This window comes from Nyctereutes procyonoides, unplaced genomic scaffold (genome assembly GCF_905146905.1).
Source record: "Nyctereutes procyonoides isolate TBG_1078 unplaced genomic scaffold, NYPRO_anot_genome, whole genome shotgun sequence".
Taxonomy (NCBI): Eukaryota; Metazoa; Chordata; class Mammalia; order Carnivora; family Canidae; genus Nyctereutes; species Nyctereutes procyonoides.
Genome location: NW_026575131.1, coordinates 2,694,749 through 2,796,291, shown reverse-complemented (window position 1 = coordinate 2,796,291; position 101,543 = coordinate 2,694,749). Strand labels below are relative to the sequence as shown.

Sequence of the window (101,543 nt, the reverse complement as noted above, 5' to 3'; positions counted from 1 at the left end):
TCGCTCCTGCCGGGGCTGCGAGGGCTGCTGGGCCGAGCAGGGAGTGGGCCCCGCTGGCGGGCCCTGCAGCAGAGCGCGCTGCTCTTGCCCACGCCTTCGTTTGCCTCATTTCTTCAAAAGCCCACTCGAGGCTTTTCTCAGTAAAGTCATTCGTGGTCTAAGCCCCCACGGTGTAGAAGGAAGCGGAGCGGAAACAAAACCCCGGGCCCTCGGTGCCCCGCGCGGCTGCGGCCCCACTCCCCGCCGTGTCCCGCGGTTACCGAAGCGGCCCCGGGGATGGGCGTGCAGCGCTATTTCCTGCCTCCGTGACTACCCTTTTCCGCTAGCCCAGAAAGACCTAGGAGATTCGTCTGTGAGCGGTTTCTCTGTCAAAGAGAGTTAACTCCTGGTGGCCATGGCCCGGCCGTCCTCCGAGCCAGCCCTTCCCCGTACCCCCTCTTCATCCCCGCCCCGTTTCCTCCTGCCGTGCCCTGTGGCCCCACCTGGGGCCCGTTTCCTTGCACCGGTGCCACCACGGGGCGGGCGGCGCGGGGCGCTCAGCCTCAGGAATTGGTTTTCTTCCTTTTCGTGTTTTGCAGCCCGGCGTGTGAATGTGTGCCTCCCCCGGGCCCCATTTCGCCCTGGCGTCCCCGCGGCCCCCCGCCCCCCACTGCCGTGGCCGAGTCCCGCGCCTGCCCCCTGCCGGCGCTTCTAACTTCATCCCGTCGCAGGCCTAAGCCGCCCGTCTGCCTGCCTGGCCGCCTTGGGCCCTGCGGCTCCCCAGAGCCCTGACTCCCCCGCCCTGGGGTTCCGGGGGCTTGGAAAAGGGCGGGGTGCAGGTGCTGGGAGCTTGCTCGAGGCCTGAGGGTTATTAGGAGGAGGGACTGAGCCGTGGAAGCTGGGAAATGGCTTCTCCAGGCCCCGCCCTTGGGTGGGGACCGTGGAGAGAAGCTCGGAGGAGCCGGGCCAGTCGCGTTTGGGAGGCAAGGCCTGGGAGGAGAGGCGGGTAGCTCCCAGGCGGAAGCCTTCAGGGGGCGTCCTCTCCATGGGCTGCAGGGGTGTCCAGGCCCAGTGTTGGGGCTCCCACCCCCCTCCGAGGGGGAGCATGGCCCGGCTGGGCCTTGCTTCTGCCCCTTTGGGAAGTGCCGCCTCTGGGGGTAGGCTTGGCTTCCTGAGGTGGACAAGGCCACCTCTGACCTGTGGTAGGACTTGACATCTCTTCTCCAGAAGCCTCGGTGTGAGGCCCAAGGAGCTGGGACGGCAGGATGGAAAGACCATTCCGGGAGGGGGCTCCGGACAACCAGGACAAAACCTGACAGACGGAGAAACCACCTCCTTCCCCCTCCTGTGCCATCAAGCACACGCCTGCTTTGGCCGCCGCTGCATCACGATCCCTGCTGCTGAGGTGCAGACAAGGGAATCTTGGCTTTATCTCCCTTTCTTACAAGCAGACTCAGTTTGTGGACACCCTCTTCCTGGGGAAGAACTGAAAGCCCTAATGGGTGGGAGAGCAGCCTGGCCCCTGCTCAAGTACCACGCTGGCCAGGAATTGAACATTCCAGGGCAGGGGGGTGGGGTGGAGTGGGTGTATTTCTACCTCCATTGTCCAGATGAGGAAACTGAGGCTTCAAGGACGTTGGGTAATGTCCCCAATGATAACGGCCAGGAAAAGATGGCAAAGCATTTGCTGTTTACCCCATTGCAAGTGGCCCCTCCTGCTCCCAGGCAGTCTCTGTACTTGGCTGAGATTATCCTGTCTGCTGCCTGGAGTCCCCACAAGAGCAGGGACCCTGTCTAACTCACTGCTGCATAGGGTCTGGCACATAGTAGGCCCTCAATAAATATTTGTTGAATGAATGAGATGGGTGGGATTCAAATCTTAGGTCTGGCCATGAGGCTTGTGCTTCCTGTCACAGTACTGTCCCTACACGTGTCACAACTCAAAAAGTGTGCACTGAGCCTACTAGGCCTCCTAACAGAGCAGCCAAGGGACCCCACAGGATTGTAACACCTTTGGAAAGTCTGGCAGAAAGCCTGTAATCTTTGCAAGGCCCAGAGAATTTTATTTCTGTTACTTGCTCGTCCAGTTTGAGGATCCTGAACTGGTCAAGAACTGGTTAACAAGTGCTCTGGAAGTTTCCTGCTGCAATGAGGCGGAGGTGAGACCTCAAGCCAGACCAACGGCTCCCTAACGGCCATTATCTGAGGGGCCTGAAGAGCGGGACGTGATGGCCGCACTGGGCGGCTGGTCACAAAGACGGGCCACTCTGGACAGCCACCTGCCACTTGGCCCTGCCGCGGCCTTCTCCTCCCCCATGTTCAGTCCAGCTCTTCCTCCCCTTAGAGGCAGCCAGGGCAGCTTTGAGGAGGTGAACCCGAGCTCTTTGCTGTCCTTGAGTGGACCTGCCCCCATGTCCTGCAGCCTCCAGACCCTGCTGACCTCTTTGACTTTATCTCCCGGCGATCCTGCCCTCTCTTTGGGCTCCCTCTCTGTGGGGCACACCCTGAGCAGACTCATGGGGTCCCATTGGGCAGTGGCGCCCTGGGGCCTGCCCCCCACACGAACTCCCTCAATCCTGTCATCCTGATTCCTTTTCTCATAAGATTCCTCTAGCTATGTGGGCTTTCATTTGCTTCCTTCCTATCTGTCCCCCTACCTCCAAGACCTTGTCTGTCTTGTGTAGCATCGAATGACGAGAATCTAGAAATGAGTCTAACTCCTGGCCCTAGTCAGGTTCAGAGATGTATATGGGGATGCGAAAAAAAATCCCAATAAAACCAACACCTAACCTGGAGCCTGACAAATAGCTCTCAGAAAATATGTCCCCCTTCCTTTACCCCCCTCTTCAGGTAATCTCTCCTGAAAGAGGTGGCCTTTGAGGAATGCTTTGGGATGGGCAAGGGATCGAAAGGGAGGACGCTTAGCCCTGGTCCTGTTGTCCCACCTGCCCTGCCCTGCCTCGTTTTACATGAAGCAGCTGAGGTCCAGAGAAGAGGCAGGGCCCGCTGGGGCCATCTGGATATACTCCAAGTCTAATTCCCAGTCCAGTACTCTTGCCCACCCGACCCGCCTCCATCTCCTGTCCAGTTGAGAAAGCCTCCAAGTGGGGCTCCTGGTGCCAGGTCTTCACAGGGGCCAGGTTTCCCCAAATCCTCCATCGGATCCTGCCCACACCCTGCTTCCCATCACACAGTAAGATCCAGGGGTCTCCCCCAGCCCCAAGGCCGGGTGTGGCCTGCGCCCCGCCGGTCTTCCCGCCGTCCCTGCCCCGGACAGCGAGCCGCTCGCCACCGCAGGGCCTTCGCGCTGCTGTTCCCTCTCTTCGCAGACTCACAGTCTTCCCCCCTCTGTGCCAATCAAGTGTCATGTCCCCAGGGAAGCCCTCCCTAAACACCCCATCTGCAGTGGGGTTCCCTGCTTCACCACTTCCCCGAGCCCCCCGCCCCCGCGTCTTTTACAAATCACGTTTCCATCTTTTTCTTCCGTAGCACTTCTCACCACTTGGGAGCTTTTGCACTGATGACCCTAGTTTTCTGCGCCACCCTAAGGTCAGCTTGTCTGGGCTATCACGGACTCCATCGCACCTGGCACACGATAGATGCTCAATAAACATTTGTTTGAATAAATGAAATAAAAAGGGCCCTCGTGGCGTACGGAGGTCTGGCCTGGTCCTTCCTGCCCCACGTGTCAAGCCGGGTGTGTGCAGAGCCCCGGGTTAAGGGCGAGGCTGGGCCAGCATCTCGCCCCTCCCCGACCCCGTGACCGCAGGAACCCCGAGGGGCACCCCGGCTCCCCCGCGCGGTCGGCGAGGACCGAGGCCAGGCCCCGGCGCCGGCCTCTGGGGGCAGCACCAAGAGGTGCCCGGACGCGGCGGCGACCTGTTCCCGCGCTCCCGGCGCCTGCCCGCCTGCCTCGGCCAGCGTCGCCCCCTCCCAGCCCCTCAGGTATGGGGGGCCCTGGCACTGGGGGGCGCCTTTCCTTCCCTCCCGCATCCGCCCCGCCGCCGGCTCCCGCGGTCGTCAGAGACGCCCGAGCCCCGTCGGCTTCTCGGCGCGGCCGTTAAGCGTTGGGCGCGCGCCCCGCCCCCGGCGTCAGCGCTGCGGCGCTCGGCCCCGCCCCCGGCGTCAGCGCTGCGGCGCTCGGCCCCGCCCCCGTCTCCACGGAAACCAGCCCGCTTCCGGCACCGCCTCCCAGCGGCGGCCCGCGCCTGCGCCTGCGCCTGCGCCTGCGCTCCGCGGGCCTGTGCCCCCCAGACGGCCTCTGAGGAGTCAGGTAGTAGGTTCTTTCCTCTGGCAGGGCGGTTCTTAGGGTCGATGAGGATCCGCGCGTTTGGGAAGGGAACTGACCCAAAGTCTAGGGAGTTTCGACCTGCATTAGAGCTTTGCTGCAGCCAGGTTCCCCGGAAACGTCGCTGAGGTTTCCCTGGGGCAGAGCCGAGGTCAGACACCAGGGGTTTGTGGCCTGGGTACAGATCCCCTAGGCGGCTGCAGTGACGGCTCTGAGGCTGCTGGGTCGGGGACTTCCCTCCCCTCCACCCCCACTCCGCTCCCGAAGGCCCCGGGGAAGCCACTGCTGCTTTGGGCACTGCTAGTCCGCAACAAATCTTAGCCAGGCTATCCCAGAAGCTTTGCAAAGCTGACACCGTCTTTGATCTTGAACTCGGAGGCTGGAAGAATACTCTAGCGCTCACTTGTGGTCTCCTCCGCTTCAGGCTAGGCCACATCTAAGCCTAACAAGGAGACCAGCTGCTGATCTTGGAAGACCCCCAGAATAGAATAGTCCCAGCAGAGGAAACTCATGGGTTAAAAATATACATACTGGGGCAGGCTGACCTGAACGCTGACTTCTCGGGTGGCACGGTGAACTTAATGCAGCACCAGCTGGCAGAGCTGGCTTCCAGAATGACCTTTTCACTGATCCCCACTGACCACTGGATAAAGGCTCTATTCCTGATGCTGCCTTCAAGGCCTGTGCAATAAGCACCTGCTGGCCTCTCCGTCTTTAGGATCCATGCCGCCAGTCCCTGTGCTGACACTGGACCCTGGGGACCAGTGCTTCCCAGACTTCCCTGACCAAAAACTACCGGAGACATGATCAGACGCAGAACACCATACTCTGCACGTCTCATTGCCTGGCTCGCGCACCCAGCCCTGAGATGCCTAAACTAAGGTTTAAAAATCTGCAACGGGGCAGCCCCGGGTGGCTCAGCGGTTTAGCGCCATCTTCGGCCCAGGGCCTGATCCTGGAGTCGCGGGATCGAGTCCCGCATCGGGCTCCCTGCAGGGAGCCTGCTTCTCCCTCTGCCTGTGTCTCTGCCTCTCTCTCTCTCTCTCTCTCTCATGAATAAGTAAATAAAATCGTAAAAAAAAAAAAAAAAAAAAAAAAAGATATCTGCGACGAATTCTTGGGCCCCTTTCTGGCTGGCTTATAAGTGCTAATTAGCAACCTGCCTTTGTCGGTAACCCAGCACCCACTCAGGCACACCAGCAATCAATTCAGGGACCACATTGTTCTGGGGGAGTCCTTGCCTCCTTCCTGTCCAGGTGTGGCTTCCCAAAGCGGTGGGATAGTCACAACTTCCTCCAGGGACCATGTTCATGTGCATACAATATGTGAAGAGCAGTTCTGCAGGTTTCAGTCCTTGATTAAGAAAGGAATTTTTTTTTCATTGCCTATGCAGAAGGACACAAAGCAGGAATAGAAATAAACCTCTGTGCCCACTAATACTAGTCTCTTGCCAACCTGTCATCTTACGGGGCCAGGGGTGTCAGAATACAATGACTCCCACTCCTTCCCTACTTCTAGCTCTCCAGTCAAGTCCAAGCATCACCAAGGGGGGAGAACAACTGTCTTGAGATGTTTAAATACTGCCTTGGGAGCTTAAGCTCTGCAGCTCAACCCAAGGAGATGAGAGCTCCAGGGGCTCCCAGTGGTCAAAGAGGCAAGCTTCTGGGCATCCCCGCTTCCAGAATAGCTGTGGGGAGGGGATCCACTCCCAAAAGTAGAGAGCAATCTGAAGCTGGGTAAAAGGGAAGCCTGGGACCTGGGATGGGGGGCGGGAAGAGGGGATGTCACTGCATTTTCCTGGATCATTTCACAGGGGGGTAAGGGTGCCCGACAAGCATTCTCTTTTCCCTTCTGCTTATATGTCCTTTCAGGAGCAAAGCTGGCAGGTGTGGCCCACAGCTTCTCTTCAAGCATCATGGCCAAAGAAATCCTCCCTCCTCACTCCTCCCCAACACTGTAAAAAGCTCACCCTCTATTCCTACAAGGGAGCTGCAAAGGGAAGGCTGCAGAACTCAGAACTCAATAGCTCTCAACCTGGGCTGAGAGCGGAGGTTATATCCTTTGGTCTTGCATCCTGTATGATGTTGAGTGCTCACAACCTCCTTTGCAGCTGGGAGGGCTGATACCAAAGAGGTGTCTGTTTTGGGGAGACATACAGAAGATGGAGAAGTTTTCAACCAGATATGGAGGCAGCTGGGGTTTCTGTGAGGCTAAGCCCTAGTTCATGGACTTTAGGTACTAATTGGCTTTGACCTTTTTTCATCAATGGTATCATTTTTAAAATAAAATGTACGCAACAAAATTCACAGCTCAATGCATTAAGGATATTCACAATGTTGTGCAACCATCATCACTATTTCCAGAATGTTTCCATCATTCCAAATAGAAACTGTACCAACTAAATATTAACTCTCCATTCCCCCTGTCCCTAACTTCTACTTTCAGTCTCTCAGATTTTTCCTCTTCTAGGCACTTCATATAAGTGGAATCCTACACTAGGTATCCCTCTATGTAGGCTTATTTTGCTTAGCATAATGTTTTCAGGGTGCATCTATGTCATAGAAGGATTTGGAATTTTATTCCTTTTAATGGCTGAATAGTATTCCACTGCATATATGTGTGTTTATAAAAATTGGAATATATAGTTAGAATACCATTCAGCCATGTATACATATATGTTACATATACACACATACATATACATATACACACACAGTCATATATACCACATATTTATCCATTCATGGTGCTGATGGGCACTTGGATTATATATATATTTTAAAGATTTTACTTATTTATTCATGAGAGACACATACACACAGAGGCAGAGACACAGAGAGAGGGAGAAGTAGGCTCCCTGTGGGAGTCCAATGTGGGACTTGATCCCAGGACTAGGACCACACCCTGAGCCAAAGGCAGAGGCTTAACCCCTGAGCCACCCAGCAACTCTTTGAAGAGTGACTACTTTCCACAGTAGCTGCACCATTTTATATTCCCTCCATCATGCACAAGGGTGCCAGCTTCTCCACATCATTGTGAACACTTACTGAGTTGTAGGATTTTATATATACTCTGATATTAATCCCTTATCAGATATGATTTACTAAAGTTTTTGATTTTGATGAAGTCAGACTTACCTATTTTGTTGTCATATCCAAGAAATCATCGCCAAAGCCACTGCCATTAAGTGTCCCCCTATGTTTTCTTCTAAGAGTTTTGTAGGTTTAGCTATTGTTCTTTGATCCATTTTGATTTATGTATATGGTGTTAGGTAAGCCAACTTCTTTCCTTTGCATGTGGCTATTCAGTTTTCCCAACATGATTTGTTGAGAAACCTGTCCTTTCCTCACTCAATCATCTTGTCATCATTGTTGAAAATTAACCATACATGTAAGAGGTCTTTTTTCCACCTTTTAGTAGACTCCACACTCAACACGGGGCTTGAACTCACAACCCTGAGATCAAGAGTTGAGTGCTCTACTTGACTGAGCCAGCCAGGCACCCCAACAATGGTTCATTTCTGGGCTCTCAACTCTCTTCCATTAGAGAGTCTGTTATCATGCCAGTACTACACTGTTTTTATTATACTAGTTTTGTTTGTTATTTTGTTTTAAGGAGACAGAAGTTTATTAAACACATTGCAGCAGGCAGGAGAGCAAAAGAGAGATTGCCTACAGTAGTGCGCTTTTTTTTTTTAAGAGAGGGAGTGGGAGGGGCAGAGGAAGAGGGAGAGAGAGAATTTTAAGCAGGCTTCAGATCCCCTGACACAGGGCTGGATCTTACCATCCTGAGATCATGACCTGAGCTGAAATCAAGAGTCAGACACTTGACTGAGCCACCTAGGGTGAAAAACCTGACAGGTTTTTCTGTTGCTACAAAAAAAAAAAAAAAAAGATGAAATTTTGATAAAGACTGCATTGAATCTGTAGTTTTGGGTAGTACTGTTGCCTTAATATTAAGCCTTCCAATCTATGAAGATGGGATGTCTTTCCATTTATTTATATCTTTAATTTCTATCAGTTTTTTAAAAAAATATTTATTTATTCATGAGAGAGACAGAGAGGCAGAGACATAGGCAGAGGGAGAAGCAGGCTCCATGCAGGGAGCCTAATGGGGGACTTAATCCCAGGACCCTGGGATCACAGCCTGAGCCAAAGGCACACACTCAATTGCTGAACCACCCAGGCGTCCCAATCAGCAACGTTTTGTATTTTTCAGTGTGTGAGTCTTTCACCTACCTGGTTTATTTTTAATATTTTATTCCTACTGAAACAATTGTAAATGGAATTATTTAAGATTTTATTTATTTATTCATGAGAGGAGAGAAGAGAGAGAGAGAGAGAGAGAGAGAGAGAAAGAGGCAGAGACACACAGGCAGAGGGAGAAGCAGGCTCTATGCAGGGAGCCTGACGTGGGACTCCATCCCGGGACTCCAGGATCATGCCCTGGGCTAAAGGCAGGCACTTTAACTGTTGAGCCACCCAGGTGTCCCTGGAATTATTTTCTTAAATTTACTTTTTGAATTGTTCACGATTAGTGTATAGAAATCCAACAGATTTTTGTGTATTGACTTTGTAATTTGCAGTGTTACTGAATAATTTGCTACTGCTAACACTGTGTGTATCCTTCAGGGTTTTCTGTATATAAGAGTGTGTTGGGGGGATCCCTGGGTGGCGCAGCGGTCTGGCGCCTGCCTTTGGCCCAGGGCGCGATCCTGGAGACCCGGGATCGAATCCCACATCGGGCTCCCGGTGCATGGAGCCTGCTTCTCTCTCTGCCTATGTCTCTGCCTCTCTCTCTTTCTCTGTGACTATCATAAATAAATAAAAATTAAAAAAAAAAAAGTGTGTTGGGGACACCTGGGTGGCTCAGTGGTTGAGCATCTGCCTTTGGCTCAGATCATGATCCGGGGATCCTGGGATCAAGTCCTGCATTGGGCTCCCTGCAGGGAGCCTGCTTCTCCCTCTGCCTTTCATGAATAAATAAAATCTTTTTTAAAGAAAGTGTTTCATCTGTAAACAGAGATATTTTATTTCTTCCTTTCCAATGTGGTAGTCTTTTACTTGCATAATTGTTCTGCATAAAACCTCCCAATAGTATGTTGAATAGAAGTGATGAAAGTGGACATCCTTGTGTTCTTCCCTGATTTGAGGGAAAAAGCTTTAATGCTTTCACCCCAAGTATGATGTTAGTTGTTGGGTTTTCGTATATGGCCCTTGTTATGTAAAAAAAGTTTCCTTCTCTTGCTAGTTTTTTTTTTTTTTAAGATTTTATTTATTTATTCATGAGACACACAGAGAGGCAGAGACACAGGCAGAGGGAGAAGCAGGCTCCATGCAGGGAGCCAGATGTGGGATTCGATCTCGGGGCTCCAGGATCACGCCCTGGGCTGAAGGCAGCACTAAACCGCTGCGCCACCCAGGGATCCCTAGTTTGTTGTTTTTATCATGAATTGGTGTTGTATTGTTTTGTGAAATTGACATAACACTATATCAATTTCAGGTGCACAAAATGGTTTGATGTTTGTATATATTGTAAAATGATCACAGTATATCTAGTTAGCATCCATCAATACAATTACAAATTTTTTTTCCTTGTTATGAAAACTTTTAACATTTACTCTGAAAAAAAGATTTACTAAGAACTTTCAAATATGTAATACGTTATTATTAACTACAGTCACCATTCTATACATTAATTATATCATGGGCTTCTTTTATAACTGGTATGTACCCTTGACCAACATCACTCATTTCCTTCACTCCCCATCCCCTGCCTCTGGCAACCACCAATCAGTTCTCTATATGACTTTTTTTGTTTTTTAGATTCACATGTGAGATCATACGGTACTTCTTATTTCCCTTAGCACAATGCCCTTAAGGTCTATGTTGACACAAATTGCAAAATTTCCCTCTTTTTATGGCTGTGTACACACACACATAGACCACATCCTATCCATTCATCCATCAATGGACACTTAGATTGCTCCATGTCTTGGTTATCGTAAATAATGCAGTGAACTTTGGGGTGCATATGTCTGACCTTATATTTTCATTTCCCTTGGATAAATACCCAGAAATGGAATTCCTGGATCATAAGGTGGTTCTGTTTTTAATTTTTTGAGGAACCTCCGTATTGTTTTCCACAGTGGCTGCATCAGTTTGTATTCCCACCCACAGTACACAAGGGTTCCTTTTTCTCCACATCCTTACCAACACTTATTTCTCTGCTTTTTGATTTAGCCATTCTGACAGGTAATTTCTCATTGTTTTGATTTGCATTTCCCTCATGATAAGTGATGTTGAGCACTCTTTCATATAGCTATTAGCCATCTTTGGAAAAATGTCTATTTACCTCCTCTGCCCATTTTTTATTTTTATTTATTTTTTTAACTTTTTATTTTATTTATGATAGTCACACAGAGAGAGAGAGAGAGAGAGGCAGAGACATAGGCAGGCAGAGGGAGAAGCAGGCTCCATGCCGGGAGCCCGACATGGGATTCGATCCTGGGTCTCCAGGATCGCGCCCTGGGCCAAAGGCAGGCGCTAAACCGCTGTGCCACCCGGGGATCCCTCTGCCCCTTTTTAAAATAGGATTTTCTTTTTTTGGCTACTGAGCTATATAGTTCTTTATATGTGTTGGATATTAACTCATCAGATATATTATGTGTACATTTTTTTAAGTTTATTTTTAAAATCTTATTTTTTAAAAGATTTTATTTATTCATGAAAGACATACAGAGAGAGGCAGAGACACAGGCAGAGAGAGAAGCAGACTCCCTGCAGGGAGCCCCATGCGGAACTCCATCCCAGGATCACGCCCTGGGCCAAAGGCAGACCTCAACCACTGAGCCATCTAGGCGTCCCTAAATATTGTCTCCATATTTCTTTAGTTATTGTTGAATGTTTTAAAATGCTTTTTCCATATTAATTGGTAGGATCATGTTGTTCCCCCCCCTTCATTCTGTAAATGTGGGATATATATATATATATATATATATATATATAATTATTTTTATTTTTTTAAATGTGGGTTATATTGATGGATTTTCTTGTTGAATCATCCTTGCATTCTAAGAATAAACCCCTCTTGGCCTCAGCAGTTTCCTTTCCTGCAGGGAAAGCAGTCAGAGAATCAATGACTGCTTTTGGTGCTCTTCAGGATAACCTGAATTAATGTCAGAGTTGGAGGATCCTTTCCCAGGGCAAGGAATGAAAATACAGCAAGAAGTTTCTCAGTCCTTCCCCAACTTGTCGACAAAACAATCCCCAAACAGTCCTTTCTAGGGGTAGAAAAATGACTAGAGAGCCAGGGTACTTCCGAACTGACAGCCTTGCTAGCTTCTCAGAGTAGAAGCAACAGATACAGATGCAAACCCAACCATTGAATTCACTTCAATTCAATAGACCCTCCAAGGTGGCTCTTTCCTCCTCTAAAGCTCGACATTTATTATGACCTTTACCCTTTCTCTTCCCTGACCTAGAGTAGGGAGTAATAATTCACCCATGAACTAGACTAAAGCCTAAGTGGCTAACAAAATTCCAGCGCTGGCTCCCTTCGTGTAATTCCAGTAAAATTACACATAACCCAGTAAAAGCGGGCATCTTTAGCCTCGCAGTGTGAGTGGAGGCAGACTTCTGCCACAGAAGAGGGCCAGAAAGGTAATGTGAAGGCACAGGGCTCCTCTCCTTGAAGGAAAGGGGGAGAAGAGAGTGCAGCATGCTGGCACTCAGGCCATCTCCAGACACCCGACATCTCCCGCCTGGCCAGGAAACTAAGGCTATGGAGCGCTGGTCAGCGGGGCGGGTAGAGCAGTCCTGCCAGTGTCCCACCAAAGCCATGGCTCAGATCTCCTGAAGCAGGTGTATTCCACTCAAAATTCTTGGCCAGCACTTACAAAAGACATTTTTTTTTTTTTACAACATATAAGCAAGGTAGGCAAGTTTTAAATGAGGTGGGTCCTCAATTAATGATCATTATGAGGTATTTAGGAATGAAATCAGTGTTACAATGTCTTCTAATATTTTTTAAAATTTATTTTTAGTGTGTTGGCTTTGCAGGTGCTCTCAACAAATTATTTTTTAATAAATAATTTATACACCCAACATGGAATTTAAACTCATGACCCCAAGGTCAACAGTTGGATGCTCTACCAACTGAGCCAGCCAGGCGCCCCTTTCCAAGCTAAAAGCAGCTAGAGAACTGCATATTGTGTGGCAGCTTTCAGTTTAGATATTGGTTGGATGTGCGTAGGGAACGTGGAAAATGGAAAGTCAAAAATTAGTGGGCAAGACTGCAAATTAGTGTGTGTCTAGAATGTAGGGCTAGAGCACACATTTGCGATCTTGCATTTTTAAGGCTAAAAATTCTCTTATCTCTTTAGGAACCAGCAACGGGCTTACACATAATTGTAGCTCATAAAATACTTAGGGTAATAACTTTCACCACTTCAACTCTGGCTGCACATTAGAATTACCTGGCAAGGCTTTAAAACGCTACCCTGGAGGCGCCTGGCTGGCTCAGTTGGTAGAACAAATGACTCCATCTCTAGGTTGTGAGTTTGAGTCTCACATTGGGTGTACAGATTACTTAAAATATTAAAAAAAAAAAACCCAACTTACTGTAAAGTTCAGTAAATTGAGTCGGGCCCAGGCCTTCAGCTGATTTTTTTTAAGATTAGAGAAAGGAGAGGGAGCAAGAGAGAGCACACACACAAGTGAAGGGGAAGGACAGAGGGAGAAAATCTTGAAGATGTCCTGCTAAGTGCAAAGCCTGACGGGGTTCATGATCACAACCCATGAGATCATGGTGAAACCAAGATCTGAGCCAAAACCAAGAGTCAGATCCTTAACTAAGCCACCCAGGTGGCCCCCTCCAGCTAATCCTAATACACAACTAGGCTGTTTTAACTGTTTTTCTATTTTTTTTTTCTTCTCTTTATAGAGGGTAGTTCGTACCTTACAAGGTTTTTAAGGAAAAGAGCAAAGTTTTAAGTCAGGAAAGGGGAAACCTGGCATGAAGCCAGCTTTAAGAAATGAAGACAAGTGAAAAGTTAATGACAGACACGGGAGGTAATATGTAGACAGGATTTGTTACAGGGCTGAATTGTGTCCCCTCCCCAATTCATATGTTGCAGTCCTAACTCCCAATACCTCAGGATGTGAAGATGGCTCTTTATAGAGAAGTAATTAAATTAAAATGAGTTTTTTTAAATCAATTATTTAATTAATTTATGAGAGAGAGAGAGGGGGGCAAAGACCCAGGCAGGCTCCATGCAGAGAGCCCGATGTGGGAGTTGATCCCGGGACTCCAGGATCACGCCCTGGGCCAAAGGAAGACACTCAACTGCTGAGCCACCCAGGCATCCCTAAAATGAGGTTATATACGCAGGTACATCTCACCCAGTATGGCTGGTGTCTTCATAAGAAGAGATTAGGGCACAGACACACAGAGGGAAGACCGTGTGAAGAAACAAGATGCCCACCTACAGGTCAAGGAGAGCAGCCCACAGGAGGAACCAATTCTGCTGACACCTTGATCTTGAACTTTTATCCTCCAAAATTGTGAGAAAATAAAATTGTCACCCAGTCTTTGTAAGATTAGTCCTAGTAAACTAATAATACAGGACATATCCAAGAGAAGGGTCAAGAAAACGAGATCTGTGAGGTGACAGTAGTTTGGGACACAGGAAAAGGCCTCTAGGAGGGCACGTCACGGTCAGAGTTCGCTTCGTGATAAAGTTCAAGGAGTGGCAGATCAGATTATGATCTGTCAGGATGAAGGAGAAGAATAAGGATCAGAGTCAGTGTTATGGTCAATTTTAGGATACTTACCATTTTTTTAAATATTTTATTTATTCATGAGAGACACAGAGAGAGGCAGAGACACAGGCAGAGGGAGAAGGAGGCTCGCCATGAAGAGCCCAATGCAGGACTTGATCCCAGGACCCCAGGATCACAACCTGAGCCAAAGGCAGACGCTCAACCACTGAGCCACCCAGACACCCAATTATCAATCATTTCAAGGTCACAATAGGTTAAAGTATGAATGATGGTCTGTGTACAAAGGATGGTTAAGATATAAGGTACCAGGTTACAGTGGCCTGTCAGCACAGTGGCACAATCAGTATGAAGGCAATGTTATTTGAAGGTCAAGCTGAGAAAGCTTAGAATGACTGTCAATGTCAAAGTGAGAATCTAGAGCAGGGTCAAGGTCAAGTTCAGTATGAAAGGAAGATACAGTCATCATAATTATCAGGGTCAGAACCAGAGTCAGACTGAAGGAAAAATTCAAAATCACTTCAAAGTCACGGTGTCTCAAGATAAGGAAGGTTGTTGGTGTCAGGAAGAGAGCCCTAAAGGGGCACCTGGCTGGCTCAGAAGAGCATGCGACTCTTGATCTCAAGGTCATGTGTTCAAGCCCCACACTGGCTGCAGAGGTTACTTAAAAAAATAATAAAAATAAATAAAAACACTTAATAAATAGTCCTAAGAATTAAGGTCAGGTTCAAGATCAGGTTCAAGTAAAAATTTAGGCTAAGATATGGTCTAAGTGCTGGTTTGCATCAGGGTAAGGGTCAGGTCAAAGGTCTGAATAAAGTGAAGGGCCAGGATTAAAGTGATTTTAAGTTCAGGGCAGCTCAAAATCAGGTCCATCATCAGTGACGCAATGAGCAGATTCAAGGTTAAGTATTAACTCAGGATAATGACATGGTCAGGACAATAACCAGGGTGTTTCAGATTTAGGCTCAAGATCATGAAAATCATCAGTGTCAGTATTTGGTTCAGTACCATAGGCAATGTCACAGTTTCAAGGATAAAACTGAGAATAAAATATCGTAAGAATTATGGTCAGGATGAAAATGAGTCAAAATCAGGGCCTGGTTCAGGACCACTTTCAAATTCAAGGTCAAATTCATAGTCATTCCAAGCTCAGGGAGAATTAAAATCAGGATTATCAGTGTACAAGATAGGTCAAGGTCAAGTTAAAAGGGTGACCTATATATAGAACATTAGATCAAGGTCAGGTTCCAGTTCAATTTCAAAGTAAATACAATGTCATTTCAAGGGGATCAGGATCATTAGTCAGGATCATTAGTGTATGAAGGACAAGATCAGGGTCAAGAAGTTCTGGTTAAAGTCAGCAACTCAGTTTGAGGTGGCAGGGTGATCAAGGTCGGGATAAAGGTCAATTTCAAGGTCACTTCAAGATGATCAAATTTGGGGCACCTGGGTGGCTCAGTTGGTTAAGCATCTGCCTTTGGCTCACGTCATGATCCCAGGATTCCTGTGTCAGGCTCCGCTCTGTGGGGTCTGCTTCTCCCTCTGCCCCTAACCCCCCATGCTGTATCTCTCTCTCAAACCAAACCAAACCAAACAAATTTTAAGGGTAAGTTCAACATTGATCTTGGCTATTTTTAAAAGATTTTTATTTATTCATGAGACACAGAAAGGCAGAGACACAGGCAGAGGGAGAAGCAGGCTCCATGCAGGGAACTCGACGTGGGACTCGATCCCAGGACCCTGGGATCACACCCTGAACCAAAGGCAGACAGACACTCAATCACTGAGCTGCCCAGGTGCCCCATGATCTTGGCTAAGATTTTGAAATTCAAGTTCACTCCAAGGTTGTGATAAATAGTAATATAATATTGAGGGTCAAGTTCAGGCCAAGCTCAAAATTAGGGGAATTCAAGAGAAACATGATTATCTAAAAGGGTAAGACTGGATCAGGGTTAGGATCAAGGGCAGTTTCAATGATAAAATCAAGTCCAAGATCATTTCATAGCCAGGGCGGGTCAAGGCTGGGTTCACGGAAAAGATCCAGTTTGAGGCAAGGTACAGGGTCAATTTAAAATTAGGATGAGACATGGTCAGAATGAGTTTCAAGGTCCTTTCATGCCTGGGAATGGTCAAGGTCAATGTGAGGTACAGGAAGATTATCAAAGTCATAATGAAGGTTAAGGGTTCAACATCAAGGCCAAACTCACATTCAAGGTCAGACTGGGGGAAAAATCATGGGTCTCTGGCGTGTGTCTGGCTGAGCATCAGGGCCTGTGTCAGGATTAGTGAGACAAGAATGAAACTCAGCAATATACATTCACCTCAACAGCCAGCTCTGAGAGTTTGAGTCAACTAAAGGCATCTAATTAAGGTAAGCATTCTCCATCTCAATCATTTGATTTACAAAACTCCTACTGCATACTAGTGTAAACCAAGATGGACTCAAGAAGTGTGCTCCACACATTCATGTAGAGTGAATTAGCATGAACTGAATTAGTGCTATTGAAAAGCATCATTATTTAGTTCAAACAACCTCAATCTCAGACATTCTTCCTAAGGGCAAAACCTTATTGCTGGTTAGTATTAACTAACATGAAAATAAGCAGTGCAACATACATTCATCTCAAAGGCACATTCTTAAGAAGCGGAAGGAATGAGAATCAATCTGAATAGGTGTTTGGAAAAGAATTCCTGTTAACTGCAACAAACCCAGCCCCAGACTCCTTATAGATTGTTGGAGTAAACTTCAAGTAAGCACAGCAATACACATTCATTCTGTGATAGTGAGTTTGGGTCAAACTAAGGCATACTATTTAAATAAATCTATATTAGTGCTGGGCATCTGGGTGGCTTAGTGGTTAAGCTTCTGCCTTCAGCCCAGGACTTGCCCCTGGGGTCTTGGGATGGAGCCCTGCATCAGACTCCCTGCTCAGTGGGGAGCCTGCTTCTCCCTCTCCCTCTGACCCTCCTCTTGCAAATAAATAAAAATCTTTAAGTTCATTCTCATTCTTCTCAAAAGTAACTCCTTACTGTTAGAAAAAATTGAGAGGAATGGAAACAGCAACACACGTTCATCTCAATTCACATTTTAAAAAGATTTTATTTATTCATGAGAGAGAGGCAGAGACATAGGCAGAGGGAGAAGCAGGCTCCCTGCAGGGATTCTAGGACCACATCCTATGAGCCAGCCAGGTGCCCCTCAATTCACATTCTTACTGGGAAGCAGAGAAAATTCATATGAACCCAAGGAGTATTACTGAAAAGAATCCTAAGTATTAATGAAAACAAACTCAATCCCAGACTTTCTTCTCAAAAATAAATCCTTACACTGCTTGTTGAAGCAAAACTATTTGTTTCTCTCAAAAGCACGTTTATGGTGAATCTAATTGGGAACATGGAAAATAGAACACAGAGTTCAGTCTCAGCCATTACTTCTTTTTTTAAACTTATTTTTGCAAAGATTTTATTTATTCATGAGATACACAGAGAGAGGCAGAGACACAGGCAGAAAGAGAAGCAGGCTCCCATTGGGAGCCTGATACAGGACTCATCCCAGGACCCTGGGATCACGACCTGAGCCAAAGGCAGATGCTCAACCACTGACCTACCCAGGCATCTCCCCCCCCCCTCTTTTTTTAAGATTTTATTTATTTGAGAGAGCGAGCACATGCATATGTGTGCATGAGTGGGGGGAAGGAGGAGGGGAAAGAATCTCAAGCAGACTCCCCAGTGAGCAAGGAGTCTGATGTGGAGCTTGGTCCCAGGATCCCGAGATCATGACCTGAGCCAAAACCAAGAGTCAGGGTTCTCAACTGACAGGCACCCAGACATCCTTCAGCTATTACCTCTTGTGTAAGTGGTCATCTCAAAATGAGGAAAGTCAATGTCAGGATGATTATCAGTTTTAGACTGATGGTTGTGATCCGAGGTCAAGATCCGTTTCCACGTCACATTTAAGGTTAAGACTAGAGAACTTGATCACGGAATAGGAGTCTGGTTTGTATACGTGGGCATCACACAGGGTCCATAAACTGGAGAAGATCTAGGCCATGCAGTACTAGCCATGGTGGAGTTGTAGTTGTGAGCTTCTACAAATGCTACTTGTAACACGAAAATTGAGCCATTAGCAGGCACGAGGAGAGGAACCAACTGAGGAGCCTGAGAAGTGGAAATGTAGAAAAGCGGAGCAAAGTAGAATCCAAGAGTTTAGTCATTGTCAGCATTTCTAGAAGCAAAACTTTTACCAACCCTCTACTGAAACACTACTATTTTATACATTTGGTGCTAGGTGGCATATATTCAGTTCTGGCTAGTGACCTAGAATATCGGAATACAGTGCCCTGCGGCTGCCACATCATCTTTCCCTGTGAATAATCAGAAAATCAGAACCATGTGATATCTAAGTATTAGCAACTATGCTGACTACAAAACAACACAAAGGCTAAGTTACACTTGTATCCAATAGGCTGTGCATGCCACAGGCAACCAACAGTTTGCAGTTGCTCCTCTACAGGGACAGTGTTTTCTCCATTCAGAGTCCCCACACCCCATCACTGTAATTAGAAAAAAAACAAACCCAAAAATCAGGGACAGGTATTGCATGCAGGGCTGGATGTGACAAGCCTTTCTGCCTCAAATGCACCACATGTGCCCAGTTACGGAGGGTTCTTTGGCTTGATAAAGCACTGACTATGAAACATGGGCTCTACCGAGCCAAGGATCCAGAAGAAGGAAAAAAGACAGGGCAAAAGCAGATGATCTTTGTTCTTGTTACATTTTATTGGCATCACGTTCATCTCTTTACAGAAGAACTTGGCCCACACCCTAGAATGTAGACCTTTGGAAAAAGGGGAAGTGCTCCGTTAAGCAAGCTACAATGCAGGGGCAGATCCTAGGGAAGGGGCAGGGCTGTCAGGGTTCCATACCAAAGAAACAGGTTAATCAAGAGTGGACAGTACTGGGAGGCGGTGGGGAAAAGGAGAAAAAGGTTTGCTAACCTAAGGATACCACAACCCTGAAAGGAGCGCCTTCTAGAACAAAGGTAAAATCACTAGGACAGATTCGGATTTTCCTTTCCCTCTTATCAGTAGGATGCTGACCTAATAGGGGAGTTTTGAAGTGTGGAGCTGGGGGGAAGGGGGAGAGAAAGAAAAAAAAAAGAATTTTAATTTCTGAAACGACAGCCATTGCACACACCACTGTATTATGCAAATCAACCTTTTGGAAAATTTAGACACAGAAGGGAACTAGACAGTTTTCCCCCTGGAGAGATGAAAAGCTTTTTGGCTCTTAAGTCTTTGATAAAAGGCGTACATAATTCTTGTGTCTACTGTACAGAATACTGCCTCTAGCTGGATTTCTGAATTCTGAGTTGCTAATACTCTGCAATCCAGACAGGGTTCAACCCTCCACCTTACACGCCTGCATTACAGGACTTAAACACATAATCCAAGAATTTCTTACACTAATTTATACATTTTTAATTGGTTGCATATATTAACATGTACTATAAGATTCTTTTCTAAGAAGCATTACATAATAAATGGATACTGTAAAAAGATCTGATTAGTTAAAAGTAACAAGCATTAACAGATACATACAAAACTCAGTCTGATTAGACTGGGTGTGAGCCTGTAATGAAGCACGGGGCACCAGCCTTCCCAAGTGGTAGCCTTCACGGGGGGTGGGGGGGCAGGATAGGGGGTAAAAAGACCACAAGACCGTTAAAAAATCAGATAACTAATTAGACACAGATTAACTGTAAACAGTTCTCTCTCCCCAGTGGACAAAAAGACTAAGCTTCCGATGCCGACTCCACACCAGAATGATTTCTACAGCTTGCCTGTCCTGTGGCCACACGAGGGCTGATGCGGTGGTGGGCAGACCCCAACGGCGTCATCACAGGCCTGGGCTGGAGTCTGCTTGTGTCAGGGGCCTGTGTGTGTGTGTATGTGTGTGTCAGGGTGAATGTGTTTGGTAGGGTCTTTTGGCAGCTGGATTCGAGAGATGACTTTATGTTTTGTTTGGAAGAGGAGAGGGGGCTCGTGTTGGAAGGCCTAAGTGTGTTCTTTGTTTGTGAAGGACTCTGTGCTCTGCTCTCACTGCCCCTTCAGCAACTGCAGCTTTCCGCTGAGGTCTTGGCCCGGTCGTTCTTATCCAGTTTGATGGGTTCGGGGAATTCATTGTACAGCTCCACCTCTGTTTCCTGGGCAGGGAGAGAGAGAGAGAGAGGCCTGTTACTCAGGGTACCGGGTGCCCTCCGAGCCCAGCGGTGGCCCTTAGTGGTGCTCTCCCACGGGTTACTGTGGGCATGGGGCTGCATGCGGCAGTGAAGGGAGGGCTCAGCAGGTTCTGTGATAACCCTGGGACAGCGTGAAGAGAGAAACTGAGCAGGAAGAGCAGCGATCAACACTTTGAGCAGTCGGGACAGAGCTGACTCACGCTTCCATCATGATGGCAATCTGGTGGCGTGGGGACCAAAGCCGGCCCCACAGATGCTCTCTGGTCTCCATATCGGATCATTGCCAACACTCCAGAAGTCAGACTTCAACACGGGCTGGAATGTGGCAGCCCTCAGCACTTCCCCAAGGCAAGAGTGGGCTGGAACAGGAGTGCTACCTGCCTCCTCAGTCCCCAAACATCCTTCTAGCTCCCTGGTTGCCACTAATTTTTCTGGACCGATGGTCTGTTTTTTTTTTTTTTTCTTCCAAAGGTTTAGGAAGGTTTTTGCCTCTAAGCGCTGCATGCTAAGAAACCAGCTATAGATGAATTTTATCACCAACTGGAGATGGTGAGAGGTCATAGGAGATGGACCATGGTCAGCTTAGTGTGACTTTTTGCTGAATTAAAATGTGTCCAGTGAGGAGCAGCTTTTACTTCCTGGTGTAGGAAAACAATGTGTCACTTGACCACTGAGCACCTATGTGTCAGGAACTGTTCTAGGATAAGGAGATAAAGCAGGAATGTTTCATTAAAAATTCTCTGGGGAAAATCATTCCATTCATAATAGCTATAAAAGTAAAAACCTCTAGGAATACACATTAAAAAATTTTTTTAAAAAGGTTTACTGAGATCTACCACAGTGCATATGATTCAGTGGTTTAGTTTTTAGTGCATTCACAAAGTTGGGCAACTATCACCCTTAATTCCACAGATTCTTTACCCCACACGGAAACCCTGCACCCATGAGCAGTCATCCCCCACTCCAACCAGACAGCCCCAGGCTTTGGTGACCAGACATGCTATTTTCTGTCTTAAGAGATTTGTCTATTTTGGACACTTCATTTGATGGACGTTTGTTTCTGCTTTTTGGCCATTATGAATATTCATGTACAAGATTTCATGTGGATAAGATTTTGTTTCTCCTGGCCTATACCTAGGAGTAGAATTGCTGGGTCATACGATAATGCTTTCTGTTTAACTTTTTGAGGAACTGCCACACTGTTTTCCAAAGTGGGTGCACCATTTTACATTCCAATTAACACCTATGAGTATATTTAATATGAAAGGCAAAGGATCTGAAAAATGATAGTTTTATTGAAGGATATCACACAGGACCTAAAATATAATAGCTGTCATGGACTGACTGCTTGTATGTTTCCAAAACTCTTATGTTGAAATCCTAATCCTCAGGGTGCTAGTATTAGGATTAGAAAGTATTTATGGTTAAATGGGGTCACAAAGGTGGGGCCCTGATCCGACACGATCAGTGTGTCCTTTGAGAAGACACCAGAGAGTGGTGGTTTCTCACTTGCTCTAGCTCGCTCTCTGCGAGCACAGAGGAAAAGCCACACACCTGAGGACACAGGGAGAAAGACGGCAGTCTGCAAGTGGGGGAAGAGAGCCCTTAGCAGAAACGGAATCTGCTGGCACTTTAGTTATAAACCTCTGGTCTCTGAATCTGAGAGAAGATAAAACCTGCTGTTTTGCCACTGAGTTTGCAGTAATGCGCAATCTCAATTGTAATGCTTCAATCCACTGGGTAAAGTGGTTTATTTAACAATTTGCTACTCGTATTTCAAAACTGGCTATCCCTCTGAAAGGAAAAGGGGAGTAGCTATTTCCTGCCATAAAGCCAAAATGAATTCTAACTGAATTAGACAATAAATAATCTGGACAGAGGAAACCTACACATTTAAAATGACACACCTATCTAACAAAAATTACTTTTTTTCTATGGCTCAGGGATACAGCAGAGGTGGAAATGTCTCTTGCAACACAGGTAAAGTTAATTCCCATTCAGGGAACGCTCATGGGAAGCGATGGGTGCCTGGGCCAGTGTCATGTACTGGTGGTGGTGTGCAGCGGAGGGAACCCACAGATTGGCAGCAGAGTTACAGGTGGTGCTGGCCACCTGCTGGTGAGTGGATAAGAGGAAGGACTGATGTACTACTGCCCTCGAGGAAAGTAGATCTGGTACCATTTTTTAAAAGCACACATACCTTTCAATCTAATCATCTTAGTCCCGAGAGCTAGCAGGTAGGAACAAAAAAGCACTATAATCAGACTACAGGGACAGCACTATTCAGAGAGAAGAACTGACAGTGGTTCTAGTCAACAGGGAGCTGGTAGAAACAACTCCCCATGCCTGTTTAGATCTGCATGCAAGGATGGGAGAATTAGGAAAAGCACACTGGGTTACTGACCTAAGTGTGAAGGTGGGTTAAAAGGAGGAGGATGGGGGAAGCAAAGGCCTCAGAGCTGCATCCTGCTATCAGTGTTGCTCAGTGGGGGCTCCCAGCATTTCGGGAGGCTTGATTCCTTTCATCAGGGGACACTCGGTGCAGCCTCCAGCCCTTGGAACAACCCAATCCAGTTACTTCCTTTCCCACAGGTTCAGATGCCCTGTTCTACTAAGAACTGCTGCTTTCTATAATCCCAGTTTCCTAGATCTGGCAAAACCTGTTGTGCCCTTTACAGCTAACACATGCTTCCTACCTGTTTGCTGCGCCTTCTGGCGTGCACCTCACCTCTGACCCTCACCCACTCCCCAAGTCTGATCACCACAGATGACCGATGGTGCCTCACGATCTGCCCTAATGCACTGGCCCCAAAAGAGCTGTTGAATCAAGAGAGCTTTCAACTCCCTCATGCCAACAAGAGGTAACGGTCTCTTGTGGGGTCAGCTGAGTAAACAACATAAATAAGAAAGAAAATCTCACTCAAGGAATGCAATTCCTAGAACTTCTGGTTAAGCTTTCCTTCTGGTGATCAAACAGAACCAGTTATGAGAACACCAAGAGTGAGCCCATCTCATTCCATCTTCACAACTACTCTGCAAAGCCAGTATTCACATTTGACAGATGAGGGGATGGAAGCAGAGATGATCAAAACAAAACAAAACAAAACAAAAAAACATACGTAATGATGGGTAGCAGACCTGGGATTTGAATTCAAGTTTATCCCCTCCTTTGGTAGAAGGAACCACCAGACCAAGGGCCTCCTGAAGAATAAAGAACATACCCAAATAATGGTGGCCTCAGCCTGCCTTTGTTGCCTCTGCATTGGATAGATTATTCACAAACAAGTAGGGTTTCTATAGAAGCTTTAACAGAACGTCTCATTACCTTCCCAGATAAACAACACGGGTTCTTCTGGCTACACAGGAAAAAGCACTAAGAAAGATTAAGGACAGGAAAGCCAGGCATGGGGCTGGGTCGATGGTCAGTCACCAGAGGGAGCCAGACAGCTGCCAGAGAGACCCACCTGTTTAAGTGCATTCCTTGCAATCGTCTGGAACGCCTGCTCCACATTGATGGCCTCCTTGGCACTGGTCTCAAAGTAGGGAATGTTGTTTTTGCTGTAGCACCAGGCCTGTGCCCGCTTTGTGGCCACCTGGAAGAGGAAGCAGGATGTACGTATGCTCTTAACAGAAGCTGAGAGCATGGACTGTACCTTCTCTAGGAAAGGTCACAGTACCGAGGCTATACAGGTAGCACAGGGGAGGGAGCAAACTTGGGATGAGGCTGTGCAGGGTTGGAGGAAGGGAGCTGCAGACCTGTCCATGGTCATGCTGCTAGCTCTGTGTGATACAGCTGGGCCTTAAACCCAAGCCCACTCTACAATCCATAGTTTCTGACCCCTAGCTACACTTACAGACAACAGTGAAAGGAATAAGCAGCCTGGGAAGTAGTGAATCGTTTCTCTTGGGACCTCAGAGGTCCCAACCCAGGAAATGCCCAGCAGCTTGGTCTTAAGGTTTGCAGTATATCTTCCTCATTACTGCTAGTATTACACCACCTGTACCACACCCTCTTGCCAAAGAATTCTGCAGCTCTCACTGACACCCCTACCTCTCCTACCCTAATTCCTTCCCCCACCCCTAGTTCATTTTCAGGCACAAGAAGACCATCACCTAGGAAAGGCAGAAAAAGAGATCAATGGCCAGAAATAAACCAAGCTATAATTAAGAGTCTATGCTCCCAAGAAAAAATGTTATTTCAAAGTAAACCAGAGCAATTTTGCTCAGAGCCCAGAGTGCAATCTTCTGCACACATGGAGATCCAGGCAGGCCCCTAAGGGGCAGGAGAGCACTCAAGAATGACAAAATCTAATTCCTTCAAGTGCAGAAGGAGAACTGAGGCTCAGAGGGCAAAGGCAATGGCCCAAAGTCATAGCCAGGCAGAGAAAGCATAGGGATTTAAACCAGATCTCCTGGGCCCCTGCCCTCAAAGGCAGCTGCCCGGAAGGTAGTTCATATTCCCACAGGTACCTTTCTAGAGCCCTTCTGGACTTCACACAGAACCCACGAAACCACAAGTCACTCAGAAGTCAGTGTCCCTCAGAAGGGGAGGAAAACAGCAATGGTCAACTAGAAAGTCACCATTTCCCAAGCTGCTCCTAGGTGCCAGGGCTCTTGGGTATAGTCATCTGATCCCAGAGTATTCTTGTATTCTTGTCATGTAAGTCAAGACTAAGACTCCAAGAAATATTTCCAGATTAAAAGTGCATGAGCCAGGTTTTAAATGCAAGTTTGCCTTTAAATCCAAAAGACCAAAATGCAGACTGCAACCAGCCTCAAGTCAAATTATTTCAGCAGGACCAAAACAATGGCTAGTATGAGCAACTCCACAAAATGGATCTGCTTACTTTGTACCCTTGCAGACTTTCATGGTCTCTGTTTTCCCCCAGCAAAAACAGTATGCCTTTACTAGATTAGGAAGCAAGGCCTGATTCCAAGGCTGGGCAGGAAACTAGTTAGGTCATCCCTCTTTCTCTCCCCCATGGTGGGGTCTCGGTCTCTCTCTCTCTCTCTCTCTCTCTCTCTCTCTCTCTCTCTCTCTCTCACACACACACACACACACACACACACACACACACACACACACACGCACGCACACACACACAGATACTGGATGCTGGTCTCGTTAAGCCACATGGGTTTTTACCAATCAAAACTAAAAACAGTACCTGTCATCTGAAACTTAGCTGCCACTTTTAAAAGAAGATCCTAATGAGGGTAGATTCATGAGCCTCCACATTTAGGATTCCCACTATCTTTAGCACTTACTTGTCTGTTTTCGAGGTCAATCTTGTTTCCCAACACAACGAAAGGGAAGTTTTCAGGATCCCGGGGACTGGCCTGGATGAGAAACTCATCTCTCCAGCTATCGAGGGTTTTGAATGTGTTGGGGGCAGTAACGTCAAATACCAGAACGCAGCAGTCTGCACCTCTGTAGAAGGCCACACCAAGGGACTGGAACCGTTCCTGGCCTGCTGTGTCCCAGATCTGCGAGAGACAAAAACATTATCCTTTCAGGGGTACAGCACTAGGAGTGAGGGGCATCAGAGGAAACGAGCTGCATCATGCAGCCACTCCGAGACAAGCAAAGTCAGATTTCAGAATTCAGGAAGCAGAGTACAGCACCAGAGTATCCCAAACAGCCCGGGAGAGAGAGCATGTGTGAGTACATGTTCTGCAAGGGCTAACACTGAGTCTGAACTCTGTTACAAAACCTTTTTATCTTGACATGGGTGGTGGTCACACGAAGATATTTATGTAACGTTCAGGATGAAAACTTAAGATCTAGTACTCTAGGAACTTTCTGGGAGTGATGGAAATACAGGGAGGTGATTACTCACTGAAATATACATTTAAATCTACATATTTTACTGCATATAAAGTTATCTTTAAAAAAAATCAATGTTTTATTTATATTATAACTCAATAAAAAAAAGCAAAAACCCCTGACAGAGAGATGAAGGGAAAGACAATAAGAACATACTTTAGAATAGAGGAGAAAGCCAGCTTTTAATCAAAAGAACACCAGGTACCACTACTCAACAGCTCAAAAACTTCCTATCCTTCACTGCCTGCTAAGGTTCAAGAGCAAGGATGATTTCCTCATTGCTCTACATCCCTAAGAAGGCCACCCTGGTCAACCTGAGAGATGGTGAGTGTTCCAAGGAATGGTCCCACACACTCCAACAAGTCACCTGGTTTAAAAAAGCGTCTGCTCAGAAGTAGCACACCATTATTTCTAGCTGGCCAGGGTCTTCAACTGCTGGATTCACTGTTTGCAGGGAACCCACTTAGCTTCAGAACAACACAAAAACTTGGACCACCCCTTATAACCCAAATAAATGCCAACTTTAAGTCCAACTCACCAGCCAATCACCCCAAAGACCCAGGGTTTGAACCAAAATGGGGTGTGGACTGGGCCACTATCGTGTTGTCTACAGAACCAGATTTTGCAGAAGGATGGTTGAGTTCCTCTGTGAAGCCATTCTCAGGTGGTCAGTCCTGCCTCCCTCCAAGTGATCCAGAACACTTGCGGAACCTGTCCAGTGTCCCTAGGCCATACACAGATTGAGCTCCCAGTTCAGGTAGCAAGAATATCACAGATGAGGTTATGATTAGAATAATATGCATGGGATGCTTGGCTGGGTAGCTCAGCGGTTGAGCATCTGCCTTTGGCTTATGGCATGATATGATCCTGGAGTTCCAGGATGGAGTCCCACATCGGGCTCCCTGCATGGAGCCTGCTTCTCCCTCTGCCGTGCCGGTGTCTCTCTCTTTTTCTCTCATGAATAAATAAATAAAATCTTAAAAAATTTGCACAAGGGAAATATAACACAGGAGAGGGCAGTAATGCGGGATTCACATTTTCTTAATACTACACCAAGGTAATCAAAGCTCATGATGTTCTACTAAATCTGGTAACATCTCCCAAAATATTCTCTGAAAGAGTCCTAAAACAATGTGTAAACTCAGGCAGTTGGTTTACTCTTGGGGACCGGCTCAAATGACATTGCAGTAAGTAGGAGCAGAGCCAGAACTTAAATACTGACTGGAGGGCTGGAAACATTAGAATCCCCTAAAGGGACACCCGGGTGTGGCTCAGTTGGTTAAGAGTCTGCCTTTGGCTCAGGTCATGAACCAGGGTCCTGGGATAGAGGCCTGCATTGGGCTCCTTGTGCAGCAGGGAGTCTGCTTCTCCTTCTCCCTCTGCCTGATGCTCCCCTTGCTTGTGCACATACTAATATTGGCCCACAGACTGGCTAAGGACAGCTCAGGTCAGCAGCGTGGTGGAGCGGTTACCGACGTCAGTGCTAGGCAAGGACACACTTAAGTTTTCCCCGATGAACAGTCCCCCGAGAGCCCAAGCATTACTCCTAGGAGGACAACAGCTCTGAGAAGCCCGCCTCAGACTCTTCATTCAGTGCACATGGTCCTCCACAGTCATTAATGACGACAGGGCTGACGGAACTTTTGGCCACAGCTCTGGAAGCAGGGAGCCTGACCTTGGCAGCCCACTCCATTCCCAGGAAACCCCAACTACTATATACACTATCTACATGCACTTCACTCTGGGAAGAACCCTTCTAAAATTGGACATGCCCCAGCAGCCATGGGAGGTCAGCGTGACTGCAGAGTAGAGGTAGGAGGTTGTCATAAATGTCTGTGTGTGGCAGAGAAGTGCTCAGCCCACTGGTAAAAGTAGGAACCACTCAGAACCAGAAGGAAGTGAAAATGACTTCGACATAAGGGTTAAGACCATAAAAACAAAGCCAATTCTCTCTTATCAGGATGGGGAACTAAATGCAACCTCCAACGCAACAAGCTGAGTACACACATGTAGACCAAATACAATCTCTGTTGCCAGTGGATAACCAATAGATGGACTGCTGGTGTTATCTGCTTGTGTGCTTTTCTGGTTTCCCAATGTCCTATAGCAAATGTGTGTTTCGCACTGAAAAAACAAACATCTCTCACAAGAGGGAGACTAAGATGGAGTGGGACTCAAGAGCATGGTCATACAATAAGAAAGTAGAAACAGAAAATTACTCCTATAAAGGGACAGTAGGAAAGATTTAAAACCAGAACTTAAGTCTAGGCTTGTAGAAATTAAAAAAAATTTTTTTGCTATTAGAGAAGTAACACTATTATGTAGACATTTGGTTAAGTAAAGCCAAAGCCAATACCCACACCTCAAGACCTGGCACCATCCCACACAGAGGCCATCTTCATTACCTCATTTGTTATTCTAGGTGTCCAATGCTGGGGTGGGGGGGGAGGTTATGGAGCTGAAATTTTTTTTTAAAGATTTTATTTATTTATTTATTCATGACACACAGAGAGAGAGGCAAAGACAGGCAGAGGGAGAAGCAGGCTCCATGTAGGGAGCCTGATGTGGGACTCAATTCTAGGATTCCAGGATCATGCGCTGAGCCGAAGGCAGGCGCTCAACCACTGAGCCACCCAGGCACCCCTATGGAGCTGAAATCTATTTTTTTTAATTTTATTTATTTATGATAGTCACAGAGAGAGAGAGAGAGAGAGAGAGAGAGAGGCAGAGACACAGGCAGAGGAAGAAGCAGGCTCCATGCACCGGGAGCCCGACGTGGGACTCGATCCCGGGTCTCCAGGATCGCGCCCTGGGCCAAAGGCAGGCACTAAACTGCTGCGCCACCCAGGGATCCCCTGGAGCTGAAATCTTTTTTTTTTTTTTTTTTGGAGCTGAAATCTTAAAACCACATGTCACTCTCTGCTCTCCCCCATCACTCCCACTCCTCTCTGTGTGGACCACCTTGGTACTTTCTGACAGCAGCTCACACCTTTATTGCTGCCCAATAAATTCAGCAAACAATTTCATTCTTGTTTTCTAAAAACATATTGCTGGGGTGGCTAGGTGGCTCAGTCTGTTAAATATCTGCCTTTGGCTCAGTTCATGATCCTGGAGTCCTGGGATTGAGCCCCACAATGGGCTCCCCACTCATCAGGGAGTCGGCTTCTTCCTATGCCCCTACTCCTGCTCATGTGTGTGCAAGTGCATCCACTCTCTCTCTTCTCATAAATAAATAAAAATCTTTAGAAGAATAAAAATAACACATTGCTGCCAATTTTCCACAATTTTAAGGACCTCAGAGTCTCTTCTGTGTTTCTGATTGCTTGTTTAGGACAGAAGAATCCCAAGAGGAGAGTAACATAAGAACTCTATGACTCCTGGTGGAACCAAATGGGTATTTGGAATTGGAGTATACAGAAAAGACGAAGTAAGGCTTAAAAAGTTGAAAAACTGGGGATCCCTGGGTGGCTCAGCGGTTTAGCACCTGCCGTTGGCCCAGGGCGCGATCCTGGAGTCCCGGGATCGAGTCCCACGTCGGGCTCCCGACATGGAGCCTGCTTCTCCCTCCTCCTGTGTCTCTGCCTCTCTCTCTATCATAAATAAATAAACAAATCTTAAATAAAAAAAGTTGAAAAACTAGCAGTTATTCTTAGCAACTTTTTTTTTTAAAGATTTTATTTATTTATTCATTCATGAGAGACAGAGAGAGAAAGGGGCAGAGACACAGGCAGAGGGAGAAGCAGGCTCCATGCAGGGAGCCCGACGTGGGACTTGATCCCGGGTCTCCAGGATCATGCCCTGGGCTGAAGGCGGCGCTAAACCACTGAGCCACCGGGGCTGCCCTATTCTCAGCAACTTTCAAAGATTAATTTATTTTCACACCTAGAAAAGTACAGTCCTACGGCTGTGATCTTTTAAAATTTTTAATATTTTAATTGAAATAGTTTATTTTCTACATTCAAAGCACATCCCTATATGTATTTATCCACACTCCAATGTGACAAATATTAACAATGCCACTTTTTAAAAAAATATTTTATTTATTTATTCATGAGAGGCACAGAGAGAGAGGCAGAGACATAGGCAGAGGGAGAAGCAGGGAGTGGCAGGGAGTCACCTGGGCTGCCCAACACTGCCACCTTAATGTCAGGTTTTTTTTTTTTTTTTTTTTTTTTCCAAGAAATGGAGTTAACCCTTCCTCAGCATTCCTTTTCCTTCTTCCCAGATGTAAATGATCCTATACAACTTTTTGCAACTTGTTTCTTTTCTTTTCCAAAAGTTAACAGCTATATAGCATTCCACTGTCTTCATAAAAACACTCTATTCCTTGGTCATCTCAGGGGCAATGAGATTTCTCTTCCTGAGCCCAGAGTTCATTCAGTTCCTCTAGGTTCTCTCTGCCTAGACAGGTAATTGCGCATGCTTAACAATGGAGAGCAAAATGATAGTCTCTAATGAAAAGGGTGGCACTGATACACTCCCATTATCAGCTTGAGAATATTCTACCATTTATATTCCATCCAAAACTTGTTTTTTCTTTCATATCTTTACATTTACAGCAACATGATTAACTTTAAAGTAAAATATAACAAGTTACTATTAAAATACAGTAAGGAATATCTGTGTTTTGTATTTAAGTGACTTTAAAGAACACTATCTACATTAAGAGCTATATAAAATGAGGAATGGATTAGAATTAAAATGCTATCTGGTTTGCATTTTTCTTAAAATGTACATAAATTCTCACTTCCAACTCATTAACTTTAGTATGTCATATCTGAAAATTTACTTTCTACATGAGAGGCTCTTCGCTTTTAAAATGTAGTAGTAGGGGCAGCCCAGGTGGCTCAGCAGTTTAGCGCCGTCTTCAGTCCGGGGCTTGATCCTGGACACCTGGGGTGGAGTTCTCCCTCTGCCCCCCTCCCCTGTGTCTCTCATGAATAAATAAATAAAATCTTTAAAAAAATAAATAAAATGTTGTATTGGATCACCTTTTTGGTTCTGTTGATAAATGTTACTGTTTATGATCAAGAATTTCAAATGAGACTTTATATTGAAATAAGACACTTTTCCCCCATATCCATGATTTACTTATTTTATAACCAGAAGTTTGTCCCTCCTAGTCTCCTTCAACTATTTCTCCCATTTCCTACACCCTCCCCTCTGGCCACCATCAGTTTGTTCTTTGTACTGAGGAGTCTTTGTGTTGTTGCTGTTGGTTCATTTCTTTTCTTAGATTACACATATAAGTGAAATCATGTGGTATTTGTCCCTGATTTCACCAGGTATAATACTCTCTAGGCTCATCTGTGTTATTGGAAGCAGCAAGATCTCATTCTTTTTTATGGTGAGTAATATTCCATTGTGTATATATACTGCACTTTTTTTTTTTTTTTTAAGATTTCATTTATGAGAGACACACAGAGAGAGGCAGAGACACAGGCAGAGGGAGAAGCAGGCTCCATGCCGGGAGCCTGACGCAGGACTTGATCCTGGGACCCAGGCAAACACTCAACCACTAGGCTACCCAGATGTTCCACACACCACATCTTCTTTATCCATTCATCTGTAGATGGACACTTGGGCTGGCTGCTTCCATATGAAATAAGATACTTACTGAATATATTATTATTTTTAGACCAGAGAAGATGGTGTTATCTCAAAGGCTTGTACAAAGTTTTCTTTTTCTCTTATTCCAGTAAGTTTACTTAACAGCAAAAAACCTGAGGTTTCTTAAGTGATATAGAGCAATGATGCTTCTGTCTGTGATAGACCCAGAAGAGATTTCCAACATGTTTTTTTTTTTTTTTTTAAAGATTTTTTAGGGGGCAGCCCCAGTGGCGCAGTGGTTTAGTGCCGCCTGCAGCCCAGAGCGTGATCCTGGAGACCCTGGATCGAGTCCCACGTCAGGCTCTCTGCATGGAGCCTGCTTCTCCCTCTGCCTGTGTCTCTGCCTCTCTCTCTCTCTCTCTATGTCTCTATGAATAAATAAATAAAATCTTTTTTAAAAAAAAGATTTTTTATTTATTCATGAAAGACACAGAGAGAGGCAGAGACATAGGCAGAGGGAGAAGCAGGCTCCCTGGGAACCTGATTTGAGACTCAATCTCAGGGCCTCAGTTTAAAGTTTACTTTAAACTTTTCAAGTTTACAAAATCCCTCCCGTCATGCTCAATACCCAATATAATGACATTTGCATGATCTTGTTTTTCCAGCATGCTGTTAGCCCTTCATGTGTCAAATCTAATGCTCATGATTTAAGAGTGGTAGCATCAACTGCCTGCATTCTGATTGCCCAGAGGGCCTGATGAAAGGTTGCTGTAGTCTTTCTGCCAACTCTCCTGGCCATGGTAGCACTCCACAGCCGCACAGCCACTTGGATGCCACCTGTCAGGGCTGACATCTGCTGGATTCAACCAACCCAAAGTATCCAAAGTCACGTGACCATGGGAGTTTCTTTAAGCCACCCAACCGCTGGGAAATTTTTCTAAAGAGCATCATTTGATAGAGAAAGAGAGAGATCGATCCCCGTATCTACAGCAGCGCTACCCTGTCCTGTCGTTTTTACGTTTACATTTTTACATTTGTTAATTCCCTGAAACCAAGTCACTAGACAGTAAAGGTTTCTTCTAATACTTGCCTGTTCATGTCATTTGTCCAGTTATCCACAGGGCTGTTTGTTGACTGGATATTATTATGCATTATCAACATTTTCTTCTGGTCTGCGGTTTCTGTTATTTGGGAATTTTGTTACTCAAATGTTTAATGTGGTCTACTATCGATCTTTAATCTTTTATGATTTGTGCTTTCTCTATTTTAAACACCTAAGGTAAAACAATTATTTTCATTTCTTTCTTTCTTTCTTTTTTTTTTTTTTAAAGATTGTATTTATTTATCCATGAGAGACACACAGAGAGAGGCAGAGACACAGGCAGAGGGAGAAGCAGCTCCATGCAGGGAGCCCGATGTGGGACTCGATCCCGGGTCTCCAGGATCACGCCCCGGGCTGAAGGTAGGTGCTAAACCGCTGAGCCACCAGGGCTGCCCAATTATTTTCATTTCTAAAGTTTTCATTTTATATTTTTTTCATTCAGGTTTTGAACCCTCTGGTTATTCCCCATCCAAATGGAATACTGGCCCACTCCCATTTACTGTATAACTACCCCTTTCCCTACTCTTCTGGAAGCCACCTGTCTACCCAGTGTCCAACTAGTGTGCCCTGTTTTTGTGTTCTATGTCCCCGATTTGTGAATCTCTGACAATAACACATTGTTTAAATTACCATAACTTCATAGTAAGTTCCCTTTACTTTTTTCAAGCATACTTGATTCCATCTAATGTTTAATACTGATTGATTTCTAGCTTCTTCTTGAACAAGAGATGGAATTTATTTACTTATTATTATTTTTTTAAATTTATTTATTTATGATAGTCACAGAGAGAGAGAGAGAGGCAGAGACACAGGCAGAGGGAGAAGCAGGCTCCATGCACCGGGAGCCCAACATGGGATTCGATCCCGGGTCTCCAGGATCGCGCCCTGAGCCAAAGGCAGGCGCCAAACCGCTGCGCCACCCAGGGATCCCAAGAGAAGGAATTTAAAAAGAAATCCACAGGGATCACTAATCTTCCTCTGCACATTAAATTGTATAGGTCCAATCCCAGTTTTCTGTGATAGTTTGGAAGATACACACTCTATTAGGGTCATAATTCTAATAATATATGCATACAATTAAAGTTTATCTCAGGGATGCCTGGGTGGCTCAGCAGTTGAAAGTCTGCCTTTGGCTCAGGGCGTGGTCCTGGGGTCTGGGATTGAGTCCCTCATCGGGCCCCTTGCAGGGAGCCTGCTTCTCCCTCTGCCTGTGTCTCTGCCTCTCATGAATAAATAAAATCTTTAAAAAAATAAACAAAAAAAAATAAAGTTTATCTTACCATCTCAGATCTTACTAAATGAAATTACTTTCCTTCTGCCTGAAGTACAGCTTTTAGAATTTTCGCCATAGAACCTAAGGATGTAGGTTTTCATTCCTCGGGGTTATTTTTAGCAGAGGCAAAACACTGTGCTGAAGGTTTCTTTCAGAATCTATTCCACCGCCTGTTGATTTCCACTAATACTGTTCAGAGTCAACTGTCAGCCTCATTCTTGTTCCTTTTCAAGGTCATCTTTTCCTCCGATGCTTTCTGAGTTTATCTTTTGTTTTTGCAATTTTATTATGATTTGTCAACATTTCTTTTTTATTTATCCAACCTTGCAATTTGGGCTTCCTCAATCTCTGAATTGGTGCCACGTCAATTCTGGAAAATTTTCGGCAAATACTATCTTTGATCTCTTCTTTTTGAGATTAAAAGGAGGTCTGACCTATCTACTGAATCCTGTTCATGCCTCTTTCCTACCATTCTTCCTTTCAGCTCTTCTGGCATATCTTTTTATTTATTTATTTGTTTGTTTGTTTATTTATTTATTTATTTATTTATTATTTTTTTTTTAAATTTTTTTTTTAATTTTTATTTATTTATGATAGTCACAGAGAGAGGGAGAGAGGCAGAGACACAGGCAGAGGGAGAAGCAGGCTCCATGCACCGGGAGCCCGACGTGGGATTCGATCCCGGGTCTCCAGGATCGTGCCCTGGGCCAAAGGCAGGCGCCAAACCGCTGCGCCACCCAGGGATCCCTATTTATTTATTTTTAATGATAGTCACACACACACAGAGAGAGAGAGAGGCAGAGACATAGGCAGAGGGAGAAGCAGGCTCCATGCACCGGGAGCCCGACGTGGGATTCGATCCCGGGTCTCCAGGATCGCGTCCTGGGCCAAAGGCAGGCACCAAACCGCTGCGCCACCCAGGGATCCCTCTTCTGGCATATCTTAGCTGCTGCTAAAAACATTCTTGGATTTCCACCTTTTGGTTATTGTAGTTTATTTTTAGAAATTCTATTAACCTAAACCACCTGTTTAATTTCTTCTCTCCAGATATATAAGATTGCCTTGTTTCTTTAAATATAAAAATCACTCTGAATGACCAGGGAGCTTTCCATTGGTTCTTGCCTTGTTTTCTTATTTACGAGTTATCTTATTGTATGCTGCTAAAAGCCTGTGAAAAGTATGTGATTATTCCTCTCCTCAAGATCTAGGATGGTGGGCAACCAGGGTGGCTCAGCAGTTTAGCACCACCTTTAGCCCAGGACGTGAGCGTGGAGACCAGGATCGAGTCCCACTTCGGGCTCCCTGCATGGAGCCTGCTTCTCCCTTTGCCTCTCTCTCTCCCCCTCTGTCTCATGAATAAATAAAAATCTTAAAAAAAAAAAGAAAAAGATCTAGGATGGTGATACCTTTGTCCAGAGATGATGGTTTTCATTTCCCTCTAGTCTTTCAAGCTAGCATGAGGGTCAGCCGTTTTTTCAACCTTTCAGGAACACATTCCCTTTCCCACTGTTTCCTGACTCTGATGACCTGTGGTTCTCCATGTGGTGTCCAGTCTTGTGCAGCACCACAGGGTTCTGCTTGGTCGAATACATGGGGTTCTATTATAATGGCCCTACACTCAGGAGGAGCAGGTTTCTGACTCTGGGATCAACGTACATTGCTGTCAAAACCACAGCCTGGCTCCATAGCTCTGTCTCTCCTGGTCCAAGAAGGAGCCTTCAGTCTGGCTGGAACACACGTCAAATTTGCAGGTAGGACTTAACCCCAGCATACGGAAGACATTCCCTTTCCTTCTGCCTCCTGTTGTCCCTGAGAACTCCTCTGTTGTTCCTTAGTAAGTAATCTGTCTTTTCTCTCTAGCTGACCACGTTTTTCACTTCTTCAAGTTCTAAGTTTTCCATATCCTCATTTTTTTTTTACTGTCCTTGTTCATTATGGTTTCTGTTCCTTTTTAAAAAATCTCTAGTCATTGTGAACATTTTTTGTGGTACATTATTTCCTCATGTGGCTATGAGCTCATCTTGTATCCTGAAGTTGCAAGTCTTCCTATAGAATGGTCCTCTCTCTGCTTTTGTCACGAACGACGGGGATTTATGGGTTTATATTGAAGTCATCTATATTTCTGTACCACAGAGTATAAGCTCACAATCCAGACAAGCATAGTGAGAATGACAGTCTCCAAAAAAAAAGGAAAAGAGGCAAAGCCTCAGGCCTTTACTTCATGAGCTCCGCCACTTCCTTGGGCTGAGGTACTTGATCCTGTTTCCACAGCTTTCTGAGGTCCTGGGTGACTGAGTCAGTGACAGAGAGAGGGAGAGAAAGAGGGTGTTTGTGTGTCTCCCCAAGGGAGACAAAAAGATAGCTCCTCTATCTTTTGTAGTCACATCTCCTGCCCCTGGTGAGTGATGAAGTTCTCATCCTGGTTATACACTTGCAAAGCACCATGAGCTCAGAAGCCCCTGAGCGAATCACCGGCTTTCAGTTCTCCCTTCTTTCTGATAATCTCGAAATTCTCTTTCTCTCAAGCTTGGCTTATTAAAACTTCAGTCATATTTTGAACATCTCTTTAATAATTTTTTGAACCCGTATTAAATCCATCCTGGATGTATGGGCCAAGGAAGTGTTGAGTCCTTATCCTCTCAGAGAACATCACAGCTTGAGGTCAATGTGTAAAAGCTTCTACTTGTAACACCTGGATCACCCAAACATTTTGGTGAGCCTGGTTTTTGCTAGGACCACACAGTGGGATTAAGAGTTACATTTGTCTCAAGAGGCCTAGTCTGCCAGGGATCTCATTTAATACAGAAAGGAGGGGATTGGGTGGCTCAGCGGTTTGGTGCCTGGCTTCAGTCCAGGGCATGATCTTGGAGACCTGGGATCGGGTCCCACATCAGGCTCCCTGAATGGAGCCTGCTTTTCCTTCTGCCTGTCTCTGACTCTCTCTGTCTCTCATGAATAAATAAAATCTTAGAAAAAAAAATACAGGAAGGAACAACTGCTGTGGAGATAGGAATTTCAAAAGACAACACCTAGGCTAAAAGTTGGAGACTTTTCAGGATGGATGGAGATGGGACAAAGGGGCTGGGATGGAGGCAGACAGGTGCAATGACAGCTTGTTAAAAGCAGCACATGGTTTGGAAGGACTGGAAAAAGACAAAGTGAAGAATAGTTTGTTGTCAGAATGCAAAGACTTTCAAAAGGTCATATGAAGGAATGTGTATTTTATCCTAACTGTTGCAAGGGAAACCCCCTGAAAATTAAGTAAGGTGATACACAAAAAAGCCAGGCTGACTTAACAGAAATACAAAGTTGGTGGCTATAGATAGGACAGATTAAAAGTCAGAAAAACAGGGAAACTACATTAACAGCTACTATAAGAATCTAGGAGAGACCCAAAGATATTCTGACCTAAAATACTATGTGGCGATTTTTGTTTTTAAGATTTTATTTCTTTATTCATGAGACATGGGGGGGGGGGGCAGAGACACAGACAGAGAGAGAGGCAGGCTCCCCAAGGGGAGCCTGATTTGGGACTTGATCCCAGACCCCGGGATCATGCCCAGAGCCAAAGTCAGACGCTCAACTGCTGAGCCACCCAGGCGTCCCCCATGTGGGGATATTAAGAAAGGAATGACTTAAACATTTTGGAGACCAAAGTTTGGGCCTGTATGTTATCAAATTCAGCAAAAAAAAAAAAAAAAAAAAAAAAAAACAAAACACCAAACCAACAACAAAAAAACAGGAACTCCAATTAAATTTGAACTTTGGAAAACCAATGAAAAATTTCTAGTATGTCTCATGCAATGCCTGGGTCATACCTGATGTCCTGTATTTGTATCTGGCCATCCTACCTGCAACCAATTATCCATGAATATAGTAGTGGGAAATGAAGAATGGGGTGGGAAAATGCTTAGGCATGAACAAAAGAGTTCAGACTGAATGAACAAGGCTTGGGTGACAAAGTTGAGATGTGTGCTTACCTGCATTGTAACTAGTCTGTCATCCACCATCACCTCCTTTGTCAGAAAGTCTGCTCCTATTGTAGCTTTGTACTGATTACTGAATTTCTTGTTCACATACTGGTTCATGAGTGATGTCTTACCAACTCTGAAATTGGAGAAAAACCACAAGTATAGGTCACGTTAGAAGGGGCAGAAAAATGATTCTGATATTTGCAGCTCTGAAGATACTTGCCAGCTTAAAGGATAACAAGCAACTGTAATCACAACAGAGGACAGTGCCAGCAAACTGCTCAGTGTTACTCATTCGAGGTTTTATTTTTTCCTGGAACAAAAGTACGGGCTATAGATGTGGATCAGATGTTGAAAAGCTGCTCTTAAGTTTTGGTACAAGCAACTCAGATGGTAGAACTTAGTATTATTTTTTTCCTTCCAGAAAGATGTCAGCAAATACTCTCCTTCTAAAAGAAGCTACAGCAATAAGATCCTGCCACCATTCTAAAAATATCTCTGCTGTCTTGGGTGTCTCTCCATTTAGGGGCTGCTATTCAGTCCAAGAAAGTAATAGCAGGAGAAAGTCACTGGCTATGAGCAGACATATATGCCAGTCAGCCACCTGCTGCTTCAAAGCTTAAAATCTGAAGTGGGGAAAGTATCAGTATTCCCACCAAATCAGAATCTACCTCAGAGTAAGCTCCTCCAGGGAAGTTTTTCAGTAAGAAAACTCAGTAAGAGACAATGTGTGGATTTTTTTGGTGATGAGATTAGTTAGGGCAGGCTGAAGATAATATAAAAGTCTTCTTCCAAGTCAACAGGATCACCTTCCTTTCCCACTAAGGAACATACTCATCTTCATAGGCAGAGGACCTGGAAGTTATGGCTTAAGGCAGTGTTCTCCAATCCAGGTCACCTGGGTCTGAATTTTCAGGGGAGAGGTCAGGAGGTCTCTCATCAAATAAAGGCCCGGTGATTTTTCCCATGCAAGTTTGGGCCTAAAACAGTACCTTTCAATCCTGACAGCACAGTGGTCACCAGGAAGGAGGGAGGAGGGAGACAGAGAGATGTATGTATTTAAGTACTGCCAATGAGGCCCAACACAATGGTCTGGAAAAATGCTTACTTTTGAAAAGCTCCACAGGGCAATCAGAAAAGCCAGCCAGGGTAGAAAAATCACTGCCTTCTTAAAGGGCAGGGAACTTTCGTGTAAGGAGGCACACCTGCATTTATCTTTATCATCATCATCATCATCATCATCATCATTTAAAAAAAAAATACATAGCTTCTAGTTGGTCTAAGGTTTCCCAGGTCACATCAGATGCTGAGTCTGAAAAGCCTCCCACAGAATCGTTAACAGGTACTGAAGAGTTAGTCACTTATTTAGTGGCAGATCTAGGATCAGAACCCAGTTTTCCAGTCACAAGTTCTTCCATATACACCCCAAATCAGACCCAGTAGTGGGAAGATACTGCACAGCTGTATCCAGACTCCAAACCCACAACTGGTAGGCATGAGTTCAGTGGCAACAAATCTACACATGAACAGAACTCCCTTGTCTAATCAGCTCAGAAAAAAAAGATTCCAGTGAAACCGTTCTTGAGTTTAAATGGCTACTCCTTACCCTAAATCATGCCAAAGACCAGGGAACCAAGGATAACAGACCAAGAGATCATTAAAATTTCTGCTGTGCTAAAAAAAAAAAAAAAAAAAATTCTGCTGTGCTGGAAATGGCAGGAGACCTAGAACCCTACTGCCACTACTATTAGAGAAGTGGCAAATGTCAGCAGGGAGGGCATGGCTTCAATGGCTTCAAAGTCACATTTTAATCCAAACCAATCTGTTACTTCAAACTTACCCAGAATCTCCCAGGATGATAACCTTCAGCAACACTTTCTTCCTAGAGGTCATCCTTCAAACTAAAAGGAGAAAGGAGAAAGTACTTGTGAGCGTGACAGAAATACCCAGGCAAACCTTGTCCCCACAAGCATCAACACAGCCCCAGGAGCACTAAGCCTTCCCATTTAGCTATTTCCCTGCCACCCAGGGGGACCGGACAGAAAGCAGAATCAATCTTAGAACTTTGGACACAAGCTGGGCAAAATCATGAGAGGCAGGGTCATCCTGCCGCTTGGAGCAGTCTAAAAGGATGGATTCTCCCTCTCAGATGTTTCTGGATCACTGTGGATTAATGTTCAATTTAACAACTAGGCCCTGCTTCATTCAAGTCTCTGCTCACATAGCACTTCCTCAGAGACGTGATCACTTTATCTAAAGTGGCACACCCTCTCCCCATCTGCTCTCTAACCCTTTACATTGCCTTACTTTTTTTCTTCAGAGCACTTACCACTACTGGACATCCAAATCTATTAATTTGTTTTCTCCCTTCTCCAACAACTTCCACCAAGACCGTTTTATTCCCCACTGCATCTCCAGTGCCAAGTAGAGAACAATTATCAAATATTGGGGTTGATGTGAGAACAATACTTGTTGACCTGCAGCTCTTGAGATCACCCTTTTCTAGAAAACCTTTCAGGGCAGCCCAGGTAGCTCAGCGGTTTAGGGCTGCCTTCAGCCCGGGGCCTGATCCTGGAGACGGGGGATCGAGTCCCACACTGGGCTCTCTGCATGGAGCTTGCTTCTCCCTCTGCCTGTGTTTCTGCCTCGCTCTTTGTGTGTGCCTCTCATGAATAAATAAATAAAATCTTAAAAAAAAAAAAAAAGAAAGAAAGAAAAAAAAAAAAACCTTTCAGGCAGCCTGGCTAGACAATATGTAAGGTGCCTCATTTTTGCTCATCTCTATTCCAGAAATCTGCCCCTATTTACTTACTAAGGCAGGGTTCCTGTCTTAATTATCCCTTGGTCTCCTGAACCTGATTCTGAGTTTCAGAAAAGTAGGAGTCCTATATTCCGGACTCCAATGTTAGCAACTTACCTAAGACTGCTGGAGGATCACTCCTCAGACAGCTGGATGGAATCCCCAGCAGAAGGCCTGCATTCTTCTCTATAATCAGAAATTCAGGACTGAATCGAGACTGATACCTACACCTGAGAAACCTTAGCTCTGGCCCATTATCCTCAGCAGACAGTGAAAATGCCAGGGCAGGAGACTACAAGGACCCAGGCAAGGGTCAACATCGACCTCCTGCCTTCAGTGGAGCTGGAGGAAATGTGTTTACATATAAAAAAGGCAGGTAAGGAAGTGGGTTCAGTAAAGCCTGTTGTTATTCTTCTTCAGTTTGGGGGAACAATGCTGTCAAAATTCCATTTCAGAAAAGCTAATTTTTAGTCTCATTTTTAACCACCTAGCTTCTAGAAGGCTGAGGCTGATCATACTGGCTATAGTGAGTGAGACTTAAGCATGCAAATACTGATCCTGGACCACTAGATTTTTACTCTGGCTATGCTACTCATTATTAGCTGTGATCTGAGGCAAGTCATGTAACCACTGTGTTGAGCTAGGGATATACAGGTAATGGCTATCATGTCCTAAGGATGCTGTGAGGCCTGAGGGACTAAAATGCTCAGGACAGTCACTAGAATGTAGTAAGTGCTCAGTGAGTACTGGCTGCTATCATTTTAATGTGTGTCAAATACAGAGAGAATAAAAACAGAACATGGACTTCAGAAGGCATTGAGAGAACCAGTAAATCAGAGTCCATGCAAGGCAATTAAGCTACGCTCCCTCATTTCCAGATGCCTCGCTGTCAACTGTTCTCTTTCAACAGGTGGGATTGCACCAAAGACCACAAACTGAAAGGAAATATTACAACTGACTACTGCCCCACAGGGAAGGATTAGATAATGAGCCCTATGCTCCTGAAGGTGGAGCTTTCCAAAAGCTTCTCAAACACTTTGGAAGTGGGAGCGAGACCAGAAGACAGCCTACCAGGCACTTAAACCAGCCCGCACATCACACCCAAGGGTTATGCTGTGTCACTGCCCAAAGTCTCATTTCTCTGGTAGGTCTACTGAAGACACCAACTCTCTGCCCACCAGGATCAGTCTATAAAGTTCCCACTGGTGTGTCAGGGAGCAATATAGGATGCGCTGAGTTTGTTGTAAATTCCATTTCCTTTAGTCTTCCATCATACCTAGTTTTTTTCCCCCCATCCACAGTGAGAGTTATACCCTCAAATCACCTGTTACCTAAGGAGCCCTACCAGCCCTACCTTCCTCCCCAGAGACCGCCTTGACCAACGTTAAAGAATCTCACCCCAAGTTCTGGTCCACATTTTGGGTTGGAGATCAGATTATGACAGGATAGTTTCAAACTTAAAGAAGGGCAACTTAAGGAAAAGGATGAAAAAAGATGAGAAGCTTTACAAAAAAATTCTTGAAGAATATTTAGGAAAGTCATTGATTTTGAGAACGTGAAAAGAGATCTCCATTACTTGGTTTAGTAAACCTACTGGTGTACCAAGTATTGCTTCGTATCTCTTTAATACTGTAAACAATATTAATTTAACAAAATATTTTATAATTTATTATTTTTATTTAAAAAACAAACACAACTCACCTTGTCAGGCAGACTGACTCTCTAGGGCAGGAGAGTCCTAAGTTCTTTCCTCATCTGCAAATCTCAGTCATAAAGATCCCAGAAACACCTGACACAGCCCAAAAGGTTCCTAAGTGCTCACTAGAGCAGGCACATATGCCCAGCACACAATCTATATTCTGTTCCTTCTGTATTATTCTTTATCCTTGTTGCTAGTACTTGCTTCTGTTACAGTCTTAATGCCTCATATTTCTTTGAGTGAATTAAGTGTTTAAATAGCCATTCCTGGGGTGTCTGGGTGGCTCAGTGACTGAGCATTTGCCTTTGGCTCAGGGCATGATCCTGGGGTCCAGGGATGAGTCTGGCATCAGGCTCCGTGCAGGAAGCCTGCTTCTCCCTCTGCCTTGTGTCTCTGTCTCTCTCATGAATAAATAAATAAAATATTAAAAATAAATAAATGGCCATTCCTGCCTTTTACTTAATATACCAAAAATCTGGGGAAAGTAATGCTATAAAAAATACATTTGAACTTGTTTGTAGGATCATTTCCTTGGGACACAGGAACAGCCATGGGGTGGGGAGGATGTTCTTAGACTCACAAGCATATCACAGGGCATACCTGGCACTTGCCAAGGAGAAGGACTGGGACAGGAACACAGCTTGCTGGCTGTTTTTGTAGCAGTCTACACAGAAAGAAGGCTCAGATACAGGGAGACAGTGTGGGTTCAACCCCTGACTTAATACTGACATTGCTGAGGAGCCAATCATCTCTTTTAATAGCTCCTTTGGCTCCTTGTTTTTTTTAATTTATTTTTATTTTATTTATTTATGATAGTCACACAGGGAGAGAGAGAGAGAGGCAGAGACACAGGCAGAGGGAGAAGCAGGCTCCATGCATCGGGAACCCGACGTGGGATTTGATTCCAGGTCTCCAGGATCGCGCCCTGGGCCAAAGGCAGGCGCCAAACCGCTGCGCCACCCAGGGATCCCTCCTTTGGCTCCTTGTGAGGGGCATATCCAGCACAAGAGCCACCGTGCTCTGGGAAGCCCAAGCATGGGGGTCCATTGGGTACTCACAGCCTCTCCCTGTCCAGATGCAATTACCAACCAGGAGACATTTTACTATAAGCCACAGTGCACAGCAACAGAAGTGATAGTCTGCCTTTATCAGGTTCCCCAGGAACAAAGCCACAGGCCAAATTTTCACACTGGCCAAAGGGTTTTGTTAACTTACAGATTTTGTTCATGAATGGGGTTATTGAATCAAAAGTATAAACATTTTCATGACTTTAATTCGCTTTCCTAAAGGATTTTCCAAATTTATTTATTTTAAAATTTTATTTATTCATGAGGGACACACAGAGAGAGAGGCAGAGACACAGGCAGAGGGAGAAGCAGACTCCCTGCAGGGAGCCAGATGTGGGATTCGATCCCAGGACCCTGGGATCACATCCTGAGCCAAAGGCAGACAGTCAACCTCCGAGCCACCCAGGTGTCCCTCCAAATTTATACTATAACCGCTGTTGCAGTGATTAACAGCATTAAATAATGACAATCTTACTGAAACAAAGGAAATCTGAGTAACTGAAGAAATATTTCCAATAGGAAGCTTTAATGAGAGATGTAAATTCTCCCAACTGAAACAATCCCAAGGATTTTTATTCATAAAAATACACGAGTCCCTCTCAATCCTCCCCCAAAAAGAATAATGACAGGACAGCGGACTTGCCTTCATAGTCTTGGGAAAGTATGTTAGAAAAATAGAGTATTAAAAGTATGGGGCTGGAATAGGACTAAAAAGAAAACCCAAAAATGAATAATTTGGGCAAATACGGCATTATAAAATTCAGTAGCAAAAGGATAAAAAAGAATTCACTAAGTGAAGGCAGCCAGAAAAATTCTGATGAGAATTAAGATCTCTACAATGCATGCTCCAAAACAGATTCCCAAAGGAGTAAAGATGTAAATGTAAAAGTTGAAAGGAATACACAGAACTTTAGCACGTTCTTCCTGGGGGACAGAATTACAAATAGCTTAGTTTTCTTTATATTAGCTTATTGTGACCTTTGGAAGAACATGTTACCTTTAAACTGAAAAGGCCTCAATTTTGGAGGAAAATGTTAATATGCTGATTTTTCAAATACGTTTCCTCACTACAAAAATAGTCCTTATTCATCATGAAAGATGAATTACACATGAATGAGGATTTTCATCTTCACTTAGGGCCTATCAAATATTCAAGGGTTGTTGAAAATGGCACTCAACAGTGGATGTGAAGAAACCAACATGTGGTTTCACCAGGACGTTGATGGCTTTAAACTGGCAAAGTTAAGAGCTATGTTTTTGTACTTACTGATCTCCAGGATCAAGAATGGGACACTTGTTTCTACAAAAGAGCTAAGAAAAAAACCATAACAAAACCTGAGTACTTTTCCTGTAATAAGCTGCCCAGGCTGCAATGGCTTTAAAATCTCCACTAGCAGTTTCTTCTTCTTCTTTTTTAAGACTTTATTTGGGGGGAGGAGCAGAGGGAGAGGGGCAAGCAGACTCCTCGCTGAGTGTGGAGCCTGATGTTGGGCTCACACAACCCTGAGATCATGACCTGGGCCGAAATCAAGAATCGGCCACTTGTGCAGCCCAGGTGGCTCAGCGCCTGCCTTCGGCCCAGGGCATGATCCTGGAGTCCAGGGATCGAGTCCCAGGTCAGGCTCCCTGTAGGGAGCCTGCTTCTCCCTCTGCCCGTGTCTCTGTCTCTCTGTCTCTCTCTGTGTGTCTCTCATGAATAAATAAAATCTTAAAAAAAAAAAAATCAGCCACTTAACAGAGCTACCCAGGTGCCCCTAACAATTTCTTTTGTTACTGATTTCCATCAGCACCTTCATGGATTTCTGAGGACTGAAATTACTTTTTGAAATCCTACAAACTTAGGCAACACCGGCTGGCTCAGGTGGTAGAGCATGCGACTTGATCTCAGAGTTGTGAATTCTAGCCCCAGGCTGGGCATAGAGTTTACTTAAAAAAAAAAAAATACTACAAACTAGCAATTTTTAATTGGAAAACAGTTTCTAACCAGAGACCACTCCTTTTACAGGAGAAACCAAGGAGGCAAATAGGAAAAAAAGTTGTATGAGGTCCCTAACTCCTTTTAACATTTCTGATAACATCCATTAATCCATTTATCTATGTTATCTTCTAAAGGTCAGGAAAATACTTTCCAAGGGTCTAGGCTGGGCAGGGTCAATGAGTCAGAAAGGGCTCAATCGAGAATGGTCAAGGGGAGGGCAGCAAGAACAAAGAATTGGTATGGGAAAAACAGAAAGAGCAGGGAAGGGGTAGAAGTTGGCGGTCACGGGGCCACTACAAAGTCTGGCCAATGCAATTTTGCATGGTGGTCACAAACTCATGATGACTGTGCTCAAGTAGAGGTGAGACTCTAGGGAGTTGCAGTATCAAGGAGCTGAGCAAAGTGTTGCAAAGCCATCAATAGTGTAAAACACAGGGAATAAAAGTGAACCAGGTGTTGTATCATATCCAAGATCACACAGCAACTGAGTGGCAGAGCTGGAATTATCAGATATGTCAGCCCAGGCCCCAATCCTCCACCATCATGCCACTCTGCAATACCAGCTCTCACTGCAAGAGGATTCTGGTTCATCAGAGCTGGAGAACAATCCTCATCAAGGCATTCTGAAAAGTTCCCACTGGCAACTGAGGCACACACACTGGGTCTGGAAACCACTGATCTGAGGCCCCATAATTGCTGTTCTGATTTACATGTGTGTCTGACACAGTGATGGCAGAAATGTTAGATGTGCAACAAGGCTAGGACAGTGAAACCAACTGGTTTTCTAGAGCCCTTTAACAGTTTTATTTGCTTGGTGTTGCCAAGTTAGTTGCCTACCTCTAACAGCTAGATCCTAATCAGACAGTTGGCTTTTCTGCCACCCTATCTCTCTTCCACCCCCCAATTAAAGTATTAATTTTAGAAAATTCAAAGGTATATAAAAGAGTGAAGCAAAGACAAAAAGGACCAAGGACCCAAAATTCCAACTCCTCGAAACAATCACTACAGAAACAGCACGGTAGAAGTCTTTCTAGTTTTCCTTCAAATGGTTGAGATTATACTGGTGCATCCTGTTTTTTCTATATTAAATATCCTCCTGTGTTATTAAGGTGGCATGATATTTCAGCATATTGATAATCCCATTAAGCATGCAGTTATTTTTAATTATGAGATGAACCTATGCATATAATCTGTCAGCATATCTCATCAGACACATAAACATAAATGTGTTATCATTCAGCAAAGTAGTATGAATATTTTAAAAGCCCTTGAAATATACTGATAAATTATTTTCCAGAACAGCTTTTATTAACACCCACACCAGCAGTGAACTAGTATTTCCATTTTGCCATACCCCAGCTATCATTAGCACAAATCATTGTTAATCACATAGCTAGAAGAGAGGGTCAACTGGTTCCATCTGCAACTCCTAGATAAGCAGAGGTCAAACATTTCAACCAGGTATCTTTCAGTTGTCTGATGGTCTTTGTCTATTTTACCTACTATAAAGTGATTCACTGCATAGTCTAAATATAGTATTGAGAAGAAAGTATCATGGGGACACAGATTTTAGAAGTTGTAGGCTTTTTTTTTTTTTAAGATTTTATTTATTTGACAGAGAGTGTGAGTGAGCACAAGCAGAGCTGCAGGCAGAGGGAGAAGGAGAGGGAGAATTAAGCCCCAGTGCCGGGCTTGATCCCAGGACTCTGGGATCATGATCTGAGCAGAAGGCAGACACTTAACCAACTAAGCCACCAAACCACCTGGAGCTGTAGGCTTCTGAGCAGATTCTAAAGTACAATTCTAAACTCTAACCAGAATGAAACCTCTCCAATCCATTTTCTTCCAAGACTCTGTGCTCTGTACCCTACTATTAAAGAAGACCAGCAGGGGCTCCTACGTGGCTCAGGGGAAACAGGGGAGGGAAGGGACTGGAAAGGAATTTGAAATCACAGACTATGACTGTGCTGGTTGCCAACCTGAACAGTAATGTCTGCTGTATCCACAGGGTGAGATGGAGTGCACAGCCAAAAGAAGATGGGCATGAGCTATTAACAGGCTGAACAATGGGTACATGGGGGTTCACACTACTTTTGCACATATTTGAAACTTTTCCATAATAAAAACTGTAGGGGCAGCCTCAGTGGCTCAGGGGTTTGGTGCCACCTTCAGCCCGGGACATGATTCTGGAGACCCGGGATCGAGTCCTGCATCAGGCTCCCTGCATGGAGCCTGCTTCTCCCTCTGCCTGTGTCTCTACCTCCTTCTCTGTGTGTCTCTCATGAATAAATAAATTAATTAAATTAAATTAAAAAAAACTGTAAATTCAATTCACATTTTTAACAAATTGGAATGTCTATAGGAAAATCAAGAATGTATACATTTATTTTCATTAATAAAAATACTGTGACAAACTTTTATGGCAATGTATCCCAGATTCTGGCTTGATAATCATCTCTGGTTATCTGTGATAATCAGCCTTTGGTTTGAGGGCAAGAAGACTGTTAGTTTTGTCATGATAGAAATCTTAGGTTAGAAACATCTAGTACATACCTTCTAAAAATGAAGCCTAAATAAAGAACTATGTTATGACTTTGATAAGTAACTTTTTTTAAAAAAAGGGAGAGAGGAGAAAGAATTAGGGGGAAGGACAGAGGGAAAAGCAGACTCCCGCAATGGCTCAATCCCAGGACCCCTGAGATCATGACCTGAGCTGAAGGCAGATGCTTAATCTAATGAGCCACGCAGGTGCCCCAGAAGTAACTTTTTTTTGGAGTAGACTCCCGGCCCAACATGGAATTTGAGACCTGACCCTGAGGATCAAGGCACATAACCTACTGACTGAACTAGCGAGGCACCCCAGAAGTTACTTGTTTTAAGATTAATTTGAGAGAAAAAGGGAGAAGCACAGTATGAATTTGGATTTCCACAACAGAGCAGCTTAAGATGGAAAGAGGGCAGCCTTGGTGGCCCAGCGGTTTAGCGCCACCTTCAGCCCAGGGTGTGATCCTGGAGACCTGGGATCGAGTCCCATGTCGGGCTCCCTGCATGGAGCCTGCTTCTCCCTCTGCCTATGTCTCTGCCTCTCCTCTCTCTCTCTCTCTGTCATGAATAAATAAATCTTTTTTTTTTTTTAAAGGATGGAAAGAGAAGTTTGAACAGGAGCAGAATCTTTTTAAGTAAACTACCCCCAAATTCATGATCCCAAGATCAAGAGTCATATGCTCTACTGTCTGAGCCAGCTAGGCTCCCCAAGAGCAGAATTTTCAACCAATAATAACACCCAGCCAATCCCAATGTCAATGGCTAAAAGGCACTGGCACTGTAGAAGGGTTCTAGAGTAGCAGGAGAGAACCATAAAAGGTCATAAAGATAAATAAAAACAATTCTCAGCAGAAGCTCTAAGCCAGGAGATGAAAGGAAGTAAGTTATACTGGTTGTAGAAGGTAGGTGTGCTTGATGGGCATGGGAAACACTGGTAACAAGTGAAGGAAGACTAGCTACGTGAAAGCCTACAATCAAACATTACTAAGTGCACCTCTTGAAAACTTACTTACTGTGTGCTTGTCTCCAAGCTATGCATCTTACCTGTATCATCTCATCTGGGTAAGCATGAAGATTAAGATAACTTAGTGTTACTTATGGGACAGTTAAAGGATGTTCAGTGTGTCCTTTGGGGATGGGAGTTGGAGCACGGCTACTTTAATAATCCAAGGGTTAGCAAATTCAGAAAATACCCTATTAAAAAATAAATAAATAAAAAAATTTTTTTATTTATTATTTTTTTTTAAATTTTTTTAAAAGAGGAAAAAGGACGGGGTGTAACAGATTGCCTGAGTTAAAAATAAAAATGCTCTCAAAATTCTAGGCCCAGAAGAAAGGCAAGAAAATAACATCTCAAATGATGTTTTGAAAGCTCCCAAATTAAAACTGAAGCCGTAGTTAAAAACAGTAGCAGGAATCCCTTGGTGGCTCAGCGGTTTAGTGCCTGCCTTCGTCCCAGGGCGTGATCCTGGAGTCCCGGGATCAAGTCTCGCATCGGGCTTCCTGCATGGAGCCTGCTTCTCCCTCTGCCTGTGTCTCAGCCTCTTTCTCTCTGTGTCTTTCATGAATAAATAAATAAAATCTTAAAAAAAAAAAAACAGTAGCAAAAATTCCTCCAATAAGGAAATGAGAAAGATGGAAAACTGGAGTTTTTTGGAAACCCCATGATCAGACAGTGCTAGTACCAGGTGCAAGTACACCAAAGTGAATGGGAGAAGAATGTAGGAGGCCACAGCCACATACTTCCAGAAGGGATGCAAAGCTCCAGAGAGGAGGCAGCTCATCCTGGGCGGTGGCACAGGAGTGGAAAGACTGCCAATATGGGAAGGAAGAGGGAAGGACAAAAGCCCTTTCTGTGGAGTTATCAAGTCACTTTGAAGGAGCTCAGGATAATGCTGGTGTTCTAGAAACTCATACAACAAGATTAGGTTGGAAAGAAGAATCTGGCAACTGGTTGGTACAAACTATCACTATCTCCAAATGTACAACAGGCATTCAGGCAGGTAAGCCACCTTTTTACTTTTAACTAGCCTTTGAATAAAGTCACTTGCCTGGTCTGGAGCACCTTTCTTACCCTTCAACTGGCTAAGCTCCAATGCCCTTCATTCAACACAAGTGTATCTCAGAATAATCCTAAAACCTTAAATCTAGGTTCTCTACTCCAGGGCACCAGGGTTTGTCTGTAGCAAGTTTTTTCTTTCCCTTTCAGGTCAAATGCTGCCTTCAGAAGGAAGCCTCCTCTAGCCTCCTCTCCCCAGAACCCAAGACAAACTCAAGGCTTCCTTTCACTAGTTTCCACTACAACCACCCAGTACAAAAATGGATGCTGTGGGTATGACTAAGCTGTGACCAACCCAGGGTGGAATGCCCTAAGAGGGAGCCCACACCTGGGACAAAGATGGCTGGGAGAAGTGGGCAGGGCCTGTGGAATTTCTTGCCATGCCGAACCAGTTTGTACTCTGGAAAGTTCAAGAGCCACTGATTTCTCTCTTTCTCTCTCTCTCTCCTATGAATAAATAAATAAAATCTTAAAAAAAAAAAAGAGCCACTGATTTAACAGAGTCAAAGATCTGGTCAGGAACATGGATTCTGAAGTTCATATTTCAATAACTTTCATGTTACAGCTTAAGGGGACTTCCAAGTCTAGGAAAAAACATGAGCTCAGTTGAATTTTATCGTATTCCCCTTTCTTCGTAAATAGAGGGCCCGGAGTAATTTTGCAATCAAATCTTTTAAAAATTTTATTTTATTTTATTTATTCATGAGAGACACACAGAGAGGCAGAGACCTGGGCAGAGGGAGAAGTAGGCTCCCTATGGGAGCCAGATACGGGACTTGATCCCAGGACCGCGGGATCACACCCTGAGCTAAAGGCAGATGCTCAACTACTGAGCCAGCCAGGCATCCCTATTTTTTATATAGATATACTATATTAAAAAAAAAAGATATACTATATTTAGTTGTATCTCAAATTTCACTGCTGAGGAATGTTTTTTGTGCTAGGATTTTATGACTTCAGTTTAGATGCCTGTGCTAAAATGGGAATGTCAACATTCACTGGACACACAGGGCAGTTCAAAGAACAGTAATAGATGGCTGGCCTTGCCTTCTAGAGGTGTGCTGTTTGGTGGCAAGAAGACATGATCATTCCACAGGGCAGTATAAATACAGGAGTTTAAGGGAAAGAACACTACCAGCAGAAATACTGGAACAGTTTCAAAAGCAAGGCTGAACAGCTGTACACACAATGTGTAAGGAGGAATGTCCAATGTGTCAAAACTAATTGGTCAGGATGTTTTACTTGTTTTCTATCCCTTACAAGCTTCAGAGAAGTTCCCAGGAAGTCTAGTGGGAAATATTAAAGGACTGAAAAGAGAGAGCAAGACTGTGAAGGGTCAGGTCTGAGGAGCAGCTGGACCAGAGGGATGAAAAACAGCTGAGGTCAAGACAGCGGGCATGCCCACAGGACCTGAGAGTATGAATTCACCAAGACTAGAGTGGGCACACAAAAGCTACAGCCCAGCCTGCCATGGGCCCTCCAGACGACCATGGGAGGCAGGTATCAAGTCTAATCTTATAATATTTCTCCAGATTATGCATCATTTCCACCCCTATATTCCTTCTATCTCAAGTGCGCTTGCCACTCCTCCCCCAGGGTCCTACCCTCTTCATGTACCAGGAGCTTGCTCCTCTGGGAGGGGGTAATGGCTAGGTAATGTGGAGAACCTGTCTTCCTGGACACCACTCCCCAAACTCCAGAGCATTTGGGTCTCAGAGCCCCCTTCATCATACTGAATCAGGCCTTCCTGCATAACTGCCTCCCACGCAAACGGGACAAAGGCGAGTTCTCCTTGAAGGCAGTCTCTCCTCCATCCCTGAATCCCCAATTCCAACAGTGTGCACCCCACATGAGGGCTTGGTAAACAGCTACTGCTTGGACAGGGCACATGTCCTGTACAGTAGTTACTAACCACAGGTGGCTATTTAAATGAAACTAAATGAGGTCAAATATAGTTCCCAGCCACACTAGCCACATTTTAGGCACTTGACACCCACCTGTGGCTGGCACCTAGCATACTGAACAGTGCAGATATAGAACATTTCCATTATCACAGAAAGTGTTATTGTATAGGGCTGGTCTAAATTCCAGAGCATTTCACTAGGATGTGTACAGTCCTCAAACATCTCAAATCTCAATTTACGGCTATTCCTTGTTTCATCTTGTCTTTCACTCTTGACAACACAATAAAAATACTAGTTCTTTTTACCACAACACACCAATCCCACCTCTCCAAAAAATAAGATCTGTTAAAAAACAAGATAACAGGCATAAAACGAAGTCACTTATGCTAAGCCCAGCATCACCAAATTGAGATGTAATTACAGTTCTGGCCTCTTCCAGAATGGAATCTTAAACCAGTCAGTCAGGAATTACCTGGTCAACACCAGTGAGGTAATCTGCCTGAAGACCCCTCTGTCTCCCATAGAAAAGTGACCTTCTCACAACCAATCCACTTATTACTAGTTACTTATTTAATAACTTAATAACTTATTATTAGTTATTACTAATATATAACTTCCCTGTCCCACTCCCTTCTGCCAATAAAAGTCTTTTCATTTTGTACAGCTCTTTGGAGTTCCCTTCGCTGCTAAATGGGATGCTGCCTGGTTCATGACTTCAATAAAACCAGTAAAATCTTTAGTTTACTCAGTTGAATTTTCTTTTCAATAGGTCAAAGGAGGGTGCACTTGGGTGGCTCAGTTGTTGGGTGTCTGCCTTTGGCTCGGGTTGTGATCCTGGAGTTCCAGGATTGGTTCATCAGGCTCCCAGGGGGAGCCTGCCTCTCCCTTTCTGCCTCTCATGAATAAATAAATAAAAACTTAAAAAAAAATAGATCAAAGGAATAAAAAAACTGTAGCTATACAACATTTCTCTCTCTGATATTAGAAGGGGGGAGGAGGCAAGTTACCTCTAGGGAAATACAAGTTAGAGCAGCAAACTCTTACCCAATGTTTAAGGTTCTACAGGGTTCTAAACCCTTGATTCTTTCTTCAAGTCAGATACTAGGAATGCAGGAATACTGCAAGTCTGACAACTTGTCTGAAGGGCTGAAGCTCAGTGGCTGTAATTCTCAAAACAGATGCTCAAAGTAGTAAATGCTTCTAAGTACACCGGCTTGCTTGCTTGATTTATTTAAAGTTTGTTTTAAGATTTTATCTATTCATCACACACACACACACACACACACACGCAGAGGGAGAAGTAGACTCCTCAAGAGGAGCCCAATGTGGGACTTGATCCCAGAATCATGCCTTAAGCTGAAGGGAGATGCTCAACCACTGAGCCGCCCACGTGTCCCTAAGTACACCAGCTTTAAAACAAAGATCTTACTTCATATAATGTCTCCAAAATACATGAACAGAATAGATTAAGCCTAATATGCAATCACTGGGGCTTAAAATCATAAAGCCTCACCACCAAAACCATTTTTAAACAAGTACTTAATATATGAAACAAAAGAAAGAGAAAACAATATTATAGATTCTCATATTCTGTAAGTAAACTTGAATTTAAAAGCAGCATGGGATGTCTCCAGTGGGAAACTATGCATTACTTAGACTCTAAATCTAGAGCACTTTCTTTTGGGTTGACTCTAGCTTTCCATTGCCTGTAACCCAACTGTAAATTGTAGAGAACTTGTTTGTGGATATGCAAATGAATTCTAGCTGGAGAATTCTCTTTTCCCCTCTGGATGAGCAGGTTTTATGTTCATTTGCATGTTCCTTTCACTTTACTGACCTACAATTATATCTGTTCTTTGTATTCTTTGGTTGTAACATTTTCCCCCTGCTTTATTCAATCAATATGCTAAACAAAATTTTTGACATGTGTTCATTTCATATTTAAATGACGGTCATGATCTTACCTTTTCTTGAAAAGGATAAGAGATTTAAGCGCTAACATTTCTTTTTTTTTTTTTTTTAAGATTATTTATTTATGATGGGGGGGGGGGAGAGACACAGGAGGGAGAGGCAGGCTCCATGCCAGGAGCCCGACGCAGGACTCGATCCTGGGACTCCAGGATAGCGCCCTGGGCCAAAGGCAGGCGCTAAACCGCAGAGCCACCCAGGGATCCCCTACAGCTAACATTTCTAACAAAGCTTTAAGAGTGTTTGTTTTATCTTCAGAGGCAAAAAGCAATACTCTTAAGGAAAGAATGTGAGGAGTGATGGGATTCCTTAATAATCCACAGCTGGTCATACAAAGGTTGGTCGGAATGCTGTGGCTTAGGGGGTGTTCTCAATACTATTCCCCAAAAGCAGATCTGATCCTTATCCAGATGCAAGACAAACTGGGATAACAGACCAACCAAGCAAGGGCTTTGGGACCTGAGAGGCTCTGGTTCAAATCAGGGCTTTGAAACCTACTAGTTGTGCAAGTTGGGGTAAATAATCTGCCTTTCTTGGGCCTTTTATAGTGAATTCCTAAATGTGTAAAAAGTTGTAGTTTTATCTTTTTGTGCTCCTTGAAGAATGAGAATGAAGATGTAAAAGAACCAGAGACACCAATGTCTGATACATTATCATTAAGGGGTGGTGGTGGGACCCCTGGCTGGCTCAGTTGGTTAAGCATCTGCCTTTGGCTCAGGTTATGAAGTTAAGGTCCTGGGATCGAGCACCACATCTGGCTCCCTGCTCAGTGGGGAGCCTGCTTTTCCCTCTCTCTCTGCCTCCTCTCTCCTGCTGCTCATGCTCATGTTGTCTTTCTATCTCTCAAAAAAATAAATGAATATGATCTTTAAAAAAAAAAAAGTGGTGGTAGCTCATTACTATTAAGATCAGTATCTCCCCACCTCTTGAATTCTTGGAGCTACTACTGGTTAGTGGTAAAATGGAGTGAGTCCCTAATAAACGCAATACAATTTTCTCCAATTCAGTTTGCTACGGGATTGTCCTTCAACCAATGTAACTTTAGTCTTCACTCTTCTTGCTGAGATGATCCCCATGACTGAGGACATTTTCCAATTACAGAACTTAAAATTAAAACATATCCTTTCTTGGGGCACCTGGGTAGCTTGGTCGGTTAAACATCTAACTGGTGATTTCAGCTCAGCTGATGATCTCAGGGTCATGGGATGGAGTCCAACATCAGGTTCCGCCCTCAGCAGGGAGTCTGCTTGAGATTCCCTCTCCCTCTGCCCCTCCCTGCCTCCAGTGCAAATGTACATGCTCTTTCTCTCAATAAATAAATCTTTTTTTAAAAAGATTTTATTTATTTATTCATGAGACAGAGAAAGAGAGAGAGGCAAAGACATAGGCAGAGGGAGAAGCAGGCTCCCTGCAGGGAATCCAATGTGGAACTTGATCCTGGTCTCCAGGATCACACCCTGAGCCAAAGGCAGAGGCCCAACCACTGAGCCACCCAGGTGTCCCAGAATAAAAAAATACATCCTTTAACATTTAATGAAAAGAAAAACAGCAGCAAGAGTCCAATCAAGAGGGATCCCTGGGTGGCGCAGCGGTTTAGCGCCTGCCTTTGGCCCAGGGCGCGATCCTGGAGACCCGGGATCGAATCCCGCGTCGGGCTCTCGGTGCATGGAGCCTGCTTCTCCCTCTGCCTATGTCTCTGCCTCTCTCTCTCTCTCTCACTGTGTGCCTATCATAAAAAAAAAAAAAAAAAAAAGAGTCCAATCAAGAAATGAACATCTACACGGGACGCCTGGGTGGCTCAGTGGTTGAGCGTCTGCCTTTGGCTCAGGTCATGATCCCAGGGTCCTGGGATAGAGCCCCACATTGGGCTCCTCGCAGGAAGCTTGCTTCTCTCTCTGCCTCTGTGTGTCTCTCACGAGTAAATAAATAAAATCTTAAAAAAAAAGAAAAAAGAAATGAACATCTACAATAAGCAAACATAGCCCTCAGGGATATCAATATGCCTCAGTCAAGATACCTATGTCAGAGTACAATCTACAACGACGAAGCCTAAACATACTAATGGGCCAATAAATTTAGGTCTCCTTAGGAATTTAGGAGGTAAGAGAGGAAATATGGCTAGAAAGAAAAGGAAGAAAAACTCAAAGACCTGAAAACTGGGAACATCTAGGTGACAGGAGCAAGAACACAAGAGAGGCTTAGGGAAAGAGTATGTAGAAGCTACTGATCAAGCGCTTCCTCATCTCAAGCATAATAGGATTCCTTCTCTAGCAAAGCAAGGTATGGAGCAGGAAGACAATAAGAAAAGGGCAATCCTCATACCTTCAGAGTTTTAACGGGCTCTGTAACTACAACTTTTATAAAAGGAGTCTAACCATACTCAGAGATGGAAGACTACAGAGGAGACTTGGATTTTTTCGAAAGAGAAAGGGGATGTGCCTTCCAAATTTTATTTTTCTTAAGGTAACATTTATATTTTTTCTTTAGGCATCCGTTTGACAGGAGGAAGAGCCAGTTCAGAAAACACGGGAGACAGATGGGGATGAAGAACCCTGTATCATTTTAGAGTTGGCTAAGTACAGGCATGCTCACATAACTGACAGGTGACTGAGCAACTGACTACTTTGATAACTGGCTTATTTATTAACCCGACAATTTCTGACTCTCCAGTGTATCCAGTGAGGGACATAGACGACAAATGTAAATGCCCCCTGGGTACCTGAGACCCTACCTCAGTTTAAAATCTAGTCCTGGGACTCCTGGGTGGCTCAGTAGATGGGCATCTGCCTTCGGCTTGGGTCGTGATACCAGGGTCCTTGGATCGAGTCCCACATCCGGCTCCTCATGGAGAGCCTGCTTCTCTTTCTGCCTCTGTCTCATGAATAAATAAATAATATCTTTCAAAAAAAACCAATAAAATAAAATAAAATACAATAAAACCTAGTCCTATTTCAAGACTGTCGGAAATTTGAGGTAGGCAGATTTCCTATACATCACAACAAAAGCACAATGTACAGAAGGATTGACAAACTGGACTTTATAAGGGTTAAGAACTTCTGCTCTTCAAAAGACACTGTTAATGGAAAGACAAAGATGGAAAACATGTGCAAACCATGTATCTAACAGACTTAGAACTCTAAAACTCAGTACGAAAACAACTCAATAAGCAAAAGATTAACCAGATACTTCATCAAAGATGAGTAAACATGTGAAAAGATGAGCCACATTATTACTCATTAAGGAAATGCAAAAACCATGAGATAAAACTACCCACCTGGGCAGCCCAGGTGGCTCAGCAGTTTAGTGCAGCCTTCAGCCCAGGGTGTGGTCCTGGAGACCCAGGATCAAGTCCCATGTCAGGCTCTGTGCATGGAGCCTGCTTCTCCCTCTGCCTGTGTCTGTTCCCGTGTCTCTTATGAATAAATAAAATCTTTAAAAACAAAAAAACAAAAACAAAAAAAAGCTACCCACCTGTTTGAATGCCTAGAAATTTTAAATGACCATACTGAATGTTGGTGAAGATATGGAACAATTGGAGGATATGGAACAGTACTGCTAGTGGGAATGTAAGACACAGAAAAACCATTTTAAAAATTAAACATACATTTTGGGGTGATGAAAATATAAAATATGTTCCCAGAATGACAGAGTTGTGTTGGTTGCACAATCTTGTGAATATATACTAAGCAAACCTTGAAAGGGTGAGACTTAACAATTCCCCTAAGTAGCTGCCCAAGAGAAATGAAAGCATATATCCAGACTTGTACACAAATGTTCATAGCAGGTTTGTGTGTGTTTTTTTTTAAGATTTATTTATTTATGAGAGAGAGAGAAAGAGAGAGAGAGAGAGGCAGGCAGAGAAGCAGGCTCCCTGGGATCACGCGCTTATTAGACAAAGGCAGACCAACCGTTGAGCCACTCAGGCGTCCCACAGCAGGTTTATTTGTAATAGCCAAAACCTGGAAGAAATGGCCATCAATCAGAGAACAGAGAACTGTGACACATCTATATAATAGAATACCATTTGGTTTCAAAAAGGTATGAACTACTTGATACATTTAACATGGATGAATCTCAAAATAACAACGTTGAAAGAAGTCAAACACCTCTCCCTCAAAAGTATATCCACAGTATGTGCATATACATAAAGTACATACATAGATTCCATTTAAATGAAATGGAAAGAAAATGCAAACTAGAAAGCAAGTCAGTCAGTGATTGCCTGGGGATGGATAAGGAAGGGGCAGTAGGCAGGAGGGAGGATTTGTAAAGGGGCATTAGGAGACTTTTGGGATAATGCATTTGTTGATCATCTTGATTGTGGTGACAGTTTCACAGACATATGCATATGTCAAAACTCAACATATATAAACACGTCCAGTTTACTATATGGCAATTATACCTCAATTAAGCTGTTCTATAAAAAAGAGAAGGTAATCAGAGGCCATCTGCAGATATTTGAGGAGATGACCTGGAAGAACTGGTGACCTTGCAATGCTTCACTTCCTACTTCATTCAGGGCATCAAACCTGGATTCCAGTTTATGCTTTTATCTGCCGCACACACATTTGTCATGTGTTCTGTGAGCACCTAGAGTCACATCACATATAAAACATTCCATCCACCCAAATCTGTCCAAGGGGAACATTCTCTCCTCTTCTCAAACGTAAAACTATTTCCTATGCTCCTCTACCCTAACCATTACATCTGACCTAGTCCTACCCATAAACTAATCTTCCCTAAACTTTTCAAAAACTTGCACAGCCCCAGTGAGAATCCTCGTTATTTCCTGCTTCTTTATTTCTTCAGCCCCAGAGTTGCCCTGCTCTGCTCTATATACATGGTGTTAGCAATCACAGAGCACCTTGGGCTTACTTTTCCAGCCCTCCCAGGGGTTGGCCCCAGCTCCCTTTTGGTCTATTTGCTTAACACATTCAACTTCCCCCTCCAATGTAACCTGCCTCTTCACACTCTGCCAGCCTCAGCTCCCACCAGGAGCATCCCTGTTGTACTGTGACCCAAACCCAGCAACTCCTGATTAGACTAGAAGTAAACAACTGACTGAACCGAAAGCCAACCATAGTAGGGGCTGAGCCACGCAGATTCTCAATGGAATCTGAATCCCAGCATGCAGTCTGGTTAAATAGTGCCAAGTACTGGGCACAAAAAGTCCAGCAACAGATGGTGTCAGGCAAGCCAGCCCCAGGTGTAAGTCAAAAGACAAGAAGAACCCACGTCATACCCACTAGGATGACTATAATTGAAAGGACAGACCATAACAAGTGCTGATGAGCACATGGAAAAACTAGACCTCCATACACTGCTGGGGCAAAGGTGAATGGGTGCAGTCACTCTGCAAAAGTCTGGCAGTCCCTCAGAAAGTTCAACAGAGTCACCCTATGACCCAGCAATTTCATTCCTAGAGTTGAACCCAAGAGAAATGAAACATACATCCACACAAAAACCTGCTCACAAATGTTGACAGCATCATTATCCACGATAGCCAAAAAAAATAGGAAACCACCTGTGTACCAACATCTGGTGTTGAACACAGAAAAAGCTGAGTAAGCAAAATCATCTGGACCCTTAGGGAACCTAAAGAAATAAAAAAAGGAGAGATGAGAATCCATGAGACATTCCACAGAGAGGACTACCTTTCCCCCTCCCATTAAGTTGGGCTGGAAATGAATTCCCTAAGATTCTCTCCACTATCCTCCTGGCAATTCTTCCCAGCCTGTCCACGTGAGTCATGAGTAATGTGGAGGCAGTCTAGACTGCACACACTGTTCCCATCCTCAGAAAGAAACAGTTCCCTTAGCCACAACTTTCTTACTTTGCCAAACTCAGTCCCTTTCCAGTGCCCTAGACTTTTCTACTGCTGATTCTGCCAGTGATGCTGCTTTTAACTCCAATGGCCTTCCTGCCCCTTCTCAAGGGTACCACCAACCCTCCCTAATCCAACTCGAAAAACACAATTAAATAATGCCTCCTAAACTGAACACATCTAAAAAAAATAAAAAATAAAAAAATAAACTGAACACATCTCTTCAGTTGGCCTCTCTACCTACATAGGCAAATAAATTAACATTATTTTTTTTTAAATTTTTATTTACTTAGGATAGTCACAGAGAGAGAGAGAGAGAGGCAGAGACACAGGCAGAGGGAGAAGCAGGCTCCATGCACTGGGAGCCCGATGTGGGATTCGATCCCGGGTCTCCAGGATCGCGCCCTGGGCCAAAGGCAGGCGCCAAACCGCTGCGCCACCCAGGGATCCCTAAATTAATATTATAACATTAACATGATAACATTAACATTGAATACAGATACTCAAACATGGTAGCCTTAGAATATAATAAATGTTTGCCAAATTGCATTACTCTGGATGACAGAACCTGAACTAGCTGTTTAACGAATAATTTTGAGGGGTGTCTGGGTGCCTCAGTCAGTTGGGTGTCCGATTCTTGATTTCAGCTCAGTCAGGATCTCAGTTTGAGTTCAAGCCCCGAGTTGGGCATGGAGCCTACTTTAAAAAAAAAAAAAAAAAGGAACATATAAAGAATAACTGAAATAAAAAAAAAATCATCTTGCAACCCTTAATGAAAACAAAAGGTTAAGGTCAGTATCATCAATGATGCTAATACCACAGGTGAAGGGGGGGATGGGGAACTAAAGCTGTACATGTCACCAAAATAGCACCTCACAGATCATTTCCTAATCACAGAGGTTGGGAAAGAAGAGCAGTACATATCTGTGACCATTTTAATATAGTGATTAAACTAATCTTCACTAACAGTGGGACAATCAGACATTATGAAATATTCTCATCAAAAACATATAACCTGGGACACCTGGGTGGCTCAGGGGTTGAGCATCTGCCTTTGGCTCAGCACGTGCTCCTGGAGTCCCACATCAGGCTCCACGCAGGGAGCCTGCTTCTCCCTCTGCCTGTGTCTCTGCCCCCACCCCTCTCTGTGTCACTCATGAATAAATAAATAAAATCTTAAAAAAAATTTTTTTAACCTAAATTCACCCAAACTTTTAGATCTAACTTTCAGTGCACAAGAAATATCAGGGCTAGAGGAACATTCAATATCAAAGGATATACCCAGAATGTGGAACATTCTGTTAAAGCAACTGGCTTGATGTTTTCAAGTTAAAGGGAATGGCATAAGTGGGGGGGAGGGGACCACATTCTAGATGAAAAGACTTGAGCATTTAGGGGTAAAGTGTCATGAAAAGATCTAATTTGCTTTGTATTAGTTTAACCAAAATAATAGAGTTGACCGCTGAACAACACGGTCTGAACTGTGTGGGTCAACTTATATGTGGACTTTTTACAGAATGGTACTAAAAATATTTTATTTTTTCTCTAGCTTACTTTATTGTAAAAAATACTGTATATAAGTCATAAACAAGTGTTAATCGACTCTTTATTGGTGAGGCTTCTGGTCAACAGTCTACCGGTACTTAAGTTTGCAGGGAGTCAGAAATTATACTGGAATTTGACCAACATGGGGGTTCGTACCCCTAAGCCCTGCATTGTTCAAGGGTCAACTGCTGAAATTAGGTATAAGTGTGTGTGTTCGTGTATTTTATGATTCTATTTACTTGAATTTTTTTCATAATAGAACATTTTAAAAAGAGACAGCTACTCCACATTAGAGGAAGAGTGGCTTCCTGAAGCAGCGCTGTTAGAGCATGATCTCTGATCAAATCAAAATCTGGTTAAACAGTTTCTGATACTTAATCCCCAGAATCCCCCAACTTCACCATGGGCTTTCAACATGCAGAACTTCAACATGTAGAAATGCCTCAAACTAAACTAAACCTTCTATAGTACTTCAGGTGTCCTTAACCAGTAGCTAGTTCTCCCCAGGCAAGAAGGCTCTCCACTACTAATTCAGGTTTAAGTAATGATTCACGTCATTATATTATTCCCATTTTTTTTGTTTTAGAGTGCTGTGTGATAAGACTTCAGAAAGTTAAGAAGTGTGGGAGAGATTTGTAATAAAGAATAAACAACACTGTTTAGTTTACTGCGTTGGGGCAGAAGGGCCTGAAAGGGAATGAATACCAGTATAAGGATGCTCTGGGACCTGTCCTTAGGAAAGAGGGACTCTTAATGCCAAATGTATTAGGGTTCTCCAAAGAAACCGAACCAGCAGACCACCAAGATGGAGGAAGAGAATCTATTAGCTCTGTTGCACCATATATAAGCCCATATTCTGCCAGTCACCTTCAAGCAAGATTTAAAATATGTTAAAAATAATCTTTATATATGGAAGATTTATATATGTTAATAATGTATAAGATCACATGAATACATACAAGATTGTATATATACATACATAAACTTTATATATCTAACATTTATTACAAGGAATTAGCTTGCACAATTACGGAAGCCAAGAAGTCCCAAGATCTGCAGTCTGAGGGCTTGACAACCAGGAGAACCAGTGGTGTAAGATCCAGTCTGAATCTGAAGGCAGGAAAAGGCATTCAAATAGAGTGAATTCTCTCTTGCTCAGCCTTTTGTTCTCTTCAGGCCTCTAATGAATGGATGAGGGCAATCTGCTTTGCTCTGCTCAGTCTACAGATTCAAATTCAAATTAATCTCATCCAGAAAGACCCTCACAGATACATCCAGAGTAGTGCTTTAATCAAATACCTGGGCATCCCTGCCCCAGTCAAGCTGCCACATAAAATTAACCAGGCCAGGGTTAGATATGAAAAGCTAACAGAGCTCACCTATTTGAGGTTTCAGGTAAAATGGGGAACTGTAATGCTCAAGCACAGGCCCAGCTCTTTAGGTTAAAAAGGAAATGCTAAAAAGAACAGTAATGTCAAAAGTTTCACAACACTTTGCTTCTATTTCAAAGATTACATTATTGAAGAGAAGGTTTAACGGGACAGAAATTATGCTAGTAAGATTTTGGCAAAATAAAGATCTGTCTGCCAAACTGTGTATCACCAACACATAGCTTGCTTCGGACATTGAGAGACATCATTGCTAAATACTCAAGGTGAAAACACAAAACTACCATGACAAAAAAGGAAAAGGGATGAACATTCCACCACATTCCATAACTATACTTGCTTTTCCACCACACCATACTGCACAGCTGAGCACACTATGTGGTAATACATGGTTTATAAAATCATACTTCAATATCAATGATCTGTCAGTTAAGATGCAGTCTGGCTGGGACACCTGGGTGGCTGAGCATCTGTCTGTGGCTCAGGGCATAATCCCAGGGTCCTGGGATCGAGTCCCACATCAGGCTCCCCACAGAAAGCCTGCTTCTTCCTCTCCCTATGTCTCTGCCTCTCTCTGCATATCTCACAAATAAATAAAATCTTTTAAAAAAATGTAGTCTGGCTTTATCTGAGGAAGAGTTTATATGAAGAGAAGATACTGATTTTTTTTGAAGATACTGATCTTAATTTCCTCGTTTTTTTTTTAATTTTTTTATTTATTTATGATACTCACACACACAGAGAGAGAGAGAGGCAGAGACATAGGCAGAGGGAGAAGCAGGCTCCATGCACCGGGAGCCCGACGTGGGATTCAATCCCGGGTCTCCGGGATCGCGCCCCGGGCCAAAGGCAGGCGCTAAACCGCTGCGCCACCTAGGGATCCCAATTTCCTTGTTTGTAAGAACATCACCAGCATCTATTTCCAGAGCTTTCTCATCACAGCAAACAGAAACTCCATACAAGTTAAGCAGCAATTCCCCAGGTCCCACTCCCTTAGCCCTTAGTAATCTCTATTCTATGAATTTTCCTTTCTTAAAATAGCCCATGCAAGTGGGATCATACAATATTTGTCCTCATGTCTGGCATATCTCAGCATGTTCTCTCAAGGTTCATCCACGTTATAAAATGCATCAGAACTTCATCAATCTTTATAAATAAATAAATTCAAGTTAGTTAACATATAGTGTATTTTGGGGACACCCAGGTGCTTCAGGTGGTTGGGCATCTGCCTTCAGTTCAGGTCATGATCTCCAGGTCCTGGGAGAGAGCCCCCCCCCCCCATTGGGCTTCCTGCTCAGCAGGGTGTCTGCTTCTACCCAACCCCCACCGCACTCATTCTCTCTGAAATAAAATCTTAAAGCCAAAAAAAAATATAGTGTATTTTGCTTATCCTTTTATCTGCTGATGATGTGGGTTGTTTCTACTTTTTGATTATTGTAAAAAATTTTGCTATGAACAACAGTGTATCATTAACTGTTTTCAAATCTTTTGGGTACATACCTAAGAGTGGGTTTGCCAAGACATATAGTTTGTCTTTCCTTCCAAGCTAATTCTAGTTTTTTTGGACGCTATTTTAAGTGGAACTGTTTTCTTGCTTTCCTTTTTGGATAGTTCATTGTTAGTATATCAAAATGCAACCAGTTTTTGTATGTTCATTTTCTATCCTGCAAACTTTGCTGAATTAGTTTATTAGCTCCAAGATATATTTTTATTTTTAGGTAGGAAATCTTTAGATACTCTACATATATAAGATCATGTTATCTGCAACAGAGATAATTTCACTCCTTCCTTTCCCATTTGGATGCCTTTTATTTCTTTTTCTTGCCAAACTGCTGTGGTTAGAACTTCCAATATTATTATGACTAGAAGTGGTAGCAGTGGGCATCCTTGCCTTCTTCCTGAACTAAATCGGAGGAAAAGCTATCAGTCTTTCACCAATGACTATGCTGTTCGCTGTGTGCTTTTCCTATGTGGCTTTTATTATGGTGAAGTAATTGCCTTCTATTCCTAGTGTTTTGCGTCATGAAAGGCTGAATTTTGTCAAAGGCTTTTCCTGCATCAACTGAGATGACCATGTATTTTTCTTGTTCTTTTCACTCCATTAATGTGGTATATACTATACTGATCACTTTTTCAATGTGCAATCATCCTACCTCTCAGAACAAATCCCACTGCTCATGTGTGTAATCCGTTTAATAGGCTAAATTTGATTTGCTGGTATTTTGTTCAATATTTTTGAATCATCATAAGGGCTACTGACCTGTAGTTTCCCTTTCTTTGTAGGGTTTGCCTGGCCTTGGTATCAGAGCAATGCTGGCTCACACAATGATTTATTATTGTTCCCTTCTCTTTGATTTCTGGGAATAATGTGAGGATTGGTGTTAGTTCTTTCAATGTTAGAATTCACCAGTGAAGACATCAGGTCCAGGGCTTTTCTTTGTCAGTAGATTTTGGGTAACTGATTCGATCTCCTCACTTGACAACAAAGTATGATTTTTATTGAGACAGTTTTGGTAGTTTGTGTTTCTATGAACTTATTAATTTCATCCAGGTTATTAAATTTGTTGGAGTACAAATGTTCACAGGACCCTCTTACAATGTTTCTTTTTTTCCCCCCTGCAGAATTGATAGTAACATTCTCATAAAGTTCGTTTCTGATTTTAGGAATATTTGGCTTTTTCCTTAGTCAATCCAACCAGAAATCTATCTGCTATAATCTATATCACTTCCTTTCCTTCTACTAGTTTTGGGTTTGGTTTGTTCTGTTTCTAATTCTGTAGGAAGTAAAGTTAGGTTGCTGATTAGAGAGGTTTCTTCAGGGGATCCCTGGGTGGTGCAGTGGTTTGGCGCCTGCCTTTGGCCCAGGGCACGATCCTGGAGACCCAGGATCGAATCCCACGTTGGGCTCCCGGTGCATGGAGCCTGCTTCTCCCTCTACCTATGTCTCTGCCTCTCTCTCTCTCTCTCTCTCTCTGTGACTATCATAAATAAATAAAAGTTTAAAAAAAAAAAAAAGAGGTTTCTTCATGGGGTACCAGGGTGGCTCAGTCAGTTAAGAGTCTGACTCTTGGTTTCAGCTCAGGTCATGATCTCAGGGTGGTGAGACTGAGTCCTGCATGGGGCTCCACCCTCAGCACGGACTCTCCTTGAGATTTTCTCTCTCTCCTTCCCCCTCTGCTCCACCCCTGCATTTGTGTGCACTCCCTCTCAAATACATAAAATCTTTAAAAAAAGATGTTTCATTTTTTCTTTTTTTTAAGACTATTTATTTATTCATTCATGAGAGACTCAGAAAGAGAGAGAGAGAGGCAGAGACACAGACAGAGGGAGAAGCAGGCTCCACGCAGGGAGCCCAACATGGGACTCAATCCCGGGACCCCAGGATCCCATGCCCTGTTTCTTCATTTTCAATGTTAGTATTTATCACTATAAATCTTTCCCTTAACACTGCTTTGCTATGCCCTGTAAGTTTTGGTATGTGTGTTTTCAATTTATTCATCTCTAAGTATTTAAAAATTTCCCTTGTGATTTCATCTTTGGTCTATTGGTTCTTTAAAAGTGTGTTGTTAGGGCAGCCCGGGGGGCTCAGTGGTTTAGTGCCACCTTCAGCCCAGGGCCTGATCCTGGAGGCCCGGGATCAAGTCCCACGTCAGGGTTCCTGCATGGAGCCTGCTTCTCCCTCTGCCCCTCTCTCTCTCTCTGTGTCTCTCATGAATAAATAAATAAAATCTTAAAAAAAAATAAATAAAAGTGTGTTGTTTAGGGACGCCTGGGTGGCTCAGCAGTTGAGTGTCTGCCTTCAGCTCAGAGCATAATCTGAAGTTCTGGGATCAAGTCCTGCATCGGGCTCCTGTATGAAGCCTGCTTCTCCTCCCTCTGCCTCTGTCTCTCTCATGAATAAATAAATAAAACCTTTAATAAATATATAAAGGTGTGTTAATATTCATAGATCTGAATTTTAGTTTTCCACCTGTTACTGATTTCTAACTTCAGCTCATTGTGGTCAGAAAAGTTATTTTGCATGGCATCTACCTTGCTATTGAAACTTAAATTGTGGCCTAACACCAGGTGTCCTAAAGAAGGTCCCATGTTCACTTGAGAAGAACACATGTGCTGTTGTTGGGTGGAGTCCTGTATACGTCTGTTAGATCTGATTGGGTTATTCAAGTTCTCTATTTCCTTACTTCTCTGTTCTCTGGTTCTATTCACTCTCGAGTATCATGGTAAAATTGTCTATCTCTCCCTTCAGTTCTGTCAATTTTTGCTTCATATAACTTGATGGCCTGTCATTAGATGTATAAATGTTTACCATTATTTTATTTTCTTGCTGTACTGAGACTTTTATTAATATATGTCCTTCTTTGTCTCTTGTATTTTTTTCTTGTAAGTATTTTTAATTTAAAATCTATCTTGAAGAAAAAATAAAATCTGTCTTAACTCATATTTGTACAGCCATCTTAGCTCTCTTTTGGTTACTATTTGCATTGATTATCTTTTCCCACTATTTCATATTCAAATTTTTTTGTGTCTTTGGATCTAAACTGAAAACTGTCTATTTGTAGACAACAAATAGTTGGATCAGGTTTTTCTATCCAATATGTCAATCTGTCTTTTTGGAGAGTTCAATGCATTGACATTTAAGAAATTACTGGTAAGGAAGGACTTATTTCAGTCACGTTAGCATTTGTGTTCTATATGTCTTACAATTTTTTTGTTATTCTACATGACTATCTTCTTTTGTGTTCACTTGATAAAAAGTAAAATTTTTTAATCCTTTCTCATTTCTTTTGTGGGTATTCTATAGCTATTTTCCTTGTCATTATCCCTGGATTACCTTTAACATCCTAAATTATTTTTATGTGTATTTATACCAGCTTAACTTCAGTAACATAAAAACTCGGCTCTTTGGGGCACCTGCGTGGCTCAGTGGGTTAAGCACCTGCCTTCAGCTCAGGTCATGATCCCACAGTCCTAGGACTGAGACTGTTCTGGTCTCTCTGCTCAACGGGGAGCCTGCTTCTCCTTCTCCCTCTGCCGCTTGCCCTGCTTGTGGGCTTGCTCTCTCTCTGTTCTTAAAAAAAAAAAAAAAAATTAAAACAAAAAGAACCCACCCCCAAAACCTCAATTCCTTTATAGCTCCAAACCACACCCTTTCAGTAACTAATGTCACACATTTATGCATGTGTCCAAAAATATTTATTTCTTAAATGCCCTTTTTAAAAATTTTTATTTATTTATTCATGGGAGAGAGAGAGAGAGAGAAAGAGGCAGAGACACAGGCAGAGGGAGAAGCAGGCTCCATGCAGGCTGGAGCCCGATGAGGGACTTGATCCCGGGCTTCCAGGATCACACCCTGTGCCGAAGGCAGGCACTAAACCACTGAGCCACCCAGGGATCCCCATGTCCAAAAATATTTAATTTAAAAAAATATAGGGGTAGCCTGGGTATTTAGATATGGCCTAAATGAAGAGAATCCTTCAGGTTGAAAAGAAAGGACACTAGACAGTAACTCAGAACATAATAAATAAGGCCACTTGGATGGCTTAGTTGGTTAAGTGTCTGGTAAAGTAAATACTTGGAAAATGATAAAAGCTAGAATCTACTGTAACTTGGGTCTTTCCACTTTGGTTTATCTGGGAATGCCTTAATTTCCTCCTCACTTTTGAAGAATAGTCTTGCCAGATAAAGGTTTCTTGATTGACAGGTTTTTCCCTTCAACATTTTGAACATGTCCAACCCAAGGCTGGCCTCCAAGGTTTCTGATGAGAAATCTACTCATGACCTTATTGTTGAAAATAACATGAAAGAAAGCTATCTTCCTCTTGGCTTAACAGATAATAGACCTTATTGTGTTGTATGCAACAAAACCCTTTCCTATACTGTGACAAAAACAGAGTTGCAGGGTCATTTTGAGGCCAATCACAGTTTAAGTGAAAGGAAATGGATATTTTTTTTATTTTTTTTTTGTTTTATTTATTTATGATAGGCACACAGTGAGAGAGAGAGAGAGGCAGAGACACAGGCAGAGGGAGAAGCAGGCTCCATACACCGGGAGCCCGACGTGGGATTCGATCCCGGGTCTCCAGGATTGTGCCCTGGGCCAAAGGCAGGCGCTAAACCGCTGCGCCACCCAGGGATCCCAGGAAATGGATATTTTAAGTGTAAACACTGAGGTCTTTAAAGCTAGAAATTGGGATCCCTGGGTGGCTCAGCGGTTTAGTGCCTGCCTTCTGCCTAGGGCGTGATCCTGGAAGCCCGGGATCAATTCCCGCATCAGGCTCCCTGCATGGAGCCTGCTTCTCCTTCTGCCTGTGTCTCTGCCTCTCTCTCTGTGTCTCTCATGTAAAAATAAATAAAATCTTAAAAAAAAAAAAAAGCTAGAAATTATCACAGATTTCCAAAGTAGAAAGGAAAAGCCCACTGAAGCATCACAGATTTAAATTTTCAATAAAGCAAATATTTGTTTTTTAAGATTTATTTTTTTATTCATGAGACACAGACTGAGAGAGAAAGAGGGAGAGACAGACAGAGGGAGTAGCAGGCTCCTTGCAGGGAGCCCAATGCAGGACTTGATCCCAGATCCTGGGACCACAACCTGAGCCGAAGGCAGGTGCCTAACTGCCGAGCCACCCAGGAGTCCCATAAATATTACTTAGTAATAACTCACCTAAACAAAGAGCTCTTTGGAGTCCCTTGGGGGGAAAAAAAAAAAAGGCAAGGTGCCTGGCTGGCTCGGATGGTTAAGCATCTGACTCTGGATTTCAGCTCAGGTCATGATCTCAGGGTTGTGAGACTGACCCTTGCATTGGGCTCCCCACTCAGCTGGGAATCTGCTTCAGATTCTCTCTCCCCCTCTTCCTCCTCTCTACTAAATAAATAAAATCTTAAAAAAAAAAAAGAAAAAAGGAACACAAAGTCTTGAAACCAAAAAGCGAGAAAGCCACTGTAGATGATCCCCAGCCATTATTGGTTCATTTCTTGCTACACACCATTGTGATGGAATTACAAACACGCATATCTAGCCCCCAGCTGGGCCCAGGTTTTTGGTCCTTACAGCCCAGAAAGCTGATTTTTGGTGACCTGATGGACTTTGGTAACGTGACAGGTTGTTTTTTCTTTTTCTTCTATCTTGTTTCTTTTTTCTTTATTCTCCATTCTTTTGTTTTTCCCATTTTTTCTTATTTCTCTTTGTTCCATTTTCTTGTCTTTTTTCATTTTTCCTTTCTATTCTTTAATTAGCATAGTTAGTATAATTATTATTTTGTATCATTAGTATTAGTGTTGTTAGCAAAACTGGCATTGTCAGTACAGTTAGCAGCAGAGTCTTACAGCCATCTCTAACAAATTACCCATATCTACAATTATGAGCTCCTCGATACCAATGGCCAGGGTAACTCTGCCAATGGTGAGGTTGGCCCAGCACATCTTGACTGGACAGAGGCTGTGAAGGTCATTGAAAAGAATCATCCAGAACTCCTCCAGTCTCCAGGGACTTTTCTAAGAAGCACACAGCACAAAGACCTTGAATCACACCAATATTGTAAGGTTATTTGAGGTGATTGACACTGAGGAAGCACTATTCCTTATCTCAGAGTACATTAGTGGAGGAGACATAATTGGCTATTTATTGGACCTTGGCCACATGACCAAGAAAGAGGCCAGAGACAACTCCAGCAGCTAGAATCCACTGTATAGTACTGCCACCGGAATGGTATAATCCACAGGGACCTGAAGCCAGAGAACCTACTTTGTGACACTCTGCTGACTGTAAAAATTGCAGACTTTGGCCTCAGTAATGAGTTCCCCACTGGAGATAAGCAGAGCACCTACTCTATTAGTCTCCCTTATACTACCCCAGAACCCTTCCTATGCCGAAGTACAATGATCCAGGGTCACCTGGGTGGCTCAGTCAGTTAAGCGTCCAATTCTTGATTTTGGTTCAGGTCATGATGTCAGGGTTGTGAGAACAAGCCCCACATTGCCCAGCATGAAGTGTTCTTACGATTCACTCTCAAAAAAAAAAAAACTCTTTCCCTCTCCCTCTGCCCGGCCCCACTACTCTCTCTAAAACCCATTAAAAAAAAAAAAAGGTACACAATCCACTATGATATGTAAAGCATGGGAATCATTCTGTCACCCTGGTCACCGGTATCCCTGCCTTTTGTGGGAGAGGACTTCAGGTGGACCAGATCCAGGACTCACCAAGAGGCTGGAGGTACAACAGTGTGATGGCCACCTAACTGACCCTAAGCTCAAGAAACCCAAGGTGGAGGGCCATTCCATCATAGTAAGTCCCTCCTTCCCTTCTGCTGACCTTAACAGCTACATTCTTCCCCAACATAGAAGGTTCAGCAGGTGTCTGATAATACAGTAAAAAATACAGGCAGCAAGTCTGCTATATCCACCTGGTTCTACAAGGAAGATCAGGGGCTGGAGGAGCACGAGAACTTGAAGTAGAAGGCCACAGTGATTGCCAGTTCCCCACCCAGTCTGGAGTCAAGGAACACCATCCCAGCTCAGTCCCTTAGCAGTGGCCCTGGGGCCTCCTCCTCCACCCCTAGCACCAGGAGCAGTACAGCAGCATCAGAGAGAACTAACTGTCCTCAACATATGTCTTTGAAATCCTCTGCAAATAAGGCAGCCTGATGGTATGACCCAAATCTCTCCCTCTGGTCACAGCCAGGGCCAACAGGAATGGCTGTCAGGTTCCTCAACTTTTCTATTCTATTCTATTCTATTCTATTCTATTCTATTCTATTCTATTCTATTCTTTCTATTCATTCATTCATGAGAGAGACACACACAGAGAGAGAGAGAGAGAGAGAGAGAGAGAGAGAGAGAGAGAGAGAAAGAAAGAGAAACAGAGACACAGGCAGAGGGAGAAGTAGGCTCCATGCAGGGAGCCCGACGCGGGACTCGATCCCAAGTCTCCAGGATCACACCCTGGGCTGAAGGTGGCGCTAAACCGTTGAGCCACCCAGGCTGCCCCCTCAACTTTATTCTAAGACACTTCTGTTCTAGCCTGCCCAGCAAGAATGAGAATGGCAAACAAAATAGAGTGAAGTCAATTTAATCTCTCATAGTGGATGGCCAAGGGAGAAATCAAGAGGAGGTGGAGCTGCACTCCCTGGATTTTAAATGAAAAGAAAGAAAAAAGGGGGGAGGGGGGCCTGGGTGGCTCAGTGGCTGAGTGGCTAAGCGGCTGCCTTTGGCTCTGGTCGAGATCCCAGGGTCCCCTGGAAACCTGCTTCTCCCTCTGCCTGTGTCTCTACCTCTGTGTATTTCATGAATAAATAAGTATGGAGAAAGAAAAAGAGAATGAGAGAGAGAAAGAGAAGAAAGACAAATACCTGGGTGGCTCAGTGGTTGAGCATCTGCCTTCAGCTCAGGGCACGACCCCAAGGTCCGGGAATCCCGGGAATCAAGCCTTCCATCAGGCTCCTGGCGGGGAACCTGCTTCTCCCTCTGCCTGTGTCTCCACCTCTCGCTGTGTATCTCATGAATAAATAAGAGAGAAAGAAAGAAGAGAAAGAGAAAGAGAAAGAGAAAGAGAAAGAGAAAGAGAAAGAGAAAGAGAAAGAGAAAGAGAAAGAAAGAGAAAGAGAAAGAGAAAGAGAAAGAGAAAGAGAAAGAGAAAAAGACAGACGGATACCTGGATGGCTCAATGGTTGAGCATCTGCCTTCGGCTCTGGGCGTGATCCCAGGGTCCAGGGATGGAGCCCTACATCGGGCTCCCCATAGGGAGCCTGCATCTCCCTCTCTCTGCGTCTCTCATGAATAAATAAATAAAATCTTTAAAAAAAAAAAAAAAAAAGAAGTACATGTTGTGTGTGCAAGATGCTTGGGGAAGAAAACTTGGTAATTATTGATAAGAAATATTTACTTCTGAGTAACATTTGTTTTCTGTACGTCTCTTTTTTGTTGTTCAGTTCTTCTTCACTTACTGATTTTTTTGTATCTAGTTGAATTTTTTTTTTTTTTTTTTTTTTTTTTTTTTTTTATTAATTTATTTATTTACGATAGTCACAGAGAGAGAGAGAGAGAGGCAGAGACACAGGCAGAGGGAGAAGCAGGCTCCATGCACCGGGAGCCCGACGTGGGATTCGATCCCGGGTCTCCAGGATCGCGCCCTGGGCCAAAGGCAGGCGCTAAACCGCTGCGCCACCCAGGGATCCCTCTAGTTGAATTTTTAATGTAGTTTTATGTACCATTGATTCCCTCTTCTTTCCTCTTCTGTTTATTATTATTTTAGTGGTTACCTGGGGGATGACAATTAACATCTTTTTAGTTTCAATGGTATGCACTTTCTAATCTGTCCCTTCTCCTTTACATTGTTATTATCACAGATTACATCTATATACATTGTGTGCCTGTTATGACAAACTTGTAACTTTTATGTTTTTGTCATTTATTTATTTTTAAAAGATTTTACTTATTTTTTTTAAAGATTTTATTTTATTTATTCATAGAGACAGAGAGAGAGAGAGAGAGAGGCAGACACAGGCAGAGGGAGAAGCAGGCACCACACAGAGAGCCTGATGTGGGACTCGATCCCGGGTCTCCGGGATCACGCCTTGGGCTGCAGGCGGCGCTAAACCGCTGCACCACCGGGGCTGCCCAAGATTTTACTTATTTATGGGGGTGGGGCATGAGTGGTGGGGATAGGCAGAGGAAGGAGAAGTTTCCCAGCTGAGCAGGGAGCCCTACTCAGGGCTTGATCCCAGGACCCTGAGTTCATGATCTGAGCCAAAGACAGATGCTTAATTGACTGAACCACCCAGGCACCCCCATGTTCCTGTCTTTTTAAAATCATATATTTAGGGGCACCTGGGTGGCCCAGGGTCCTGGGATTGAGTCCCACATCGGGCTCCCCAGAGGGAGCCTGCTTCTCCCTCTGCCTATGTCTCTGCCTCTCTGTGTCTCTCATGAAGGAATACAATCTTTTAAAAAATCATATATTTACAAAAAGGACAGAACAAAAGAGCAATAATATTGGCTTTTATAGTTACCTTTACCAGTACTATTTCTTCTTATGGCTTTGAGTTAGTGTCGGTGTCTTTTCACTTCAGACTGAAGGACTCCCTTTAGCATTTCCTGTGGGGCAGGCATACCTATGATGAATAACCTCAACTTTTGTTCATCTGGAAATATCTTAATTTCTCCTTCAATCTTGAAGAGTAGGTTCTACCAGATACAGTATTCTCAGTTGATAAGGTTTTGTTCCCCCTCTCAGGACTTTAAAATGTCATTTGTACTGTCTTCTGGCAGCCATGAATATTCGTTTTTAAGATTTATTTATTTGAGGGATCCCTGGGTGGCACAGCGGTTTGGCGCCTGCCTTTGGCCCAGGGCGCGATCCTGGAGACCCGGGATCGAATCCCACGTCAGGCTCCCGGTGCATGGAGCCTGCTTCTCCCTCTGCCTGTGTCTCTGCCTCTCTCTCTCTCTCTGTATGACTATCGTAAATAAAAAAAAAAAAAATTAAAAAAAAAAGATTTATTTATTTGAGAGACAGAGAGTGCATGAGCAGGGTGGAGAGGGAGGAGAGGGAAAAGCAGAGTCCCCACTGAGCAGGGAGCCTGACATGGGGCTCAATCCCAGCACCCCCTGCGCCTATGATTTCTGATGAGAAATCAACTGTTATAAACCTTATTCAAAATTCCTTATATATGACAGGTTGATTCTCTTGCTTTCAAGTTCTTCTTGCTTTGCAAATTCAAGTTACAATTTGACTATAACATGTCTTGGTGTAAATTTCTTGAGTTTATTCTCCTTCGACTTCATTAAGCTTTTTGGATGTGTAAATTCCTTAGATCCTGGAAGTTTTTGGCCATTAGATTTTCACAAATGTATTGTTCCTCTCTACGTATTCTCCTTCTGGAGCTTCTATGAAGTGTATCTGGCATGCTTGATGGTGCCCTGCAGGTCCCTCAGACTGTGTTCATTTTTTATAATTCTCTTCTCTTTCTGTTCCTCAGACTGAATAATTTTGATGGTCTTACCTTTAGCTTGCTGATCTTTTCTTCCGTCTGTTCACATCTGCTGCTAAACCCTTCTAATAAATTTCATTTCAGGGGCATCTGGATGGCTCAGTCAATTGAAAGTCCGAATTTTGATTTTGGCTCAGGTGATGACCTCAGGGTCAGAAGATGAAGCCCCATTAGGCTCCCTTCTCAGGGAGTCTACCTGAGATTCTCTCTCCATCTGTCCACCCCCCATCCCCACTCACAGGTGCTCTCTCTAAAATAAATAAATAAATAAATAAATCTTTGTTTAAAAAAAAAAAAAAACTTTGCTACTGTACCTTTTTTCTACTCCAGGAGGTTTCCTTTTTAGAATTTCTTTCTTGATGGTTTTATGCAGACACTATTCTCAATTGCCCTTAATTCTTTGTCCGTGAATTCCTTTAACTCACTGAGTATATTTAACACAGTTGATTCAGTGTCTTAAAAAAAAAAAAAAAAAAAAAGATTGAGGGACACCTGGGTGGCTCAGCAGTTGAGCATCTGCCTTTGGCTCAAGGCGTGATCCCAGGGTCGGGGATCAAGTCCCACATGGGGCTCTTTGCAGGGAGACTGCTTCTCCCTCTGCCTGTATCTCTGCCTGCCTCTCTCTTTCTCTCTCTGTGTCACTCATGAATAAATAAAATCTTAAAAAAAAAAAGATGGATTTATTTTAAGGAGAGAGAAAGCATAGGCAAGTAGGGAGAGTGGGAGTGAGAAAGAGAAGTAAACTCCCTGCTGAGTGCAGAGCCCAATGTGTGGCTCAAGCCCATGACCCCAAGAAAATGACCTGGGGAGAAATTAAGAGTTGGATGCTCAGCCACTCAGACACTCCAATTTAATGTCTTTAACTTACAATTCCAATGTCTGAGCTTCCTCTGAGATGGTTTCTGTCCAATTCCTTTTTTTCCCTGTGAATGGGTCACAGTTTCCTGTTTTTTTTTATGTTTCGTATTTTTTTCTTGTTGAGAAATGAACATTCTAAGCATTATAATGTGGTATATCTCCAACCAAGTAGGTCCCGGAGTTCCAAGACAGTTGATTCCAACTGCTCTTTCCAGGTCAATAGCGGACTAGGTAGAGGGGTTGCCCTCTAAAGATTCCCATTCAAGTCATTTTGTGTGACATCACTGCAGTCTATAATCTTTTATTTATTTTTTTAGTCTATAATCTTTTAATGTAAATAGTCAATCAGTCCAATTTTCAGACCTTGATCAAACTCATTCAAGCCCCTGAATCACTGCTAATTCGCTCAGCAGAAAATGCCAAATACATGAATATTTTTTGGACATAAATATGACCTGTTTTCTAGTTCTGGTGAAGGATCGAGATGAGTCATTCCTTCCTTAAATGTAACATCTTTCTTAAATCTCTTGTGACTATAGAAGACCATCACGGGAAAGAATATGACATGCAGAAGACAAAGATAATCTAATAACACAGACTTAAAATATGAAACTAGGGGCTCCTGAGTTTAGGTATTGTTCAAAATACTAGGAGTGAAATGTAGTATATTAAGAGGTGGTTGGAAAAAAAAAAAGAGGTGGTTGGAAAAAAAAAAGAGGTGATTGACTAGGAGTAGGGCAGAGAATGTACTTCAAGAGTTTTTGTTTTGTTTTGTAGATTCCACTTATTTATTCATGAGAAACACAGAGAGAGAGAGGCAGAGACATAGGCAGAGGGAGAAGCAGGCTTCCAGTGGGGAGCCCGAAGCTTCAAAAGTTTTGATTTCTGGATACAACCATCCAGTGCTCTAAAGGTACAGCTGGAGTTAATATTTCTAACTCTGTGCTCAGCACATATTAGGGATTTAAATATTTGCTAAAATATTTAGCTTCCTTTGTCTTAATAGAAGCAACTTTCTGGAAGCATACATAAGAAAGGATACAAAGAATGCTCCATACAGGTAAAGTACTTAGCTCACACTCCAGAAACCTTCTCTCTCTAAAATATGCCTTTTGGGGGGGCACCTGGGTAGCTCAGTCAGTTGACCATGCAACTCTTGATTTCGGTTCAGGTCATGATCTCGAGGCCCCAGTGAGGCTCCACGCTCAGCACAAAGTCTGCTTGTCCCTCTTCCTCTGCTCCTCCCCCTGTTCACTCTCCAATAAATAAAACTTTAAAACACACCTTTTTTAAAATTTATTGTTTTTATTGGAGTTCAATTTGCCAACATAGAGCATATTACCCAGTGCTCATCCCGTCAAGTGCCCCCCTCAGTGCCCATCACCCAGTGACCCCAACTCCCCGCCCACCTTCCTTTCCACCATCCCTTGTTCGTTTCCGTAAGTTAGGAGTCTCTCGTTTCTGTCATCCTCACTGATATTTTCACTCATTTTCTCTCCTTTCCCCTTTATTCCCTTTCAGTATTTTTTATATTCTCCAAATGAATGAGACCATATAGTGTTTGTCCCTCTCTGACTTCACTCAGCATAATACCCTCCATTTCCATCCACGTCAAAGCAAATGGTGGGTATGTATTTGTTGTTTCTAATGTAAAACATGCCTTTTTTAAAGCAATACATTTATATTAGTAGAATAAGCCAGGAGTTACAATGTTTGAGAAATTAATGTTCTAACAGTCAGCAATTTCCAACAAGTACCAAATAAATGCTTCCTCCAAAAACAGCCAAACTACCTCAACAATTAACCAGTCAGTGGCTGTGAATATGAGTTCACTATGAATATGACATAATCATTGGTTAGGAGCAATCAATGGATACAAATCGGTACCACACCGTGCCCACACTGCCCAGGTATCTTCAGTTAATGGTTAATCCTGTTTTTTTCAGGAGCTGCCAGCTGTTTCCTCTTTCACCAACACCCTGTGCTTGCCCATGCCTACCCCTATGTGTCGCAAAACCTGTCAAATAGGTGTCCCTGCACAGTCACCATCTTAGACCAAGCTTGTAGGTCAAAACCAAGCAAATTTATAGGGTTCACGGTCTCTACAGTAGGAAGGACTGAGGTAGGAAAATATTTGTTTTCAAGGCTTCCTTCTGTACTACTGGATGTATGAAGTATATCATTACATCTTCACATACAAAAACTGACACCTGTCCAGAAGCCTACTATCAAATCTTTTTCCTACTACATCACCACCTTTTGTGGGTGGCTCCTCACATGTCACAGTCAAAAGGAAAAATTCCTCCAGGCAGGAACTACCTCACTCCTCTGGCATTTCCCTATAGCACTTGATACAAAGCATCCTTTGGATGCTTGATGTCTGAATGACTACATTTCCACTTCCTCTGTCACCAGGGGTAGAACTTGCTCTCTACTACAGCAGTGGGAAGCAGAAAAACCAACTCATTTTTCAGATTCTGACATGCACTGTTTGATTTTGGCCTGGGAACACCACAGAACCACAGATGAATTATTCATTAACTGTATACACCATCTGTCTAGGGAGCAGGTACATTAAAAGGCTGACCAATAGGAGCTCCTCACTCCTCTCTCACCCCCCCCCCCCTTCCCAAACTCACAAGGGGAATCCTGCTACTGCCTCACTTCTCCAGTGGTCTAACAGAAGTCTGGCCACAAGGCTCCACCCTTCACAGAAACAGCATGCCTTTCTCTCCTCCAAGTAGATCATGGATGCTCTATAACTCCAGATGACTTTATGGGTGCATAGAAATGCAAGCCAGAGAAGACTGCCATTTGGCAGGGGAGCTGGCCAGTCACGTGCAGACAAGATTTCATGTTGTTGTCATGCAGAAATGATTAGCTATAACTTTAGAATAAGCAAGGGAAAAAAAGAATTGCCTGATCCAATGTACTTTTTCCCTAAAACACAATCGTTTCTCCCAATTCAAACTGCTAACAGTCTTTCAACAGCCCTAAAAATAAAGACTGGGCCACTGGTCTACTCCTTATCTGTAAAGATTAATTAACTCACTCTTTATCTGTTACAATTTAAAAAAAGAAAAAAACATTTTAACTCATGCCAAGTCTCAGACACTCCTATGGAATCTGGTTTTACACTCCTCCACCAGAAGTGACAAACAAATCTCATTTGCCAGAGTTAGACCAAAAAAGTTGGTAAAGGGATGCCTGGGTGGCTCAGTGGTTGACCATCTGTCTTCAGCCCAGGGCATGATCCTAGAGTCCTGGGATAGAGTCCTGCATTGGGCTCCCTGCACGGGGCTTGCTTCTCTCTCTGCCTCTCTGTGTTTCTCATGAATAAATACATAAAATCTTTAAAAAAAAAAAAAAAAAAAAAAAGGTTGGTAAAAAAATCCATCTAGAGTGCAGATTATAAACTGTGTATGTTCAAATACCACAAGAAATGACCATAGAAGTCAAAACATGAAATGCATAAAAGCTTCATGAACCTAATTTAAATATTTGCTTTCCAAAGTCTTTTTCCAATCCATTACATAAGGCACATGGGTTGTAAGGACTGAGAGATACTGCCCCATCAAATCAAAGGCTCCTTGGATTTCCAAGGCTTCCTCAGAAACCAGGTTTTCTATGGTTTGTAGAGCTACTACCTTGCACAAGGCTTGGGATATGGTGGTACTCAATAAAACCTACTGACTTGTATGAGCAATTATACAGATACATATACAGATACATATTTGTCCCAGATACTTAAGAGAGAGAATTTAGCTGCCTCCCTATGCCAGGGCACCTTAGAAATGCTGCTTCTAAATTTCTTGATGGATGAAACTGCCAGACAAACTGATTAAAGAACCAGGACAAGGGGTAGAAAGAACACCAATTTAATGAGAAACAAAAGTGTTTAGCCTAACTCCAACAAAGTTCTATTAAAGATGGAAAACTGCTGAGCTTGCCAAAATGTATTATGAAGCAGAAGCAAATAAGACAATAGTACTGTCCCACAAAGAATAGATCAGAAGAGTTAAAAAAAAAAAAAAGACACAAGTAGGTGGGTAATTAGTTTGGATAAAAAGATTTCTAGTCAGTGAGGAAAGGATGACAATACAACGAAATACTGGGACAACCACATGTTTGGAAAGATTCTGATGTCATACTGCATCATATGTAAGAATTCCAATGTACTAAGTATCAGGGGAAAACATCGTTTTTATTGCCCTTAGGATAGGGAAGGCTTAAGTATATTTAACATAAAACCCCAAAACTAGGGATCCCTGGGTTTGCGCCCTGGGTTAGGCGCAGCGGTTTGGCGCCTGCCTTTGGCCCAGGGCGCGATCCTGGAGACCCGGGATCGAATCCCACGTCAGGCTCCCGGTGCATGGAGCCTGCTTCTCCCTCTGCCTGTGTCTCTGCCCCCCTCTCTCTCTCTGTATGACTATCGTAAATAAATAAAAAAAATTAAAAAAAAAACCCAAAACTAAAACAAATCAACAGATGTTGACTATAGCAAAGTTTCTTTACTACAAAAACACACCATTAACCAAACCAAGCCATATATAACAAGCCTGGAATGTTTGCACCATGAAAAAGGTCAATATTCTTGCTCTATAAAAAGTTTAGTTTAAAACAAAACTAAAAAACCTCACTTGAGCTTTAGAGAAAACAGTCAATTCACAGAATAAAAAGAAATGGCTAACATTTTTAAAAAGCTACATCTATTCATCAATAAAATAAAAATGAGGTATCATTTAAATTTCCTCATTAGGGGATGCCTGGGTGGCTCAGTGATTAAGCAAGCGTGTCTGCCTTCCAACTTAGGGCACGATCCCTGAGTGCTGGGATAGAGTCCTGCCCCAGGCTCCCTGTATGGAGCCTGCTTCTCCCTCTGCCTGTCTCTTTCTGTGTCTCTCATGAATAAAATATTTTTTAAAAATTTAAAATAAATAAATAAATTTCCCATTAGTTAAACTAGCAACCATGAAGAAAATTGACAATTGGCAACTATATAAATAGAATTCTCAAGCTACAAATGTAAAGTAGACAACCTTCTTGGAGGCAGTATGATAATGAATACCAAATTTTAAGTATGAATAACAACTATAAGGTAATGATCAAAGAAGTGGATAAAGATAAATACTAAATCACTAGGGGTTTTTTTTAGATTTTGTTTTATTTTTTAAAGACTTTGTTTATTCATGAGAGACACAGATAGAGAGGCAGAGATATAGGGAGAGGGAGAAGCGGGGTCCCTGCAGGGAGCCAGATGCGGGACTCAATCCCAGGACTCCTGGATCACACACTGAGCCAGAGGCAGATGCTCAACCACTGAGCCACCCAGGCATCCCTAGATTTTATTTTTAAGTAATCTCTAGGCCCAGCATGGGGCTCTAACTCACAACCCTGAAATCAAGAGTCACATACTCCACGGACTCAGCCAGCCTGGTGCCCCTTAAATAAATTTTTTTTAAGATTTATTCATGAGAGACACACAGAAAGAGGCAGAGACAGGCAGAGAGAGAAGCAAGCTCCCACAGACAGCTGGACATGGGATCATGCCCTGAGCTGAAGGCAGACGCTCAACTGCTGAGCCACTCAAATAATTTTCTTAAAGAGGAAAGTTGGAACTAACTGAAATGTTCATTTAGAGGATGGTGTAACTTGGTAAATGTGGTATTACACAGCCATTAAAAACAGTATGTACTGGGGGGCACTTGGGTGGTGAAGCTGGTTAAGCACCTGACTCTTGGTTTTGGCTCAGGTCATGATCTCAGGGTCATGAGATTGACCCCTGTGTCAGGCTCTGCCCTCAATAAAGTCTGCTTGAGATTCTCCCTCTCTCTCCCTCTGCTAATTGCCCCCCAACGGCTGCGTGTGCACACTTTCTCTAAAATAAATCTTAAAAGAAAATAACAGTAGGTAATGACAAAAAAAAAAAGGTGTGTAGTATATACAATATACTTTTTTTTAAAAAAAGCAAGTTACAGAAGAGTGTACATTGTATGATCCCATTTAAATATAAACAAGATTGGAAGTATAACCACCAAATTACCCAGAAGGGTGAGAAAGAACTATTCACTTACCACTGTAATTTAGAAACAAATCCGTTTTAGGAAAAATCTAACCACCTGTATAGTGCGATAACTCTTGCCCCTCATAAAGTCGTCAATGAGCAGGACCTCCATGTGGGTGATAGCTTTTAAAATGGCTTAAAGGGTCCTCAAAGTTTCCTGTAGCGTCATCTTGTCAGTTGGGATATTGCAAAAGCCACTGCAGTATGATCAAAAGCCAAAGAAAGCCAAAATATAAAATGATCTTGAGAAGAGCCAATCTGCTACTCTTGTTTTGCAGAAGTGGAAACGGAAGCTTAGTAACTTATTTAAGAGCCATACTGTGGCCCTGCTTAAGAAAGTCTCTTCAGGGACGCCTGGGTGGCTCAGTGGTTGAGTGTGTGTCTTCGGCTCAGGGCATGATCCTGGAGTCCCACATCGGGCTCCCTGCATGAAGCCTGCTTCTCCCTCTACTTATGTCTCTGCCCCTCCCTCCCTCCCTCCCTCTCTCTCTCTCTGTGTGTCCCTCATGAATTAAAAAAAAATCTTAGGGCAGCCCAGGTGGCTCAACAGTTTAGCACCGCCTTCAGCCCAGGGCGTGATCCTGGAGACCCAGGATCGAGTCCCACGTCAGGCTCCCTGCATGGAACCTGCTTCTCCCTCTGCCTGTGACTTTGCCTCTTTCTCTCTATGAGTCTCTCAGAGAAAGAGGCAAAGTCACACGTGAATGAATGAATGAAAGAAAGAAAGAAAGAAAGAAAGAAAGAAAGAAAGAAAGAAAGAAAGAAAGAAAGACTGACTCTGCAATCCTATAGCTTCTGGCCTACTGATTTCAAGCAACGTGAAGAATTTACAGATATTTCTTTTTTTTTCAGCCAGAGAACGCAACAGATGTGCATAAACACATACACACACACACACACACACACACATCAAAAGCCATTTGGAGGACATATTTTCAGTTCTTTCCTTCAAATGATGAGCTTTGGGGGAAAACATAAATTAATATCTACCCTGAATCTCCTCTCCTAGAGTAGGCAAATGCATACACAAAATGAACATAAGACACATTTATGAAATACAAGTCACAGGCGTTCAGTGAAAGCCACAAAAAGCTTTAAAAATGGAGCTCGTGGGGATCCCTGGGTGGCTCAGTGGTTTGGCGCCTGCCTTTGGCCCAGGGCGCGATCCTGGAGTCCCGGGATCGAGTCCCACGTCAGGCTCCCGGCATGGAGCCTGCTTCTCCCTCCTCCTGTGTCTCTGCCTCTTTCTCTCTATCACAAATAAAAATAAATAAATCTTTAAAAAAAAAAAAAAATGGAGCTCGTGGTACCTGAGCCAGGCAGGATGCCAAAAGAAGAACACTGAAATGAAGGGAAGTGACAGGAGCCAAGCTAAGGAAGCAGGGAATGTGTGGCAAGGAACAAGTAAGTAAAACAATTTAGGATAAATAAAACAATATAAGGTGTGCATCAGAGAAAGGACAAAATCAGGAAGACAAACCAGAGGCAGTGTGTGAAGAGACATAACCAAGGGCAATGGAAAACCAAGGGTTCTCTGGGCAGGGAAGCAACAACCTAAAGAGTACTTTTAAGACTATCTGATAGTGCTTTACAAGAAGGGGGGCGGGGGGCTGAGAAATCAGTAAAAAGATATCTACTAAGTCTATAGGATTCCAGCACTAAAAACATGGAAGGCAAGGGAATACTCAGACTCAATGGTTTCTTTCACACCTGCTTCTGCAAAAGGTATTTCAAGGCACTTGAATTGAGATTATCACACATCATTTAAAAGAAATACAGATTTCTTAGGATAGGTGATCTGTCAGTGAGGCAAGGTGGTATCCTTTTCCGCATTTAAATTGCCACTTCAGGGATCCCTGGGTGGCGCAGCGGTTTGGCGCCTGCCTTTGGCCCAGGGCGTGATCCTGGAGACCCGGGATCGAATCCCACGTCGGGCTCCCAGTGCATGGAGCCTGCTTCTCCCTCTGCCTGTGTCTCTGCCTCTCTCTCTCTCTGTAGCTATCATAAATAAATAAAAAAAAATTTAAAAAAAAAAAGAAGAAAAAAAATAAATAAATTGCCACTTGACTGGAATGAGAATCTACAAATGAGGCATTCTTTCCCCCAACAGCTATTACCTATTAACAGCAAGCCACTGTAAAACTAGTACTATTTCCCAAATATTTCCAACTCTGTGCTTTCCGGGTCCACAGCAGAATCACAGTTCTTGATCTCTTGTGTGGTGTGACTCATTCTGGCCAGTGAGCTGGAAGCTGAAGTGACGTGTCATTCTGGGGTGGAACATTAACTGCAGGAGCAAGACCCTCCAGTATTTCTTTTCCACTTTGCCAAGATACGCAACAATATTCCATACCATGGCTGCCCCTTCAACTGAAGTAGGAATGATGCAAAGCCTCTGGAAAATTTATGTTGCACATGCTGCATAAACAGAAAATAAACCTATGTTGCTTTCAACCATTTTGAGGTTATTATTTGTTGCAGAATAACCTAGCCTATTCAGTCTCATACAGCTGGAAAATTCACTACCTGGAAAAAACTTACATTTCAAAAGAAGTAGTCAAAGCATCCCTCTTTAAAAAAAAAAAAAAAAAAAAAAAAAAACTTACTAGGGATGCCTGGATAGCTCAGCGATTGAGTGTCTGCCTTCAGCTCAGGGTGTGATCCCGGGTTTGGGGATCAAGTCCCACATCAGGCACCCTGAGAGGAGTGTGCTTCTCCCTCTGTCTGTATCTCTGCCTCTCTTCTCTGTATCTCTCATAAATAAATAAATAAATAAAACTCTTAAAAAAAAAAAAACTTAAACTGAACAATAAAATTTACATAGGCTGTTCTTCCAGAGAAGACGTTATTTTCCTCATGACCATTAGGGTTAAAGAAACATCTGACAACTTGGAATATGGAGTGCCAGTTCCAATCTCACTACTCAGGCCTCCATGATACTGAGCATGTCCTTTTGGGCCATTTCCTCATCTGAAAAGAGATGGTCACAATTCATGCTGCTTGAATTGAACACTGAAGTGAAGCTGAAAACAAGGTAACAGGTGAGCTCTGTAAGAGACTGATCATACATACCTTTTTGTTCCTTGTATCAGTCATGTGGAAGGGGGAAAAACAAAACTAAAGCAACTTTTACAAAGGAGTAAGTTCCCTGCAAAGCAATTCTCGTTAAGAGGACTTTGCCCAGCCTATATTCTTGACTATGATGCACCCCACTGCTCTCAAGCTTTCTAAAGGCAGGTACCAAATCAAGAGCTGAGTTTTTAGCCAGAGACCTGGACGATGGTGTCTTTTCCCTTTTTTTTGGTAAAACAGATTGGAAAGCAGAGATAGTAAAACAGTTACACAGAACTATTTCCTATAGCTCAAAGCTTTTGTTAGCAACCTTAGTTTATCTCAAGCATTTACCTAGTAAAATAGATTATCCATAAATTGGTAAGAGGAGCTCAAAATGGGCCAGCAGGCTAAAGAGGAAAATCAAATTGTTCTGTCTCCATCCCATCTGTCCCAAGCCAACTCCTTTTAATGTGTTAAAGGCACTTATGTGGAAGCATCTCTTTCAAGGTTTAAACACGTTTGTATTTGAGTTCTAGTCCCACTAATCTCTCAACACGTATTTCTCTAATAACATCAAAGTCATTCCTTATCCGTAACTGGGATACCACCTGCCTTACTCAGTAGGGTACTGAGGTTTAAGTGAAAGGATGCCCTACCTAGTGAAGTACCACTTTGTTAAACATAAACCCTTCAAGAAGGCACTGGAGTGCCTCCCCTCCCCCACTCCATCTGGTCCCCATACATACAGTCTTTCCCAATTTGGAGATACTGCAGCTACTCCATCTGCCTTAGCATTTCCCTACCTCCATTCATTTGCTTGTGCCATTCTCTCCAACTATAATGGGTTTCCCAAGTCTCCTTCCATACCAAAACTCCACTCAGCATCTACCGAACCAAGACATCTGAACACCTCTGGCATTTTCTTTAAGCTATTTCTATGACTTCCATCTGCCTTGTTTTACAATTATTTCTAAACCTCCAGTGATCTTTATTTTATATTCCCCACAGCTGCCAGCAGTGTTTTCTTACACCAGACAATAAAAATCTGTCAAATGAATACAGAACACAGTTTAGCATCCAAAAAAGCTCTACATATTAATCACTGGCCCAGAAGCATAACTTACAAATAGTAACTTACTGTGCAAAGTTAGAACTGGAAAAAAAAAATTGAAGTTTACTGAGTAGTGTTTCAAGATCTATCCTAGAATGATTCATCCCTGCTCTCCAGGAGTTTAGAGGTTTTTTTTTGGGGGGGGGGGGGCAGGTAGGGAGGGAGGAAAAGTCATGTAATATTATTTTAACCAAACTAGGTCTATAGTAGATGTACAAAGCTCAAGATCACTCAGCCAGAAAACTGCTGGTCAAACACCAATATCTAAATGGTCAGTCAGAGACACCTGGGTGCTCAGCGGTTGAGCATCTGTCTGCCTCTGGCTCAGGGTGTGATCCTGGAGACCCGGGATCGAGTCCTGCATCGGGCTCCCTGCATGGAGCCTGCCTCTCCCTCTGCCTGTGTGTCTCTGCCCCTCTCTCTGTCTCTCTCTCTCTCTCGAATAAATAAATCTATAAAAAAAATAAAATAAATGGTCAGCCAGAATATGCAAACAGACCTATTTCTAGTATGTGTATGAATGAATCCAATATTTTCAGGGCTCAAGCTTAGATCAAAGAAGAATCTGAATGAAAGCACTGTTTATTATGGCTAGATTTATACCCTACAGATGATACTTTTGGGCCAATTCCACCACCAGGAATGGATCCAGATCATAAATGCAAAAACTAATCCACAACTATGGAGGACTAACCACTCACTAGACAGAAACCAATCTGCGTTTCTAACCCTAACAGATTTACGAAGCATTTACAAGAGGTTGTCTCAAACTTTAACACGCTTAGCTCCTTAAACAACTTCTCTACTCCCTCAAGGATTGCCTATAAAAAGTAGGCTCCTACCTGGGCGGCAAGAAAAAAAAAGAAAAAAGAAAAAGACGACAATTGTTAACAAAGATGTGCCATATTTGGAACTCTCAATACTGCTGGTGGGAGTGAAAGCTGGTACAATAATTGGATAATTGAAAGTATCTACCAAAGTGTAATACACTTATGGGCTGAATTGTATCCCCACCAAATTCATTTGTTAAAGTCCTAACCCCCAACACCTCAAAATGTGATGATCTTTGGAGACAGGGACTTTAAAGATATGATTTGAGGTTAAATGAGGTCATGAGGGTGAGCTCTAGTCAATATGACTGATGCCCTTATAAGAGATTAGGATACAACAGGTACAGTGGAAAGACCATGTGAGGACACAGGAAGACAGCCACATACAAGCTAAGAAGACAAGTCTCTAAACAAGTCAAACCTACTAACACCTTGATCTTGAGCTTCTAGTTTCCAGAATTATAGGAAAAGAAATTTCTTTTGGTTAAGCCTATGGTATTTGCTACAGCACTCCCACAAAAGAATACAGATACATACCCTAAAACTCAGCCTTTCCACTGCTTGGTATTAACGTAACAGAAATATGTTAGTTAAAAGACAGACACAAGAACATTCATACAGCATGATTTGTAACAGCCATAAATTTAAAACTATCCAAATGCACATCAATAAATTAATAAATACATTATGGTAACCACATAATAGAATACTTCTGAGCAATGAAGATGGAGTTTACAGCTGCACTGAATGCAAAACACAACAATGGATCGAAGAAATCAAACAAGAATATGTAGTGTGTGATTCCATTTATACAAAGTCCAAATGCAGCAAAATCACACTATAATGTTCAAAATCAGCAGACTCATTACGCTGGGAGGATGGGAGGATAATGACTTGAAGGAGTCACAAGGAGGCTTCTAAGTCTATAAAAAATATCCAAGTTCACTTATTTGTGTACTTTTCCGTATGTCCTACTTCAAATTCAAAGTTTACTAACATACAGAAATGAAAAATTACTTAAAAATAGGAGCAACACTTTACTTATCAAGTGTCACCACACCAAATAACTTTATTCTTGAACTGGATGCATCAGGTTCTTTACCAGTTGCCATTAAACATATGAAAAACACAGCTAGTCTCATGATGCCCAGCTTCCTATCACTGAGCGTTTTTTTAGGAAGATCCCATAGGTCAAAGACCCAAGAGTGTTCAGTCCCCCCATATAGTTAAATTACCATATCTTATTCAACTGCATAAAAGAAAGATTAAAGTATACATTCATAGGAAGAAAATAACCAGTTAACACTGTGGTCTTCCTCTGGGTAGTGAATCGATTTCTTTTTACTTCTTCTTTTCCCTGGGGGGGGGGGTGTTCCCCCTCTTCTTTTCTTAAAAATAATTGACTTGTTTACTAATCAACAAAAGAGAAACATAATTTTATTAAAGATTTATTTATTTTAGAGAGAGCACATGTGGGCATAAGCAGGTGGTAGGGGAGAGGGAGAGAATCCTAGAGCCCCCTCCCTGCTAAGCGCAGAGCCCCAAGGTGGGGCTCTATTGCAGGACCCCAAGATCATGACTTGAGCCAGAAATGAAAGAGCCACTTAACCAAGCCACCCAGGGGTCCCAAGAAATGTCATCCTAAATAAAAGGTACTGGGGGGTGCCTGGCTGGCTCAGTGGGAGGAACACGTAACTCTTAATCTCGGAGTTGTAAATTTAAGCCCCATGTCGAGTGTAGAGATAACAAGAAAAAACCAAAACTTTAAAATGGTAAGTACTACACAAACACTGAAAAGCATTTAGAAACAAGTATTGTGTAAGAAGGTTTCTACAGAATGTTAATACTCTTTAGCAACGGTAAACTGAATGGCAACAGGTCATAGGATGAGTGGCTCTTAACTTGTAGGCTGTCCAAATGACCCAGGGTAATTTCCGGGGTCCTCAGATCTGTAAGTGCATAGAGCACTGCTGGTAGATTGACTAAATACCATATGTAAGAGGCACTACTTTTTAAATAAATTCTATGCTGTTACAATTGGGTTTTTAAAAGGTTAATTCATATTGGCTTTATCATGTACTCTCAAATTACTCAAACTAAAAGTTCATCAAATGGAAATAAACTTTTAACTAAAATTGCACACAAAAATTAGAAACCAACAATGTAGCTATTTAGCTCACAATGTAATTTTTAAAGGATTACCAACCCAACTGAGCTGAACAACTCCAGGAAAGCCAGTAGCAAGTACAAGCCATCTTTACTTGAAGGGTCAGGGAGAACAGAGAAGCTCCACCGTTTCTGGCAGCAATCACACAAGCAAGCTCATTTGAGAGCCAAGTGAGGTTACAGAATTCCTAACACTGTCAGGTCCCCAGGCCTCCCTTACCATGCCTCCTCAGTCTTGCTCTGCCCGAACAGCAAGCCGTCTGAGTCGACCAGGAAATAGACAACAAAGTCAGACTGAGCTCCACAGCAGTGACGACATCACCAAAACAGCCTAGGAGAGGCTTGAGGTCCCTTGCATTAAGAACTGCATCCTCAGGCAAATGAGCAAGGCCAACACTGTATGCCACCACTGGAACCAAGTCCCAAGCTTTCTTCCTCCCCTACAGAGACATTCTGTAAGTAGTTATTCTTAAATTTGTTTTTGAAATCACAGCCTGAGTACTAAAATTGAAACTAGTCAGAGGCACTGCTAAAAAGCCTACTCTGATTTCAACCACCACACATCACGTTTACCTTTGATTCATAGGTATCACACTGACCACAACCACCATGAAGAAGTTTTAAAACACAAATGCAAGCTATTTTTCTGTGTTTAGGAAAAAGCAGAAAATAGAAGGAAGATGTGAGAGCAAAAAACTGAAGAGATCAACACGTTGCAAAATGTGTCTACAGCAAACTGCAGACAGGCATGGAGATCTGGGAGATGGCAGTAACAGATGATTGTCTGCTAACACACGATGGCTGACCCGGAACACAATAGCAACCTTACATGGGTGATGAGAGTCTGCAGAAAGCCAGCAGCCACAAGGGGGGTGGCGGGGTGCTCATCTCTACAGTTTTGGTCTCCTTCAGAGGATGACATCAGTACCAAGGGGAATCACCGGTTATTAGCCTTACTCTGGAGGACTCGTCCTTACTTCCCCAGAAAACGCTGCCTGTCTGTATGTAACTCCTAGTCCAGTATTTGGTCAAATCCAAAGCCTTATGTGTTGAATTGTACAGATGTAGAGTTAAACACTTTATCACAGAATAATGGTAAATACTTATGTCAAATCTCAGAAAGAAACAGTGCATAAGAAGACTATCACAAGAGTGTGGTCTGAGTTTGCTACACCTTTGCACGGAAAGGCTAATACTAAATAGGACAGCACAATTCTCTTGGAGATTAGAAGCTAATCAATAATCAAAACCAAGTTTTTGTTTCACTTGGTGGTGGGATCGGGAATCGGCTTCAAAGCCACACTTTATTATAAAACAATGCTCTTGATTACAGGGTTTGGGGCTTTAGGCCTCGTTGGCATGAAAAAACGTAACAAAACAAGCAAATGCCCAAGTGACTGCTAACAATTACCTAGAGAGATATACTAACAAAACTATTTTTAGAGTGTCTTCTCTACATTCCACCCTTCTGTTTGTTTACTCATGCAGTTCTACACAAACATAAAACTTACATCTCCTTTTAAAGAAGGGGAGGGGATCCCTCGGTGGCGCAGCGGTTTGGCGCCTGCCTTTGGCCCAGGGCGCGATCCTGGAGACCCGGGATCGAATCCCACATCAGGCTCCCGGTGCATGGAGCCTGCTTCTCCCTCTGCCTGTGTCTCTGCCTCTCTCTCTCTCTCTGTGACTATCATAAATAAATAAAAATTAAAAAAAAATTAAAAAAAATAAATAAATAAAGAAGGGGAGCCAGAGCAGTGGCAGGAGTTGGGGTGGTGTAGGGCTTTATTTAGTAAAATACTGGGACTATATATGGTGGACACTATATTAAACTTTCTTCATCGGCTAAAAAAAATAAATAAATAATAATAATCCAGCATGCCAAATGTGCTTTTGCTCCAAGAGCACAGCAACAGCAAACGTTTACAGTGTCAAATAGCAGTGACAAGAATTCCCTCAAGTGAAGGACAAAATGCCAGTGCAGCAAAAGGAAAAACATATTTAGTCTTGAAGGTTTCTCTTCCAAAGACATGACCAATTTGAAACTGTAACATTATCCTCTATACTCTCAAGAGCAAATCATACAAATGCTATTACAATTAACAAAGCCTTCAAGTTGGCCAGAACATCAGACTGCCTACTATGGATTCACATGCAGTGATGAGAAAAGATTCCTTTTCCAAAAGCCTCAGGTTCTATCACTAAGCCATTCCACAACAGAATTCCTGGCCATGATCAAACGCCATTTTTAAATTCCTTCAGGACAATAACCACACCTGTCTCCCTGAGTCAATAACAAGTGATGCCTAATACATGGTAGATACTCAAAACATCTCTGAATGAAAAGGTGCTCATCATTACTCTCTAAATTCAAACATTATTTAAGACTACCGTATTTATTACTCACTTAAATATATCAGTTTGCCGATATATTTAACTGAGTGATACCCAAATGTAACTTTGGGTAGCAAAGTTTAAAAAGAAACTAAATTAGAATACAATAGGATTGGGAGAACGAAGCTTTAGCTTGGACAGTATCTTCAGAAATACTCACAACTCACCTTCCAGTTCTCAGACTCAAATCTGAACAAAGTCTCCCAAGTCTGAAGAGAAACACACTAATAGGAGACTCTATTAATCCATGGATGATAAGTCATGAGGCTAATCAGCTGCTTAAGTCACAAGGAAAAGACAAGAGGCTGTTCTTTTGGAATCCAAAGAGAAGATACAGTATTTTCAACAGGACAGAACCAACTGACTAGACACCCATGTACTAAGGTTTTAAGAAAGGTTCACATGGCAGGATTGCCAGGCTTAATTCATTTCACAAAACATTTACTTATCAAAATTTTTCAGACCTCAATTAAGCACTTTGCTAAAACTGCAGAGCTTCTAATCTACTGCCACTACAGTACAAAAAAAAAGTTGTGTTAAAAGTCACAACCGCAAATGGAACATTTTATGATTTTAAGGTAGCACTAAGTTGGCTGTAGGGTAGAACCGAAGGAGGCTTTCAAATGGCATCACTGGAAACAAAGGAGGCGGAGAGAGGAAGATGCCAGGTGACAAAAGATAGATCACAAACTTCGGGAGCATCGGAAAGCAATACAACCCAGAGACTGAGCACAGTACTCCCGAGTCTGCCTGCCTGGGCTGGACTCTCCGCTCCATTACTTATTAGCTGGATGACCTTGGACAAACAACTTAACCTCTCCATTCTTGGACAGTTACGGTACCTCAGAGGGCTGTTCTGAGAATCAAACACAAAAATCTATGCAAAGGTCTTGCCACGCTGCCCAGAGTACAACCAGCGCTCAAATGTTTGCAATTCTTCTTCTCAATTTTCCACCTTTACGAACCACTAGGCATCAAGCTTCGATGTAATGCAGTAAGAGGCCCCCAATGCGGTGGGATCCGAGCATAGCTCTAGAGTCAGCCACCATCTCTCACCCAGTAAGTTTGACAACTTCCTTCGGGATTGACCACAACACAGTTACGACAACAAGCCCCCTGTCTCCCAGAGCCAGAGGCGTCTCACATGTATACAAGCGCTTGGGGCGAGCCCAGTGCACGTGACCTGACTCACCGCCTTGACTCAGTTGCCGTCAGGGAACCTCCCGCACTAACAGGGTCAGGAACGTGCCTCGGCCCCGGGCGCCTGTCGGCAAGGCCCGCGCGGTCGGCGGCGCCCCGGGCCAGCGTCCCCGGACGAGGCGGCGGGCGGGTCGGCTCCGACACACTCCGCTCGCGGCTCCCAGGGACTCGGCCCAGCGCGTCCCACCGCGGCGCAGGCCCTCAGTGTCCGAAGACCACCCAAACCAGGAGACACTCCGGGCCTGGGGTCTTGACGCTACCGGCAAACCAGGCGTCCCAGACAGCCGGCCCGCGGTCCGCAACCCGACCAGAGGTCACACCCGGCGACCTCTGACCTCCTCCCCGGCCGGGTGCGGTCCGGGCCTGGTCTCGGGCCCCGAGCTCCGCAGGGTTTCCCCACGGGGCCTGTACCGGGCCCAGAGCCGCCCCAAACTACAGGCGACGGGAGGCCCAGGCGACCGAGGAGCTAAGGAGGGGGATGGGGCCAGGCCACCGGCCAGGCTGGGCCCGCTGCTTACCGCAGCCGCTCCGCTGGAGGCTCCGGGCCGGGCGCGTCGCTAGGGCTCCCGCGGAGGAAGAGGAGCAAGGATGGACTGGGGCCGAGGACAAGTCAAAATTCCGGTTCCAGCGGACTCCTCGGCACTCCCCAGGCCTTCAACGCCGCCGCTGCCGCTGCCGCCGCCTTGGGCTTTATGGCCAAGACTCCGGCTCCGCTCCCACTTCCGCCACCGCCGCCGCCCCGAGCGGAAGTACCTGTCACGAGACTCTAGACGCCAAGAGTGCGGGGAAGGAGCCCCGCCTCAATATTGCGTCACGTTCCGGCCGCCTCTGGGCTGAACCTGGATCACGTGGTGCAAACATGTCTGCCCCCAGGCAGTTGTCGCCATCTTTGAGGCTCGTACAATGAGGAGGACGACGCCATGTTGAATCCAAGAACCGATGTCTCGGCCCTCTCCCCGGTGTCCCCGGAATAACGAAAGCCAGGGAAGAGGACGAGATTAAACTGGCTCTAACAGTAGTGTCCCTCTGCAGAAGGCTTTCTCACTGAGAAAGTAGTGGGAGATAAGAGAGTGATTATTTGACACACTTGCAATGCTTTGGGAAAGGGTACCCCTATTTACTGAACACCTACCGTGGCCCTGTACTGCACCTTTGGATCATCTCTATTTGTCCTCACTTTAGCCGCTTAAGGAGAGATTATTTTCACCATTTTGCAAATAGGGAACAGAGACCCACCACACGTCACTTGACCTCACTCTCACACTTAGGTGGTAGAGTGAGATGAGAACCAAGGGGTTTCTGATGTCAATGTGCATGATCTAGTAGACCGAAAACAACTGCACCGATGGTGTAACAGAGTGGTAGAGACACAAAGGTGAATTAAAACTGAAGAAAAGTAATAATAAAAATTATATCAGAAACCAGGATGCCTGGGTGGTTCACTAGTTGGGCAGAACATTTCCTATGGCAGAAGAGAGGGTCCAAGAAAATGGAAAAAATAGTGTAACCCAACTAATCTGAGGTTGCTCCTTAATGAGTCACAGATACACCAGATGGAGTTGTCTCACAAAGTAAACTTTATTTGCAGCAAATAAGGAAATTGCTGGGAAATAACTGCCAAATCCATGGCTCATGGATCAAGGGAGAATGGGTTCCTATTATTTGGGGTTAGGATGATTGTTTAGATAGGGAAGCCTTGTCATCGAATGTAGAGGTGGGCAAAAGGAGGTGCTTGTGTCTTAAGGAAACATGCCTACACAAACATACATGGTATTTTATATATATAAAGCTTGTGCTCCTCCTTGGGTCGAGATTTTACTATTATAACGAGGTAACTTGGTCACTCTGTGGGTCACTCCATGGTCCATCTGCATAGGCATGAGGGTTAAGTTCAAACTGGTCTGTGTGATCTGGGCAGTTGTTATTGTTTGAGGGGTATTTTGGTTTCCATCAGGGAATATTATGCCCCTCGGATCTTTTGCCTGAGTTAAGAGATAAGCTGGAAAGAAGAACCTAAGGAAAAATGTGAGACCCATCAGTGAGTACAATAAGCAGGTAGACAGTAAAGGTCAGGTTTCAGAGTCCAGCTGGTGACAACAGCTCAAGACTCTGAGCTTACTATTAAAGGTGAGACAATAGGGCAGCCCGGGTGGCCCAGCCCTTTAGCGCCTCCTTCTGCCCAGGGCATGATCCTGGAGACCTGGGATTGAGTGGAGTCCCACGTCAGGCTCCCTGCATGGAGCCTGCTTCTCCCTCTGCCTGTGTCTCTGCCTCTCTCTCTGTGTGTCTCTCATGAATAAATAAATAAAATATAAATAAATAAATAAATAAATAAATAAATAAATAAATAAATACAATAAAGTTGTACACTATACAGCTCTTAAGAGGATAGGACATACTACCAAAGACCCACCCCATCTGAACACATTCAGATCAACTCAGAACTTTATCTCCATCTTCAACATCATACTCTTCTCATAGTTTTTTCCTGTCTTGGTTCATGAAAACTTTATTCTTTCAGTTGCTCACTCCACAAAAAACTTTGGAATCATTCTTGTTTTCTTTTTTTTTTTAAGTTTTATTTTTTTTATTTTCTTTTATTTATTTTATTTATTTATGATAGGCACACAGTGAGAGAGAGAGAGGTAGAGACATAGGCAGAGGAAGAAGCAGTCTCCATGCACCGGGAGCCCGACGTGGGACTCGATTCTGGGTCTCCAGGATCGCGCCCTGGGCCAAAGGCAGGCGCTAAACCGCTGCACCACCCAGGGATCCCTCATTCTTGTCTTCTGTGATGGGTTGAATAAGTGACCTACAAAAAGATAAGCCTACATCCTGGAACCTGTGGATATGGTTCGATTTACAAAACGTCACTTGCAAATGTAATTAAGGATCTCAAGATGAGAGCATCCTGGATTATCAGGTGAGTCCTACATCCAATGACAAGTTTCCTTATAAGATACACATGGAGTGCAAACACACAGAGAAAAGAAGTCCACGTGAAGATGGAGTCAAAGATTGGAATGAGTAGCCACAAGCCGAAGAATGCTGACAGCCGTCAGAAGCTGAAAAAGCCAAGGAAAAGGAGGGGTGTTGATTTTGAATTTCCTATTTAGGTTGTATGAGAGAATACATTTTTGTTGTTTTAAGCCACCAAGCTTGTGGTGATTTCTTACAGAAGTCCTAGAAAATGAATTTAACTCCTTTTTCTCTGGTACCCCTCATCCACAGCCTTCAAAAGATATTCAGAACATGACTACTTTTTACTATCTCTGCTATTACCACCTGGTCTGAACCTCTATCATTTCTCCCCTGCAGTATTGCAAAAAAACCTTGGTTTCCCACTCCCATGTGACCCTTTGCCATTTCTTAAACAGCAGCCAAAGTAATTCTATAAAAATGTCAAACCATTATTCTCCTCCTCAAATTCTTCCCATAAATCAGACTAAAACTAAAAGCTTTGACCCCAAAATACCTCTCTGACCTCATCTCCTTCTAATATCCCCTCAGATCAGCCTTCTCAAACTATACTAGTTTATGAAAAGAGAAGGGATATATCTAACTCGGGCATTTTCAGTTGTATTTCTATCTTTCTAGAATGCTCTTCCCCCAGATACATGTATAGCCAATCCCTCACTTTGACTTAAATGTCATCTTCCCATTGAGAATGGCTTTTCCTATTTAAAATGGAAGTTGCCCTTCCTATCAACATTTAGACACAAAACACCACATGCTATTTTCCTGCTTGCCTTTTTTTTTTTAAGATTTTTATTCGAGATAGAGGGAATGGAAGAGGGAGAGAATCTTCAAGTAGACTCCCTGCTTAGTGTAGAGCCCAGTGCAGGGCTTGATCCCACGACCATGAGATCATGACCTGACCTAAAACCAAGAGTCAGATGCTTAACCTACTGAGTCACCCAGGCACTTGTTTTGTTTCTTTATATTGTTTTCTTGCTTATTGCCCATCTCTCCCACTATATGGCTGTTCTATAGGGCAGGCACTTTTGTCTATTTCATTCAGTGCTATATCCCTGATCCCCTAGAATAGTGCTGGGGCACAGTAGGTGTTCAATGAGGACCATTTGCAGAATATTTGGGAGAATAGAAACTGGAAATGGTCTCAAAGGCCAAGAATTATGAAAATTCCACCCTATTCTGCAGCCATATAAAATGCTAGGTCTGAAGATAAAGAAGCAATTAGAGAACACAGGAAAAGGCAAAGCAAAATATAGAGAGCTGTGAGCCCCAGCCTTCTAAAAAGCTGACTGAGGAGGCTATTCAGATATAAACATGGGCCATTTCTTTTTCTTTAAAGATTTATTTATTTGAGAGAGAGAGAGAAAGTATGAGCAGGGAGAGGGGCAGAGAGAGAAGCAACAGACTCCGTGCTGAGCAGGGAGCCCAACTCAGGGTTCTATTGCAGGACCCCGGGATCATGACCTGAGCTGAAGGCAGACACTTAACTAAGTCACCCAGGTGCCCCAACATGGGCTGTTTCTTATGGAAAAGAAGGGATGACTTAGAAGAAGCACATGAGCCAAGAGGATAGAGTCAAGAGCTGCACAGAATCATTAACAGGGAGCAAGACTGAACCCCTGTCAAAGAGCTGGCAATGTGTGCTTAACTGGATTTCAGAATTGCTATGACCCAGTGGTAGTTATGTTACTCCTGTTTTTCCCGTTTTTGAACAGAAGTGTTTGCTCTGGGGGCACGTGGGTGGTGCAGTGTTCAACTCTTGGTTTCAGCTCAAGTTGCAATCAATCTCAGGGTCCTAAGATCTGGCCCGTGTCAGGCTCTGGACTCAGTGGGGAGTCTGCTTAGGACTCTCTCTCTGTCTCCCTCTGCACCCCCCTTCAAATAAATAAATAAATCTTTTCAAAAAAGTGTCTGGTCTGGTAATCTCAAGCCCATCAATTCTGTTGGGTTTCTGGAGAGCAGAAGACCTATCTGTAGCTTACAGGTCTTCAAGAAGAATAGTACTCAAGAATCTGTTCTTGAGGAATCATGCCTAATCTGTACTGGGACTTGATTTATATGATAAGATACATTATGAGCCAGCGATGTTTTAGAATGAGACCTTAAGGGTCCTTGGGAGGAGGTGAATATATTTTGCACATGGAAGGAGTGTAAATAATGTGTGTCCAGAAGGTGGACTATGGTAGACTAAAGATGGTGGCAAATTCTTTGCTCCTCCTTCGAGATGTTGAATCTACTTCCCTTCCTTTTGAATTTGGGTTGGCCTTCCTGATTTATTTGGCCCATAGAATGTAGGAGAAGTAATATCCTGTGACTTTCACAGCTAGATCATAAGAAGCCTTAGAGGTTTTTTTTTTAAGATTTTTATTTATTTATTCCTGAGAGACACAGAGAGAGGCAGAGAGAAAAGCAAGCTCCCTTTGGGGAGCCCAATGCGGGAATCGATCCCAGGATCCTGGGATCACGCCCTGAGCCAAAGGCAGATGCTCAACCGCTGAGCCACCCAGGTGCCCCAGCCTTACAGTTTTCAACCAGAAGTTTTGAAAGGCTCAGGCAGTAGAGGCTCCTCCTCAGAAACCAGCCTTCATGCTTTGGGAACCCCAAACCATCACAGGTGTTCTTAACAACAGCCCCAGCTGAGCCCCCAGGAGGCAGTCAGCGTTAGTTGCCAGCCACGTAACTGTACCATGTGGGATGTCTAGCCATGTTAAACTTAAAAAGATTATAGCCCCAACTAAAAGTTGACTGCAATCATACAAAAGGCTCCAAGTGAGACATACCCCATTGAGCCTAGCCAGCCTATAGAACCAAGAGATGCTAATAAATTTTTGTTTTAAGCTGCCATGTTTTGGGCTGCTTTTTTTTTTTTAGATATTATGATTATTTTTAAAGATTTTATTTATTTGAGAGAGAGAAAGCAAGAGACCAAGTACAGAAGGAGAGGGAGAAGCAGATTCCCTGCTGAGCAGGGACCCCCCCCCCCCCAATGCAGGGCTCAATCCCAAGACCCTGGGATCATGATCTGAGCTGAAGGCAGACACTTAACCCACTGAGCCACCCAGGTACTCCTGGGCTGCTTTGTTATATAGCAACAGATAACCAGAATAGGGCCTATAGAAAATGAAGGGGGAAAAAAAGAAAATGAAGGGGAAGGGAACAGTTATATAAAAGACTTTTAGTAGAACAGATTTGGGTTGAGGGAGACAGACCTCAGAGTTGTTAGTTTTTTTAAAATTTTTATTTATCTATGATAGTCACAGAGAGAGAGGCAGAGGGAGAAGCAGGCTCCATGCACCAGTCACACAGAGAGAGATAGAGGCAGAGACACAGGCAGAGGGAGAGGGAGAAGCAGGCTCCATGCACAGGGAGCCTGATGTGGGATTTGATCCCAGATCTCCAGGATCGCACCCTGGGCCAAAGGCAGGCGCCAAACCGCTGCGCCACCCAGGGATCCCTCCCAGAGTTGTTAATTAAGGGAATGACATGCTGACAGCTGTTTTAAGAGTCTTCACTAAATTGGGGTCCTGCAGGAAGTGAGAGAGGAAGCCCAACCTGGGACTGCATGTGAGGCTGAGTGGGCAGGGAATGAGAGATTGTGACTTATTGATCCATGCAGAAAACTCACTTAAGGAAGTTTGTCAGTGGGTCACAGATGGGACCTGGTGCTCTGACTGAGTTTGTGAGGCCAGAGGATAAGAGAGATTGGAGCCTGGAAGGTTCAAAGGAGGTTAAAGTGAGGTTAGGAGTAAGGAGCTCAGTTCTGGAAATACTGATTCAGAGGATGTCTGTGGAACATGTAAGTAGAGATGTGGAGGAAACTGAGGAAGAGAGAGGGCAGTTAGCAATCTGGGTCCCTCAGTGTGGATTTGGATGACAGTAGAGATTGGAGAGTAGTGATGGGTGTGACTAAGATAACCTATGAAAAAAGTCTAGAGGTGGTTGATTTTTCAATAAACTATTTACTGAGATTCCCTTATGTGCTAAGCATTGTTACATGCTAAGGACACGAGAAAAGCAAGGCCTCTGCTCTCAAGGTCCTTACTACTTTGTGTGGTAAACAATGCATAAGTAAACACCTCCCCACATACACAGAATTTCACTCAAATTTCCATCAAGGGGAAACTTGGTTAAATAAAGTACAATACATCCAGTCAATGGAATACTATGCAACTATAAAAATGAATGAGAATTATCTGTGTATTGATATGAAAACATCTGTAAGAATTTTATTAAGTGACAAGCAAAATACAGAACAGAATATACCATATGTTGCTTTTCAGGAGGGGGGAAGAGTGAAGGTAGAATAAGAACATACTTCAGCAAATAAAACATGTGATTAACTGGTGTATCAATTAAGATCTTTATTTAATTTATTTATTTGTCAGAGAATGAGAGAGAGAGAGAGAGAGAGCACAAGCAGGCAGAGAGGCAGGCAGAGAGAGAGAGAGAGAGAGAGAGAAGCAGGCCCCCAATGAGCAGGGAGCTCGATGTGGGACTTGATCCCAGGACCCTGGGATCATGACCTGAGCTGAAGCCAGATGCTTAACTTACTGAGCCACCTAGGCACCCTCAATTAAGACTTTTTTAAAAAGGTTATTTATTTATTTAGTCATTCATTCATTCATTCATTCATTCATTCATTCATTCATTCATGAGAGAGGCAGAGACACAGGCAGAGAGAGAAGCAGGCTCCATGTAGGAGCCCGATGTGGGACTCGATTCCGGGACTCCAAGATCATGGCCTGGGATGAAGGCAGACACTCCTGAGTCACCCAGGTGTCCCTTAATTAATATTTAATCAGATAAATTAGAATAGGAAATTAATGGTAGGGGTTAGACCTGCCCAATTGTTGGAGTTGTTAAAAAAGTTTATGCAGGCTGTTGTTTCTGTGTTCAGTGTTGGACCAACATTGATCACCATAGGTCAGGTATGGAGGAGGGCAATGACACACTGGACCCCATAAAGATAATTAGAATCCACAAGGACCAAATAGAACCCATGTCTGTCTTCTCACCTCTAACTTCAGTGCCACGAGTAGATGACATGCAGCATAACCTAGTGTCTGTCCTTTGCCATAAAGCTGCACACATGCTTGGCCCAGGATTAAAAGAAGCTGAAGGGGGAGATCTGATGGAGGGCTGGAGAGGGTGCTGACTCAAGCCAACAAGACCACCAGACTAGTGACACTATGAGCTGCCCCAGGAGCAGGCGCCCTGTATGATTTTCAGAGGATAAACAGTATAATTGCTGTTTCACTTTTGCCTTCCAAATCTCATGCAAATGTCTCTTACGACCAATGTGACCACAGATCCACATAGAGAAAGAGAATTCTGGGAAATGTAGTTCCAGCTTAGTTGTACTACAAAGCCACCATAATACCTGGTGAATGAAATAAAGCTGGGAGCTAGATTTTCAGTGCATGCCCTTTTTATTATCTTTAAATTTTAACCATGAGATTATATTATCTATCAGATATTTAAATTAAAAAAAAGAAATCCATAAAGTGATGAAGGGATGCAGATGGTAAGATGGTATATGAAGCAGTGATGGAGGGATGTCTGGGTGGCTTAGCGGTTGAGCGTCTGCCTTTGGCTCAGGTTGTGATCCCAGAGTGCCGGATTGAGTCCCACATGGGATTCCCTGCATGGAGCCTGCTTCTCCCTCTGCCTGTGTCTCTGCCTTCTCTCTGTGTCTCTCATGAATAAATAAATAAAATCTTAAAAAAAAAACAACAAAGAAACAGTGATGGAAGTTGGGGGAAAAGTGATATTAGACACAGGTGGTAAGAAAGGCTCCCTGAGGAGGTGACATTTCTGCAGACACCTGTTAACAAGGGGGGAGCCAGCCTGTTGACAGTACCTGAGCAGAAGACATTACAGGTAGATGGAACAGCAAGGGCAAAAACTTTGTGAAGAAACAAGTGTCCTGCTCAAGGAAGAGCAAAGACCCCAGTGTGGTTAGAGCAGATTGAGGAAGGGAGAATGTACAAAGAGGTGAGGCTGGAGAAATGGGCAGAGCAGGTCACATGGGGTCTCATGGTCATGGTAAGACCTCTGAAATACATACTAGCTGTGATGAAGCCCCTGGAAGTTAGGCAAAGAGTGTGTGCATGT

The 101,543-nt window shown here is 43.6% G+C and overlaps 1 protein-coding gene across 1 annotated transcript; it reads right to left on the bottom strand.

Annotated features, from left to right (window-relative positions):
• Positions 1 to 18,804: 18,804 nt before the first annotated feature.
• Positions 18,805 to 93,187, bottom strand: RAB7A (RAB7A, member RAS oncogene family). The gene is made up of 6 exons (XM_055343129.1): positions 92,972 to 93,187; positions 39,854 to 39,914; positions 38,023 to 38,149; positions 25,559 to 25,777; positions 23,755 to 23,883; positions 18,805 to 20,254 (listed from the first exon to the last, which is right to left on the bottom strand). Exons 2-6 carry the CDS (start codon positions 39,904 to 39,906, stop codon positions 20,159 to 20,161), a joined length of 624 nt encoding a protein of 207 aa, XP_055199104.1. The 5' UTR covers positions 39,907 to 39,914; positions 92,972 to 93,187; the 3' UTR covers positions 18,805 to 20,158.
• Positions 93,188 to 101,543: the final 8,356 nt, after the last annotated feature.

Bases quoted from the DNA above. Each gene is read 5' to 3' on its own strand.
- RAB7A (XM_055343129.1), bottom strand. From the start codon at position 39,906: ATGACCTCTAGGAAGAAAGTGTTGCTGAAGGTTATCATCCTGGGAGAT. The intron at 38,150-39,853 runs GTAAGTTTGAAG...CTCCAATTTCAG, and splicing joins ATCATCCTGGGAGATTCTGG to AGTTGGTAAGACATCACTCA. The intron at 25,778-38,022 runs GTAAGCACACAT...TGTCTCTCGCAG, and splicing joins ACAGACTAGTTACAATGCAG to ATCTGGGACACAGCAGGCCA.